Source organism: Maniola jurtina, chromosome 12 (genome assembly GCF_905333055.1).
Source record: "Maniola jurtina chromosome 12, ilManJurt1.1, whole genome shotgun sequence".
Taxonomy (NCBI): domain Eukaryota; kingdom Metazoa; phylum Arthropoda; class Insecta; order Lepidoptera; family Nymphalidae; genus Maniola; species Maniola jurtina.
In genome coordinates this window covers 9,861,658-9,971,756 of record NC_060040.1, presented here as the reverse complement: position 1 = coordinate 9,971,756, position 110,099 = coordinate 9,861,658, and the positions used below count along the sequence as shown (strand labels likewise).

Below are 110,099 nucleotides of genomic sequence, written 5' to 3'. Positions count from 1 at the left end.
GACAGATAGCTCTACGATATGGACGTATACTTACACTTATTATTTGAACACTTTCGATACAGTAGCTACAACAAAATTATATCATAGCCTCTGAGCTATGGAATATGCCACCGCGTTGGTTAAAACGGAATGTCCGTACATTTCTCACCCTTACCCGCCACGGGGGCGCGTACGCATTGCCCCGGATTGTGTAAAGTACGAAATAATTTCACGCATCACGTGTCCCCCGGATAATGACCCGGGAGCGAGGCCCGGACAAAACAAACACGCTCCTAATAAGAGGAATGAGGACGAAGAAATGGCCGGGGAAAAGAAAACGAAATTGTTTAAAAGTTAATACTTGGTAAGAAGGGTTTTCTATGACGTACCTACCTCCCTAATTGAAAATAATCCTTTTGGGATTACTATAGCCAGAAATACCTATCATATACGCATTTTATACCTATATTTTTTTGTTCATTGGTGACTTCGTATAGGTATAAGTAACAGATACCTACCTGCTTATGCATTAATTTAAGCATTATTTCTAAAGTTAGAAAGTTGTGTAATCAACGCGAACGAAGTCACGAACATACATAAAATTCATAAAATGATATACTGACTGAGAACATTAGTAAGTAACTTGAAGGTTTGCTGATTTTGCTGTTCTCTGACTAGAGAACAGCAAAATCAGCAGTAGAATAACTGCAGATTCTCATTACCTGAGTAGGCATAGGTAGGTACGTACCTATCAGAAATTTCACCGGATCGAAGCTGAGGAGGATCAGCTAGGTGACAAAATAAATAAGCTAAGTAAATATTAGTAACCAAACATAGATTTAACAAGCAAAATAAGCGAAATAAGATAGATTTCATATAAAATTATATAAGTATTCGAGCGACGGATTTGGTTTATTTGATACCCTCAGTAAGGCTTGTCTCATCGTATTTACGAGTAATAAATTAAATTTGCAGCGTGTTGAAGTGAAAGAATGAACCTGAAGGGAGATGCTTATAAGCATCTACCTTGCAGAAACATTTTATACTTACCTATAAGTAAGGGCATCTCTTTTTGCTTAAGTATAAGACGACTACTTACCTCTGTTATTTACCTACTTAACTTTCATTTGGTCATTAGTAAACGTGTGGTCTTGAAATCCTCTCAATGTACAAAAAAGGGTTCTGACTACAACGCTAAATGCTGTGGCCAATAATAAAAGGTATTTAAAATAGCTAAACAAAAAGTGTAACAACATGTAGCGATTTATCATCAGAAAATTTGTAGGTTGACCTATAATTTCATATAGACTACCTATGGGAAGACTAGAAGAAAGTCATGCTATGCAAGCATAAGTGGCACTTACTAAGTAATGGCAATTAAATGATACCGTACCTACTCTTAGAAGTTCTATAAGTAGATATTGATGGATTGACGAAGTCTATAAAAACATGGAAGCAATGCGACCAATCGGTTGATACCTAGTTACGTATTGTGAAGTGGACATAGACCTGAGTGGTCGATTTTATCCTGTCATAACCTCAATTTTTGGGTCACTTAGCCAGCCAATTACCAACCGCACTTAAGTAGAAATAAGAGGAAAAATCTTTAAACTGCAAAGACTCAGTCCCAAAGTTTAAGGTTCAGTTAACACATGAAGGGGAAATAAATGTAATAGGTAGGTATTAACGCGTGAGTAAAAGAATTTCAAAGGAGTAGCGTCGCCTGTCGCGGGTCGTTACAGGTACAGGGATATTAATGGTTTTACGCAAATTTTCCCGCTTTGTGTGTTTAAAAAGAGATTTAAGAAAAGCTATTTATTTTTATCTGATTTCGATTCTATATCCGTTTTTCGTGTTTAGTACCTATCTATCTACTGAGCAAAGAAAAATAACTACCCTATTATGATAAGTGTTTTACAAAAAGTAGGGAAATTATAAGTGCCTATCTAGAAATTAGAAACAAAACTCTACTTAGGTACACAATGAAAGTCAAGGATGATAGCTTGTTTAAAACAAAGAAATCCACTAGATTTAAATGAAAATAAAAATACTTACCTAAGTACCTACTTTAACGTAGATAAACATAATATATTTAAGTCTACTATTTACCTACCTAGAACTGCATAAATAAAAAGTAATAAGGTATTATAAGGGAATTGAAAGTAAGGAATATCTTCTTACTTACGGATTAAGTAGGTAAGTAGGACCTACATGGGAGATACAAAAAAAAAACTCTACGCAAAAAAGACAAGGGTAACAGCTAGGTTAAAGAAGTTGCAATTGCAATATATTGCAATGCAATTAGGTACAATATATTTAGGCTACCAGTTTAATACAATTTAAACCGGCACAAAACAACAATGGCACCACAAAAGAGTTACATACGTCGCAACAATAACCCTAAACATCTTTATTTCACCGTCCATTGATCGTCAATGAAAACACAAAGCGTCCAAATTGAATTTATTGCTTGTCAAATTCTCACTTGTTACATTGTAGTGGTGGCCATTGCTGGTAATTGCTTCAACACATGTCGTGAAGGGGTTGAGAAGGAATATGCGATTCGAAAATTATACAGTCTATTGTGGATCATTCGATTCGTATTAACGAGCAATTTTTACTACCTTTTTTAAAAAAATTAGGATACTTGAACACCAAATAAAGATTCGTGTTTAAAAGTTCAAAAAAAATATTCCAAAAGATGAAGAAATCAAAATTTCTTCTTCTAAATATTGTATTTTACCACAGAAATCTTAATAAGAAGGCACTTCCTAATTCTGTGTATTTTAACCTTTTGACAATTAATTTCAGAAATACATATACGTACTTAGTAGGAAGGTAAGATTCTTTAGGATTCTAAATAGATTGAATTTTCAGCCACTAGGTTAGGCGACATCAAACGAGTTGCAGATGACTCCTGGATTGAGGCAAACGCGGCGGCGCAAGAGCGTGAAAAGTCCATACAAGAGACCTGTGTAGGTAAGTACCTACCTACTTATATCGAACTTTTTTTTTTACAAAAAATATTAGTCATTTTAATCATGATTAACATTCCCCTTTTCCCTCCAACTAAGCGTTAAGCTTGTGCTAGGAGTGGGTACGACAATAATGCAACGAGTGGGGTTTGAACTGCCGACCTTTCGGATTTCAGTCCGCTCCTATAACCGTTGAGCTATTGAGGCTTTGGATGTTTATCGGTTGATAATGTTGATGATTGTCTTTTTGTCTTTTTGTTTTGTATAATCTTATAGTAAAACAAGAGTGAATAGGCACCTTCTAGGTAAACGCGTCCCATCTTAGACCACATCATCACTTCCCATCAGGTGTGATTGTGGTCAAGCGCTTACCTATAGGGAATAAAAAATAATAATAAATATAGTGGCAGGTGTGCCTATTCATTAGGAACGAGCGATTTAAATAAGTAGGTATAGTTAAGTAGGTAGGTAAGTAGGTACATAGGCAGGTAAGTAGATATATTTTTATAAAAGCTTTTTCTACGGACAATATCTGAAATGATAAAACAAATGCGATTTTCTTGTCGGAACTACGAAACTATTGTTCGGGGGGTATAAAAGCACCGCATCGTTTACTTTAAAGTTGGTTGGAAGTTGGGTTAAAAGTGCTAAGCCGTGTCGGGACCGAGTATTCCCTGGGACTTATCCATCAATATCTTTGCATACTTAGGTACTTACACCACGCACACCTATAGTTTTATAGCTTATTCACAGCAGTAGATCTATCTACCTACTAGATGATACCCGCGACTTCGTCCGCGTGGATTTAGGTTTTTTGAAATCCCGTGGGAACTCTTTGATTTTCCGGGATAAAAAGTAGCCTTTGTGCTAATCCTGGATATTATCTATCTCCATTCCAAATTTCAGCAAAATCCGTCCAGTAGTTTTTGCGTGAAGGAGTAACAAACATACACACACACACACACACACACACACACACACACACACACACACACACACACACACACACACACACACACACACACACACACACACACACACACACACACACACACACACACACACACACACACACACACACATACAAACTTTCACCTTTATAATATTAGTGTGAAGTGTGATAGTTTCACTTACCTATTAGATTTATTTGACGGCCTCCCTGGCGCAGTGATTTATAAGTGCGAAGGTCCCAGATTCGGTTCACGGCAGGAGTTTGGAATTTTTTAATTTCTCTGGTCTGGTCTGAAGGAAGGCTTCGGCCGTGGCTAGTTACCATCCTGCCAGCAAAGCGATTTAGATTTCCGGTACGATGCCGTGTAGAAACCAAAGGAGTAGGTACCTACTTACTTATGGGTTTAATTAAAAACTGCCATACCCCTTCCAGATCCATCCATCCGCATCCATCTTAGACTCATCACTTACCTATACTTACCACCAAGTGAGATTGCAGTCAAGGGCTAACTTGTCTCTGAATAAAAAAAAATATGTTTAAATAATTAGGAATTTATGCTTATGATAAACATCGATTATGATAATGAATCCTAGCGATTTCAATGTAAGTAGATTGAAGTAGATAAATTAAGAGGAACTGGCTGATGCCTGCGACTTCGTTCGCTTGGATTTAGTTTATTGAAAATCCCGTAGGAACTCTTTGATTTTCTGTGATAAAAAGTAGCCTATGTCACTATCCCAGTCTTTTTAACTGGGAAAGATACAAAAATTACGTCGATCCGTTGCCCCGTTGCGACGAGTTGGGGAGGTTGAAGCTTATTGGTTTGAATAAATTAACAAAAAACACACCTTCGAATTAAAAATATATCTAGGCACCTACTTAGGTAAGTAAGTAATTTTTGTTTTTCCTTAACTAAAAAATAAGTAAATCTTTGAATATCATATCTACCAGGCCTTTATAAACATAAGTACAAAAAATCCGTTGCCTCATTGCGACGCGATTGAAGGACAAACCAATAAACAAACAAAGAAACACACTTTTGAATTTTTAAAATATAGGTAAGTAGGTACTTAGCTTAGTAATTTTTAGTGTTTCTTTGTAATAAAAAAATCCTATTAAAAAAAATATTATGTTAAAAAAACTTTGAATGTGCTGTAATATTATCTAACTACATAAACTACGCTTCATTTTCCATAGGTACCTACTTATTACAAAAAACACGCAATGAACACACGAACCCGCTTGGTCCTCGTTTGATTGCTAACTGTAACAACTTTCCTATCCAATTTCGTATTCAATCAGCGTCAAAATCCTGTGGGGAGGTTTTATTAACAAACGAACGGTCTACATAAAGCGGCAATTACGTCACCTACAAACGACATTCAAAATTACCTATTGCCAACATTTTTTCCATCCAACTCCCTGTAGGCACAGAAAACTGGGTGGGTGTGGTCGACTTTGAACAAACACTCCCATTGGCTGGATGGGCTACGCCCACTGTTGTAACAAAAAGGAATATTTCAGTGAAGCCAGCTATAGTCCCTGAACGCAGCGCGCGGGTGAGCCTTGAGAATTTCTCTCTCCCTTTCTTAAGGCATTTGTTTGTATTTCAGGACGGTGCGCACGAAATACGGGTTCGAGTCGAAATCCCGGGAGAGTAAACAGCGCCATCTATTCGTTGGTTACCGAACTACGTCGTCAAGGAGTCTGAAAGATGACGTTGGTGGTCCTGCTGAAAAAAGCTTTGAAACAACTTTCAGGACAAAAATTTTTACGTCTAGTACCTCTTGCGTCTCGGCGTCTCAGCGTCGAAGGTCGTGTTAACTAGTACGTACGATTAAACTAGTGCTTAAGCAATTATTGAGGGAGACCCATACTCATGGAATTTTTTTCAAACAAAAGTTTACGGGGATTATTAATTGTTTATTTGTATTTAAGAAAATAATAATGTTTCATTGCTGTGATATTATATTCTCATTCATTCTTACTTATCTACTAGTTATACCTATCACAAATTCAATCTACTTAATCCTGAACGTATTGGAAAATATTCTTAAGTTAGTACCTAGTGCACCTACACACCAATCTACTATCGGGAACAGTAAAGTGGGTATAAGTACTAAAGCCTCTACCTCTAAGGAACTTTCAAGCTTCCAAACAATACCTAAATAGGATATTTTAGAGACAAAGCTAAAAAATCCATGAGTGCTGTAGCATGTACCTAAGTCAATAAAACAGAACCGGGAAACGAAGACCAACTATTTGAATATGCATAGACGTTAATAAAACCGGATTCAAATTTGCAAGCGTTGGAAAATTTCTAAACCGACGCCTCACTGGAATGGCAACTAGGAGAAGTTTGTTTCAAAAATCAAGCGGTACTAAAGCGGTGTTACTGAAAAATTTCACATTCTACCTGTCCGAATTTTAAGTAAAACAGACACTCGTATGGTGAAACTTTTTGTTGCTAATTTTGAGTAGGATTTTGTGATGTTCTATGAATAGGGGTTTCAAGCATGTTTTATGGATTTATATTTAATATGGACTCTAGATAAAATTGTATTTTGTTTATTTGAATTTTTATACTAGCTATTTTGAATGCATAGACCTTTAATACTTTTGTATCCTTAGCTGTTGTCCACTAGTGCATATACTTACCTAACGGCAATTAGGTACCTTGCAAAAAAACTGCCAATATAACTAAGTACCTATAGGTATCTAGGTTAGTATTTACCAACCTATGATAATAATTAGACTTCATAGGAAGTTTCGTGATTTGTTTTAAATCCCCACTGAAAAGCTGTTTACATCATCTGATTTGAATACCCTCTGAAAACTTGATCGGCTAATCATAAGATCAGCGTAAGTGAGAAATATTTTCAATAATGTCTTCACAAATTCATTTCCAGTGAGGTTTGCCTACCAGAAACTTTCAACTGAATCCCTGATACATTGAGTTCGAGACAATAAGAGTAGCAGAGCTTTGTATTAGAATAAAGCTCTTTTTGCTGTCTATTGTTTCAGTTAAGAGCTTAGTTCTAATATCTTACCTACATTATTAACTCAATAAAATTAGTTTCGTTACATTAGGTACTATAAGAGTAGCTTCCATAACTAAAGATATTAGATATAACAGACAGAATAAAATCTGTTATCTATACAGGGTCCGTGGGCCAGGTCGATAAATAATTACAACCACAAAAGAAGGAATTGTACTTTGATAATAATAAAATTTATAATCACAAGGTTCGTGTCGAGTTTACTTGAATAAGGAGCGGGGGCAGAACCATAGCCAAACAGAGCCATGTTACAAACAATAATACACAAAAGAGTTCCATTATTGTTACATTATTTATTTTAACAAAATCAGATCCAATGCCAATTTACTGAATAGCATATAATACGATTGGTAAACTCTTCCAGCATCGTCATCACTGTCACTTTGTTTTGTCTCTTTCTATTGTAATATCTATTTCCTGATTTTTATGTTTGAAGTAATGCACTAGACTTCTAATTTTGTTTGACATTAATTTAATTTAATTTATTTTGTTATCTTAAATATTTGCACACTAATAATTTAGTAGAAAGTTAAGGCCTCTAATCATAAATTTCCATCTTATTGTACCAATTTTCTGGCAAATAAATTATCTTATCTTAACTTATCTTATCGTCAACCGATAGTCCACAGCTGGACATAGGCCTCTTGTAGCGACTACCACATGCTGCGATCTTACAGCAGTGCCTGAATCAGCGACTCTATGCGACTCGTTTGATGTCTTGCCCATCCTAGAGTGTGGTCCGCTAACACAGCGCCTTTTAGTGCGAGGTTGCCATTCTAGCACCTTGGGGTTGGGACCCCAACGTCTAGGTATTAGCTCTTTGAACTATGCGCCCCTCATATTGCTATTTGTGCACTGGTCAGCTTTTTATTTGCGGGGTTTGCTGCTCTAGTATCTAATATGACAACTCTCCGCTCTATAGAAATACAATCGTCAAATAGGTACCTTGTTAGGTTATACGGTGGATAGGATTGTTAGCGGTTTTCGCGCGTCCCTTATCAAGATCACATCGAGTTTTATGGGTCTAATCGCGCCCACAAATAGCTCCCACGTGGCTCATTTCCTATCCTGACCGATTATGGGATTCCGGCTAATTAGCTATTACCGATACGGCGTTAGGTACTTGACTACCACGGTTATAAAAGCAGTATACTTATTAACTTCCTAGTACCTACTTGTTGCAGAGGGGAAGTATAAGAGGAGTCAGTGTTAAGGTCATAAAAATCTGATAGATTTTTAATAGAGAAATATTGCTTGAAAGAAACTTAAGAAAAAAAAAAAAGTATTAAAGAAACGTATCATCATTTGAACAGGTACTAACCAATCAAAGTCAATGAAATTTTGTAGACACACTCTAAAATCTATTATCTATGTTTGTGGGGTACAAAATGTGTCTATAAAATTTTATTGACTGGTTGTATTGATATTCAAATAAGAATAAAACTTCGATTGTATGGATTGCGCTTGGATGAAACTTCGTTAAGCTTGTCTAACTGCCAGGTAAGATTATTTAGTCGTGGATCCCGTGGACCATGATGTATTTTGATTTACGGTGAATAATTTTTGTGAAGTTTTCAGACTTTCAGTATGTGCGTTTATATTGTCACCACTCTATACAACCTTATTTCTCCAACAATATCTTGAGCTGCATTAATTTTATATCAGTCCATGTTACATTTAAGTAGGTATATCAAAAGATAAACCCTAAGAACACCGCTAAAGCTCCCTATAAAATTGGTAAGCTACTTACAAAAGATCGATTTCGAGCGGCGATATTTTAAAGACGACTTTTAGAATAAGAGACCAACGGGAATTCTCTTATAGAATGATTAGGTACATCGAATATAAAATACCTACAACTGAGGGTGGTGAGATGTATTTACGACATTGTGTGTAAAAATAGTTTGTGCAATGTGTTGGTCTAGGAACAATGACCCAAGACAGTAACTGGATGGGTGGGCAAGTAATTTAATTAAATAATACTATATTATTTAAATTTAAAAAAAAAATTATCCCTTACATATACTTATACCTACCTATAATAATAAAATCGATAGCCTAAAAGTCGAGTTGTAAGTGGAACATAGATATAAAAGACTATATTTGGATATCTGTGAAGTGGAAGGATTTGAAAGCCCACGTACCTACCTACCTAATTATATTACCATCCCAAGAAACCTCCACCACTACCATGCAGATTCCCAACCGAGATTTCCCTGGAGCAATGGAAACAGACACAGTTTTATCAGTGGGAGGTCCTGGGTTCGATTCCTGACGAGATAGAATTTGTAGTTTTTAAGTGATGACCTCTGGTCTGGTCTGCCGGAAGATTTCGGCCTTGGTGGCTAGTTATCTTACCTTACATATTATTAGTAATAACATTCGCTTCAATATGTATTTTTTGTAGTCAAAAAATAATAAACTATGCGCAATAATGACAGTGGACTCTATGATTATAATTTGTATTGTCGAAGATTAAGTAGAATGACAGTCTTCTTTATTTAGATTATACCTACTTATTTTAGTTTTATACCTATGAATTTTAATTTTCAAAATAATTAACGTCCGTCGTTAACTGAACGAAAGAGTAGGAAAATGACAAATTAACTGACTGACATATCAGCTCCAACCACCATGCCTAGAATATTGAAATATTGCCTGCACTTTGTAATATTATAATCGTAGCTTAGAGCCTTGCAAAAAAAAAGGATTTTCAGAAATTCGACCTAGCGAAGTCGGCATAAACACTTAACTACGAATTTTATTGCTTAAACTAACTAACTAGGTACCTATGAAGTACATCATCGTCATCACAATCAACCCATCACCGGTTCACTACAGAGCACGGGTCCCATCTCAGATTGAGAAGGGGTTTGTCCAAGTGCGGATTGGCAGACTTTACACACCTTTGAGAACATTATGGAGAACTTTCAGGCATGCAGGATTTCTCACGATGTTTTCGTTCACCGTTCAGCAAGTGAAACACGCACAATATAACTCCGAAAAGGAAGAGGAGCGTACCCAGGATCGAACCCCCGACCCCCGATTAGGAGGCGGACGTCCTTACCACTAGACATAAAGTAAGTTCTTCAAAATATAAGCTATGAAAAATAATATTACCTATTTTAACCGTAGTGTGTTCATCCGTGTCGTATGGGCACGCCTAACTAAGTGCTACAATTAAGCTACGTCCCGCTCCGACAGAGTTCAACAGTTTTTCCTCGTAATTCTATTACATTATTAACTTACACCGTGTTAAGAAAGTAAGGCTGCTCGAACTTGTATTATCGATAGAAATTAATTTCTAGAAAGAAATTTTACTTCAGACAGATCTTGTCGCTGAAAGTTTCAAGACCCGCTTATCGGTAAAAAGTAATTTCGTAAAAAATTGTACTATGATATTTTTTATTTTACTGAATTTCTTATCTATTTTTCGATAATTTTGCGACCCATTAGGTAATATTGTAAGGATTATACAGCTCGTAAATATAGTAGTATATAAAGAATAAATCACTACTCCTTTATTACTCGCGTGTACGTAGGTACATTTTCTTTCCTCTTTGCAAGGCAATAATTATCGATAAATATGCTTATCGATAAAAAAAATTAAGTATCGATGTTCTACTATGCCAGCTCTCAATTAGGTAGGTAGATTCGTTTAGCGCACTGTAAACTTTTAATACTTCAAACTGGTCTCTCTTTCAATTTTGGAAAATCTCTTGTCGACAAATAACCATCGATAATAATTTGTGTATCGCACAGCTCTATCTTTTATTAAATTTTGCAGTAGATATATTAAAAGATAAGTAAATAATTATAATATTGATAACTGTTTATCGATATGTACTTATGACACCACTCTAGGTCGGGTTTGCGGCGTCGTCGTTACTTCTCCAAAACTAGCGCGCTATAGTCTTTTAATACTTCGAACTGGTATTTCATTCGATTTTTCAAAAGCTCTTGTCGATAAATAACTATCGATATTTTGTGTATCGTACAGCTCTAAGTCAGGTTTGCGGCGGCGTCGGTTCTGCGAAGATCGCGCTGAAAACTTTTAATACTTTAACTCCACTTTCACTCAATTTCGCTTAACGCTCGTTGACATGGCTCGACGCGATATAGCTTTATAACTGTTTTACAACTTCTACTTTACGCTTTTCAGTTTTCGCACGGAAGTTTTAGCTATCGATTGTATTATTAGACCTTCTGTTAGGTAAAAAAAATAGGCAAGCACTTAGGATTTTTTATTTATCAAGAGGAAAAATTCGTGTACCAAAAAACATTTTTTACTGCGTATAATTCTCTAGTATAAATTACAAAGACAACAAAGTAACAATAATTAGGTTCTTTACTTTTTAACAAAACTTTCCAAGATCAACATAAAATATATGTACCTACTCATAATCTCTCATAGATAATTATTTTATAGACAGTACCTTGGATAGTACTATCTTCCATCAAGTAGGATCGCAACCAAGTCTTACTGTAGATAAAACGATATTAAATTGATATATTTTTTAGTTTGAACTAGGTTTGAACATTAAAAATGCCTGTGATACCTATGTTATGAGCCGAGAGTACGGTTTGAATGCAACATATTTTAATAACATTGATTCGAACTAAGAACGCTAGAAAAAATAAAACAAAACGTAAAACGCGTAAGAAAGTCCTTCAAAGGGTGGCGGGCGGTAAAGGGGGTTGTCTACAATAGGTGTACAGATAACTTTCCTTCCATAGTAGAGTCAATACCGACCCTTGGGAGTTTTACCCTCGAGGCTCCGTCGCTTGGGAAAACTAGACCCTACAATATAGAAAAGGACAAACCTATATGTCACAGCGGAGTGTAAACGGTGCATACGTGTACTTATGTGTTAATAATATATAAAGAAAAATGCCGCGGACGTGTGCGGAGTGATATGTTGGGACTGTTAGTGTGAGGGGGATAGATGACATCAATTTGTTGTGTCGTGATGGGGTTTTATTTTGTTTGCGCGTTTACATTTTTTTCGGGTGATCTGTGTGTATTTTTTTAGTTTGGTCGATGGATTTTTAGGAGGAATTTATTATCGTTGCATTTACCTACTAAGCGCTACACTACAGGTATACACTGACCAATATCAACTTTACATACAACTTTGATATAACTTTTTGAAATATTTTTATATCCTGACTGAGATAGAGCGTGCATACATATCTTCAAAGTGTACCTACTCTCTTCTCTTTGGCTTCTAAGTACTTGTCATTGTGCCTACTGGTACGCCAAGGTTAAATATACATGGATGCATAGTTAACTTAGTTAATGGTAGCTATAAAAATTAGATACCTAAGTACCTACCCACCTATATCAAATAACTAATCTTAAGGTACTTAAGCTTAATTTACTCAAACTAAAGTTACCAAACTTTCATTGTTTAAAACGCACATGCTCCCAAAAGTTGTGTGAGGAAGAAATAGTTGCGTGCATCGTGATCGAACCCCCAACCTCTTGAATAGGAGGCCTAGGCTACCAAACTTTACTAAACTTTAATTCCAATCGGTAACCCGATCCGCCCAAGCCTAATACGATAAGGGCAGATGCACACCGGACGCTAATTTGGTAATGCGCCCGGGCGCGTGACAGAGACACGCGACTTCGGCTTGTGCGATTTGTTCACTTAACTTGCTCAGTATGGAGGGACAAATAGCTTGTAGATAAATAAAAACGACAATCTCATTAACTTCGGGTCATAGAGTAAATAAATATTGTAATAACTACTTAGTTCATTGCTTTCCAAAACATAATAATATGAAGCAAAATTATGATTTGGAAAAATCGGACAAGTGCGAGCCCTACTCGCTAAGCAATTTTTACTTAATAAGAAAAATTTTTTTTGCCTTATTTGCTTCATGAATAATTAATAAGTTAGATAATATAATGATGCAATATATTAGTTCGTAGTTATAACGGTGAAGTAAAACATCGTGAGGAAACCTTAATGTCTGAAAGTGCTCCATAAGTTCTCAAAAGTGTGCGAAGTCTACAAATCCGCATTTGTCCAGCGTGGTAGACTATGGCCAAAATCCTTGTCACTCGGAGAGGAGACCCTTGCTCTGTAGTGAGCCGGCGATGGGTTGATCATGAGTGACAACATACAATAACAAAAGTCAAGATTAAGTTTTGTTAACAAGTTATCAACGGAGAATTAAAATGAAATACGATACAATATCTAACCTAATTCTAATTTCTGACAAGGAAGGCTCGTCGGAGGAGTGACATCCGAACGCCGCGCCGCCGCACGCGCAGGTCACGTGCGTCGCACGCGGCGACAAACGAGCGCGACTAAACTTTCATTTGGATTATTGTGACGTAATCGAGTTACAACAAATTGCAAGCTGTCTCACAGAAAGGGCAATTTTGGTAAGAGCATTTAGTTTGGATCATGTTTCTTTGACTCGAAAATTAAACACGATTAGGTAGGTACTTACCTAAGTAAGTACCTACTATACTTACTTACTATACTTAGATAGATTAGTAGATAGTATATTTTTGTTTTATTAATTTTGTTCCTACTATAACGGTAATAAAACTGCCCTACTCTTTCCTGGTTAGCCCACTTCCATCTTAGACTGCATTATCACATAGGTACCACCAGATGAGATTGCAGTCAAAGACTAACTTGGACCTTTTAAATTTTTAAAAACATATTAGAGGCTATCTCTTGGTTTATGTGATTTAATTATCTTTTATTCAAAGATATCTAGAAGAACACTTATTATTTTTAATCGGCTTGAAACTCAATTCTACTCGTAACATAAATTAGGTACCTACGGAGTTTTTTATATATTTGCTTAATTTTTTGCTTTTGCTGCTTTTTCTTGCTAGGTACTTTTAGTAAAATACGAAGTAAGGACTACGAGTATATAGTATGTAGGTGGTCTTTTTTTTTTTTAAATGACCATTAGGACTAAATGCCTACTTTGAATAGTGCGCAGCCAAAATTATGATAATTAATTTATGTTTACAAAGACTGCTCCAACGAGACACTCAATTTTATGTTAATTCACTAGTGAGTAATACAATCCCCATTCTTTTCTGACACAATTAGGACCGGCGATAAACCCATGCATTATCTAGTCATGGGTAACAATGAAAAATATTACCCCTCTAGCACCAAAATATAATATTACAAGTGGGGTTGGAAACGGTAGCATGTGCGAAATCACAATGGTTTAAAAACTATTTAAGTTGATGTTTTTGTTCGAGTTACGATTATGATAGATGGGTTACAAACTTTGTCCTAGTATGAAACCACCCTTTGGATTTCTCTATAACAGACTAGTGATGAACCTAATCAGCTTTAAATTCATAAATTTTATCTTTTCATCAGATTAAAAGTAGAGATAAAATCGTTATGATCGCTAAAATATTAGTCGATATTACTAGAGTAGGTCAAACTTAGATCTAATAGGTCACGCAAAGTGCTCTAGTTATTATGTTGATCGTTCACTACTATAAGACACAAGACATATTTTTCAAAATTGATAATGCGAAGGACGTAAACAAAGCCATACGTGTTGAAACTTGAAAGCAAGGGGGCTTACGTCATTTGCATTTTTAATAATGAAAAATGTATTGCTTGCATTATAACTTTTAATCACCAACAACAATATCACTTTCAGTATTTTGTATCGCACGTAAAACTATACAAACTCACGTCACATGTCTATATGCTAGGTGGGTACTCGTGTATATTATTTCCTAAGAAAGAACAGTAGACAAGCATACACCTCGGGCACAAAATTATCGCAAGAAAAATCTTTCTTTGAGGCGCTTGAAAGCATATCGCTTGGTTCTACGAACACACTTTTCATATCTAAGTGCGAATAGGTACAGGTTCCTAGGTATAACTTAAATAAAACTGCTTTATACTGTTTAGGTAAGATTTTAATATCGTGTTTTGTGATATTTTGTTTCTTAAATGATTACAATGTACAGGTCTTAATCTGATATACAATTGTTTTAAATAATACGAGCTACTTATTTCCATATTTAAAGAGGCAATCCTCAGAATACGGTTTCGGTGTGATTCTCAAGGAAAACGTTCGAGATTGTTTTTTTCGTATACATTTCGTTCGTGTCTAAAAGATTTTCTCTTTTTCCGATTTGTTGAAATAGAATTTATTACAGTCATACTTAGTCAAATAAAAGGATATGTATTGTTTCAAGATATGATTGCTATTCGAGTTTTTTTTAATATACATTCGTTGTGATTTATACAAATAATTAATTTTACGAAGTTAAATATCTATCGTGTCAAATCGAATGACCGAAAAATTTACAAATCGATTATATTTTTACATTCATTACTTACAATAAATATATCACAGATTGTACAAAAAACGAAACAGACACACACACGAATTGGAATAACATTTTTACAAAAACCGTTAGCCCTGAGCATTTAAGAGATTTGGGCGTTTATAAAATCTAGAATGACTATTTGAATCTAGCAACCGACCTATGAAATGTGCGAGTTAATTAAGTAAATATTAATCCTATTATTTACAAGGTTATATTACAATAATAATAATTATATATTACATTTTTTTTAATATGCAAACGCCGCCACCATCACCTGAATTAGGTAGGTATAATATTTTGAAATATTAACAGAATAATTATTATAAAACCTAAATAAATTATTTGGTATATTGTAATAATAAATCTACTTAACTCGATTATCGTAAATGCGGTAACGAACATTAAAAAAATAAAACATTCAAAATACCTCGAAGCAACATATCTACTCCGAAAAAAAAACAAAATGTAGATGATTTTGAAAAAAAAAAGGTAACAAATTCTTGACAGACGGTAATTTTGGTTACTTGGAAGCAAGAGGTGCTGTTTGAGCGTATTGCTGCGCGCTGCAGGTTGGCAGGGAGAAGGGATTCACGCTGAAGGGCGACGATACCAGACCTCCCATTCCTGTTGACAATGAAATCCTGAGTTAGTACACTCAAAACTAGATAAAAGAAGTTCAAAAACACAAAATTGACCCACTTAAAAAATTTAATGTAGGTAATGTAGGTCATGGTACATGTGTTATCAATCAACAAAGTATTTAAAAAATAAGCCCTCTAAAGTAGATTGACTTTCTTATTTTAAATCTTTCCTTGTGGTCAGTATGAAAATCATAAGATTAGAAATATCAACCAAAACAATAATAATTAGCATTGTTTTTTTAAAATCAACGAGTGTAAAATATGCATATTATAAGTATAATAAAAATGTAGGGATGTTAGCAATACCTACATGCAACATACAACAAAAAAATAAATAAAAAAGAAGCTACTAACACTGAACGGCGAGATGTTGCCAATTTTGATGTTGTTGGAAATTACGCGGCGGGCTCTGTCTGACAACGGCAAACGCGCTTCTGGTCTTGGCCTCTTTACTGAGCCCTTTCATATCGTTGCATTTTATATGAGTGTTTGCTGGACACTCGCTTTTCGCGTCCCCATTTCTTTCACTGTAATGCTCGCTATCTTTTGCGTTATACAAGTTATACTGGTGATGGTCAGACGATAAATGTCCATTCATGTTGGCCGGGTGGTACGGTCCTAGAGACACTGGACGGGTAAAGAAAACAAGAGTTAACACAAAGCGACACATATACATGGCGTGCGGAAGCGCTGGAAATGTGAAATAAAACTTAATTATGTCCACGAAGATATAAAGCAGCAAGGCTGTGATAAAATAAAGCGATGTAGTTTTTAAAATTAACGAACAAATGCTTTGATGACGTATGTTTATTAGAATTCGTATGATCACCTATTACAAAAATTTACGTTGTCTTGGAAACTTGAAAAATTTTATCTCTAAATATTTTACCTTTGAAAATAATGATACACGTCAAAAAAAATCTAAATGAATAAGATATTAAAACTTATAAATACAGAGTACAGTACAAAAAGTTACGTCGTTATTACTTACGACAGAATTATTGCTATAATAAATTGGCAATGCTCTTTTGGAGGTAGCTTCATTCCACGTGGGTACAGTTATCAACTCAAGGACGAGCCAATGCGGAGATGTAGATTTGTTACATTATTTACTTAAAAAGTAGATGCTGTGACGAGATACTGCATCCACTTATGGCTAGCAGGAGAAGAGACGTGAAATGTGGGAAACAGAGTAGTTGATATTACTTACGAGAGAAGAAGTGTTGAAAAGCGAACTAGGCGGAGCAGAGTAGTGTTGTGGCGTGTAGGCGGAACTGCATCCAACTAGGAGGGAACAAAAAACAGACCTAGAGAAATTTGAAAAATGGTGCTGTGATTGCTGATACTTACGAGAGTAATGTTGGCGGAGCAGAGAAGTGTTGATAATTTTTATGAATGACAAATGAATGAATGGATGAACTTACGAGAAGTATTGAAGAGCAAAGTAGCAGGAGCACAGTACTGTTGCGACGGGTAAGCAGAACTGCATCCAACTAAGGGGAGTTGAAGAACAGACCTAGAGAGTGTGCGATTTGATATTACTCACGAGAAGAAGTATTGGAGTGCGAAGTAGATGGAGCAGGGTAGGTACTATTGTAACGGGTAGGCCGACTGTATCCAACTAAGGGTACTCGAAGAACAAACCTGGAGAAAGAGTGTGGCTATTGTAGTTGATGTTACTTACAAGTAGTTTAAAGAATGAATTTGCCGGATCAGGTTGTGCTGTGACGAGATGATCTAACCTTATCCAACTAAGAAGAGAAGAAACGTAGGAAATAGAGTAGTAGTAGATGTTACTCACGAAAAGAAGTATTGAAGAGCGAAGTAGGCGGAGCAGAGTAGGTACTATTGTGACGGGTAAGCAGACTGCATCCAACTAAGAGTACTCGAAGAACAGACCTAGAGAAAGAGTATGGGAAATAAATCAGTTGTTGATGTTACTTACGAGAAGTTTTGAAGAATGAATTAGCTGGATCAGGTTTTCTGTGACGACATGATCTAACCTCACCCAACTAAGCAGGAGAAGAGATGTTGGAAATAGAGGAGAAGTACATGTTACTTACGAGAAGAAGTGTTGAAGAGTGAAGTAGGTGGAGCGGGGTAGTGCTGCGGTGGGTAGGCAGCAGGCGCGTGCGGTGTGGATGCAGCGGAGCAGTAGCGCGGCGATACCGAGCCACCACTACGCGCGTACTCCTCTAAAAGAAAAAGCCTGGGTCAACACGAAAGTACGGTTAGGGCCATGTTGATGAAATAATTTTTACAGAGGTGAAATTAGGAATTCTAAAGCTTCTAATAAAATCAGGTTATCAAATGGATTAAAACTTAAATCAATAAATTAAACCTAGGACCCTATCAATATTTTGTAGAAGCAACAGATGTTTTGAGTCATCTCAATGTTATAAGAAAAAATTGATACTTAAACGTAAAAAAAAAACATAACAATTCAGTAAAATACATCTAGATCTTCTACTGAGAGTTAGTAATCTTGAATGATCCTAAATTCCTAACCCCTAGAATTATTGATATCACAATCAATTCTTAGCTCTTTCGTGGAAAGAAGACCATGAAACATTAGTTTTTAGGGCAGATGAAAAATAGCTGATCTACCGAATAGACAAATTATGTCTAATGGTGAAGTTTATTTATAAAAGAAAGTATCACAAACGCTTAGTTTATTAGGTAATTGATTACAAAACCCACCTTCGGCCCACTGCGAAGCGGCAGTGTCCTGCACACTGACAGCCAGCTGCCCTGTGTAGGAGTTGAAAGGCATGCTGGCTGGAGGAGATCGTGGTGCGCCCAAGCCCAGCTGATTGTTTCTGGGCATCGAATACAGTGCTTCTGCTAAGTCTGCTGCTCGCTTGAGAATGATTTCCTAAACAAGAAAAGAAATTTTAGAGGCTATAAAACTACCTTAGGTGCCATCTTCACGGGCGAGCAAATCACAACGAGTCCAACCTACTATCATCGGCGATAGTATCGCCCAGTGAAGATTGAGTTGGTTGTATCGAATTTGTTGGCACGGTGAGATTATCACCGCGATTCTCTCGTCTGTGCAGATGGCGCCTTAAAGCAATTAGCTTAGCTTTAAAGCAATTTTAGATTACTCAAGAGAGCCTCATGACTAGTAAAGTGTTCTTGTACTTTATTTGTTACGCAACAATGAATATCTACAAATGTTATTGTCAAAAATTACAAGTGATTCTATTGCAACATTAAAGAAATTCAATAAAATAATATTGTTACTTAAGTAGGTATATTGTCGAAAAGATACTAAATATAAAAATCAAAATCACATTCAGACTAAAAAGGCAATTTAACATCCAGAAAATACAACAAAAGTAAATCTTAGAGATGGAAACTCTAATTCTGAATTATGTACTTATTGTCTTTTATTTTGCGCGGTGATATGAATATGAGTAAAATTAAGTGGTTTTCGCTGTAAGAACTGAAAGAAGTACTCGTATGATTTCAATGCCTTAATACAAACCTTTGGTAGTTTTTCAGGGTCGCCCGGATGCCTGGGTATGAGTTTCTGGAGCCTCTGGAAGCCGTAATCTATCGTAGGCTCGTTCAGAGCTGCTATGCGAAACAAGAAAAACAAAATCAATCATTAGCTGCCCCACTAACGAATGAAAGCCTAATTGATGGATCGCTATCGAAAGAAATTGCGTACCATGTATTACTTTTTGGCCTGTTTTGGGTTCGCCGTGTGTTTGTTTTGTTAATACATTTTATTCGCTATGATGCCGATTTTCATCAACCGATCTGGTAAAATATTATGAGATCCAATGGTTTTATATTCAAACCCCAACCATTTGCACTATTTTGTACCTTCTCCTAGCACAAGCTTATTTGGAGGGAAAAGGGAAATAAATTAATTATTTTCTCATTTTGTCCATATTATGATCAAATGCAGAAACATCACCACACTTAGGTTTCTCTAGGTTGTGTGATCAGTTCTAGAAGTGCCCAGAGTAGTTTGTCAGTCAAAGAGACGAATTTTGACCAAAAACTCTCTACAAACATCGAAGATTTGACCTTTGATTAACTAACTTACTAATTTCCTAACCTGAATGTGCGGGTGTGAACAGCTGAGAAATTGTTCGATCACTAAGTAATTCCTCAAATATTATGCAATATATTTCGGTATCTGTCTGAAACCTTTACACGGCCCATCCGCTTAACCGAATTTGATGAAAGGTAAGAATAGAGATACTTTTTACCCGACTACGGCAAAGCCGAAAGGAAGGGTTATGATTTTAGCAGTCTATGTATGTATGTATGTATGTATGTATGTATGTATGTATGTAATATGTATGTATGTTTGTATCCAGATTCTGTGTGTTCCACCGTAGCGCCTAAACTACTGGGTCGATTTTGATAAATGAGGTTTCAATCGATTCGTTGTAAAGGCCCGGGTGACATAGGCTATATTTTATACGAAAAAAATTGGCCAGACGGATGTTACATCAAAAAAAGTGAGGGTCTTAAAAAATTTTTATCTTAGGGATAATCAAAGAATTACTAGTTTTTAAACCCCGTCAGATTTTTGAAACTGAAATCCATGCAGATGAAGTCGCGGGTATCAACTAGTAAGAAGTAAATTTTACAAAGAATTAAGTTTTACGCAGTGCCGGTAAAACCAACTGTGGTTTTTGGTGGTGCTGAATGTAACTTAAATGCCCTGTACATACTATAAGTTTAATAAATATAAATAAATAAGTACCTATTTACACACGAAAAAAATCCTAATTTGTAAAGCTGTTTAAAAAAAAATAATGTACTCACAAACATAAACAAATCTCCCGGGTGCGCCTTTGCAGAACTGTTTGCTCTTGTAGGAAAGCGTGACCTCCACCACGCCGGGTATGTGCCTTGGAGGCGTTTGCACTCTGATTGCGTGCGATGTTATTAGCTGTTGATGATTCCTCACATTAACACTTCATTTCAGATGTATTAACTTAAAATATACGAGGAGTTGGCGAACAAAATAGTTTAACTGCACGAATAAAATTGTACAAGAGGAGAAAAAACTGAATGAAAGCTGTAATAATACCGTTTTCATCTAAATCACGAATTTGTACTCAATTTCATCACAGTTTTAGTTAATTTTCCTTGGAAATAAATTCAAGTTTTTCTCTAGTGAACGGAATCATGAACTTTGGATTCAATTTCAGTACAGTTTTAGGCCGTTTTGCTTGGAAATGAGTTCAGATTCGTATTCAGTTTAGCAAAAGTGTCTGGATTATCAGAAAAAAGTATATTGATCAGAAGAGTTTTGTTTGCTAGCTCTTCATATTATGTAAGTATATACATATATTACTCTTCCTTGCTGACCTTCTCTTTCTTTTTTTCAGATTTAGTTATGCAGAGTATATTCACGATTTTTTCTATTATTATTTATTTTTAGTCGAAATAACTATCCTTTTACCTTTTTATTTTTCTTCATCACTAATGCAAGCAGTTTTAATCTATGGCCACACGAAATCACATTATATCAATGGGGAAACTCTCTGTAATGCTTTTATCTGATTTGATTTAAAGATTCGGTCTAAAAAGCTCACCTCGCTCCATACCAACATAGTTCCGAATACGACTTGGAGTCCATCGAAAAAGTTGTCCCCCACTATTATTACAGTGGAACCCCCTGACGTCCAGCCTTCGCTCGGAGATATTGCTTTGATGCATGGCGTTGCCACGGGCAACGGTGGGTAAAGCCCCGCTGTTGACGAAACATACCGTTTTAACCTCAAATACATGGAAATAAGGTCTAATTTTAACTGTCGTGATCCGACAGAAATTATTATCGCATCGCAATAAGTTCAAACTGAAAAGTTCCAAATCATACAAACACCATAAAAGTTGTAAAAGTTCTCATAAAGTCGTGAGTCCTAACACCAAAAATAAAAACCAAATGTAAACAATTTAAAAAGTTGAATAAATGCCAAACTACTGAAACTCACGCCGTCCCACTTGGGCATTTATCTTAAGACTTCGTGAAAAAGGACAATCGCTGTTATGGTGCGGAAACAACGAAGCAATTGGTTTTGATAATTGAAAATGAATTTTAATGTGTTGTGCTAAGGTTTCAGATACATTAAAGTTTGATGGTTGTTAAGACATTATTAAGTTGTTAATAGAGGTTGTAAGGGGGACACGCGCCGGAAGACAGAGGGGGCTCAAATCTTACGAACAAAACGACCCTGTAATAAAGACGAGAAGAGAAAGTGAATTTAAGGGGACGAAAGAAGATTACCGGAGCTACCTACTTTTTTAATTTAAGTAATAAAAATATTCGTTCCCTCTTGCAGTGAATAGTAATTAATATTTTATGTACTGTGTAGGTATCTACTTTGATTTTCATGTCGTTCTTTATGTATTGAAGGGGAGTGGATACCGCAGATTAAAGGTAAATTGTTCTAAAGTAGGTATACTTATACACTTCTACTTTTTAACTGCCATAAAAAATCTGTTTGATCAGAATTCAAAACTTAATACATAACTTAATACGTATAAGCAGGTTAGAAAATTTAAACCGAGTGTTATAAAATATCCGTAAAAAGCAATAAAAAGTCACAATTTTGGTAAAGTACATATTTTGTGACACACGGCATTTACATGACGTTTCGTTATTAGTAGCGTAAGTATAGTGTGGTCACACATTTATAAGATTCTTCAATAAAAGTAAAAAATATTTGCCTGCGCATATAAAATAATAAACTTTTCCTTTATTCGCCCTATTTACCCTTAATTATTTTATGATACTTAATTAAAAATTAGTGTTGGCTATATAAAGGAATATTTATAATTTTCAAATATTTTTTTACCTTGTATTAAAATTTGCAGCAGCTCATAACACTATTACATTTTTCCGTTGACTTATACGCGTAGTTTTTATAAGCATAAGTCCCCCTAAATTGCCTCTCTTCATGCCAACTACCCCCTTTCACCCCCTCAAGTTCCTTGCGAAATGTCTGCCGTGATTCCTTGCATACAAACGACAGCCTCAATTCTTGTATTATGACTTTGCACATTTGTCTTTAACGATAGAAACTTTAGAGCTGTGAAAATTGACCTTGATATTACAATTTGTAGCAAAGTTATGAATGCCTTTCTTACGATATTTTTTTAAAGTCTTGTAATGTGTTATACTTACGTAATACACATTACACGACTTATAAATTATAATAAACGAGGTTTCATTATTAATTTTGGGAATTTAAAATTTTTAAAGGTGCCATTGTTTTCATACCATATACTTATCTACTTAATTTAGATATGAGTTTTGTAATTTAGACATGAGATTATCCGAAACGATAGTAATGTGTTGATATGATATGCATGAAATCAAAGAAGAAACAAAGTATGTAACATTCTTAAATGTTTGGCGCAGTCAGTAGGATGGATAGTGCGGTATGAAGAATAAAGTTTATTCCAATCACGTTGTAATAATCTAATATATTTTAAGAAATAAAACTGTTATATAATAAAAATGTCAATAAAATAAAAATCTTAAAATAGAACCCATTAAATAAAAGTAATAAAATAAAGAAAAAAAAAAACAAAACGTACAATTATTAGGGTCAGGCGCGGCGTCAGTACCTTCAGACGGATCGAGTCGCTTAGCTCTTCGTCCGTGCTTGCTGTTGTTGTGGACGAACATGTTGTCTGATATGGCCAGCAGTGGACCGTCCACCATCACTTGTGTTGATATCACCACCTGCAGAAATGCACACGGTTAGTACACTGTTCACACTTAAAACATCGTAACAGAGTAAAGGAACAGCATAACGGATTTTCGTGATTTTTTGCGTAGATTTTATAAAACACTGGGAGTGACATAGGCTATTCTGTATCCCAGAAAATCAACACCGGCATTTGTAAAAACCTAAATCCACGCGGGCAAATCCGCAAGCACCAGCCAGTTTTTTGGTTAATAATAACGTTGCTAATGAACTTAAATACAGATTACAAAATGATTGAATATAGAAACAGGCGAAAGGCAAACGTAAATAACGGAATGCCAAAAAATCGATCGAGAAATACATGACAAAAAATATCTAGCGGACGACATCACGATCCATAACATGGAAAGCCCGAGTCCTATAATATAACACAATGATATTTTCGTAGCGAAATAAACGTAAGTAGGTAGGAACATTAACTATTTTTACCCCCGAAGTTCAAGATCATCAAAGGGAGCCACCAAAATAGATCTTCGATTCTGCAATGAAACATTACACGTACACAAACTCACATTCCTGTGCACACACAAACAGGAGCATACATGAAAAATCACACACACGGCATTACAGTTTACACATACATAGAAAAATGTGGATGGTTTTACACAGGCTCACATGTGAAGAATCGAAAGGGAGAGTCCCCAGGGAGGAGGGGCTAACGTCTCGAAATGGACGATACGATAGGTATGCAAGGAAGTGCATGGTCCATCGTCCATGCGACATAGTGCGGGTGGTCCTTGATTTCACAATATTAATTTACTTATAATAATTATTTTAATGACCTTCCTTTGATTTTATTTTTATAAAGGTCCATGATGAAGGGGAAATAGAAATGCTGTTAAAACATTTTACCTATATTTGTTCTATTCATTATTCCGCGTTTTCAGAAACCTAAAACCACGCGTCTCGTCATGATTTCCTGGGACAAAAAATAGAAAATGGCACTCTTCAGGCTTTAAATTATACCCATGCAAAAAATCACGTCAATCCGTTGCTATGTTTTTGAGTTTTTTTTTTTTTTTTTTTTTTTGTTTTTTTTTATGTCTGTGGATTCATTGCCTGAATTGAACGTTTTATTACTATTATTTGAATAAGCATCCATATCGTAACCTAAACCAAATTTCACTTGTGTATATTGTATGCATTTTATGTTAAATCTATAAAATAGGGCTCAATAAATAATCGGACAAAAGACATCGTCTCAAAAATAAGTGACCTCTTTACAAACAATAAAACACATAACAGGTATAACTTTAAAGACTACCATTTCCCCCAAGAACGTATTAATGCATAACGGTATATTACACCCATATATTCTTACCCTTGAAACATTGGGGAAAGACCGCTGAATTATTCAGTGACACACAGAAAGACAAATATAGACACGGCACACACGCTCAGTAATCGCTTATGCATATTGAAATGAGCACTATGTGTAACTAACATTAGTTCTAAATTTGCTTAAAGTTAGAGGACACGTAAGACAAATATGTCGAAGCCAAGTGAGGAAGTAAATTTGTACTCGTAAGTAGACTGTGAATGCACCTTTATGGCTGCCTCAGGGTTGACACAATTTACTTATGTATTCTAATAATAATAAGTAAACCGGTTTCACTCACTCAGTCAAACTGCTTGCACTGAAAAAAGTTTTAAAGTAAGTAGGAAAGAAACTTTTAGAGAGTAAAAGAAATCCTTTCTGAACGTTCTGAGCAATTTTATTAAATTAAGTACTTGTCATAAACATTGATTAATTTAAACTTCAACTTAACTACAAAAAATTGACTAATAAGCTCCTAACATTGGTATGCAGTATGCATTAAAATGAATGGGAAAGAAGTTATCGTTAAAAAACTGTTTTTGGGCGCCATTTTTCCAAGATGGCTGCGCGAGCGGCAAAGGTACCAGGTGGCAAAATAAAAATTCGGAAAGAGCACATCGAAATCTATAAAACCACCAATTTGCATAACTTTCTGAAAACTTTCCAGATAAGCCCCTTTTTGACGACCAAATTACTGGGCTAAATACAATACTACAATAATAACTGAAGTAGTGTGTAAATTACTATAAACTACTTCCGCAGCTGTATAGAAAAAAATCAAAAACAAAAAGATGTAAAGAAAGTAAATAGATAAATTCGCGTAAATAAATTTAATTTCATCCCTCCCCAAATTGGAGGTGCTTCAAATATTCAGGAGCCGTGAACGCAACCCTTTCTTCGGCTGAGGGCGATACGAATGCTAGACGAATGGTACAAGTTAAACAACTAACGCGGGAAGAGATTTAGTTTTTTCGAATTATAAAATATATGAAGCAAAGCTTAAACGATTAAGTTGAGAGGGGAAATATGATAAGAGGAGAATATAAACATGATATTGAGGGATTAAAAAATTAAACTTTTTTAAAAATGTGTTCCTTTTACTTGAATTGAGATGCCCCCTGAATAGAAATTATATATCAATAATTAACACCCCTATATATTTTTTTAAGTATTCTATAACCGTTTAGTGCGCAAATATTAACTTCTAAGAAGACAAGAAAGGGTTTTTTTTAAGTATGCGAGCTTTGATCACCGTTAAATAACACCAAAGCATGCCAAAGCAACCAATAACCATGCAGCCTAAGATTTTGATTGAAACAAAAAGGTTTTTTATTCAAATAAACTTTTAAAATATTGGAATAGATTGAACTGATTGAAGATTAACTTTAAAATGTAAAAAATACTAGTACTTGTAAAATATAAATTAAAATAAAAAAATAAAATTCTTAGGTACGAGTTATAAATTATTATTCTATATTTGCATAAATAGGACTTTCATTGGTTTACATAAGTAAAACGACGCTAAAATTAACGATGGAACAAAGTCAAACTTTGCTTCATAAAATAATATCCCAGAATCTTTTCCTTTGAACCACAATCAGCAACACAAGCAGGTCCAATGTCGAGTTCGCCGGTAATTTTTCTCACAAGTACCTATCGTAGTAAACAGCCTGCCACTGACTTGTAGACAGCAACAATAACAACGTAACACCCTTTATTAGCAAAGCATTCTTACTTAAAACATAAAACCAATACATCACACTATCACACTAATAATGTTATAAAGGAGAAAGTTTGTGTGTGTGTGTATGTTTGTTACTCCTTCACGCAAAAACTACTGGACGGATTGGGCTGAAATTTAGAATGGAGATAGATTATACCCTGGATTAGCACATAGGCTACTTTTTATCCCGGAAAATCAAAGAGTTCCCACGGGAATTTTAAAAAACCTACATCCACGCGAACGAAGTCGCGGGTATCAGCTAGTAATAATATAAAACTAGATAATTGTCTTGTCCACGTGGATATAGGTTTTTGAAAATCCGGCGGAAACTCTTTGCGAGTATATTATATTATATGTAAGTATAACTAACTACATAATACGTTTGTGGTGTTCTTTCATAATATAGTACATACTATAGAAACTTACTTGAAACCTTCTCATGTCTCTTGGGTTGCCGGCGTTCTTCAAACAGTTTTGGTTGCATTTCAGAAAGAACTTCAGAAAAAACCTGAAACAAAAAACAGATTAAATACATATTTAATAATAATAATATTATATATTTATTAATAAGCCAGACAGAAAATAGGATTTCCAAAATAGCTCATTGATAAGTATTTACATTACAAATGTTTTTACGGTTTTGTACCCGAAGGTTGCAAGGTTGAAGGTTGGTCGCTGTTTGTTCGTCTGTCTATCCGTCCGTCTATCTGTCAGTGGGCTTTATCTCATAAACCGTAAGAGGTTAAGAGTTGAAATTTTTACAGAATGTCTATTTCTATTGCCGCTATAGCAACAAAATATAAAACCATGCAAATAAAAAAAAAACATGGTACTATGGTACCTACTACCTATATCTTGTAAGGTATGGAATCCTTCGTGTGCGAGTCTGACTCGCAATTGAACGTTTTTTTTGTAATCATACTTTTCTAGTAAATACCTAGTAAGTTGTTATTATTCAACACATTTTGAAACAAAAAAAAAACAAAATTAGTATAAGATAAAGTCGTTACACTTTCAACTCCAAAATAAAACCAACTGTTTCCACTTGAGTGGAAACCGTAAACTCCCCATTATAGTATTAATTTGTTTCTCCTGTTCACAAATTTGTATCTTCCGCTCTTTCTCGTTTTTGTGTAACTGCAATTAAGTGCTCGAGTGAGAGTTTTTGACGACCTCCCTGGCGCATTGGGAGGACCCGGGTTTGATTTCCGGCAGGGGCAATTTTGGGAATTAATAATTTCAAAACGTCTATTGGGAGGCTTCTGTCGTGGCTAGTGACCATCCTACCGGCAAAGCCATGCCTTCAAGTGATGTGTCTAAGCGTCCTGGTACGTTGCTACGTAGAAACAGAGGGTATGGGTAATTTTAACACGTTTAATAAAACTGCCATATTTCTCCCAAGTTAGCCCGCTTCCATCTTAGACTGTATCATCACTTACCACTGGGTGAGATCGGAGTCAAGAGCTAACTTGTAATGGAATAAAAAAAGAGTGCCAAGCTCACAACTTTTTGTCTCTATTTAACACGAAAAAAATTACGAAGCTTTTACGGCTAAAAGCCTGGACTAAATCAAACAATTTTCAATGAAAGTCTATAGGCCCAACTATCGCCATATCGGATTACATACAATAGCCGGTCTTTACAATTTTACGGTGAGATCCGGTTAAAGGAAAACAGGCTTTAGGTCCTCGTGTTAAGGTTCTCGTAGGACGTGGTGGTATGTTAGGTAGTGCGTAACGTAGAATGCGATCGGGCGGGCGATCACGATGAATGCTTTAGCAGAAATATTTTACATAGCCTACGGCACCAGGATTGCCGCCATGCCGAATATTGCTGTGCCAACAGATGGAAATATATTGAGAGCTGCTACTACTCGCGTACGCACTTTACAAAATATACAACTCTAAAATTTCAGTAGGGAAATGAATGAGCTAGTCATAATATTATGTAGGACTTGTAACAAGAGACATACTGTATTAACCTAGAGATAAAAATATACACATATATTCTGTTTAGATCCCTTTACCACATCATACGAGTAAAATCTGTACTTAGTTGTATTCTGAGAATAGTGTTCGCTGTGTTTCATTCTTTGATTTGTAAATGTTTGCCTTAGGCTTGATTTTGGATACCCCCACTTTTTTGGATGTAACATTTTTAAAATGTAGCTTATGTCACCCGGACTGTAATAACGAATCGATTGACACCTCATTCATTAAAATCGGCTCGGTAGTTTAGGCGCTACGGTTAACAGGGCTCTCTCCGTCACTCGTTTCCACTCGTTTCATACAATCGTAGTTCCAATTTCATTTGAATATTAAGCAACCAAAGTCCATGAAATTTTGCAGACATATTCTAGAAACTAATATCTGTGTCTGTGGTGTTTTAGATTTTTCTAAAAATATCTAGTTTTAAAATTACAGGGGCTCAAAGATTTGTATGAAAATTTTAAGACCGCGTAACTTTGAAACCGAATATTTTAACAGAAATCTAGAAAACCAGAGACATAGATATTAGTTTCTAGAATGTGTCTGCAAAATTTCATGGACTTTGGTTGCTTAATATTCAAATGAAATTGGAACTACGATTGTATGAAACGAGTGACGGAGAGAGCCCTCTTAAGCATACAAACTTACATACATGCATACATACATACATAGACTGCTAAAATCATAACCCTTCCTTTTGGCTTTGCCGTAGTCGGGTAAAAGTGACGTAGAGAGGGTGTAAAAACAACTCTATATCCACTTACTGAGGGTAGATACGAAAGTGCCGCGAACGTATTTGTGGAGCCCGCGGCGTCGCGCATCTGTCCGCATTATTTATGTTAAACACCTTATGTCACAATATTGCGAGTTAGTTTACGCGTTACGCTTTACGTCAAACGAAGCCGACTGAGGTATGAATGGAGATTTTATTTCGGGAGCGAGGAGTGACGACTAATGAGTGTACTTTTTTGAGCTGTTAATTTGAAACTGAAACATCTCAAGACCTAATACCGGCTGCCCATGGTCCGTGATATTGCGTACGAACGCGGACCAGCCTGCATCGACGCGCACTATGTGATGAGTATCGCTCGTGGTCGCACAGACACGTCATCGTCGTCCGAGCCTTGTGTGCGGTGGTCATCGGCCGTGCGCGATGATACGCAGAATCACGCACCGTGGGAAGCCAGTATAATAATATCTATCACTTATTGCTAATCTTAGAAATGAAAATTCGATGTTTTAACGTAGTAGGTACCTCTTTTATACCCGATATCGGCTGTCTTTTTAGAGAACCATAACCCAAGCACTCAGTGCCAATAATAATATTATATTCAAGTTTTGTCGCATCCCACTGCATGCCGCCTTACGTTGTGTTTCAGGTTGGCTTCATTTTTTAAGGCAAAGTTTATTCTCTTTCTCGCACTCTATATATTTTTCAATGATTATTATAGCTATGTAAGTCACACATAGTACCACTTGTGTGCAATAATAGACTGGCATTTCTAATCCTTTGTAAGGTCTATAGATACTTCTAGACATATCGACTGTTGACAAAATGGAGATAACCCAAGTTAAACTTGCCATCAATATCTTTTAGAAGGGTCAACTGATCTGCGGTGGCCGGTACATATACGAATCACTTTGTCGGTAAACCCTAAACCACTGAAATAATGGCCCAAGTGTTAAGGTATCTATCTATACCTAATGTAATGTATCCCATTTTTTCCTCCGACATAGTGATCTGAGACTGTTCTTGATCGGTATCTAGGTAAGTAGGTAATAACTATAGTAAGGATATTTTTAAAAATTGATTTGGATTGTTAAAATAATATAAAATTATTAATTTATCTGATGAAGGTAGTTTAACAAAATCGATATTTGGCTAATTCGATGTCATATGGTCCTGTAAGGTTATTTTTAAAAAGTTGATTTGAGTTGTCAAAAATAATATAAAATTATTAATTTAGCTGATGAAGGTAGTTTGGTAAAATCGATATTTGGCTCATTCGATGTCATACAATCTGTTACTAGGAGGCCAACAAGATTGAACTTGCATAAATACGGGTGTTTTGAAGGTTTTAGTTTAGTCTCCTTCCGAGATTCGGAGCGATATCGCATATTTTCGGTATTTGGGTTGTGAACTGGATAATTAGATGTTGTGATAGCAATCACGCTCTAATTAAATTATTTATTTTGGCATTAGTTTGTTTAGATTAAAACTCTCGGATAACCTTGCACATTAAACTTGTGTTTTTTTGTGTTGGTTTTGGAGAGGACATTCCAATAATTCGATAAAAATATTTAAATAATACCTTCTTTTCTGAGTGACGCCAATAATTCAGAAGCGGGACGTGTCTCACGCTGTCTTAATTTCGCTTTGGTATCTTTTTGTAAACAACCCACATTTGATTAAAATTTTTATTGAGTTTGATTTGGTGATTAAAATTTTTAGTTTTTTTTTAATAATTTAGTCTTTTGTGAAGTGGAAAGTAATTTGCAATAAGTGGTTCAGATTTTGTATACATCGAATGAGAAGTTAGTCGTTTGGATTTATTGTTGACTTGATATTAAAACTGAGAGTTCGGCAGTTCAGGGGTAGGTTTTAATGATTTGACGGAGGGCAGGATAGCCCATGATTTGGATTTGACTTAGGGCAAGGAAGCCCGCGACTGACATGACAAGATTATTTAGAAACACGAGGGCGTGTTAAATTCAGGACGGCCGAACTGTAAGGTTATTTTTAAAAAGTTGATTTGAGTTGTCAAAAATAATATAAAATTATTAATTTAGCTGATGAAGGTAGTTTGGTAAAATCGATATTTGGCTCATTCGATGTCATACAATCTGTTACTAGGAGGCCAACAAGATTGAACTTGCATAAATACGGGTGTTTTGAAGGTTTTAGTTTAGTCTCCTTCCGAGATTCGGAGCGATATCGCATATTTTCGGTATTTGGGTTGTGAACTGGATAATTAGATGTTGTGATAGCAATCACGCTCTAATTAAATTATTTATTTTGGCATTAGTTTGTTTAGATTAAAACTCTCGGATAACCTTGCACATTAAACTTGTGTTTTTTTGTGTTGGTTTTGGAGAGGACATTCCAATAATTCGATAAAAATATTTAAATAATACCTTCTTTTCTGAGTGACGCCAATAGTCCGTTGCTAGGAGGCCAACAAGAGTGAACTTGGAAAAATACCGGTGTTTTGGAGGTTTTTAACCGACTTCCAAAAAAGGAGGAGGTTCTCAATTCGTCGGGATCTTTTTTTTTTATTTTTTTATTTTTTATGTATGTTCCCCGATTACTCAAAGACCCCTGGACCGATTTGGAATTTTTTTTTTTTTGTTTGAAAGGGTATACTGTGCAGGTGGTCCCATATAAATTTGGTGAAGATCTGAAGAATATCTTCGGAGATGGAGAACAGAACTCCTCAATGGATAGGAGCAAATTGCTCGCGATCAGTGTAATAGCTTAGTAAACAGTAGGGTTTTAACTGGGCACAGCATATTATAGTACAGTAGGGCCACTAAAAATTGTGAAATAAAAAATTTTCAAAAGAAAAATAAAACCGACTTCAAAAACGACAAACACTAAAAAGTAAAAAATAACTTTTGTTTAGCTACACGTGTAATGCACCTAAGTATGAAGTCGGGCGAGCTTCACTCTTGGATTTCTAATTTTGTTTTAATATGCTTGCTCGACTTCATACCTAGGTGCATTACACGTGTAGCTAAACAAAAGTTATTTTTTACTTTTTAGTGTTTGTCGTTTTTGAAGTCGGTTTTATTTTTCTTTTGAAAATTTTTTATTTGTTAACTCTCCCACTGAGATTGGGAAAGATTATTATTGCATATTTTCGGTGTTTAGATCGAAAAATTAGATGTTGTGACCTGTGTGTGGAATCAGGATCTAATTAAATTAAATAGTTTATTTTGCTATTATTTTCATTTGTATTCAAACTCTCGGATGACATAGGCGTTGAACCTATGTTTTTCGCGTAGGTTTCGGGATGAAAATATTTAAATAATAATTAGCTGCTTTTCTGAGTGACGCTTATAATATTGATAGGTTAGGGTAAGTACCTACTGAAATCTAACTAGGTTTTACTAAACGGAAGTCCGTAGGTAGTTTGAAATAAAGTAAGCAGTAACTTTATTAACAGCACCTAATTCAGCAGTGTACAGCGTGTAGTCGTAAATAACGCTAGCCCGTATAAATTAGCGCCTGTCGAGCCTTCTCGTGCGCGAACACCGTGTGTCTTGGATAGCAGTGTAGGTGGACTTTAGTAGAGAGGAAACCTATAGGTTTATATATATGATTAGTCCAATATTCCAGTCTGATCGTAAAGCTTAGGAAAGTCTTTTATAGTTTTATTGAAGAAATGTAATGAAATAACATTTATAATTCATGTAGGTAGAGCAACCTGTGCAATGCCTGTGCCACTTATGCCACATGTATGTGCCACGGGCTTGGAAAATAGATTCTACCTGAGAAGAGCCCGCAAGAAACTCGGTCGTAACTCTTTTCAAAAAGCAAAATTTTACAATTTTAGGTAGTAGGTCTGTACTATTATACCTATTATATTCTGTGATACTAGCTATCACAATCAACATCAACCTCAACCGATAGACGTCCACGGCTAGACATATAGGTAGGTCTCTTATAGGGGCTTCGACATAAGTAGGTACCCACTCGTTTGACATCGAAAGGCGTCTGCCAGGGCTGAGCTTTCAGGTAAGGTTGCTATGTAGCTATTAGCTATAGGTATAGCTACTAGCTATACAATACACGTAATAGGGTTACTTTTTCAAAATTATATAAAAATTGTTCTAAACGTAGTTCACAAGAAACCCGACTGCGACAAAATCAAACCATTCCCAATAAAGGGCACCCCGCGCCTACATAGAAAATATTTACCCATCGCATCACGAACAGAAAGGTAACTGTATTTTTCGTCGTAAAAACTACCCCGGGTTTTCATCCCTTCGATACCTACTCGTATATTATATAGCCCTATCCGTTAAAGCTTATCTCAAGACATCATACAGAATGCCGTAAGTGGAGTATTTCAGATGCTGAATGATTATGCGTTAGAATAATTTTGATAAACTGCAATCTATTTTTTATTCCCGGAGACCAAAATGACAACTTGAAATGTCAAACTTAAAAATAATGATACCAGCTTAGCAAAAATAATGTTGTCCTCATGGTTCCGTTTTTTTTTGGTGGTGGTAGATGCTTTTAACGATTCAAAAGTACTTGTAAAAGTCTAATTGAATAAAAATATTTAGAATTTGAATTTGAATTTAAATTTTGTTAGATACAACCTGTTTTGTGTGCCTTTTCAATAAAATGAAATTCAAGTCATGAACTCCCTTGTTATCCTTAAGTTGTTTTAAAACCCATAGTCCTAAAGTCAGCAAAGTCGTTTATATTGAACCAGATTAAGAAAATTTTGCTTGGCATAGACTAAACACTTAAAGTAGGTACTTACCGACAATAGGCAGCTCTACCTACTTATGTGTAGTATCGATACATTGTTGCAATAAAGTTAGTTCATTATTTTGTATAAAGCGCTTTTTATAGTTTTATTCCTCGCATATTCCACTATACGGTGGAAAAAATCTACTACGGCATTAAGTCGCGGTGAGGAGGCGGGGGTAAGTCGAAACACTTGACTGCCACCCGCCCCACACTCCTCTCTATACATATACTATGTTTATTTGCATGGATGTTCCTTTCAAATAGTTTAAAAATAAAACTTTCCTTTGTAACATAATATTCAGTGATCCTACTTTTTGTTTTGAACTCAAGTTTTGTAAAAACTTTACTACAGATACTTTTGAGATTTTTTGAGGACAGTAAGTACCTACCTAGGTATCTACCAGATACGCTAAAGTCAACGCTCAATATAAGTTCATTATTAAAACATTTTTCAGATAAGTAAGTATACCTAACTATTAGTCGAAAAATGAAGACCTTAAAGCTAAGTACCTAAGTAACTAGTGTAGGTAAGTACTTAATGGCCTCCCTATAGGTTAGTTATTGATGAGATATTTAGGTGGATCTTTTTATACCTACGTAGGCAGGATTTACCTACTTATATTTAATATTAATTTTAGATTCATCCATCGGCAATGACTAAGACTGGCAGTTTTTATAAGGTTCGGTTCCTATCCGGTTCCCATTGCCTTTTATTTGTACTAAAATAACGAATTATTTTTGTCATTACAAAAGTTATGTCAGTTACAGTGGTAGTTAATATTATAATGTTTTGGTATCTGTAGTAGTGCGTAGACATGCTACTGGACAAGCCATTGAAATCTACTGGTGTTCTGGTGTTCTCGTTACCGAATTCAGGAGGATTTGTGGCAGGGACATTTTTATATGATGACAAGCTGATGGTAAGCGGCGATGCAGGTATTCCTAATTTAAAAGGAGTGATAAAGATGTATCAAAATGGAATAGTAATAGAAAACATTCAAAAGCTAAACCGCATTCGGCAATCGAACGTTCGCGAAGAACGCGCACTGACAACAAGCGGTCTCTTATAACTTTTCCCTTTTAACCTTTCGCCTCCCTCGGGCTCCCTCGGGAGGCGGTCCCCTGGGCCGGTTGTACTCCCCACGCCCCTCACCACTCAATGCCGACACGCCATGCGGACGGCAAAGATTAACTATCCGAAAGATTGTCCTGAATTGGGTACAACGATCTACTTGCTCGAATACCTGGTCAATCTAAGGTCAAATAAAAAATACAAGGTATGTTTAAGTTCTTAAGAAGATTTTTAGGTGTTAATCTACTCTAGAAACTTAGTTTAACTAACTCTTTCTAAAGGTATGCTTACACGGCCAATTGAAATTCCGCAATGCCAGGCAATTTTAGTGAATTATGATGCCACGATCACACGAAGCAATTTATTGCAATACCCAGCAATATCTGAAAATTTCAGCAATTTTATGCGAAATGATTGCTCCAGATTGCTCCACCTATTGCTCCAGATTGATCCATACGTGTTGCGGAGCGACAATTGCTTAAAAATTGCCCATGTACAAATACCATTAAGCTTTTATAAAATAACGCGTTAAAATTTTCACATAACAATTTTAGAAGCTCTCTGCACTTTCTCCGCGTATAATCTTTGATGTCGTGCGACGGGCTTACAACGGGCCCAGTTTTCGACATTGTTTTTCCGCTTGCGCCTACAGCGAGCGTTTATATTTCAGTGCGTACAGAATTCAAAGGGTAACTGCTTTCCGTCTCCCACGTAAAGATACACATAGGTAGGTTACCTACTAGGTAAAAATTCCGATTTCTCAACTACGATTTTATTAAATTTAATTACCTACTAGACATTTACGAGTAGGTCCTACTCTTGAGGCTACCTATATATTTTTCCAAATAGCAAGATTACCTATAGGTAGTAGGTACCTACTTGCCTAATTTTGCAAAACCATTGAGAAAATATCGCTCTAAAATGTTACATGTATGTATGTAAAATGTATGTTTAAAAGGTTCCTGAACCTTCTCCGTTCATAATCTTTGATGTCGTGCGACGGGCTCGCAACGGGCCCAGTTTTCGACTTTGTTTTTCCGCGTGCTCCTATAGCGAGCGTTAATATTTCAGTGCGTACAGAATTCAAGGGTTAACTGTTCCCTCCCTGACGTAAATAGACACAAATACATCGATTACCTACTAGACATTCCGCTTTTCTGAACTACGAATTTATTCAAACTTTAGATGAAATAGAAAACTTTAGATAGGTAGGTACCCACTTACTAGCTTTTTATACTTATTATAAGTATGTGTAAAGTTCCTTTCATCGTCGTGTTAGGTAGATTTTATTAGAATTGAAGAGATGACCATTGAAATACATTTAGGTACATGAGAGGAGACGAATTATCCAACGAGCATGATAACCGCGACGTAACCACGGCAAGTCTTTCTAGACGCCTAACGGCTGAAAATAATATCTGAATCTGTTTCTTTCGTCATCGAAATTCATCAAATATTAAACGGTCTTTTTTGACAAATAACAACGTTGTTAGTAATGAGGTAGGTAAGTAATTTATCAACAGATTTACCTATTGGTATTAATTTTGGCAATAAGAAGCAAAAGTGACTTAGACGGGATCTCTTTACTTGTAAGGCCTGTTAAACTATTGATAAAAGAAGATTTGGTCATATTATGATAGTAGATAGACCACGTAGCGCGTAGCTAGGTAGGTAGGTACCTACTTACCTAAAATAAATCCATCTAAATAAAGTACGTTACATACACGATGTACACTTATAAAAATCGAATAGTTTTTCCAATGCGACGAGTCTGAAACTCTGTAGGATATCGGGAGACGCAGCGTCCCGTTACCATAGCAACGCGAGAAACCTCGCCTTTCATAGCCCTCCGCAGTATATAAACGAAATAAGTACTTTATGATAAAGTCTACGATACATTTTGTGCCTAATCATTTGGATGAAAAACAAAACCACATAGGTAGGTACCTACTAGGTAACCACATAGATTAGCCTACCCAAGGCTATTAACCTACACAAGGTTGTATAGATAGGTACTATGTAAGCGGTATAATGAGAGATTTAAACCTACCCATAAAACCATTGAGCTATTTAAAGGCTTCAACACTAATAAAGGTCCTGTTTGCTACTAACTGCAATAAAAAATCTGTCAGATTTATTAACCTATCATTATTATACTAGGTATGGTAGGGATTAAAATAATAACCATATCGTCAATGTCAGGTTATTTGCACCTAATAAGTATCTACAGTGGACTAGGTCAAAGAAGTACAGTCGGATCGAAAATAGTTCTGATAAATTTTCAATTGACAATAGGTACAGACGTCATCCAATCGCTCGTGGCTTGTAAGCTTCCAGCGGAGTTTCCGTGGAAATACCTAACGTTACACCCTCTGACGTTTTCCGTCGATATCCTGGCTTTTTTGTCCTTTTTTCAAGACAAAAGTAATATATTGTGGATGTTCGTTAAATGAAACTTCACATTCCAATTTTTTTGAGTTATCGGTGTCTATACATTTGTCTTTTCTTTTTTATATTCTCTTAAACGAAATCCGCTTTAACTTAATTTTTTATAGATAACTTTTTTAAGTTATTGAAATTAGTAGCTTACAAAGAAAAATCGTTTTCTATGAATAGGTATGTCAAAATTAGTACGACAATGAAAAAAGCAAAAATGAATGAAATAAGTAGGTACAGCACGCAACTAAGTTTCTTCGGAATGACCCGTTCCGTTGGTTTTAATGAATTTCAATGCGTCTTTGGCCATTATTCAAACATTTCACAAAGAAAGTTAATTGTGTTTTAACTTAACATCAAAACATAGAATACATATATCCGACCATAGGAAAGGCATTTTGAACAGAAGAAGATTGCATTTGACGATTCAAAAGCAGCTAAGTAGGTACCTACCTGTAAAAGTTTACTTAACCTACCTATTTGAATAAAAATATTTCTATTCTATTCCATTCAGTTCGTGCAGGCCGGTTTGTATTAATGAACGTTGATTTTCATATGAAAAATGAAAAGTATGAAGGATTCCTTACGATAACTTCCTTGTCAACATACTTTGCTTAGATGTCGAAACCAATAACAAAGTCAGTTACAAAAACACCACAATAAACTCTCTACATGTTTGGCGGAAACTAAAGCACTTAGCGCTTGCCTAGACTAAAACGCCGCATTCTGCCCGACCTCTTTCCAGCACAATCAACATACAAAGACAAGGGGCAACATTACGCGTCACTTCATTGTGGGCACCACTCTAATTGTAACTACACTCTGGGGCGCCATCAGGCGCTCAGCGCTCCCGATAGTAGGCGTGGGTAACTAATCTTCGACCCCTACGTACTAATACACCGCCAAATCCAACCAAACAAATTTAAACTCTACCCGAAACTAATAAGGTTAGCTTTAACTCGGCAATGTTAATCGTATTTGCAAACGTAGCGAGGGCTAACGCACACTATCAACTCATTAAATTGCATCGCCTTTTTAATGAGTCTGAAAGTGAACAAAGGATATCGGGAACGATTACATTAAGTACGTACTTGTAGCGGTGAGATAGTTTGTTTCCTCGGAAATGTTTAGATAAGCAAATTAAAGTATTAATAAAGTTCATTTTCAACCTGAAATCGTCTCGGTTATTTTACTTACCCTGCTACAGTAACTTTATAAGCATTCTGGTTCAACATCATTTTAATTTTATTTTTGTTTTCTTTTCTTCAAGTGGGTTATATCTTTAACATGCATCGCATGTGCAAAATAGAGGTCTATAGAAAAGCCCAAACCTTAGAAATAAGTAAGTAACTAAGTACCCTTATTCGTATTTTTTTTTTGTTGTAAGTACTGAACTTCTAAAATAGGAATAATTTTTATAGCCAAATTAACCTAACTTATCTACCACCGATACAGAATGGCCTTTCTAATTTATTGACATTGTGTGGGCAAAAAAGATAGGTAAATGATTAAGTTTATCGAGAGCTTTTGCTGTTAAAAAATCTTATAAATCCACCCTCTAAGTAGGTAGTAGGAATAAAAATCAATAATAATGAACACCGTAAAACCACTGAATTTATAAATCCAACCGAAATCTACTACCACCTCCGTCCTCCATCCATACCAGGTTACTTAAAGCATTAAACTCTTCCGTGCCATCCATAACTACTGAACTAAAACCACTTTTAAATATACGAGAGTACTTCCCATTTTATGTAAAGCACACAGAATTTACCTACGTTGCACGCCAAGCCCTCATATTTACCGAGTGAATATGCTATAAAGTGATATCACGTGATCGGTACCCGGGTAATAGTTATAAATTACCCGGGTAGTTTATAAAAGCCGGTTAACCCGAGGTAAGCGGACAAGGCGGGTAATTTATTATTGGGAAATTCGGACGCATTTTCATATATGCCCTATTGATCATATTATCACAATGGGATACAAAAGGGATTGTTGTAATCATATTCGGTGCCAAAATTATTTATTGGTCACGTATCTTACTATTTTTAACCCCCGACCAAAAAAAGAGGGGTGTTATAAGTTTGACGTGTGTAGGTATCTGTCTGTGGCATTGTAGCTCCTAAACGATTTTAATTTAGTTTTTTTTTTGTTAAAAAGGTGGCTTGGTCGAGAGTGTTCTTAGCTTCCAAGAAAATCGGTTCAGCCGTTTGAAAGTTATCAGCTCTTTTCTAGTTACTGTAACATTCACTTGGCGGGCTGGTGTTATAATTTTTTAATTTACACTTGTATTCTACAAGTTCAAAAGTTCATCAAAGAAAACATTGCTTCTATTATAGGTAACTATTTCTGAATTTTACCTTATTATTTGCTAAGCTTTAGCTTATCTTTAAAGCCTTTTCCTGCTTGGCCTGGATTAATTTTAATTTTGTGCTTTTTGTTGTATTTTTATAACGTAATTTTACTCTTACCTTATAAGTTAACGTAATGATAAAATTAAATAACCGCAGTAGGTAACTGTTGAACACGAGTGTACAGATTTTATATTCGGGCGCCTCGTCGGCTCTTTATCATAAGAAAACTTTTAAGGTAAACATATTTAGGTTTTCCTGTCTAGTTTCCTGAGCTGTGGTTCTAGTCCTACCTAATGTACGGTTGGCCTCAGAATTCGAGTAGCAATTCCGCGAAACACGCCACACACACCTAACCTGACGCATGTGCATAGCCGTGCCACGTGAATATGATCACGTGAAAAAATCACGTCGATCCGTTGCGACATGATTAAAGGACAAACAAACACATTTTTGCATTTATAATATGGGTAGTGATTGTAGTCGGGATCGAATCTATATGACTAGTGCAGGTCATATCAATTCGATGACTGAGATCTCTACACCGGCTGAGAAATCAGCAGATAATCCTCAAACGTTGAACCGATTTTCATCAAACATAGCTAAGAATTATCTCGATTAAGGAGGCAAATAATCCAGCGCTACGATGAAACAAACAGACACATAAACACACAAATACACATGTTTTATAACATCTCACTGTTTGCTTCGGGGGTTAAAAAGAAAGGTAGAACCGAAAAACCAAAACATAAACGTTATATCGACGATCCTACAAAACTGCTCTATCAAAATATAACGACCGCGATAAAACGATGGAAAGAAAGCAAATACCATCGAATTTCTAAAGATCTTACAATATCCCCGGTCCCTTTCCCACTTACGTGTGATGTCTAATTCTTACTTGTTCTGGCCGAAGTTTTCCGTTTTATGGGCTAGTCGATAATATTTTGGTACGGTGAGATATGTGCTAAATATTTTACGATGACCAGTTTCCCAAATAGTTACCTGTGACTGTGAGCATAGAATTCTTTTGAAGCTCTAACTTTTTGGCTTTGCAAACCTGCGTTCTCGAAAAGTTCGTAATACCAAATGACGAGTGGTCGGTCTTTGTCTGGCATTGGGCTCAACAAAATAATAATTATGGTACTTGGTACTTATTAGGGGAACTGAGATAAGAAGAGAAGAAGGGATACTAAAAAAACTGCAGTCAGTGCAGACTGCCGAACGAAGTGAAAAATTAAACTTAAAATTAATTGTAGTAAGTTAATACTTATCAAAACATAATCTGTATATTAAAATCATGAACATTAGTTAACAGTAGTTTAGTTTTTACATCTACCAACCCTCCGAGAACTATTAACATTAGCATAACGGTAACGCTACGATGACGATTACCCATCCCAAAATCGCCCAACGCGCCTTTAGAAGATTTTACTTCAATAAGGTCACAAAATATTTTACTCTACGTATTTTATTATAGTGTAACGTTTTACGCGTATTTAATTAATACTGCATTTACTTAATTAGTGTATTTTTATCATGTTTGCCTAACAAAGTGTCTTGATGTAATGTCATTAATCTTAGGAGGTTGGCAGCACAGCAAACGACCTCCCGTTAAAGCGCTCCATAGCCTGTGTCCCGTAATATGCCTGTATAGCCGGAAAAACGTCAACCGAATACCGCAGACACGTCAAGCGAAACAAAACCTTGACACGATTGATTTAAGATACATTAATGGTTGCACTGGCGTTGATTTGAGTTAGGGTTACCAACGAAACTGGCTATAGAAGAAGAATGTACTTTAATTAAAATCGGGAAACAGGTACAACTAACGACTAATGGAACCAAAATTTTGTAAAAGGCAAAGAGAAACGGTGGATCGGAAAAGAAGAACAACAAGAATATTAGGAAACACACATAATGAGTTGTTTTAATAAAGTCATGTTATAAATCAATTGTTAGCGGCCAATTGAAACTTAAAAGCAACGTGAAATAACTACCAATGGTAATTCAAAATCATATTACAAGGCTACTTTTAATAGTTAGCTAAGTAATTTGGCACACATTATTGAAGTAAATTAGTGTAATAGTTACAAAGAAGTTATTGGCATACATTACATTTTCCTGTAAAAAAAACTTATCGGTGGCATCCCTACAGTCAACAAATAGATAATAAGAAATCCCAGTGTAGAAAAAGGCAAATTCGTAAGACGTATTTTTTTGCCAGGAAGAGTGTCGGTAGCATTGTTAAATATATCGTCCAATCAGTACTGGGGAAGAAATTAGCGTTGGAAAGCGAATGGCACAGTGTCCCGGTCTACCCTTTTATGTGAGATGTAAAAAAAAGATCTTATTTGAATTTGGAAGACAAATTAAAAAGAAAATGAATTCTGCACTAATTTAACGGAGGGACTTTCTAGACGATTTTCGGGGATCAGTCGGATGGCTTAATTAATGCATTAAAGTTGAAATTCGGTTTTCCACGTCTGTGAAATTGAGTCTTCATTCTAATAAAGACGAGTCTACGGTTGCTACGGCATACGTTTCTCTATAATTATAATTATATACCTTCCTCTTGAGATTAAGATACAACAAAATATGATTTACTTCACAGTTTAGTGGTAGTCTGTTTTTATTCTTGCCTACCTATCAAATTGTATATTACTAGATTTTTCCCGCAAGTTCGTCCGCCTACCTACATAGAGTACCTACATAGAGACAGACAGACAGACAAACAGACAACAAAATGATCCTATAAGGGTTCCGTTTCTCCGTTTGAGGTACGGAACCCTAAAAACGGATCAAGTGCCTGTCACAACACGGTATTATTTCTCAACAATAGTTTTTTCCAAAAAAACTGCCTAACCAACTCATAATGATAATATCACTCATTTTTTTTGCGAGCCTCCTGAATAGATGGCTGTCTTAACAACCACTACGCTATCACCACGCATACGGTTGGTTTCAGAATTCGAGTAGCAATTCCGCGAAACTATTGCATCAATAACCTGTCGCACTTATGACTTTTTCTATAAACACGCCACACACACGCATGTGCATAACCGTGCCACGCGAATATGATCATTAAGGTGCTAAACGACTTACGGCCTTTGACTGTACAATATATAAAAAAAAACCTAAATACATTTTATATGTGAGTAAAATGTAATCCCTGATTATCTCCACCTCACGTCCTCGTCGGAAAGGTTCGGATTGGCTCTTTAACGAATCCTATCAGATGTAATGAAGCCTAATTCTTTCATTAGCTCCCCGTGACAATGGGAAAAATTGCCAAACGAAAACGAATGTCTATTACTTTGTTCTGAAGACGTATGGCACAAGGGATGTTTTTTTATCTCAGCCTTTAACTAGCGTCAGCTTTTTGATTCACAAATACGGAAAAGGTTATATTAGAACTTGAAGAAGTAAGTGGTTTCTATATTTTATAGTGTTCTGTATTTAATATGAAGTGAAAAGTGGATAATAATCACGACTAACACTCCACTTTACGCGATTTTATTCGTGAAAATTTGAGGTGGACGTTTTTCATAAAAAAATCTTTTTAGAAAACTAACGCGAGGTGATGATGGTCATTTAGGCCAGACCTTCGACAATTCAATCCCACGAGGGCTTTTACACGACCAACAATGAGTATCGAAAGTACAGTGAGATTAGCTACATCTGATCCCGTTGCTCCTTACCGAATGCATTTCATCCCATTTATCAAAACATAAATCGAAATCCGATCTGACAAGGCGTTAATGGGAGCCCAATGCAATTGAAGCGACCCCAGCCGCGTATAACCGAATTTCTTTTTTGTATCAACGGGACTTGTTACAATGCACTTTCTCGTTTTCAATTTGATTTCACATACACAACGCTATAAAAGGAGGACCAGAGTAACCGACATAGTTCAGCGGGTTGCAAAGCTGAAGTGGCAATGGACAGGGCACATAGTTTGAAAAACCGATAGACATTTTCCCAAGGTACTTACTAGGTATCTCGACTTCCAATTGGCACCGGAAAGCGCAGCGTTGAAAGACCCGCCACTAGGTGGACAGACGACATCAAACGAGTTGCAGACCTTTGTATTCAGAAGGCGCAAAACCGTGGCGTATGGATGTCCCTATAAGAGACCTCATGTATGTCCAGCAGTGGACGTCAATCGTTTAACGATGTCAAGTTCTCAGCTTAGCCAATCGAGCAAAACAAAAGCAGAATAATACAAGTGTAAATTAAAAATTTGTAACACCCCCGACAAGTGAAGTTACAGTAACTAGAAAAGACCGAAAAGACCTGATAACTTTCAAACGGCTGAACCGATTTTCTTGGACTATTCCGCGCCTACGATCCAAAGTATCAGAGTTTTCCAAAACATCATTTTCAAATAAATAATTATGTATCAAGGCAACGTCCATCTTGACAGCTTGAGATTTGTCAATTGACATAATTATTATGAACCTAACGGTTATGTAAACCTTCTTTTCTACAAGAAAACTAGAAAAGAGCTGATAACTCTTAAACGGCTGCACCAATTTTTTTGGATTGTAGCTAAGAACACTCTCGATCAAGCCACCTTTCAAACAAAAAAAACTAAATTAAAATCGGTTCATTAGTTTAGGCGCTACGATGCCACAGACAGATACACAGATACACAGATACACAGATACACAGATACACACGTCAAACTTATAACACCCCTCTTTTTGGGTCGGGGGTTAAAAATTGAACGACAGTAACATTTTAGTCCTTTGGCAAGACAACCAGATCATATTAGGACTTTAAAAAAACCGACTAAGTGCAAGTCGGACTCGCACACCGAGGATTCCGTATCTTAGAAATTAGATCACACCATATTTGACACATTGGGTAGGTACTCCTTAAAAAGAAGAGACTTTCTTCTGAATTACGTATAAAGTGGACTATTACTGCATCTCACCCCGACGCGAGCGATATAAAGCGAAAATTGGATTTACAGTGACAATCGAAGGAGCTGCCATCAAAGGCGAGCGATATGTTTGCCCAAATACACCCGGATACTGTCCCTATTCTTGTGCACGATTTGCAAACGGGCAGGGCATTTTCAACTTTACTATCGGAAAGAATTTCTCCCAAAGTCACTTTTTTGACTGTAGAAAAGTCTTTTTACTTTTGCCAGAGTGAACTAGAGTGAGGGAACCCTCGGTTTGATCCTGAATCGAAGAAATTTCACATACTTATTAGTTAGGCTATTATAGATGACGTGAAATCAAAGAAAATTAGTCTCAAAAGGAGGAACGCCAGCCAGTTTTATTTTGACACCGGCCAGTGACGTCGAAGCCTCAACATATTCAAAACACAACATTTAAAATCATTTATTCAAAATAGGTAAGTACTTACCTATTATTGTACACCTTTTGATGGTCAGAATTGTTAGATTTGTAAGATGATAATAATTATTACTATTTAATTACGTAAACTTAAAACTAAAGCTACGAGGTTTCGAAATACGCCCAGGAATATTACGAGTATGTAATTGTTCTCTTAACTGTCGTGAACGTGCGTGAACTGTGCTTTTGTTTGAAACTGTTACATTAAAACTAATTCATTACTGTACAAATCATGCCCGCTAAATGCTGTCACCTAGTTTGAAAATATCAAAACTAGGTAAAACGTAGAGACACACTCAAGCATGTAAACAAATACAGTTATGAGAGGTTCAGGCAATCCAGACTCCCCATATTGTTGTTCAGTCGCCGTCAAAGAGCAAAGGAAGGAGGCTCCTTAATAATTAATACACGCTAAACGCTGACGTCTTGCTCGTGCCTCAAAGGAGAACTAACAGCTCTTATGTGCACCTAAGTGCTACTTACACTGGCTATACAGTATGCACGTCATATTGGAATTGATTTTGCTTGATTTGTAACTTGCATTTTGCTAGCAACAATGGACTAGCCCGTCTAGACTTTAAATGAATGCAAGAACTCATTAAAAGTAACTAATAAGTATTATTCGTCCGCGTGGATTTAGTTTTTTTTCAAATCCCGTGGGAACTCTTTGATTTTCCGGGATAAAAAGCTGCCTATGTCAATTTCCGTGGTGCAAGCTACCTCTGTACCAAACTTCATAAAAACCGGTTGAACGGATGGGCCTTTAAGAATCCCGTGGGAACTCTTGATTTTCCGGGATAAAAAGTAGCCTATGTCCTTCCCCGGAATGTAAGGTAACTCTATACCAAATTTCATAAAAATGGTTAAACTGTTAGACATACTTTCGCATTTTATTACTAACTTTTATAGAAATAACTTGGCCAAAATTCTTAGCCTAACGATTCAGGCTTTGGGTCATTTTCTTCGTTTTAACCGAACTGAATTCTATCACTGGACACTTTTCCTTAATTTTACTAGTTTCTTCTTTACATACCACTTTCTTTTTTACTTTCCTTCATTCTTCCTAGTCGTAAACCTTACTTTACTTATTAAATTCATGTAATATCTCAAATCTTATAATCATAATAGGTATAATATACGAGTATTATTTAAATTCTTGTAATATTATCACAAAACATCATTTCCAGAGATTAAAAAACAATAAATCAAAACAATCATTTACTTAATGGATATTAAAACAGTGATATTTATATCTGGAGCCGGCAATTACGATGTGAAATTGAAGAGTCATTAATCAAATAAAAAGTCAAATTACAGTCAAATCTGATAACTAATTGAATACGGCACTCGTTTTAATTGAACTTGAGTGTCTCTTTTAGGGTTCTTCACAAAAACAAAAATATGCACGAAAGTGTAGGTAAGAGATGGTAGAGAAACAATATTTTTTTACTTATCACTTGGGCTGCATTAAATGAGCTGACAAGCAGACTGGTATACTACACAGAGATGGCATAAAATTTTGTAAACTAGTCGATACTTCATTAGTGCTGCAGGTAAGTAGGTAGATATGGGCGGTTTTAATAGGAATAAGAATAGAAGAATCGAACCCGGGACCTCCCATTGCTAAGACTAAAGTCTTACCACTGTACCAGGGAGGTCGTATAGTAAATAATAGCTTCAAAAGCGTACAATTTACTGGCCATTTGACCCCACCTCACGCGATGCCTTCATAAAAGCAACAATTAAGCGCAGTTTGTTTTACCAAGTAGGTTACCTACTAGAAAAGGTGTGTTCATCTTGTATGACACTGATATCAAACTGAAGTCTTCACTACTTGTTCTCATTTTAAATTCCAGGCGATGACTTTCACAGCTGTTAACCTTCGATAAACACTTTTTGAAAGATTCGCCTAATCTGATGCAGTGACTTCCTCGTCGTGGATAAGAATTTCGCGGGAGCTCTTTGATTTTCTGGGATTAAACTATCATATCTCCACCTCTACGCAAGCTGCCTCCAAAGTTGTATGTATGAAGCATTTCGTCAAGATCAACGCCCAGCCTAAAACCTTGGACCTAGAAAGCTGAAATTTTGCTCAGAGGTTTTTCTTATAATGTAGGCAAGGAATAAGGCACGATTTTTACATAAGAAGAGTGGAGAGATGTGTTCAGTCAACTTGGGTGGATTGTTTGAAATTCCCATGGTACAGGGAATAAAGAGGATTTATATTTCGCTTTTTATGATTAAAGCGAGAACTAACCGAAGAAAGCCAGTGTAGGTAAAAAATACTTAATAAAAAATTGACAGTCAGCCAACAAAAATATAATGGTAATCTATGAAATAATAATGTTTTTGTTTCTTAATTTTCAAATTAAGTTTAGTATCAAAAATTTAAATTACATATTTTGTAAATTAAGGACATTTGTTCAGTTCTTACATCTTTCGGCACTCTAAGCACCATCAACATTAGTATGTCGGTGACGCAACCTTGAAGTTTTGACCCATTCCAAAATCGCCCAACGTCCCTAAAGAAGTTTTCACTTAAAAAATACTTAATAAAAATACCGTTTATTAATTACACAGAATATTATAAAAGCCCGCAAATATGGCAGTTGAATTTCCCCGCGAATGGCAGCAAAGAGAGCGAACGATAAAACCTCGCCACTAATTAAATGGGCCCGAGACTTCTTAATAGATTTGTCGCTAATTTGGAGTAATAATAAAATTGGAATTAAATTAAAAACCATTCTTAAGTCGAGAGGCTCTATTTTTTAATAAAGAAAAAGTTGGTGAATTTCGAAATTAAAACTTCTGACTTTTGGCTAGGTCATTTCACTTTCTACTTTGTGATAAAATGTTTATAAAATGAAACACATTAACAGAATTTATATGGTAAAATACCTAATAGGCTTGAAATTTAATTTTGATGTCCATAAATATTAACTGACTTCAGTATCGGAATAAAAGATCATCATCTGCTTGATACTCTTTAAGCAGTTCAAGCAGATCCATTCACAAGAGCCATGGAGAGTCAGCGCGGCTGTTGTGGGGATTCAAAGCGTCACGCTGTGTAACTGAGGAGGCGACGCTGACACTATAGACGCCACAACTGTGATGCTTGTCTCGAAAGTCCACTAAGGATACAGATATTAGATCCGAGCGAAACTATGGTGGATCAGTTAGTAAAATACGGAATCTATAAGGAATTTTAACTGAAATAAATAACCAAATGTACGTAAATAAAAAATAATTTGTACTAAGTATTTCAAACAGTTCTGATTAGTTGCGATTCATCATTACTATTCCAGACGATTTATTAAGCGGTTGAATCGTTCTAACCGTATTTGCATAAGGTACTCGAACAACAAGATAGTGAAAGAAGATCTGTTTATTTTTTACTACAGGGAAACTGTTTTCAACTGTTTTGCAGGAAAGTAATAACTTAATTGAATAGGTACGCCACTTCAGAACTAAAGGTTAAAATATTTTTACAGTGATAACTAAACCTTAATTTTATATCTTTTGCCTTGGCTCCCAAGGTTCTAGAGTGGCGAACTAACACCGGGAAGCGCAGCTTTTTCAGAGTCCTCACTAGGTACGTCAGTAACCTTCTCGCGTCTTAATACCAACTGTAGGTAGGTATTATATAAGTGTAATCGTCATAGGATGAATGGTATTATAGCCATATGTCAAACCTACTCTAATATTGTTGTTTTGTATTTTTAACCCCCGACCCAAAAATAAATGTGTTATAAGTTTGACGTGTATATCTGTGCATCGTAGCACCTAAACAAATTTTTTGTTTGAAAGGTGGCTTGATCGAGAGTGTTCTTAGCTATAATCCAAGAAAATCGGTTCAGCCGTTTGAAAATTATCAGCTCTTTTCTAGTTATTGTAACCTTCACTTGTCGGGGGGTTATAAACTTTTAATTTACACTTGTTCATTCACTATATTAAAAATGGTTTTTAGGATTTTATAGATAAAACCTCATGTAATTATTCCATAATATATTATCTAAATATAAGCAGTGCAACTATTAATTACAATGAAAAAATAAATCAGATCTTTAAAATGTGGGTAGGTACAAAGATTAGCAGCAAGGCCAGTAGGATGAGGCTAGTTGCAATTCATCATTATTATTCCACACGATTTATCAAGCGGTTGGCTCGCCCCGTCTCTCTAACGGTCTAACGAGATGGTGAATTTTCACCGAATAATTTCCGAACCGACGAATCACGTATTGGAATCCGAAATGAGCTCGAAATTGAGATAGAAGACTTGTACATGGTTAAGGATAAAAGTGGATTTAAGAATCGAGTGGGTTATAAAGTTTGAACAGTTTTATTAAGTGAAGTGCATAAGTGTAAAATATAAGCAAATACGAGAAGAGCATTAACAAATCGAGGAAATGGATTAAATTTTAGTAGCACATAATATTGTGAACTACATTCTAGCGTAAAGACGTAAAGTTTATATTTAAAGATTTTCTTTCATACAATAATAAATAGAAAAGTCCTGAATGAAAGTTTTGACTAACTCAATGTTCAGCCTTGAAAGTCCTCCTCCTCCTCCGTTGGACGACACCAAGATATCTTTGGACCGAGTAGGACCACATTTGCATAGAGGTTCCCTTTATAATGTAGTGCATTTTTGAAAATTCACACGGAAGCAAAACCGCGGGCTGACGCTAGTTTTTAGGCTTTCGTACCCGAAGGGTGCCAACGGATTCTATTACTAAGCGTCCGTCTGTCCGTCTGTCAGTAGAGAGTTGAAATATGAGAGCTTATAATAAAGATTTCAAAATGACCGCCAGTATAAGTATAAGTTGTATTTCTTGCACGATTTTTTGGAACTCTTTGTTTGCGAGTCTGACTCGCACTTGACGGATTTTTCAATAAAGTCGCTGTTAGATTTTAAAGAAAATACGTAGGTAATATTTTTAAGGGAATGCGAAAAAGAAAAGTTATATTTATAACATATCTAAAAAGTTAAGTCTACTGAGGAGAAAAATTACCAATAAATTAACATGGCATTTCGCAGTTATTTCAGCGAACGCGAAGGGTCGATACGATTACCGGGGCTTATTACTTCGACTCTATCATATTTCAATTTACGATCGTCACCCGGAGTTATCGTGCAGAAAAATCAGAGGGTACTTTGAGTATGCTGATATAAATCAGAAATGAGACGTCTCATTAGTGTACATTGCCTGATTTATTTGCTTGGATAACTGAAATCTACGCAAATGTATCTAACTACCTTTTCCTTTTTTTTATAATACCTCACCATACTAATATCTATAAATACGAAAGTGTATTGGTCCATCTGCTTTTCACGGTACATCATTTGACCAAGTTTGTGCAGAGATAGCTTGCATCCCAGGAACGGATTTAGGCTCCCCTTTGCCACGAAAAATCAACGAGTTCCCCCTGGGATTTTAAAAAACCTAAATCCAGATGATAAATGGGGTGGGCATCATCAAGGCATCTTGGAGATGGGTATAGGCTGTTATTAATCCCGGAAAATGAAATGGTTCCCGTGAGATTTAAAAAACCGAATTTCATATGGACAAAATCATGGGCTTCAGCTAGATTTAAATAAAATAAACTTTTCACGCTATTAAAGTTGAATGCAGTTTAAAATGTACCTATAGCTACGCAAAATGGGAAGTGTCGATTAATATACAATTTATTTGATTCAGATTACTAAAATAATATAATGGTCTGTTAAGTACAGAGAAAATTCTAAAGAGAAAATGTAGATGGCATATAATTTCATAAAATTCAAAACTTAGTCGCTAACATTACGTAGAAATTTTAAAGAGAACTGAGGCGTTAGATAAAGTCCACGTTAAGAAAATGCTTGGTCGGAGGGAATAAGAAAGCGGTCCTAGTTGTTAAGTCTTGTACAGTTTCTACCGCTATCTTTTGGATAAGCAGCCTAATCACCAGTCGTCGTGTCTGTATCGGGCCGTAGCGAAGCGCGGCCCTCCCTAGGGTGCACTTTTGGGACCAGTTTTCTTTTTGGTTTACATTACGCTGAAAGTGTGTCGATTTTTTTTTGCTGTGCGTCACTTTGAATGCTGATTTACCCTAATGTTTTGAATAAAATAACAAACTTTTTCGCGGATTTCTACATCGCGATCATAAATGAATAATTTTTATCAGTTAGTAATTAGAATCAGCTTTACGTTTTAAAATGTAAATAATATTCATATAAATATCTACACTTAAATTTATAATCAACTAACGCTTTAAAATATTTATTCCCACCAATTCTCACTTACAAAGTGAGTGCAAAACCTATTAATAAAGACTTATGAAGTTATCGAAACTTTAGGAGCGGAACGGCGAACTTGTTCAGGTCGCGCACCAGCGAACTTTTGTTTGCAAACTATTTGTAATATAAATTTACTGTTCATGTTAACAACTTTACTATGTAACTTGCAGTTGGTATGTTTTCACACTGAATAACAAAATAAATCCTTTTTTGGAGATACAATATTATTAGATTCCTACAACCTACAAGTACCTAGTTGAGCCAAAATTTTGAGTTCATAAATGATTATAGGTACCTAATATTTCGCGATTCCGCCAACGGACGCACAGAAGAAGGCTTTAGTTTCACTCTTTTCCGTTAGATAACAAAGACTGGAATTTTAACTTTATTTATTACTAGATGTTTCTTGCGACATATTCCCTATAGATTTATGTTTTTTAAAAATCCCGTGGAAACTCTTTGATTTCCCGGGATAAAAGTAGCCTGTATCACATTCCAGGTCTTTAACTATATTCAAGCAAAGAATTTATCGTCGATCCGTTGCTCCATTGGAGTGTGATTGAAGGACTAACAAGCACACTTTCGCATTTATAATATTAGTAGGTAGTGTTTATGCATCCTTATATTTCTCATCACTGGTTGAATCATTTTAAAAACTTAAAAAAGGCAACTAAAACTTCCTCAGACAAGCGATTCATAAACAAAGTAGGTATCAAACCCTAATAGAGAAATCAGCCGCTCAGAAACAAATTTATTTGGCGAAAAGAAAAGAGAGGCGCACGGCGAGGCGGCGTATCTAATGAGATAATATAATAGCCGTGATTCGCTCCCACCACTGTTCACAGGACCGAAAATTACCGGAAAACTGCAAGCGGGGAAACCGAGGTTTTAGAACGTTACATTTCCCTAATGTAAAATTAGAATTTTCGCTGCCAAATAGATTTTTCATTGTGGTCTCTTTAAAGACATTAAAATTTTAAACTGAGATAAGAAATTTCTGCAAAACATTAGAGAACTAGTGAGAGTCTGTCTGTAACGTAGTCATACTTTAGTTATCCTTAGTGGTGAAACTTCGGAGAAATCTGTAAGCGACGTGATTTCCCGGCGATTTAGATGTTTTAGAGTTAGGTTTTTACTCGTATCATGATTTCATTGTCAGTTTGCGGTAACAAAGTAGTATGGGCCTCGTGTAGCGCGTCTCTTACGCATTTCAGCAAGAAGCTAAGTACTTGTTTACCTTTTAAGTGAACTAAGGAAAACTAAAGTAGGTTTAGGTACAAAGTCTAAAATAACAAAAGTTGAAAGTCCGACGATGATTGCTTATAAGTTTTCATTTATTATATAAATTGTACGTAGGTAGAGATCCCTACTAGTTGTTTATGGCTATTTTATGATATAAGTATATTTCTTCAGTTTCACAATTTTACTTTGCAATAAAACATTGCTCATGATATCAAATAGCTTGTTGGTAATTTACATCAATTATTACATTATTACGCTTACAACAATAAGTTTTAAATATAGGCACAACCTGTCAAATAGTAGCATTTCAAACTATTGGATAGTTAATGATGTCAATATAATATTCTTTCCCAGTAACAAGCATGAGAGGGTCACATCGAATTGGGAATCGATTTTGTCGCATCCGAAATAGGGTGTAAAGATCCCATTGTAATATAGATGTTGGCCATATGTCGACTAAGCCAACACTTTACCCTCGTTCCTTTCGGATAGGTATATGCAGCTTCGCTTCTTTTTGATATTTCAATAATTTTAGAATCTATAAGCTTTAAGATTACATATATTAGAACTGTATCATCAGTAGTTTAATCTAGTCTTAGATGATTCAAGCAGTTTTCAAATTCCCTGGAAGTTAATAATTTACCATAGAATACCAATTACAGTTAATAGTTACCATAGAAAACAATTGAAGTTACCTTACAACTGCATACCTACTTAAATTAAACAAACATTATTTAGTCAAAACCTACAACCAATTCAACGATAAAAGTATTATACTTTGAATCAGCTTCATAGAACATAGTTTAAAGGCTATAATCAAATGCTTAAATTCAGTAACCTTTACGAATCAAGTAGCTACATAATATTCTGTATGAACCACTTCATAATAGTTTATATTTTATATATTAAGCTGGTAGTAATAGATAATCAAAAGTCAAAACGCTTGACTGCTCTCCATAATATTTTCAGAGGAGTGTTAAGTCTGCCAATTTGCACTTGGTCAGCGTGGTAGACTATGACCAAACCCTTCTCATTCTGAGAGGAGACCCGTACTCAGTAGTGAGCTGGTGATAGGTTGATGATGGTGATGAATAGATAGTAATAATAGGTAGGAAATACTTAGCATGATTGATATCTAAGTATTTCATTATTTTTATCGATAAGTTCGAAATGTATGGGCATGTAATCAATTAATCTGCCCCTTTTACAATAACCAAACAGCTTTTTAAACGTACTGTTTTAATCCGTTAATAGCTATTCCAGTCACAATATGTTTCTATTGCTACCAGCCCCCCTCGGTCAACTATCGTTTTAAATTCAAGCACGACAAAACATCTTAATCATTACGCTTCATAAAATCCTTAAGTGATTGCGTAGAAGGGACAGATCGCGTGGGTTGGAATTGATTTCGAAAGTCCATCGTCTAAACTACCTACCTGCACCCTATCGATACTGTACTGATTGTACCCCTACACATTGGTTCAATTTTAAGGGACACCTAAAGGAAATAAAAGATTTCTTTAGAATCGTGACTTTCATCTTGTCACTTCGTAATGTTATTTATTTTCATGTCACAGTTGCTGTGTTCTGAATCGTAAGTAGATGCGAGTATGTTGATAACTTCCACACTATGTTTCTATACAAAATGATTGAATCACACTGATCCACTTGGTAAAAATCATTTTGATGTCAAAGTTTTTGTTGGATGGAAAAAAATCTGATGAACATGTCCATTCCTATTTGATAAATAAGTAGGTAAGTACAGCGTCCGTAAATATACCTAGCACTGCATCCATAGAATATTTGGTACAGAGATAACTTGCATCCTGGAATAGGGATATGGGATATGGATTTTAAAGCACTGTTTCATAAAATTAGAGTTCAAACGGGATTTAAAAAAACTGAAACTTGCGGAGACAAAGTCGCTGGTATCGTATAGTTAGTTTACAATAAAGTTGTATTACCACTACCACAGATTCTAGATCTCACGTTGCTGCCGTTGGCATATCACGAAATGAGGAATGAAGCAAACGCGGTTTTCAATAGTGTTTTTGTTTAAAGCGGAAAATCCGCTCAGAAAAAATTTCCATAGCTGAATAACAGCATCGCATAAGTTAATAGTAGAGCCGGGCGCGGGCAGGCGGGATGGCGGCCAGAGATAATGAAATTGTGTACAGGAGCGCAACGAGCCGCGATCGTGTCTCGGGCAAAAATCCACTTAACAAATTGCTGCTGATTCGAAGGGTTCAGGATTGTTGCCTGCTTTTACCGTTACGTCAGTTATTCGCCCGGTTATCGATACTCAAATCCTCTTTCGGTTACGTTTCTACGTTGTACCTTTCGACGTCAAATACCGTTTAGGAATGGCTTATCGGATTCCAGTCTATTTAGTTTAACTTTTGAGTCTTAAAGGATGTGTCCACTGGCAATAAACTCTTTACAGAAGTCAACTCTGTCAAGTCATTTGCACTGTGTAAACACTTGCAGCTAGTCAATTCATCAAAGATTATCATCATCATCGTCAACCGACAGACGTACATCTCTTAGCAGCTGCTTCGAAAGGTTCAGGATTGTTGCCTGCTTTTACCGTTACGTCAGTTATTCGCCCGGTTACCGATACTGAAACCCTCTTTCGGTAACATATCCACGTTGTGCCTTTCAACGTCAAATACCGTTAAATGGCTTATCGGACTTTTTAGACTTAAGCGAAGTGTCCACTGGCATGAAACTTACAGAAATCAACTCTGGCAAGCCCCTTTCACTATGCTTATTAAAAATTGGAGATAGTCTAGTTGTCTAGAACAATAGATTCTACCTAAGAAAAAAAAAAATTGGTTAAGAATACAATTGATATATCTTCTATACTAATCTATATCTATACTAATAAATAAAATTGGAGTGTCTGTCTGTAATTTCGAAATAACTACCTCATATTAAGCTCATATGGTTATTTGAACGATACCAACACTGAATCACACGTTTTTAAAATTTTTGTCTGTCTGTCTGTCTGTCTGTCTGTCTGTCTGTCTGTTTGAAAAGGCTAATCTTGGGAACGGCTGAACCGATTTTGACGGGATTTTCACAGACAAGTAGAGAATTGACCAGGGAGTAACATAGGCTACTTTTTTAACCGACTTTCAAAAAGGGAGTTGTGTTTTTCAACCTATGTACACCGAAATCTCCGAGATTTCTGAACCGATTTGCGTCATTTCTTTTTTAATCGATAGAGGAACTTTGCGACATTGTTCCATAAAAAATTTGGAGTCCAACTCCTCAATCCTGATGCTGCAGGGGATCTGACCAATCCACGCGGGTGAAGCTGCGGGCATCAGCTAGTTATAAATATATGTTGAATACATAAAGGCAATCGTTTTTCTGCGATCGAGATTAAAGAAAAGACGACAAAAGTACAGAAAGCTTAATTGTGAAAACCCATCCAGCTATGAAATAAATAAAAAGTTAAACTTTAAATCAACAGAGACATGTCCATTCCCCAAATAAACCATTATGACGCACGTAAAATAATTAAACCATCAACAAAGGCTATCATTTCGGGCACTAGTCACTACAAAAAGGCGGGTACACACGAGCTCAAAAGCGGTGTAATGAATTCGGTGGCAGCGTTTTGCACGCAATTGCACAATTTCAATTATCGCATTAGTTCGCGAGTGTACGTCGCATGGGCGAGGCGAGGCGGGTGCCTGATGGATTAATGTTCCGCGACTTACACCGATCATGTCATATACTTACCTAACAATTTCAGGGCCGTAAAGCTCGTTTATAAAGTGAAAATTTACTCGACAAGGTTAGTGCATTAAAATCCAAATTAATAGACACTCGATATACCAGCTAATACAACATGGTCCACGAGACATAGCCATCATGACTTGAATGCAATCCCAAAAATTGTATAACAATTTTTGGGACTTTTAAGAAAACGCAGGCTGTTAAATTATCTCAACAGCAACATTTTAACTCAATTTTACGTAGGACCTTGTCAACCCCTATTTGAAACGCAATAAATATAAAAAAAGAAATGTCTACAAGCAATAAAACTTGCAGAAGTCAGCTCTAGTAAATCATCTGCACACTAATCGCAGTATGTCAATTTCTGCAAGTTTGTATTGACTTGCTGCGTTTAAGCACCGTTCAAATAACTTGCCAGAGTTAACTTCTTCAGATTGAATTCTAGTAGACACTTTGCTTATTATAGAATTATATTATATTTATTTTTCATGTACCAAAATTGTAGTTACAAAGTTATGATAAATTAATTATCTACCTATTCAATGCAAATAGTGTTAATAAACCAAATTTTACTGAAAAATTTCAAGCATTTGTGTCGACTTACATAGCCATGCTCGCGTTATTTCTAACGAAAATTTTCAATCGATTCACGAATAAAAAATAATAAGCTATTAATATTCATAAAGCAATCCAATGTAGAGTTTGTCAGCCCACCTAATTATGAATAACTCACACGGCGAAGTTTAATTTGGACACATCAAACGATATATCGCAAGTATATTCGTGGTTGCAAATTTTCCGGATCAACTTCATACACGGTCGAAAAGCAAAGGAAAGTTTGCGCACAAAGGCCGTCATTGAATTTTTTTTATTTCCAAAAGTACAAAAAATTTGAATCGAACGAATTACTAAACCAACCAACGGAATTGGTAGGGTTTTCAACGGGCTTCGTGTTTGGAAAATAGATACGTTTTTGTAGCTCACCCCTTTTTTGGTTTTTGATATCCTTTTTCTCTCGTTTTTTTTTTCACTATAAAAGTCGATCTAAGGCACCTGTTTAGTTACATATGTAGAATATTAACCATAACTAGCAAATAAAATTGAAACTTAAATTTAAAATAAAAAATTGGCAGTGGGAACTTACTATAAATTTTTTTTTATCGCTGATCCGATCTCGACGAAATTATGTATGGAAGTAACTTGCAATTTGCAACTTTTATGCAATTTAAAATTTTGGAGGTAAACTCCATTTTTGGTGAAATTAAAAATATTTTGAAAATAAGCTGTATTTTTTTTAATTCCACGGCAAAACAGAATACCTAAGACAAAAATTCTATGCGGGTGAAGTAGCGAGCATACATATTTTATACACACATATACCTACATTTTATATTATTCTTTTTACATTAGATATAGGCTGTACAAAAAACCCCAACCCTAAATCTCAAATATCTAGCGATGTTCGATAGAGAAGACGACTACATATTGAATTGGATTCCCGAAAAAGGACGCCAAATAAAAGCATTCTTCACTATCTATCACTCTTAGATAGTGCTCAGCAACAACCTCTGCTCACCTTTTTGAAATATCGATGTCTATGTGTTATTAGCATTCTGTTTTCTAACTAATGTATGATACTTAGGTTGAAATCTATAGAGTGCACTTAGACTTTGCATAAACTTAAGTTTCAGTTAAAACGAGACAGATTCATGCCAGGGATATAACGCTGTCTCGTTTTAACAGTGTCTTACGTCTGACCAAAGTCAAAGTGCGCTCTATAGATCTCAGCCTTATTTTAAGTAGCTAACATGACAAACAAAACTGTGCAACTCTTTGAGATTACAGGGGCGAGACTGTGCTAGTAACACCAATTGACCATATATATTATGCTACGCCAGAATACTCGCAAAACTTGTATATAATATGATAAAATATGGATGGGATGGCCAAATACACAGATTAACGTTAACTATATTAATCGATATGCCCAGCACTAGTTGGCATATTATGAAATGCCAACGTTTCCTGATACCTACTTAGGCAATTTTATTCGGGGTAAGAGCACTACGGCATCTATCTACATTCTACATGAACAAGAAACACACCATTTTATTTTATTTTATTTTATTACATTTATCTAAGTATTATTTTATTTTATTTTATCTAGTTTATAATACGCACTACGCACTCAACTATAATTTTATAATGGCACAACCCTAAATCTCACATATCAAGGGATGTTCGGGAGACGCCTATCTCAATTGAATTTCCGAAAAAAGGACGCGATATAAAAGCATATCTGTGCCCCTCACCTTTGGATAGAACTCGGTCTATTGAAATTTCTATATTTTTGTGGGCCTGATTAGCTTCTATCGAGCCTATGAATGCCACAGCGTGAGACGTAAGCAATACCATCTATGGCCAATCAGTTATTGTGGGTTCCATTTTTGGGGGAAACAAAGGTATTGTTCAATTTTGCTGTGGTTCTAGGATTGAATCCTGGAGCTCATTCAATATTTTGATTAATAAAGCAATTTTTAGGGTTCCGTACCTCAAAAGGCAAAAGAAACCCTTTAAATAGGATCACTTCGTTGTCTGTCTGTCTATCAGTCGTGTCTCTCAAGACCTGTCAAGGGAATCAAAACCTATAGGGTACTTCCCGTTGGCCTACAATCATAAAAGGCAGCAATATCTTTAAGAAGGGGAAAATCCGAAAACTATGATTTCGTGGTTACTTACATCACAAAAAAAAAAATTAAAAAGTGTTATTTGCTGTACGATGGTACGGAACCCGACTTGACTGGTTTTTTTCTATATTCATTTATTTAACAAATTTTCATATAATAATATTACTGTCCACTACGTCTCAGTCTATAAAAACAGAGTTAAGATTTGAGTGGATAAGCTAAATAAGATTTATTTCTTAGAAAATATGTCCTAAATGATAAAACTTACCGATCTATAATTACAGGATCTGAAGGTGTTTCATTTCTGTTGCCACAACTCTTCTTATCACAGCATCGACTGCAAAAAAACATTAACATTGATTATTATTAAAATACTTAGTGATAATGTTTAATCATGATCATGATGAACCATGGCCAGCCCACTACTGAGCACGGGTGACCTCTCAGAATGAGAAGGGTTTAGGCCATTGTCTGCCACGCTGGCCCAGTGCGGATTGGCAGACTCTACACACCTTTGAGAACATTATGGACAACTCAGGCATTCAGGTTTCTTCACGATATTTTCCTTCACCGTATCTCTAAAAAATTAGAGGCGCGTTGCCCGGGATCGAACCCTGGACCTCCCGGTTGTTCATTTTAATATGCACTAATAATGTGTAATTAGAATGTATGCAACAAAATCAAAACAGGAAGCCAAAACATCTCCTGTAAAGAGAACGATATTCGTTCCTCGCGCCCTATCCTGGCTCCTTGACGCAAAGGGCAAAGACATTGAAAGGACAGACTCCCTCGAGACTCCTCCCCTGAAGACGTGCGAACGGGACGCACATATCGCACCAAATGAGAGGACGACATTGCGTCTAAGGTAGAATAAAATTTTAATTGCTCACACAGACACAGTCCGTTGTCAAAATAACTCACACACGCGTGTAGTGGCGAGACGCGTTACAGTTACGAGCGGAAAAACCACCCCAAACAAATGGTTAAATTAATAAGGACGTTCACTTGTTGTCGTTTGCGAGTGCGACGGTTGTTCTTAGAGTTTCGTAATTATGGCGCCTGAATTGGAGTCTGAAATATTGTGCCGCAAATGAAGCGCTTTGTTAACGGGACTGTACCGTGTGACATTAGGAGCAACTCCATGTTTGACATCGTTGTAGAGATTGGCTGCAAATTGCGCTATCACCTTATTATTGTTGAATAGAAATTATCTTAGGAGTTGGATTAGAGTTTCAGTTGAAAATCATAGCTGTGGAATCTTATGATTCCACATGTACTTAATGTTCCATCTTATGATGATGTACTTAACTTACTACCATACAACATAGTTTATAAGTCTATACGTCGTACTAGATTAAAATATAAAAAAATTGGTGTAATATTCACGCGTGGTTAAAGTAAACGAGTAAAACTAAACGTGCAAAGGATTCCATTTTTGACAATGAATCAGTCAAAAGTTTCTATCATAACGTCATATTATTAAGTACCTAGGTACCTACTTCCGTTCCGTCTGAATTTTTTTTGAATTATGTAACTACTTTCAATTTTCAAGTCGTGCCTAAAGAAGTTTTACTCCTAAAATCAATATGCTGAGTACAATAATACATATCCTGATAATACATATCCTGATAATATTTCTTATAATATGTTGAGTTTTTTTGGGTTTGATTTTTTTTTTCAAATAGATTCGTGGAAGCGCCACGGTGAGCTGTGAGATATTTTGTAAACAACGTTAAACTTTAAGAAGCACTTACATTACTTTTCTTTATTACAATAAAAATATCATTTATATTTTAAATGGACTCAAATTCTATTTTAAAAAGCTTAAGTATCTTACCTGCACATAACTTCGTGCGTTAGCAGAACTCTGCACATTTCTGGGTTCTTGTCTTGTCCTTCATAGACGATAGGCTGAAACAAAAAAAGTAAATTCGTATTTTTGATTTCTTTTAACGAATATCATGTTACTTTATTTATTGAATTGAGAGATAATGTAATTAGTTTTTACATACAAATAAAAATGTCAAAATAGGCGGAATTTGAACCAATTTCACTTTTTAATGCTCCCATTGAAAACCAGCGCTGCAGCTTCCTGCAGCATGATGCTGAGTGGGAGACTTATACATTATTTGGTCACACGTGACACTTTATTTACTATATATTTACTTATAAGTATATTGTTAATTTATATATTATTATGTAGATTAATTCACTTTGTTTTAAGGTTTATTGTAGTGTTCATTGTAGTATTTAACAGTGATCAAATAAAAAACATTTTCTTTCTTCTTGTTTCTTTCTTTCAATCTCTAAGAATTCGAATTAATTTTTGTTTAAAAAATAAAATTAAAAAATATACATTTATATAAATTTATTATGCAATTCGTTCAGTATTGCTAATTTCACTATAATGAAAACAAAAAATATAAAATGAAATTCTAACATTTTAATCTTTATCACGCGGCATATTAAATTAATTAAAAATCCGCGTGTAGATAAGATAACTTTTTCGTCTTCATCAAGTTATTGCTTTTTGCTAATTTATGCACCCTTTAGTACATAATCGCGCTCTTCATCTACGCCAAAACGCATTTGCATAGTTCCAAATTAAGCTTTTAGCGGGCTCTATTTTTAACTATCTCTAAGCACGCAACTGTAACCTCTTAACTAGATTTTGAAAACTTATGACTGGCGGGCGTGTGTAGAGGCCTTAACAAGTTACAGACAACAAAATTGCATTAATCTGCACAAATATAGATATACCTATTACAAAGTTAAACAGTTCATATTAAATGGCAGTTTTACCTCAACGCCGATAAAATATATTCACTCACCTCATAGGTGAGGTGAAAGCTACAGTACCTAACTCACAGCGGCGTGCAGGTCATAGAAGCATAAAAGCGCTGCTTACCCTGATTCAAATAGTTCAATGCTCATCTTTCATCATGACCTCCAGTAAAGAAGACACTACCTTGCTTATGCCTACCCTGGCTATAAACGTTGTGCACGCCACTGCTAACTCAGGAATGAAAACTTATTTGCTATGCGGTAGGTTTGCTGGGCTATAAAATGTATGGGTATGTATGGATATAAAAATATGATGGAACTCCTCCTGATGATAGTGTAGATTCCAATGAAAGTACCTACGAGGATTAGTGCAAGTCCTGAGGGCGACCAGTAATTAGATATTAATAGATAAACGAAACGGACACGTGTAGCGAGCATTAGGTTATTGTGGGGGAGAAACTTTCAAACTCGGAGGGTAAAAATTGTTTTGAGGCTCTTGTACTGCGAGAAAATTAATTTATTAGATAGAGTTAAGGTCAAAGTGCCAAATTTATAATTTTTATTATAGTGTTCTTACCGACACGTAAATTGTTGGATAAACCAACAAACCAGCAAATAACTACATTTTCACATTTATAGCTGATGCCCACAACTTTGTTCGAGTGGATTTAGGTTTCATTAATCCTGTAAGAACACTTTGATTTTTCATTATGAAAGTAGCCTAAATGACTCTCCAGGTCCACCAAATCGATCAAAAAAATCGCTTACTGCGCTGGTACCCTTATTTTTTGTGAGCATATTTTTCCAAACCCCTAATAACTAAAATTAGCTTCCACAATCCCCCAAAATCCTAAAGATAGATTTTTCGTCCCTTACAAAATATCTAATTGAATATGAAATAGTAGGGTATTATCATCTTTTGTGCAAAGGATTTAGGATCGGCGTGTGTGTAAGGGTGTTCTGTTATACGTAATCAAGGGTTATAGAAAAGTATTTAAGGACAGGCTAAATAGCTTAGGGTTGAGCCTGGCTTTACGAAGAATGGCATCAGGTGTGAAGCTGATGAAGAATAAAATTAAGTATAAGTAATATAAATGATAGGTTTGTATTCGATTTGAATGGTATAATAAAGGTCATCCATTGCAAGCAGAAAATCAAGAAAAACTGTACCTACCTAATAAGTATACCTAAGTGTAAAAGATAAAATTAGCTGACTAACCTACCTACAGCTTAAGCCATTGGATCTACAACATAGGAACTGTCTATAACTAGACTAGACTGCCACTTGAGAAAAGATTTTGGAAAATTCCAACGATAAAATTTTGCGCCCATTATAATATTCAATATATTCATTATCAACAACAGAAATTGAAAAAAACTAATCTAAAAATTGCGGGAAATAGGTACTTACTCGTACTTGATTATTGTCAGTAAAACTGCGATCCTTATATTTAATTAGTCCTAAAATTAAAATTTAATGAACAAACTAACAAACTAAAATGAAGAAATAATCTCTTATCAGTAAAATCCGTAAATTCGTAAAAACACTAAACTATTCAAAGAAAATCCAAGAAAACTAAAGGCACTACGTACCTACCTACGTAAATAGTAGCTAAGTACCTACATAATATTAAACGCCGCAAACGGTTGAGTCAGGGGATTTGTAACAAAAACATAGTTCTCTAGAAAGCAGAACCTAGGCTAGATAAATCCCAGATGGCACAGTGATCTTGTGAGCTGGCCAATATTTTTCAACACTGTAGCATTCCCTCAGGAGTCACTGCGAGCGTCAGCGTCGCATGGGATTCAATCTCAGGGGAATTTGGGGAGGTTTAAAAAAAAGTGGACGGTAGTGGTTGCTACCATTACCTTAATACCTTTGGGGTTTTGACCCTACGTTAGGTCAAAAGCCTTTATTTTTCTACTTTAACTTGCAAAACTACAGTTTGATAGGTATACCTAAGTATGTAAGTGAAATTACCGCTTGATGTTTTAAAAGTTCATGTAGTTTTTTCAGCTTTTGTAATAACATAATACCTATTATGTTTTTCTACTCGACATTTGGTCTTTTAACCAACTTTTTAATTTGGTGCGTTTTTCAAAAAACTTGTCACAAGGTACCTATGTATCTCATGAACCGTAATAGGTAGAGAGTTGAAATTTTCTGAGAATATGTATTTCTATTACCGCTATAACAACAAATAATAAAATTTTCAAAATGGTTGACAAGAAAATTAAAAAAAAACTCAAAAGTGTTATTTATTTCTTGTACAATGGTATGGAACTCTTCGTGTGGGAGTCCAATGCCATCTTTTCATCTTAAAAGAGACGTGGTAGTAAATATGTATAAATTTGTGAAACTTATACCAATATTTTTTATACAAAACGATTCGTAAAACAATAAAAGTTTCTCGGAAAATGAAAGAAAATCAAGACGTAATACGCAAGAAACGTTGGCGCGTGATTTACGTGAACGACAAGGAATAATACACAAGGAATTTGTATTGTTTGTAATTTACAAGAATACTGAACTGACTCAAACCTGTGGTGATACCCATGCATTGTTCGGTGACATATTAATATCCTGATAATATGAAATGTATGTACAAATATCTGAAAATCTATGATAGCCAAATTCATATTAAATCATTAAATTATTTATTTATCTACATTTTTCGTTACTACTTATCTCCTTACACAACTTACATTTTTGTAGCTGAAGAACTTTTTGTGAGGTTATTTTCGTATTTTACATAAGACACAGACACAGACTTTGCTTATTTAAAACCATACTCATAAGATGAACCATACTCTCTGGATGTATGCCGGATGCCAACCGGCACCAACAGAATTTTGGGCATTACGAGAAGCATTTGACTATTATTTTGTGAACTGTTGTGAGTTTCAGCCAGTGTTGAAACCAAGCAGTAGACGTTCACATAAATGAATTTACTGTTATTTAAAGGGATGAATAGCTCGCGTTACTTGAATTACATTTTCTTTAAAAATGCCAATTTAAAACATTACAATAACTTGCAACTTTAAAGTTGGCAGTCTATCAAATGAACTTTGTTCAACGCTTATTTCCCGGAAAACAATAGAGTTGTAAGGAATAAAAATAAGGCGGAGGACATAAAGGAGGGAAGAAGTGCAGTGATTTATGCGTTCGCGACAATGCGGGCGCCGCTCGACTTGTGCAGATATTTTTATTATTGTAGTTGCACTTGATATATGGAGCGAAACATTTTATTTGCATGCTAAATAATAAAAAATATTGTTTTATGAGGACGTTTCGCACTAAAGAACATCGTCTACGTGTTCTAATTTTTTCTAACCTTATTCGAAAAATGAATTAGAATACCATGAGGCCCTGACTTATGCCAGTTGGAATTGGAAGATTCCAATTCAAAAATTAGTTTTAAACAAACATTCCAAATATTGACTACTTTATGTAGGTATCTACTGAAGCTCTGTTTCGATCTTAAAGCAATATAAAACGTTAATTTTATTATTGTGGTTGTGATTGCTCCGATTTCCTACCAAAATTGATAATAAGTATATATTAGAAATAATCTAACTTGTTATTGCATCCAAAATGGCTTCCGAAAGTCATTTTCCCAACAAAAAGAACCAAATAAATATGTTGTTTGAACGTTGTTAAGTAAACACAATCATTTGGTCACGTGCGCGTGCACGCTTCGATATTCAAACAGGGTCGGTTTCTATGGGATTTCTATGGGATTTGCCAGAATCTCATTTTGGGTAGCATGAACCAGTATCTTAAGACTATAGTCAAACAGAGGGTAGCTAGATTGATATTTTAGATATTGATATGATAGTTATTTACTGTGCGAACACAAATAATCCGCTCTTTGTAATACAGTATCGTAACATCTAGTATTTTAAGTAACTACTAATGAGTTGCTACATATTTAATCGGCCATGTCTTTTTCTTCTAATAACATCTATCCCCACAATTATTAATGTCAAAAATGCGAAATTTTATTGTTGGTGGTTTGTTTTCCAATCACAATGCAACGGATCAACGTGATTTTTGTATATATAAGCTATAGGTCACTTTTTATCTCGAGAAAACAATTTTTTCTTCCAGATCCTAAATCTACATGAACCAAGTCCTGATAATAGAGCTCTTAAGAAAGGATTTGAAGAATTTGCAACGGGATTTTAAAAATCTAAAAAAAACCTGAGGACGAAGTCATGGGGAAAAGCTAAAATTTTTCTAAAAGAGTAATCAGTGATGGTACTGATTACAATTTCTAGTAAAGTTCAGAACATTAAAAAAAAAACTTTAGTTTTGAAAAAGGAGACATTCAAAACTATTCAATAATACCTACTGAGTCCCAATAATTATAGGTAGAGTTATATTTTAACTGATTAAGTATACCTAGCTCAAAAAATAATTGCTTCATGCATATCAAATCCGGACCATTATCTAGACAGTAAACTTATCTATTGTATATCTAAGCCACGACAAATAACTATACATGATAAGCGTAATGAAATATCAAGGCAGGCTAATTTTTTCGGTGCTCTTGCGTGCCGGCCGCATACGGCATTAGCTGATTGCCGTGTGCCCTCAGCCTAACGATTTAATACAATTAAATGAACCGCAACTATCTAGTCGCCATCTTTGGCATTAGTGAACGACTGTTTCGCGTGCTGTCTTTAATTATTGTAATTATATTATTAATATGATTGGCACTGATGATGTAAGATTACTTAAAACTTTAATTACTTCTGCAAACTCTGGCAAATCAGTAAATCACATAAGCACACATTGTAACTTTTGCAAAAAAGAATTATTAAAAATAATATCTGCTGACACCCCCGACCCACAGAATAGGCTGTCATCTTAACTAATAACTCAAAATTTAAAAACCCCCGACACAAAAACCTCTATAAGAAAACTAGAAAAGAGCGATAACTGTCAAACGGCTGAACCGATTTTCTTCGATTATAGCTAAGAACACTCTCGATTAAGCCACCTTTCAAACAAACAAAAAACTAAATTAAAATCGGTTCATTCGTTTAAGAGCTACGATGCCACAGACAGATACACACGTCAAACTTATAACACCCCTCTTCTTGGGTCGGGAGTTAAAAATGACTACTCACTAATCTAGATTATCACCGCTCAAAAATAAATAGCATGAAAACAAAATACGCAACCGTATATAACGATCCATTGCACTAAAAATGTAGGTACACATTCACACACACAATTCCTTTCTTAGTTAACGTTCGGCCTAAGTTAATTATGTTCAAGGCATAAATCTTTCGTAATTGGCCTCCTGTTACACAACACTAAGAGCCCGGGACGTGTTGAAATTATATATGTGCTACACTGAAGTTTCATGATGGCTTTACGGTAAAATTGTTATTTATGTAATAAACGCGTACGTGATAATTGTGTGCGCCCGCCTTTGTAACAGTAGCTTTGTGTATCAATTTCGTTCCTTGATTTTACGAGGATGTGGAGTTTCCAGCTAAATGTATTTTGTTTATGATTGTACAGTTATTCTTATATACTGTATATTATTATACATATATATACAGTCATGCTAAGATTAGTTTAGATCCTATTTTTGTTACTTCTCTAAATATTATTCTATAAATACTCATATGAATCTTATTAAAGTTTTGCAGTGTGACATAGGCAACTTGTATTCCGGAAAATTAAAGAGTTCCCATGGAATTTTTGAAAATCTAAATCTACGCAGATGTAGGTACGATGTTTTTCCTTGCAGTTGTCGATATTAGTATGGATATGGATAGTATGGATATGGATGGTATGGATATGGATAGTATGGATATGGATAGTATGGATATATGGATAGTATGGATATGGATAGTGTGGATATGGATAGCACGGATATTAGGGTTAATGTGCGGAAGTAGCACGGATAGTACCTACTTAGATATGGATGGAAGTATGGATCCAGCTCCTAAGAGCCACGGTTTTGCGTTGTATCAGCTACCGAACCACATAGAATACTAATACCAGCCGGGTTAATATCATATTTCACAAATCTGATTTCACACTACAACCCTTCTAATTCCTGTCAATCATTCTAAAGTTTCCCTGCCTGTACGTACCTACCTACTTTCATCCTAAGCTTTCATACAATTGTTAATTTGACACTGAAGACTGGTGAAAATTAATTCCACATCTCAGTTTTTAACGAATACATGAACTACGAATATATCTTATTTACTTGGAGAACTTTATAACACACGAACATAATATATGTATAATGTATATACAGAAAACATTAGAAGAAACTATACTAGAATATGAATAATAATACTTACCATATTTTTAGATTAAACGTATGGACTCATAAAGTGTGTTATTACAACTTATATAATAATAAATTAAAATGTTGTACATTCTGTTGCTTGTTTAATTATAGTATGTAAACTAATATAAATATAACATTCAAGAATAGTGTGTGCTCGTGAACGAAAATAATAACGCTGAAGCCTTAACTGACACGAACATTTTCTCTTTGCATAATATATGAACGTTTTCTTAACGGAATGCAGGAATATTTTCCAGCACTACGAGTACAAGGTATCCAGTGAGTATAATAGGACTTAAATCAAAATAGCAAGAAGATTTTAATAATATTAGCCTAATTTTAAAACTGGTAAATTCCTTATAAACTTAGATAAAGTATGCCCACCGTTCTAAAAGAGATAGGTACGTATAGTCAACTCGCAGAAAATATGTCGCTTTGTCTTTATTTTTAACCCCCGACCCAAAAAGAGGGGTGTTATAAGTTTGACGTGTGTATCTGTGTATCTGTCTGTGGCTTCGTAGCTCCTACACTAATGAACCGATTTTAATTTAGTTTTTTTTGTTTGAAAGGTGGCTTGATCGAAAGTGTTCTTAGCTATAATCCAAGATAATCGGTTCAGCCGTTTGAAAGTTATCAGCTCTTTTCTAGTTACTGTAACCTTCACTTGTCGGGGGTGTTATAATTTTTTAATTTACACTTGTGTTAACAGCAGAATCAAGAAAAAAAAAGTACGTACGGATCGGAATAAAATTTGCCATGCAGATAGTTAGTATGACGTAGACATCCGCTAAGAAAGGATTTTTGAAAATTCGACTCCTAAGGAGCTATAAAAATTTCGAGCCCCTTTTGTTCGGTGTAGTCCATGCGGAAAAGGTCGCGGGCATAATAATGTAGCTAGTGTGTAATATGTACCTATCACAGAATATCATTCTTCATCATCATCATCATCATCAACGTCATCATCATCAACCCATCGCCATCGCACTACTGAGCACGAGTCTCCTCTCAGAATGACAAGGGTTTGGCTATAGGTACTTAGTCGTCCACCAAGCCACCAAGTGTGAATTGGCAGACATGATAGGAGAATGTCATTAATGTATGAGAATATATTTTTTCTTTCGACCAGTAAAATTTTAAATTACTGACAATAAAATAATACGGATACAAGTCGTTGACCAGAGGCGGGGCTGGGCGTGTGGATTAGGGTCTAATCGGGCGCCGGCGATGACAATCTGCCACGTGGCGGCCACGTGGGTGCCACGTGCTGTCAGATTGAGGTTACCTCCACTAGCAATCTGTGTGAATACGTCCTTAGTTGGTGTAATGGGCTCATCTGTTGCGTGAATTGGTTTAGATGTTTTAGGACTTTGTGATTGCCAAGCGCTCATTGCTTTGTTGTATTTTAAATATTTTCTTTTGCATTATGTGGGAGGCAAGTGTAAAGAATACCGAATCTCCTCGGTAAGGCACTATGAGTGGATGTTACTTGCACGAAAATGTTCTTGTGGGATCTACCGATAAGTAATTGAAGAAAGTTTTGACCCTGTTAGTATGATTCATTGTTCCACACCTGTGCTTTAGAGTGCAAATACTGCAGACCAATTACTTAATAGCAGAATGATTGGTATAGTTGTCCGAGTGATTGGTAAGAATAGTTAAAAATATCCACTTACTTGTTTGGTGACTGAGTCGATTAGTCGGACGAATATGTCTTGCTCCTGTCGGAGGCCTGAAACAAAAGCAATACTTTAATTTTATATCAAACCCTTAGCAGGGACCTTAATTGCAGCCCCGCGTAATGCTGGAGCGAAACAAATCCATGCTTTTTTATAATTTAAGTACATGATCTTCGATTGCACTTAGGTATAATATGCTTTTTTTAAGAGCATGAGTATTTTAACAAGGTTTTTAAACTTGCGTAAAGGCAAGTCCTGAATTGACTGTTATTTCCTTACTTTCCTGAGGTAGGATACATATTTTGTAAGTACTCGTACCATAAGCTTGGAAATTGTCACGCTTAACCTATACTCAAATTAATATGGAAAGTATGACACACAGCGGTATGATTACCACACCCCCTTAAATTACCCAGTTTAAGGAAAATTTAAAAGCAACCCAATTAAATTAATTTCGCAGGTAGGTAATTAAATCCCTGCCGGTGCCTAAGAATCGTAAGATGTAGATCGAGAGACATATTAAAAGATAAATTTTGGGTTTAGATGTAGGTACAATATTAATTTTTCAATTGGTCTTTCGAGACTATATGCGTGTTACAAAATGTACCTTATGGAACAGAACATACTTGAATTTTAACTTAATTAATTGGTACATTATTATAGGCTTTCAAATTAGATACCTAACAAGTAAAAACCAAGTTTAAAATTATACTAAAATTCTACTAAGTATCTACTTTTTTCAAAATTGCTTCACCTATCTACCAGCATGCTGATGCGCTAACTCAGTGTTCAACGATAAAAGATATCGTTTGGCATTGGTAGGATCTACATTTCTACTTCACTGAGTGATAGTAAAATGATTTTTCGTAAAAAACCTTTCATGGATTAAAAATAAATGTCAAAATATGAGCCCGATGGTTGCCATATCATCGGTGAATAGTGAGTTAACTAACATATCGCCCTGCAGCAACTATTCCATTAGGGCCATTTGCACATTAGGTGGTTAAAGTAAGGTTTTGGGGCACCAAAACGGAACTACCTTTACATAAGTGACACAGTTGATGATTCGCTAACTTTGGTTTTCACCAGAACCTTGGAGGCAAGAATGCTGACTTGTACAAAGTCAAAGTAGAAGTGAAAGTTATTTATTCAAAATAAGTACCTATAGTCCATACAAAATAAGAACCCACTCGCCATTTTGAACTCTAATATAAGTATGTCAACTTTACTGTTACGTCAAAAATACGGTTCACCTTTAAAATAAGGAATAGGTAACATCTTACTTTTGACATGGCAGTAAAGCCACATAAAGTTAAAATTGCAAGTGAGATCTCATTTTGTATGCATTGTAAACTCTTTGATTATCGATTATTGAATTTGCAAGAGAATTGATGTAAATGGTGATAATGATTTTTATTTGTTGAACTTAAAACTAAAGGTACCAGGGTGCAATCCACTATGCTTGGTTACTAACCCACCTGATGTGTAACTGGCCCTTAGATCATGTCTAAGAGCTTGAGACAATCGTCATTCATAGTCTAAGAGCCTGTCTATTCGGTGCCAATTTTCCATTATCTCTGTAACGGCCAAGATGGCAAATATTTACAATGCGTCGGTCGTATGCATTGTCTCCGTATTGAATACAAAATTTGTATTTGGTAGATAGATATATGAACCTTGCGTTAAAGGCAACAAGGTTAAAATTCGATTGTATACCTATAATTTAGTAAATTTCTAATTTAAAATACCGTTGCTTTGGTCTTAGTTTTATAATACATTATCATGAATTGCATTCCTCAACATAAATTGATAAAATATAGTAAATGTTAAAAGACCTATAGGTACCTACTTACATATAAAAAGACGTCTTGTTCTAACTTTTAACCGACTGACTGACTGATTGATCTACAGTCTAAACAGCCAAGTCCTAGGAACTAAAATTTGATCCACTCCTTCGCCTCGAAATTTGTCACTCAAGTGCAGCCAGAGTAACATAACCTACCTATCTAAGTTATTGAAAAAATTTTTTTTTAATGTTATTAGGTAATGATACTAGCATAATACTAGGGTATATTTTATACAGCGTGTAATTAGAATAATTTATGCTATTATTATAATATCTAAACATAATCCAATACCAATGACAGTTTGTCTTATACCTAGGTACTTGTAGTTTTAGTGATTTAGTATTTTTCAAACCCGCTATGTATAGCGTGCAAAATTTGAGGTCAATGCCCAGTCTATTTCGTGGCATTGACCTCTCTACGCAACGTTCGTTGACTACTAGCGTCAGTCAGATGTTTTGTTGGCAATACATTGCGAACTTTTAAAAATACGAGTTTTCTTTGTGGTAGGTATCGGTAATGTAATGTCTTCGTGTTTGCTAGCATTCTAATCACACCGTTTATAAAACTCCCACCAAATAAAACCAAGACCCGTAAATAAAATCAAAATCGCATTTTTTATTACACTTATTAGTTACTACCTACATATATTTAATTCCGATAACTTGCCTCAAAAGTGCACATCCTCAGCTCTTATTATTTTTGACAATGAGGTCTAAAGTTAGTACAATCAACAATGGAAAGCTTACCTACTTATCAAGTCCATTGCTCTCAAGACAGTATGACAATGCTGTCAGCTAATGTTTGTTCTACCCTGAACAATATCGACCCATTGCATCCTAAATGGAAACGCTACAACGTAGTTTGATTGTCCTTAATCCGTTTAGTTCCGTATGCTTTGTCTTGCATTTATACAAATAAATAAAGTTGAAGTTTGTCATTTTGAAATTGCTGCATTTCAGTACCTTTGTTTCATTTATTTATTCCAAAGGTGCCTATAATAAAACTCCAGATAGGCAAAGTTCATTCATTTGAATGGAACATTTCAAAAATCACATAATTGAAAAAGAATTTTTCAAGAATGAATAAAAACTTGCCATTCACCAATAAACAAAGAAAGAACTTATAGGCCGAATATAGATAGAGATTTCATTTTTGTAGATACTTATGCTATTATTAGAGAGTCACTAACAGACTAAATAACACGTTAAAAATTTATAGGATTTAAACCTTAGATTTAGTACACGCATCATTCCAATAATAATTATTATTAGTAATAGTTACAGTACTTATTTCGTGCTTATTAGTTATGACTGAGAAATATATTTTTTTTAAGTCATAGTAATTATTGAACTAAAATAATTCATAAGTATAGAACATGATTTATTTTACCTAATCAACATTTTTATTACTGCACTTTCTGAGATGATAGTTATTCAACCTCAAGCGTCGTTTCAAGTTTTTAATGTTGTTGTTTTGGTTAACGTTATTTTTAATTGTAGCTGTTTTGTTAACGTTTTTTTTTTCATCAGTATCTTAAACTGCCAAAACTATTTGTAATATGAAAAAGAAAATTGTGGTCTCTTTTATTCGTATTAATTTTGAGCAAGGAATAATTAGGTAGGTACTTACCATTAGCATAAAGGAGCTGTAGCCTGTACTGAATACCGTTGTTTGTTTTTTGACCCTCAGCTTCCTAAAACAATTGAAATGGGAGCAATGTTAGTGGAAAATTAAAAAAAAAAAATAAGGTTCTTTACAATCTACGTTTAACAGATAATATCCAACTCAGGTCTTTTATAGTGCCACGCTCCGTCCAAAAACGCGTCGGCTTTAAATAATTAAGTAGCAAACAAGACGTGTGAACGCGTCGCGCTCAGTAACCTACAAACTGCTGCACTACACGTTTTCATATTTCATAAGTTTTCCTTTTCGACTTTGCTTAGTTTTTGAAAAGCCTAAAAATATCGCACGATGTCGGAAGTAATGTTAAATTATAAAATACCAGATGAAGCCCGCGAGTCGCGAGTTCGTCTGCGTATAAGTTTCAGTTTTTTGAAAATTCCATGAATGGGAATTTTTTGATTTTCCGGGGTAAACACGTTTAGGTACCTCTATACAAAATATATGATTTCCGCCCTTTCTTCGGTATGGATTTAGATTTATTAAATTCCATGAGAACTGAGAACTTTTTGATTTTCCTCAACCTTAAAAAAGTTGTCTAAGTACGTGGATAAGTATGTCCTTTCCCGGCATGCAAGTTGTCTCGCTACCAAATTTCGTCAAAATTAGTTAAGCAGATGGGCTGTGAAAAACTACAGATATACTTTCGCATTTATAATATTAGTACTTATGGATTTTCAAAGTTATTTCCCACGGGATCTTTTAAAACTTATAGGTATATTCACGTGGACGAAGTCGCGACCGTTATCAAGTACTTAATAGGTAAATAATACGAAAACTAAACACGAAAAACGTTTGCGCATGTGAGACAGACCGACAGACAAAACAACATTAATTTGAACACGCCACCAACGCAGCTGAATTATGTAAATGGGCACTGCACAGTGTCCGTGCGATCCTGATTGATGGCTCGGTGATTCTGATGCTTATCACGAAGGACTCCACGATAAACGCATCATTAAAAACTCCAGTCAAAGAGATGTTCTATCAGAATAATGCCGTGTCAATTTCTATAAGCATAATCCTGTGACAAAATATAATGCCGTGTATAGCCTCGATAGCTCAACGGTTGAGGAGCGGACCGAATTCCAAAAGGTCGGCGGTCCAAACCCCTCCCGTTGCACTATTGTCGTGCCCACTCCTAGCACAAGCTTTACGCTTAATTGGAGGAGAAAGGGGAGTGTTAGTCATGATAAGCATGGCTAATATTCTTTAAAAAAACGGTATAGAAAGGACTGATTTTTTTTGTTTGTTAATATGTATATTTTTCAAAAGAACGTACATACCAATCATCTGATTAACCAGATTAGGAATATTATGGTAAACTGGTTTAGTGTCATTTACTGAGATTACAAAAGTACTGAATTCATTCAAGGGATAGCCAACAAAATGAAGACTCGATAAGTAACCGTCTGAGATTCGCTGCATGAAACGCATAGTTCCGGTTTCTGCCTTGCATCGGTTTGCTACAATTTAATATCATGCCTACAAAATATACCGACTTAATATTGGAAAGCAAAACTCTGGATCTTGGCATTGGCGGTGGGGTAAGGGCCACAGGGCAAGAGCTGAAAGCTTTTACCTACTAGATAGATGGAGAAAATATCTCATTTCTGATGTTCCTCGTATATCTCACTCTAAACCCGCGTATCTACAGAAAAACATGAATAAAGGCTTACCTGGTCCTTTTCAATGAAGCCAATGAAAGCTGTGCGTTCGATCTCGACCGGCTGTCCCGCTCGGTCGTACAACGCGACCACAAAATGAAAGAAGTTGCTCTTGCGCAGGTTGCTTGGCGGCTGCTTTTCGAAGTGGGCGCGTCCTACGCCCACTGTGCTGTAATTAAAACAATTTCTATGAGCAATACTATCTATAAATTTATAGGTAGTTGATGGTGAATATAGGAAGTAGAGGTAGATTCAACTCGAAATAATTTAATTAGTTTTTTCTGAATGACTTGTGGCTAGATAACCATTTTGTGAACCCCTGCTCTACAGGTTTTGGTTATTAAAAGTTTGTAGATGCGAATGACCTAAAAACCTAATGACCGAATCGGTAGGTACTAAATGTTTAACATACCTAGTTACCTACTTACTCTTTATAAGCGTACCTATCTAGTAGTTAAGATAATTTTCAAAATTGAACCCAACCAATGTAAAATGTTCATATCCTTAGGTACCTACCTACCTACTGAAAATAGAACTGAATAATGAATAGGTAGGTACCTGCGAAAAATCGTATGTCTATGGTACCTATCAATCAATCTCTATCATGCTCTTCTTTTTTTTCATAAAGTTAAAACGAAATATTTTTCAGAGTTCTATAAATCAATAAGTAGCCTGGATCTGTTGCTATAGCGTTTTCAATCGAACGATAAGAGATATAGGTGCCCATCCACATACCTTCCTACATATTATAACATCGAAGTGCCGGCCATAAATCTAAAATTCCACCCGAGTTGTCCTTATTTGTCCCTCTATTTGTCAATACACGCAGACATGCTCCCAGAATTATTAACTTTTCGGTCGCTTAAGGACGTCTTTGCAAAATGAATAGGTATCAAAATTGCACTACTACATAAGTACACTGCCCACACGCACACAGCTGCGTCAAAATGAGTGAATCGACTTGATTTTGATACTTTGATATTTTTATTTTATTTTATATTTGGTCATCTATTTTTTTTTTAACAGTTTTTTTTTAAATATGTATCTTGACAATAATACAGTAAGTAGAACAGTGCCTACAGACTAAGGGTCTGATGATGAAATATTTCACCATGACTTCTTGGCAATGAACAACATTTCCATGCTTATGAAATTATGAGCTCCTACTATGACTAAAATAATCTGAGAAGGATAGCATTACATTACCTCCCGACTTGATGAAATTGCATACTTTGGAACCTACTACTGGAACTCAGAGACGAATAGAGCTAGGTGTTTCGAGTTTGGGCTCATTTTCTTAGTCATGATGAGATCTTACCTCCGGATTTGTGGAGTGACCTGATGGTATACCTCGGAAGTCACTATTGGAACTCGGAGACGAATAGAGCTAGATGTTTCGAGTTTGGGCTCATTTTCTTAGTCATGATGAGATCTTACCTCCGGATTTGTGGAGTGACCTGATGGTATACCTCGGAAGTCGCTATTGGAACTCGGAGACGAATAGAGCTAGGTGTTTCGAGTTTGGGCTCATTTTCTTAGACATGATGAGATCTTACCTCCGGATTTGTGGAGTGACCTGATGGTATACCTCGGAAGTCACTATTGGAACTCGGAGACGAATAGAGCTAGGTGTTTCGAGTTTGGGCTCATTTTCTTAGTCATGATGAGATCTTACCTCCGGATTTGTGGAGTGACCTGATGGTATACCTCGGAAGTCACTATTGGAACTCGGAGACGAATAGAGCTAGGTGTTTCGAGTTTGGGCTCATTTTCTTAGTCATGATGAGATCTTACCTCCGGATTTGTGGAGTGACCTGATGGTATACCTCGAAAGTCACTATTGGAACTCGGAGACGAATAGAGCTAGGTGTTTCGAGTTTGGGCTCATTTTCTTAGTCATGATGAGATCTTACCTCCGGATTTGTGGAGTGACCTGATGGTATACCTCGGAAGTCACTATTGGAACTCGGAGACGAATAGAGCTAGGTGTTTCGAGTTTGGGCTCATTTTCTTAGTCATGATGAGATCTTACCTCCGGATTTGTGGAGTGACCTGATGGTATACTTTGGAAGTCACTATTGGAACTCGGAGACGAATAGAGCTAGGTGTTTCAAGTTTGGACTCATTTTCTTAGTCATGATGAGATCTTACCTCCGGATTTGTGGAGTGACCTGATGGTATCCTCGGAAGTCACTATTGGAACTCGGAGACGAATAGAGCTAGGTGTTTCGAGTTTGGGCTCATTTTCTTAGTCATGAAGAGATCTTACCTCCGGATTTGTGGAGTGACCTGATGGTACACCTCGGAAGTCACTATTGGAACTCGGAGACGAATAGAGCTAGGTGTTTCGAGTTTGGGCTCATTTTCTTAGTCATGATGAGATCTTACCTCCGGATTTGTGGAGTGACCTGATGGTATACCTCGGAAGTCACTATTGGAACTCGGAGACGAATAGAGCTAGGTGTTTCGAGTTTGGGCTCATTTTCTTAGTCATGATGAGATCTTACCTCCGGATTTGTGGAGTGACCTGATGGTATACCTCGAAAGTCACTATTGGAACTCGGAGACGAATAGAGCTAGGTGTTTCGAGTTTGGGCTCATTTTATTAGTCATGATGAGATCTTACCTCCGGATTTGTGGAGTGACCTGATGGTATACCTCGGAAGTCACTATTGGAACTCGGAGACGAATAGAGCTAGGTGTTTCGAGTTTGGGCTCATTTTCTTAGTCATGATGAGATCTTACCTCCGGATTTGTGGAGTGACCTGATGGTATACTTTGGAAGTCACTATTGGAACTCGAAGACGAATAGAGCTAGGTGTTTCGAGTTTGGACTCATTTTCTTGGTCATGATGAGATCTTACCTCCGGATTTGTGGAGTGACCTGATGGTATACCTCGAAAGTCACTATTGGAACTCGGAGACGAATAGAGCTAGGTGTTTCGAGTTTGGGCTCATTTTCTTAGTCATGAAGAGATCTTACCTCCGGATTTGTGGAGTGACCTGATGGTATACCTCGGAAGTCACTATTGGAACTCGGAGACGAATAGAGCTAGGTGTTTCGAGTTTGGGCTCATTTTCTTAGTCATGATGAGATCTTACCTCCGGATTTGTGGAGTGACCTGATGGTATACCTCGGAAGTCACTATTGGAACTCGGAGACGAATAGAGCTAGGTGTTTCGAGTTTGGGCTCATTTTCTTAGTCATGATGAGATCTTACCTCCGGATTTGTGGAGTGACCTGATGGTATACCTCGAAAGTCACTATTGGAACTCGGAGACGAATAGAGCTAGGTGTTTCGAGTTTGGGCTCGTTTTGTTAGTTATGACGAGATTATACCTTGAAACTTGTTGGAGTGCTCTGAAGGTATACTTCAAAAGCCACTATTAGACTTTCGAGTCGAGTAGAGTTAGATGTTATGAGTTTGAGCTCGTTTTGTAAGTTCCAATAGTGACTTCCGAGGTAAACCATCAGGTCACTCCACAAATCCGGAGGTAAGATCTCATCATGACTAAGAAAATGAGCCCGAACTCGAAACAGCTAGCTTTATTCGTCTCCGAGTTCCAATAGTGACATCCGAGGTATACCATCAGGTCACTTCACGAATCCGGAAGTAACATCTCATCATGACTAAGAAAATGAGCCCAAACTCGAAACACCTAGCTCTATTCGTCTCCGAGTTCCAATAGTGACTTCCGAGGTGTACCATCAGGTCACTCCACAAATCCGGAGGTAAGATCTCATCATGACTAAGAAAATGAGCCCAAACTCGAAACACCTAGCTCTATTCGTCTCCGAGTTCCAATAGTGACTTCCGAGGTATACCATCAGGTCACTCCACAAATCCGGAGGTAAGATCTCATCATGACTAAGAAATTGAGCCCAAACTCGAAACACCTAGCTCTATTCGTCTCCGAGTTCCAATAGTGGCTTCCGAGGTACACCATCAGGTCACTCCACAAATCCGGAGGTAAGATCTCATCATGACTAAGAAAATGAGCTCAAACTCGAAAAACCTAGCTCTATTCGTCTCCGAGTTCCAATAGTGACATCCGAGGTATACCATCAGGTCACTTCACGAATCCGGAAGTAACATCTCATCATGACTAAGAAAATGAGCCCAAACTCGAAACACCTAGCTCTATTCGTCTCCGAGTTCCAATAGTGACTTCCGAGGTGTACCATCAGGTCACTCCACAAATCCGGAGGTAAGATCTCATCATGACTAAGAAAATGAGCCCAAACTCGAAACACCTAGCTCTATTCGTCTCCGAGTTCCAATAGTGGCTTCCGAGGTATACTATCAGGTCACTCCACAAATCCGGAGGTAAGATCTCTTCATGACTAAGAAAATGAGCCCAAACTCGAAACACCTAGCTCTATTCGTCTCCGAGTTCCAATAGTGACTTCCGATGATACCATCAGGTCACTCCACAAATCCGGAGGTAAGATCTCATCATGACTAAGAAAATGAGTCCAAACTCGAAACACCTAGCTCTATTCGTCTTCGAGTTCCAATAGTGACTTCCAAAGTATACCATCAGGTCACTCCACAAATCCGGAGGTAAGATCTCATCATGACTAAGAAAATGAGCCCAAACTCGAAACACCTAGCTCTATTCGTCTCCGAGTTCCAATAGTGACTTCCGAGGTATACCATCAGGTCACTCCACAAATCCGGAGGTAAGATCTCATCATGACTAAGAAATTGAGCCCAAACTCGAAACACCTAGCTCTATTCGTCTCCGAGTTCCAATAGTGGCTTCCGAGGTACACCATCAGGTCACTCCACAAATCCGGAGGTAAGATCTCATCATGACTAAGAAAATGAGCTCAAACTCGAAAAACCTAGCTCTATTCGTCTCCGAGTTCCAATAGTGGCTTCCGAGGTATACTATCAGGTCACTCCACAAATCCGGAGGTAAGATCTCATCATGACTAAGAAAATGAGCCCAAACTCGAAACATCTAGCTCTATTCGTCTCCGAGTTCCAATAGTGACTTCCGAGGTATACCATCAGGTCACTCCACAAATCCGGAGGTAAGATCTCATCATGACTAAGAAAATGAGCCCAAACTCGAGACACCTAGCTCTATTCGTCTCCGAGTTCCAATAGTGACTTCCGAGGTATACCATCAGGTCACTCCACAAATCCGGAGGTAAGATCTCATCATGACTAAGAAAATGAGCCCAAACTCGAAACATCTAGCTCTATTCGTCTCCGAGTTCCAATAGTGACTTCCGAGGTATACCATCAGGTCACTCCACAAATCCGGAGGTAAGATCTCATCATTACTAAGAAAATGAGCCCAAACTCGAAACTACTAGCTCTATTCGTCTCCGAGTTCCAATAGTGACTTCCGAGGTATACCATCAGGTCACTCCACAAATCCGGAGGTAAGATCTCATCATGACTAAGAAAATGAGCCCAAACTCGAAACACCTAGCTCTATTCGTCTCCGAGTTCCAATAGTGACTTCCGAGGTATACCATCAGGTCACTCCACAAATCCGGAGGTAAGATCTCATCATTACTAAGAAAATGAGCCCAAACTCGAAACACCTAGCTCTATTCGTCTCCGAGTTCCAATAGTGACTTCCGAGGTATACCATCAGGTCACTCCACAAATCCGGAGGTAAGATCTCATCATGACTAAGAAAATGAGCCCAAACTCGAAACACCTAGCTCTATTCGTCTCCGAGTTCCAATAGTGACTTCCGAGGTATACCATCAGGTCACTCCACAAATCCGGAGGTAAGATCTCATCATTACTAAGAAAATGAGCCCAAACTCGAAACACCTAGCTCTATTCGTCTCCGAGTTCCAATAGTGACTTCCGAGGTATACCATCAGGTCACTCCACAAATCCGGAGGTAAGATCTCATCATGACTAAGAAAATGAGCCCAAACTCGAAACACCTAGCTCTATTCGTCTCCGAGTTCCAATAGTGACTTCCGAGGTATACCATCAGGTCACTCCACAAATCCGGAGGTAAGATCTCATCATGTCTAAGAAAATGAGCCCAAACTCGAAACACCTAGCTCTATTCGTCTCCGAGTTCCAATAGCGACTTCCGAGGTATACCATCAGGTCACTCCACAAATCCGGAGGTAAGATCTCATCATGACTAAGAAAATGAGCCCAAACTCGAAACATCTAGCTCTATTCGTCTCCGAGTTCCAATAGTGACTTCCGAGGTATACCATCAGGTCACTCCACAAATCCGGAGGTAAGATCTCATTATTACTAAGAAAATGAGCCCAAACTCGAAACACCTAGCTCTATTCGTCTCCGAGTTCCAATAGTGACTTCCGAGGTATACCATCAGGTCACTCCACAAATCCGGAGGTAAGATCTCATCATGACTAAGAAAATGAGCCCAAACTCGAAACACCTAGCTCTATTCGTCTCCGAGTTCCAATAGTGACTTCCGAGGTATACCATCAGGTCACTCCACAAATCCGGAGGTAAGATCTCATCATTACTAAGAAAATGAGCCCAAACTCGAAACACCTAGCTCTATTCGTCTCCGAGTTCCAATAGTGACTTCCGAGGTATACCATCAGGTCACTCCACAAATCCGGAGGTAAGATCTCATCATTACTAAGAAAATGAGCCCAAACTCGAAACACCTAGCTCTATTCGTCTCCGAGTTCCAATAGTGACTTCCGAGGTATACCATCAGGTCACTCCACAAATCCGGAGGTAAGATCTCATCGTTACTAAGAAAATGAGCCCAAACTCGAAACACCTAGCTCTATTCGTCTCCGAGTTCCAATAGTGACTTCCGAGGTATACCATCAGGTCACTCCACAAATCCGGAGGTAAGATCTCATCATTACTAAGAAAATGAGCCCAAACTCGAAACACCTAGCTCTATTCGTCTCCGAGTTCCAATAGTGACTTCCGAGGTATACCATCAGGTCACTCCACAAATCCGGAGGTAAGATCTCATCATGACTAAGAAAATGAGCCCAAACTCGAAACACCTAGCTCTATTCGTCTCCGAGTTCCAATAGTGACTTTCGAGGTATACCATCAGGTCACTCCACAAATCCGGAGGTAAGATCTCATCATGACTAAGAAAATGAGCCCAAACTCGAAACACCTAGCTCTATTCGTCTCCGAGTTCCAATAGTGACTTCCGAGGTATACCATCAGGTCACTCCACAAATCCGGAGGTAAGATCTCATCATGACTAAGAAAATGAGCCCAAACTCGAAACACCTAGCTCGATTCGTCTCCGAGTTCCAATAGTGACTTTCGAGGTATACCATCAGGTCACTCCACAAATCCGGAGGTAAGATCTCGTCATGACTAAGAAAATGAGCCCAAACTCGAAACACCTAGCTCGATTCGTCTCCGAGTTCCAATAGTGACTTTCGAGGTATACCATCAGGTCACTCCACAAATCCGGAGGTAAGATCTCGTCATGACTAAGAAAACGAGCCCAAACTGGACACATCTAGTTCTTCTAGTCTTCAAGTTCCTGTCGCAGCCTTCGAAGTTCACTATCAGATCACTATCATGCTCAAGAAAAAATCCAGCTAACGATAAAATGTGATAATAGGTACATAATATTATCATTATTATCTTACCTTGCCAAAATATCAGCACAATCACGGAATAAGTACCTATAAATATCAGTTAGGGTTTTGTCGAACTATTTTGTGTTCGTACAGCGATCTTTTCCACATCAAAAAATTATAGCAACCGACGCAGAGACCACCCACGAAGGCGGCTAGCCGCTGACTGATATAATTTTGAAATCATACCATTGCCTGCCCAATATCAAAATAACCCTTAGTGCACTGTATTAAGGTTTGCGGTTGAAGCAAAATACGTGAAAAATTTATACACGATGTTTTTATTTATTTTTATAATACTATTAATATAATAATCTCACATTTTGAGGCACACATTATGTGCTAACGGAAAATATTTATTAGAAGAATAAAATCCGTACGTAAACTGAGAAAAATGTACCTAAACTTGACCCTAAATCGTTAATTCTGCGTGGAAGAGGTGAAGGAAAATCGTTCTTATAGTATCAAAATTAATGATTTTATCAAAAAATTACTCGATCTCTGGAGATAAAGGACCAATCTATTTTTAGCAATCTGTAGTTCCAATTTACTTAGTATATTTTAGCCACAAAGCGTACCGAAAATCTATACAAGTGTGCAAATACGTCCTTAACAAAAGAGTTTGGAAGAAAAACAATACAGCAGATTATAATCCTTTCAAAGTTGATTTATTGCTTTGCACCGTTATGTGGAACAGTGATTTGCAGATTCTATTGAACTCTTCTCTGGACACGTAGTTTCGACAACAATAAAAAATCATTGCTTTAAAATTAGGGATCTGTAGAATCATGCTTTCAACTCCAAGTGCGACCAATTTACGACAAAAATTTTGCTTAAGACAATTTATTAATCGACTTAGCTAATTAATTTATTTGCAATAAAAAATTCAAGTACCTACTTAAGTAATAAAAATTAGTAAACAAATATTTTTATACGAGCAGTTATAAGTACCTACCTAATTACCCTGTAACACAAAATCCTTTTCAGCTATCACTATAATTATGTGCCTAGGTATTATTATATCGACCAGCTGCTGAGCCCATAGACAATTATTTTTGTAGAGAGGCAACGACTACCTACTATAATAGACGTAACGAGTCGTTGTGTTATGATGCATACCTACTCGTAGGTGTCGTTTTACCCAAAAGGTGCGTAATGCATCGCGCCTGTGTCCACCATGTAGTCTATGGCGCTATACGCGCAAGCATGTCACAGACACAAGCATATTATGAACTAGCTGTGCCCGCGACTTCGTTCGCGTGGAATAGTGACTGAATCCTTATGGCAGCGGCGCGGCTCTCAGCGCGCTTTATATAGACACGGACGCTCAGGCGCGAGGCGTGTAGTACCTACGCCGTGATTCTTTAAATTGACATAACTTTTTTATTTATGAACCGATTGACATGAAATAAACACTAAATGTTAAATGAAGCTTACTAAAATATATTAGTGAAAACCGTATCTAAATCGAATAAGCCGTTTCTGATATTAGCGTGCACAAACACACAGACAAACAGACAAAAAAAAATTAATTACAATTTCGGGTTCGGCATCGATATAATAACAATCCCTGCTACTTTTTTTTTTATATATTTCCATTGTACAGACACCACTTTTCTACAATTTTATTATATGTATAGATTTGTTTTCACGTTTTGAAACCCTAATGTCTTTACTTTCTCTATATCTCTATCCCTTTTATATACCTTTGTAGAGATTAGAGAAGTAGAATAGAATAGAAACAAGTATTAATCACTGGTGCATAATGCCATTCTTACCGAAAAGAACCCAGTAAGAAACTCAGCGGTTGCTCTCTTAACTACATACATAGCTAGGTACATACTTCGGTTTTTTTATGTGTTTAAAAAATAACGCTTAAAATCTTTCTTTCAGTGCCAGTTCAGTCTACAAGTATTACATTACAATATGGCATGGTATTGGAGATATTTTCTGCGATAACGCAATAAATCTTTAGCCCGAGCTAAACTACCGACGACGCAAAGTGACGACAAACAAATAGTGCCACACACTTCGATATCGACACGTGTTTGCTATCTTTAAAGTTTCTACAGATACTAAGAGAGCAATGGCTTTTTTGGCGGCCACGGCCTACCTTCAGAATTTTAAAATTTCAAGGACCCCTGTTAAACCTGTTTCATGAAAAATTAAAGCGTGAATTTCAAAAATCATTATCATGTAAGTTTCCGCTATTTACTATAACTAGCATAGGTATACAAAGAAAAAATCATAATCGATTAAGTAAGTACGTGGTCGGAAGCAAGGCAGGCCAGGGTTTACTGAGTTGCTACGGACCCTAAGTACCTACACAGGTTATGGACCTCTAAGGGGTCCATGGACCCCACTACTGCTTCAAGAGTTCCGCTTAATCCCCATGGATTTGGGTTTTTAAACATCCCGTGGGAATTCCTTGGTTTTCTGCGATAAAGTGTAGTCCACGATGCAAACTGTCTCTGAACCACGTAGATGATATCCGCAATTTCGTGCATATGGATTAAGATTTTTTTAAATCCCATAGAAACCCTTTAATTTTCCGACATCAAAAGATCAAAAACCACATTAATATACTTCTTATATGTGCATTATGTATAAAAGTTTTGCTAAGTATAATATAAAGGGACGGAAGGTTTTTTTTTTATATAGGCAGGTATTTAATTCACTACCTAATATACTCGTAGCTAGGTCCCAGTTAGCCTATCGACAATTAATAACACTACGCAGCACTACAGGCGCATTACCAAGCACCGTATTACGCTATGGTCGCCCATTCATCTCCCCGCTGCAGAATTTGCGTAAACAAATTGGTTTCGCGATTGCCATTTTATACTCGCGCGTCGCTCCATTGTTTTATTTATCGCTACTGTTTCGGCAGCGCTCCCGCGATTAGGTTGTAGCGCTTTTTTCGCTTACAGATCACTGTAGATTTGTCAATCTTTGAAACGATTTTGTTTTTGCGTTGTTAAATCTATGTTCGGGCCGCGTAAAATCGCATTGAAAAGTTAGTAACTTTTAAAATAGCAGACATTTTTATCGAATTCGTACAACCGATGCAAGCACCCACTGTGTGATGTGTCTCATGCAGGCTTTGTAGAGCACTAATGCTGAACGCACATTACAACCGCACCCAACCGCACCCACGAATTTCTATACTGTATAGGTACCTACCTAGGTACCAACTGAAAATTTTTGCATACGATCTTGCTTCTACTGTCAGAGATCAGCTTAGTATACAATGATAATAATAATGTCCATAACATGATACCTCTACCTACTAAGTACAATATAAAATAATAATATTCAATAGTTTTCAATTTTTTATTAAATTGTAAAAAAAAAACATATAAATAATACTTTTTCTTAAAAACCCCCTTCTCTTTTTTAAAGTCGAGTAAAAAACCAATAAAACTGAAATGATGATTCATTAATAAAACGAAAATTATGAAGCTCTCTTGTAAATTGTAATTATTATACGAACAACGCAATCTATGAAGGAATGAACTGGTAATGACTACCGAGTGGTAATGATTTAGCATCGGCTTAACAAATGAGCACGTCATCGCCCTCGGCTGGCCACCCGTCAACATTTGTCAAATCCGCTCCTGATGACTTTGGTCAATTAACTTGATTATTTTACGTAGGCTCATCGTTTAACTTGGTATTATCTTTTAGCAAGTCGTAGATTAGATATAAGTATTTCAATACAATATTTTTACAATTTTTTTTTATGATTCGTTAAGAGGATTCATTCTCTCTGAGCCATTTTTGAGCGATTTTGACCCCTTACATTTTGTTAATCCCTGCATTTCCTTAAATTAAAATATCTAGGTATTCTCAATCTTAGATAGTGTAAGTGCAAGTAGATATAAAATAAAACTGTGCTTTCAAATTAAAATAAGTACCTATCCACTAGTGTTTATTCAGTAAACTGTTTGCTCATATCGGCCAAATAAAATAAATATGCTGTGAAGGAGCGTTAAGTAAAACATGACAGATGTTTGAAGACCCTTCGCAAACAATGCGCGCTAATTCGAGCACCAATACAACATAATATTATACGGAACCAAATGCCGATTGTTACACAACGAAATTATCAAACTGGATAATGCTGATTGCACATTACAGGCGTTTCGCACGAGTCGCCCGCACCTCTAGAGCCATTCAGTCATCGCAATACCTAGAGACCTATTACTGAAAAGTGAAAATACCTAAATTAAACTATATCATTTAACTTTTTATAAATTTATAATAATGCTAATATTTTTATAAAATTCTTCCAAAATTCCCTGCCTATTATAAAATATATTTATAGTGGTGGAAAATGTTTAAGAGGGGTCTCTCCGTCACTCGCTCCATATAAACGTAGTTCCAATTTCATTTGAATACTAAGCAACCAAAGTCCATGAAATTTTGCAAAAATATTCTAGAAACTAATAAAGTGGCCTGTGGCTTCCCAGATTTCTGTTAAAATATTCGGTTTCAAAGTTACGCGGTCTTAAAAATTCACATACAAATCTTTGAGCCCCTGTAATTTTAAAACTACATATTTTTAGAAAAACCTAAAACACCACAGGCACAGATATTAGTTTCTAGAATATGTCTGCAAAATTTCATGGACTTTGGTTGCTTAATATTCAAATGAAATTTGGAACTACGATTGTATGGAGTAAGTGGCGGAGAGAGCCCTGTTAAGTAACTTAATTCGCCCAGAAGCTTTTAATACCAAAAATATTTAAATAGCATACCTGCCCAAAGCTTCCAATAAACAGAATTCCGCATCACGGCGACCGCGTTATCTGGTTAACCGTTAACGCTACTATTTTGGTATCACTCGTTATAATGATATATCGCTATTGAAATTTTAATTTATAGACCGTTCATTATCTACAGTCGCATGCGAAACTGTAAAACGCCCCGCGCAATGATTTATCACGCCCTTTGCGTTTATGAACACACTTGCTACGCGTTTCATTATTATCGCCCGTGCGAAATTCGCTCGCCCCTGATTGGACCCCATATGCGATAATAACGTTATTGTGTATTGGCAGGTTGCTATTTTATGAAGTACTACTATAGTTTCAAAGGAATCTTATTATGTACTAGATAAAGCCCGCGACTTTGTCCGCGTGAATTCAGCGTTTTTAAAATCCCGTGGGAATTCTTTGATTTTCCGTGATTAAAAGTAGCCTATATTATATCTTTTCCCAGGATGCGAGCTAACGCTGTACCTTTCATTCAATAATATCGATTAAACTGATGTGCCGTGAAACGCTAGCAGACAGACAGACAGACAGACACACTTCCGCATTTATAATATTATTAGTATGGAAGTATGGATTATTGTAGATAAGTATACAAAATTACTGAAAATTTTATATTGAAAGGAAATGGTAACGTTGTAGCTAAGTAAACTACTTACTGACTGTAGATTGTTTGTTGTTTTTCACAAACCCATCATACCTAAGTAATAATTGTCCATAGTAATTAGATGTAAAATAAATAACTTTAAATGTGTTACCTATTGATGATTAGGTATTCATTTTTACAGACTTTTTCCTTACCTAGATTTATAAACAAGTCTATTCAAATAATTAATTAGTACCTATTTAACTTCTTAAATTATTATAAAGAGACAAAGTATAGTCTTTTGGTACAATATTCTCATTTCTAAACAAATATCTACCACTTTTAAACTTTTTGTTGTACCTACCAATATTTAAAAATCCGTAGGTATTCAGCATTGCCCATACAAAGTTTTATCAATAAATTCTCTCTTGACAATATTTTTGTACCTAATAAACTTGAAACTTAAAATGTTTATTTAAATGCAATAAATACCTATTCGCTACATCCTAAGTCCCCTTCGAAATGCACTCAATAATAATCCTCTCAGTTATTTAACACTGAACATTTGTGCCTGTTTGTGGACTTTAACACAATTTGCCTCAAACGTGTTTAGCGCGATGCTCTTTTCGCTGCTAACAGGCTTACCGAAACCGTAAATAAGGGATTAGGATCGCACACTGTTTTCATATGATTTCAACAATAAAGAGAGATGGAATGGAGACTGTTATTATTAGCTTAGTACTAGCTGATGTCCGCGACTTTACTGAACTATTTGATTTTATAGGATAAATAAGTACTTAGTTTATGAAAAAACCCGTAAAATTTCCTTTTTGAATTTAACTTTTTTAAATATTAAAACCTATTCTATCTAGCTAAGTTTAGAAGATAGCGAGTTTCATAAAAAATGCCGGAATTTTAGCCCGGTTAGGTTTTCTCGTTGCTTATCATGAGAATTTCCCAGAGATTTTTCCAGCCCCGACGTAAGTACTTCTCTGATTTTATTTTCTGTTAGATACATAAAAAACTAGGATCCAAACCCGTATCTACTTAGTCACTTTCGTAACTGGCAGTAGGCGAACCGTGGTCTACTGGGTCACCTGATGTTAAGAGTGTACCACCCCGCCCATGAACATTTGCAGCACCAAAGGTACCGCCGATGCGTTGCCGGCCTTTCAGGAATTTGTAGGTCCGGTCCTTGAATATCCCCATTTTGTAATCTAGTGGGAACACCTTAGTCTTAGACTCTAGTGGAAGTTGATTCTAGTTTGCATGTGCATGGAAAAAAGAATCTGGCACAACGGATGGTCGATGTGCACCAGGCACCCAGGTGGTGAGGGTAAAATTGCTTGCGGTGGCGTGCGGTGCGTTTGTAGAAAAAGGATTGTGGAACTTACTTGGTATTGTCAACTAAGGAGGTCGGAGTCATCCATGCTCGTGTTAGCGGTTCTTCTTTCAAGGATGTGACGGGACCTCTTGGCTGTGCGTGTACTCCTGCCGCTTCTTGATGGTGCAAGCCGAACATCAGACCCCCTAAAGAGAAATTTGAATTTAATTTTGTCAGACGGAGCTCTACATTATAAAAACTAAGTATCAATTATAAAAACAACAACTTCAGTTTATTATAGGTAGGAAAACATTAATACTTGAACGTAAAGTTTAATAACGATTGCAAAGTAAGTATTTATATTTAAGACCACTTGTCATCGACAATAAAATTAAAATATTCGAATTTTTCAAATGAAAACAAAAATGTTTACTCTAAAATAAAATTTTACACCTGAGCAATAAGTAAGTCTAGGAGTAGGTACCTAATTTGAAATAAGCGTAATATTGGATCTCATTTCTCATTTGAATCACTTAAGTATTCTAATTCTTGACCATTGTATTTCCATGACCAACTTATTAATTTTTATTTTAATAACAGAACACGACCATTTTATAAAATTATTGTATTTATCATCAAAAAACAAACTTCATGTCTTTGTGTCAAAGCTGAACTTAGCTGATTGATTTCATCATTGTCAAGCTTCAAGACTATAAATACAAGTATTTTGATTGTTACAGCTTCCAGCGGCAAATAATATGCTGTTAGGTAGGTACATTTATAATAGTCTATTAAACATTTCATTTTAATCTAATAAAAGGTAGGTAATGTCTGAATGACATTTCTCTTAAAAATTTTGGTGAACGCGGAATGGGAGCTTTCAAAGCTCTCGATATTGCTTCAATTCAAAATGCCTCTATCTAAGTAGGTATGTACATTGAATTATTATTTTCTTACTACATTTCTCAAAGTCTATGAAGTGCCTGGGCCTGAACAGAATAATCTATTTGATGTAAAAACCTACTTTACATTATAATGTTAGGTACTTATAATAAATACCTAGTCTGATTTTCCAAATTTTTATATCAGGAAAATTAAAAATGAAAATAAACAGGATGTTTTTCTAGAAGTGATTTAACCTAAGTACCTATTAGGGAGAGAGAGCAATGACATTACACCATAGACTAACTAACTAAGTGCATGCCTATATAACATTCACATTAAATGTTATTTAAAATTTTTGTTCGGTGATAACTGATAAGACAAGACAGAAAATAAAACGTAAGAGAAAAGAAGAGAGAGCTCTAGATACAAAATTGTAATTCTTTTTTAAATGATACATTATTTAAGACAGAAGAAGAATTTCGTTTGAGCAACCATTTGAAAGAAAATTAAAACCGCATTCAAGGGTTTAAAAATATTGCATATGGGCACAGGTCATTCAGGTCAGGTCGCACTCTTTCTCAAAGAAATCGTACTTAAGTGAGTTGAGGTAATCGATAGAGTAGGTAATAAAATACCTACTCTATCGTTATTGGACGTTTTTTAACAACTGTTCTGATCATAGTTTCTTTCATTTGACCTTTCGAAAACCTATAAACATAAATTTTGCGATGGCTGAGTTTGTTTCCGTTTTGTTTTCGAATTTAAAACATTTTTTTCTGTAAGTAGAACAAAAATTAGAGCCCGCGCTTCTTTTTGGAATTGAATTTTATCTTACTGTCAAATTGTAAGATAACTACTTAGGTATTTGAATTGGACAGCAAGAGCAAGACAGTAAGATTTGAATTATCTAAAACACTAACGATTTTTAAAAATTACGAGTTCGTTTCCTGTCCTATATGAGATTTCAAAGAAAATCTTTGAATGCAGTTTTTATTTTCGTTAAAATTTAACAAGATGGTTTCTCAAACAAAATTTCTCTACCCCTAAGTTTTAATTTTCAACTCAATGCCCGCACTCAAAAAAAGCATCCTGTGTATTAGCGCAGATAGTGGACTGACAAATAAAAGTTTATACTTAAGTAAATACCTAAGTAAACCTTTTTAGAGTTGGTAAAAAGATAAAATAATTCAAAGCTCTTAATTTTAATAATGACAAAAAGTTTTAAATTAGGAGGAAATTTTAAATTCTCGCACTCCCAGACACTTTAGAACCTGAAAATATTCCCTTTTTCCTATCGCTGCTGCTGAAGTGAATTTCAGGGACCGAAATTATTTTTACTTATACGGAGCAGTGCACAAATTTTTCTTTTAATTTTTAAAGACTTGTGACAAGTGTTATTTTTCAAGATAACGGTAGGTAGGTATGGACGAGAAAAGGACGGAAAAATCTTAGCTCAATCCGGGAAAATATCGTAATTTGACACCTCCAAAGATAAATTCCGGCAGATTTTTGCACAACTAACCTTAACTTGAAAAGTTAGTCTCAGAGGTCTGGTAGCAAGCTATGTCCACATACCTGACGACCTCGGCGCTCCAGACGGGTACAGCTTGCGTCCCCATCCCACCGGGTCGAGCTCGAGCGGCGGCCACGGCGAGCCCGTGTACCCGCCCGCCGCCGCGTTCAGCTCGTCCGACCGAATCGCGACTCACGTCGGACGCCCGAGAGCGCCCGAGCGCGCACGGACACCCGCGGAAAATCACGAACGTTTCAATCTTATTCCAATTCTAAATTCGATTTGTTAACTTCATATTCCCGCACTATTTTGTTGTCTAACTGCAGAAATTAGTTTTAGATTTTAGTGTTAGAATATTTGAATATAAACCGAGCGAAAAATAACGACAGTATTTTTTCGAGAATCTTCTAGTAAATTCGATTTGCCATAGTCCCGCACTAAACGATAGTTCAAAGAGTTCTAAATTGTTGTCCGATGCATATTATTAAAAGAAAGATAACGAAACTCAACATAAACACAAAAAAAAAAGAATTTAGTAAATAAAAATTTAGGAAGAATAAGAACAGCACTGAATTGTTTTTACAAAAATTTGTAGGTACACCTAAAGGGTGTTCCGAAAAAAAATTGTAATATAATCTATATCAGATTATAGAAGTTGAATAGATATACGAGTTTTGTAGTGGAAACGAATTTGTGTAAGTATCCGATAGGCGGCTCTGTTTTATCGTACTGGGATAGAGTCCCGGTAGTGCGGGCGATCCCGCTGTGGATTTGCGGAGCACTAACAAGCGTCGCGGGAGCGCGCCGCCGAGTGCTCGCGCCGCGGCGCCCCCGTCCGTCCCCGCGGACTGTGGGAGGCGCCCTGGGGACACGCCCTCGCCTCACGAGCGGGACGACGCGACTGACGCAGATGGCGCCACTAACACACATCCCTTAACGATTTTCCAAGTTCAAAAAAAAATTAAATTCCATCACCGTTCGATTTATAAATGCCCATTATAATTATTTAAACACAAAAGTAAGGTATACACGCGAGCGTAGAGAATTGGAATGTATGATAATGAAGGGTCGCCCGCAGTTTCCCGTAGAGACCGCTAAACGACCCGCGCGAGTGAAGGACGGCGGGAGATGAGACGCACAGCATCTCTCTGGACCAGGCCCTGCCTTGGGACGGCCCACGGCGCATGGATTACTTATTAAACCAAGTTAGATTGACGATGATGAAATTTCAGTGGGAATTGACTTTAACTACTTGCGAGATGAGGTTTTGTCGCCACATTAATTATTACGTATAGATGTGAACTTTGTCTGCGGGTTATGGAACTAACTATGCGGATTAATAACTTCACATTTCAGGCATGTACCTACCTACCTTTTGACTAGGTGCTTAGGTACCCCTAGAGTAGATAAGTATAGGACTATACATTGACTATTTATGGGAAAAACTGGCCAAGTGCGAGTCAGACTCGCGCACTCGGATATTTTTTCAACATTTTGCACGATAAATCAAAAACTATTAGGTATACCTACATAAAAATAAATAAAAATCTGTTTTAGAATGTACAGGTAAAGCCCTTTCATATGATGCCCCACTTGGTATACCTAGTTATCTTACTTTGAAAATTAAAACACATTTTAATTTTTTTTTAATGATGTAACCACAAATTCGAGGTTTTCAGATTTATTCCTGTACTTATGCTGTAAGACCTAATAAAGTAGGTTCTTTGTAACCTGGTTCTGCTACACCCTATATTTTGATAGGTAGGTATGGTAGGTAAAATCGTATTGTGAATAATACAGTTTACATATTACATACAAATTAAATTTGTGATTGCAATGAAATAAAAAATCAAGATAAGTAGGTACTTACTAGGTAATAATAAGTACCTAGGTATAAGGTGAGAAGTGTTAAGTAGGTAGGTAGGTAGGTGCTAAGTCGGTAAGTCCTTATCTAAGTATATAAGTACCTACTTAGATTGTTATATTTGGTAGGTACCTACGTAGGAAACTACATACCTAGATAGGTCGGTAAGTAGTTGCTTTGGTTCGCTGTTTAGTACCTAGGTACTTACCTATACATAGGTACTTACCTACCTAATTAATTAGCTACGAGTTACCTAGACGGAAGCAACTCATTTTTCAGTAGGTAGGTAAATAGGTGGAAAATACACGTCATAAGCCAATTTTTAACAAATTCTACGTTTTACCTAATTCAGAGCTTTGCCCCAGATTCATCGCGATTCGGCTCAACTGTACATACCTACTTAGGTAGGTATAGGTAGTTATAGCTAATGGGCGCTGAGCATTACAGAGGGTCAGCAAGTATTCAGTAGAGACCGTTCATAGAGTTATCAACAGACCAATTTGAACAACAACGATATTTAGTTACTTACGTAAGTAAGTAAATATTAGATATCTATCTTCACAACTTACAGTAAGTACTCAGGTATGTCCATACATACCTACCTACTAAGTAGTATTTCATCAAATACATTTCCAGTTATGATATTAAAACCGGCCAAGTGCGAGTCAGACTCGTGCACTGAGGGTTTCAGTCGTATTTTTTCGACATTTTGCACTATTTAATCAAAAACTAAGTATATTATGAATAAAAATAAATGAAAATCTATTTTTGAATTTACAGGTAAGTACCTACTTCTCTTTCATAATAAATGATGCCCCACATAGTAGGTAAGTCTAAGTACCTATATACCTACTTAGTTATCTAACTTAAAAATTATTGAAAACACTACCTACCTATCTAATTATTAATTTTCATTAACACATTTTTTTGTTGTGATGTAACCTCAAATTCACGGTTTTCGTATTTTTCTATTTACTTTGCTATTAAACCTACATAAGTACCTGCCAAATTTCATGATTCTAGGTCAACGGTAAGTACTTAAATACTGATAAGTACCCTATTAGTTTCTTGGCAGACACGATAGTCGAACAGACGGGCAGACAGACAGACAAACGAAGTGATCCTATTAGGGTTCCTTTTTCCTTTTGAGGTACCTACGGAACTTTAAAAATAACAAAATTTTTATTTTACCCAGGTTAACTATGGCTACGGGCTACGGCCTATACCTACCTACAACACATTCTACCGCGTAGCGTAGCGTAGGTGGCCTCTAGCACTGTAGCTGTGAAGAATAAGATTTATTTGTACTGAAAACAAAACTAGTCCTGTAGTTTTGTTTTTAGTACAAATAAATCTATTTTTTTTTATTATACTTAGTTAGGTATGTAGGTACTTGTACATCATAAATAGAGCATAGTACCTACGTATATAATAATAATACTTATAAATACCTAGGTACTTACTTACTAGAGAACGTGTTTCGAAAATTAAACTGGAATGAACAAGGAATAAAAATAAATGGAAAATAGGTAAGTAATTAGGTTAGGTACCTATCTAGGTTCAGATGTCCATGTCATGTTACCGAATAATTTGTACCTACCTATCTGAATAAATAAAGATTGGAACGGTTGAGGCTTGGAGGTCAAACTCAGATCTCTTGGTTCACCACTCCAACCCAAGACCGACGTTATTTCAACTAGGTAAGTCAAATCATTGATACTTCCACCTATTATCACCATCATCATCAACCGATACACGTCCACTGCTCGATATAAAATAAGTGTAAATTAAAAATTTATAACACCCCCGACAAGTGAAGGTTACAGTAACTAGAAAAGAGCTGATAACATTCAAACGGCTGAACCGATTCTCTTGGATTATAGATAAGAACACTCTCGATCAAGCCACCTTTCAAACAAAAAAAACTAAATTAAAATCGGTTCATTAGTTTAGGCGCTACGGTGCCACAGACAGATACACAGACACACAGATACACACGTCAAACTTATAACACCCCTTTTTTTTTGGGTCGGGGGTTAATAAATCTCTTGTAGATATCTATAAGTAGGTAGGACCTACTTCCACCCGCCACGGTCTTACGTCACCACCATCCATCGGCTCCCTGCGCTGCGACTCGTTTGATGTCCTCTGTCCAAGTGTCCACCTAGTAACTAGTTGGGGGTCTTCCAATGCTGCACTTTTCGATGTGAGATCCCCATTTCAGCACCTTCGTCCTCAACTAGTCAGGTATACGTCTATCGGTTTTTGACGTGACAACGTCTTATAATTCGATAGAGCCGGCTGCACGCACGAAAAAACATGATGCGGCGTTACCTCGCTCTGAGGCGTTCCATGTAAGGCTTGAAGTGCAAGTGAGAGCGCGAAACGAGCGACAAAGAAGCACAATCGGCCTTTGTTGTCACGTTCAACTATCGTCAGTAAACCGACTTTTTAAACTGAGTATGTGCCCTGCCCATTGCCACTTCAGCTCTACCCTCTGAGCTAAGTAAGTAAGTATACTTATTGGTTACTCTGTCCTCATTTTTGATTTGATCACCTATCGTAGAGCATAGCTTTCTCAATCACCTGCTGGTGTGGCTCTGAGCTTTTTTATTAGGCCCATATACATAGCCACTATGTGCCTCATAAAACACAAAAATAAAAAATAAAAATCCTACCTACAGGTAGAAACAAAAGCGACCTTTAGGTATACATTTTAAAAGTTTCCACCATCCCATTCAGCGTCCCTAACAAATGGCTAATACAGGTTTCAACAAGTAGAGGCCTCTACGGAGAGTGCCCTGGGAGGTCTCAGAGGGACCGCCTACGCCCCGCCCACCGCGCGGCACGCCCACCTCAGTGCCTAGAGACTCGAGTTTGAAATATTGTTTGCAAGTATGATCGATAATAACTTCATCCTAGTACCAGAAGTACCTATGTCTGGAAAATCTAAGACGGTTTATTTCTACGAAATACATAGAAGCAAAATTATTCTACTCTAAGTAGGTACCTACATATTTAGGTTAGGTCCATCTGGTAGGTATGGTACTGTATACTTGCAAAGTTAAAATCAATAAGTAATCATAATAACGAATAAGTACTTACCTAAGTATCATTATAAAAGTAAAAACTAAAATTGCCCCAACCAAAAATCGAACCATACCTACTAGGTATAAAAGTAATCATACGGTGTTTTTATTTACGGCTTTCTAATCCAACTACATAAATCCCAAAAGACAATAATCTAGTTAGGTATTGCGATCACAATAGTAACCTGATTGTGATGCCTGCACCTAGTCCCATTGTTCTACTTAAGGCCTTCAGGAAATAGAATCTGTATGCAAATTGTGTTACGCGTTAGAAATTGATCGCCTGCGATGTTTCCAATGCCCTCGTTCGTAACAAACTGTAAAAATTAGAATCGGTTTTCTATTCTTATTCTTCCTGGTCTATGCCATACTGCTACAGAACTAACTTTATTGTGAAAATCTGTAGGATCATTACTTTCTGAAAGTAATAATCCTACAGATTTTCACAAATGTTAAAAATACTTAAATATAAAAATTATAAAACAAAAATATCATCCAAATCACTGTAACGAGGCAGGGTGCAGAAATTATATTTCTTTAATTTTTATTGCGAGATAGGCTTCCGCTTAGCGGATAGGTACCTAAGTAGGTACTTAATCATGCTTAAGAACAACGACAATCATGCTTAAAAAGCAATAAGTACCTACCTATCTACCTACCTAATAATGAGGACTAGATTGGAGCGCGCTTGTTTACAAAAGGCCTACCTATTCCTTAGCCTTGAATATATTTAGGTTAGGTAGTAGGTACTAAGGTATATCTACGTACTACGTAGCAGAAAACGCGGATGCCAGGAGGGCATTCCACACCTTGTGCTCTAGCGGTTCGTATCAAAATTTTGAGCAAAAACGTTTCGTAAGTAAGAAGTACCTATCGTTTCGATGTCGACATCATAAAGGTACCAATGTAATTTCACGGGTTCTCGCTGTTCTGTGGTAGAACGGTGAAGGAGAATAAGTTCCTTAAATCGTTAAGTTCCTGAGCTCCAAAGTAACCGATAAAACACCTAAGTAAGTACCTATTTACTTACTTATAGGCAGGCACTGCGTCGATGCTATAAGCTAAGCAATTTCGTCTGTGAAGTGAATCTCCAACAAATAAGTCATCGGGCGCGACTATCTATTGAGTCTAATGCTAAGAAATGGTGCTTGGCAGAGTTATCCCAAAGGTGGCAGCAGTACTCCATGCCAGACAGAAACTGAGCCTGATAAAGAGCTAGGCGTCGTTTTAAAATACTTAGTAGAGTTCGATCAAATTCATTTAATATTAAATACAGCAGGGTCAAAGCTACAAAAAATACATTTCTAGCGAAATCATAGATGACCAGACGGGCCAGCCCATATTAAACTAACAGACATTACATTTTAAACACGGGTCACGAAACCTTCCGGGCGCGAGGAACTCACTAAAAATTTACAAGCAACGAAATGTTTATTGGCACTCGAGTATCCTCTTCATTTTAATTCGAAACCTTAAGTCAGCTTTAAATTACGCTTTTTGCCGTCCTTATAACACCCTCGGCGGCTGTCCGGGATCAGGGCTACCAGTACTTTTTCTAGTGCGAAGGAACGTAGTACCTTTAGAAGCCCCCGGGGGGTACTTTTAGACCCTTAACGTTTACGACTACCCGATTGCTTTTCTATGAAGGGCCTGAAAACGGGACGACAAAAACAGACAGATGGGCACGGAAGGAATTGATCGGTTTGCGTGTAGAGAGTGCGAATTTTGATGTCTTTTGGCCACTTCATTGGTCATTTTTTACTGGTTATTAGGTGACGATGTTTCCGATTTGTGAAGTGTTTTGAGCAAAAAATGTGAAGAACGTAAACACTAGCAGCTGCATAGTTGTTTGGAACACGATGTTCCACTTAGCTTCCTCCTTAGTTTCAAAATTTATGGTGATAATTAAAATTTATTTCTCATATTATCTTATGAGATTTAGGCAATTCTTACTCTTATCTAATTTTTCCCACACGATTTCGTAGAATATATGCATAGGCGTAAATAACATACTTACAGTGAGACACGCTGGCTTTCCGGTCGTAGTTAGTACTACGGATCAATACAAATGCAGAAATCATATACTTACATACCTATTTAAACTGGTTAGGAAGATTGGTACTGCAGCTCAGAAGTCATAATTTTTCAAATGAAACGTCCATGCCTCGCATGCCTCGCTAAGATCGTAATAGATTCTACAAAAGTCCCACGCTGAGTGAATAAATCTTGAACAAATACGGCAAACATTTTGACACAAAGCCGCAACCGACACCATAAATACATCTTCAGCAGGCCTTTGGCGAGGCACACCGCAAATAAAACATTCGCATAAATGAATGAGCGGCTGTCATTCAAAAACTACTGTTTCTTGAAAGGATAATGATTGCGGGCTTTGACACTGTTATGGGAATTATGGGAATTTACAACGGTAAGAATGTGAAAGGAATAATGACTTTGGGTTTTGCGATGTTTTGCATTTCATTTGAAATAAGTAAAAAGTAAGAAATATTAGGTATATTCTTGTGAAGCCGTGATAGCCTAGTGGTTAGGACGTTCACCTCTTATTCGGTAGGTCGGGCGTTCAATTCCGGGCACGCACTTCTAACTTTTCGGAGTTACAAGTATGTGTTTGTAAGTATGTGTTTGTAAAGATCCCATAGAGATACCGTGACAATAGCTTAGGTATAGTTTTCCACAAGTAGTCGAGTCCCAATACTTAACGCCGAAGATCCCTCAAACCTTCAGCTTTTAAAAACATCTGTTCATTTTCAATAAATAATAGTAGTGACCGGTAATATTTCAAACAAAATCCCAAGTAAAGTATGTTCATTAAACTCAGTTGCACTAACTTATTATTAATCTAATACCAAAATAAATACTGCTCAAAGAAAAATACGACCACGCTCAAAAATAACCTGATATCCGAAAAGAAAACAAAAGCGAGACTTTCCATTTTTCGCAAAGAAGCGGTAACGTCAAGTGAGCAATTTGCATTATTTTAATGGCGTTATATTTTCCAGGAATCCCGCCACACGTTCCGCGTAATTCTGGCGGTGGCTGTGTGATAAACTGGAGGCAGATCGTCATAATGCGTTTAGCTCTTGCCGTTTTGATGATGGGCAAAGAATAAATTGTAGAAAGAAGGTTTTCGTAATTCGACGATAAGTTAGCCGAGCCAAGTGACGAAATATGGCCTCATGTGTGGCAGTTGGTAAATACCTACCCCTATTTTCTATCTCTATCAGGACGCTAAAGCTTCATTTATGCCAGAGCAACACAGTGCGACATTGCAGCATGCCACAGGACCGCAAGTAAATTAGCATAGCAGTTGTAGCATAAGTTCTTTTATTATAGGTATACACGTATTTACTCTATTTTCTACGTGGCATTATACCGGGACGCTGAAGCTTTATTTATGCCAGAGCAACAGAGCGCGACATTGCAGCATGCCAAAGGGCCGCATGTAATTTAGCAGTTGTAGCATAAGAAGAAGGATTATTCTGGCGGCGGTGGCTGTGTGATAAAATGTGCATTTTCAATGTGCGATTTAACTTTGATTTAGAATCTTAAATTAAGCAATATTCTTAGTTAATTATTTTATACAAAAAATATTATTTGTTTCATTTAGGTAGAAACTTATTTAAGGGCCGCTTCTGTAGCCAAAATTACTCTCTGCCCTGATATAACTGGAAGCATTATATTACTTATTCAATATTTTCAAATTGGGCGCGCACCGATGTAATGGAAACGGAAAAAATCCCGAAAAAACGCTGAAACCCCTGCAAATGGATTTGCAAGCTTATTATTTATTTACCTCAGAAACTGAATGAGGCTTGACTTTTTTCTTTAATTTCAACCACTCTAATTTGTTATGACGTTGATATTTTAACTTGAAAATGGATTTAGGTATAGCGTTTCCTATTTTAACTGACTCAAAAAGGAGAAAGCTCGCAATTTTATGTGCGGTATTTCGGAAATAACGGGTTACTTCAAGTTTAAGAAATAATGGAGAAATTAATTCAGCCTAGTTATAATAATATCTATTACCTATTATAAACTACCGAATTCCCGGCGTGTCCTACTACGCTTAAAAAAATTCCTAATGCCTTTTTTATCAATAGCTTAATAGTACGTAGGTTTACATAAAAGTCATTGTTTTTTATTGATCTAAATAATTCATCATCGTATTTCCTTTCTAATGAAATCGTTTTGGGGCGCATCGATTAGATGGTCTCAAAGATAATTGACATAGGTAAATTTTTTTTGTATTTTAAGTATATTTTTTTTAGATTTATAACATGGGTAGTGATGATTGTCGTTAAGCGTAAGGCTATCATAATAAAAAAAAATGTCTCGCTCAATCACCATCTTTTGTTTACATATTGCCATACACTTGTTCATCAAAACAACAATAGACATAATTTAGAGTTATATAAAAATCGCGCCAATATTTCATTTTTGGGCCCCCTAAAACGGCGAAACAACAAACCTTGGGCGACAAGTGGCTCCAAAATCGCCATATGACTACGGTGTCACTGCGACCATTTATCATGCGAGATGTGACAACTGAATTTATTCATATAAAAAACAAACAAAAGTGCCCCACTGCCCATGGATAACAATTTTACTCTTCTCTTAACATTTGATGTACAGAGTAGTTATATTCAGAGAGTAAAAATAAATACCTATCTAACATTGCACTTATTGATCTAATAATATGTCATTTACGAGTAGGTATGAGGAAAATATTTGACGTCTAATATTCGACATTTATGAACTTGTTTTATTTTATTCAGTTACAAGTTAGCCCAGCCAGCCAGTTTGACTGCAATCTCACCTGGTGGTAAGTGATGATGCAGTCTAAGATGGAAGTGGGCTGGAAGGTATGGCAGTTTTTATTAAAGCTATACCCAACCCTTTGGTTTCTACACGGCATCATACCGGAACGCTAATACCTCATCATACGAATCGCTTGACGGAACGGCTTTGCCGGTAGGGTGGTAACTAGCCACCACCGAAAACTGCAACCAGACCAGACCAGTGACTTAGAAATTATAAAATTGCAAACCTTGCCGGGAATCGAACCCGGGCCCTCCCACTAGTAAGACCCCAGCGCTTATCACTGCACTACGGAGGTCGTCAAAATATTCTTAGATCTACTTGACAATTGCAGAACATCTCTGTTCGTACCTACTCTATTCAAAAACTTGTTCAAAATCTGAGGGGCGCTGGGTGCAGTAGGTGCGTAGGGGCGATACAATGGAAAGATAGCAATTTGATATTCAGGCCACATTTTTAATAAGCACCAGTGCCCGGTAATGGGTGAGTGGCCCACTCTTTACAGCTTTTTGTTGGGCCATTAACGAGTGACGTTGGATTTTTTCTTCTGTCGATGTCGGGGGAAATTTCTTATTGATTGTAAGGTAAAAAAAATTTAGAAAAATATTTAGTTACTAAGCTGATGCCCGCAGCTTCACCTGAGTGGATTTAGGATTTAAAAATCCCGTGGGAACTTTTGAATTTCCAGGGCAAAAGTAGCATGTCCGTAATAACCCGTCCCCGGGATGCAAGGTATCCCAAATTTCGTAAAACATTTAAACAGATGATGCTTTAAAATCCCGTGGGATCATCAGGATCACAATTATTATAGAGTGAAAAACACAAAAACTCTCTTTTGCGTCTGCAATAAGTTTATCTACTTATTGTATAGGAAACATTTGCATTACTTGTACCCGCACTAAAAGCGAGAGTATAATAGATGATATTACAGTCAACCATCAACGTCAAAAAACACAAAAAGCCACTAGAGTACGCGAACAGATGCGCCACAATACTTCGTTAGCACAACGAGCGCCTTTCAATTTGAGAGCGCATAATGTGCAGAAAACATTAGGTTATGCGAAGCGGGTAAAGCAAAATCAAATTTTTGTTACCATTTTTCAAGCATTGTGATAAAATAAATATGTGACTTTATTTCAATCATTAAAGGTTGCCCTAAGAAATGTCTATCAGCTAAATATTTAACAAGTGTAAATTAAAAATTTATAGCACCCCCGACAAGTGAAGGTTACAGTAACTAGAAAAGAGCTGATAACTTTCAAACGGCTGAACCGATTTTCTTTGATTACAGCTAAGAACACTCTCGATCAAGCCACCTATCAAACAAAAAAAACTAAATTAAAATCGATTCATTAGTTTAGGAGCTACGATACCACAGACAGATACACAGATACACACGTCAAACTTATAACAGCCCTCTTTTTGGGTCGGGGGTTAAAAAGGTGACCAATTTGACTGATCTATTCAAATTCAAATTCAAATTCAAATTCAAATTCAAAATGTTTTTATTCAATTAGACTTTTACAAGTTCTTTCGAATCGTCAAAAGCATCTACCACTGGTTCGGAATGCCTTTCCTACCGAGAAGAACCAGCAAGAAACTCGGCGGTTGCTCTTTTCAAAGATTTGATATACAATATTATGCCATGTATAAAAGCAATTGAAGTCCTGCGCATTGCTGGAGCGAATCGAAGTTCAAATCCACGCTTTTTTATCATTTACATAATCTTCGATAATTCTATCTATCAGACACCGTTTTTTTTTTTTTTTTTTAATTAATACAATTTTATTTGAATAATTACATAATGCAGCTTAAACTATGCTATTTGTTACATAGATGGGGGTGGGGGAGGCACTGGCAATGTAACTATTACAGGTAAATTATAATTAGGTACCTAGGTAAAGTACGCGACAGGTTGTGTTGGCAATTGGGGTATGAGGCGGGATGACGCCCCGCACGTCACCCGCGCTATTCCGCACCGGATTAACGCAGGGTCTGTGCGGGTGTGCGGGGCGTCCTTACCCCTATTGCCATCTCGACCTGTCGCATAATCAACTACGATTAGGTACCTATTATAGGTACATCTCCAATCCAAGTGAGAAGCAAACAAGCAAACTAAGACAATACAACTTAGCTGAACTTAACCAGCTTAGCAGAGTAACTTGTAGCACTTAATTAGTATTTCGGTCTATCTTGTTGAACTTGCTAGACCTAATTAGTACTTAGTAGATGCTCTACTATTACCTACTTACTACTTACTAAACTGTACCTAGGTACCGGCTTTATCGACCCGAGTTGCAATACTAAGATACATCCATACTAAATACTTATTATATCGTGTTTTTTTGGAATCTTTGTGGAATTGTGTTTGTCCGTCTGCTAGCTTTTTACGCGCCATCCGTTAACCCGATTTTAACAAAATTTGGTACAGAGATACCTTGCATTCCAGGGACAATTATGCTTACTATCGCGGAAAATCAAAGAGTTTCCATGAGATTCTAAAAAAACTTAAATCCACGTGGATGATATCGAAAAAATCTGTGCCATATTTCATGCAAATCGGCTAAACGGATAGATAAAGACAGATAGACACACTTTAGCATTTAGATACGGATAAGTACGAGAAGGTACCTACCTACCTATTCTTTCTTACTCGTTTGCAACCATCACATTTAAGTAATAGCAGGAGTTCTCTTGGGATAATAATGCGGTGGTATCCCAAATCCTTCCGCATAAACTCACTGAGAGGACGAGATTTTGTTTCTTATGTTTGACCGTTATTATCAGATGTTAGTGGTAATAACCGGGACCGACGGCTTAATTATGCTCTCCGAGGCCCGGAGAGATCGGAAAAGTCAAAGGCACTCCAGGGGCGGTCACCCATCCAGTTACGGAGTTGGGTTAACGTTGCTTAACATCGCAATCGATTGATATGCATAAGTAGTCACAATAATTAGGCCACACGTTTCTCCTAAGGATTAGTATGGATGTGGGGTAAATAACAATAACCGTCCAAGTGCTAGTCAGACTCGCGCACCGAGGATTACGTATTTGGGTATTTTTTTCGAACGAACAGACGAACAGACAGACAGACAGACAACAAAGTGATACTATAAGGGTTCCGTTTTTCCTTTTGAGGTACGGAACCCTAATAATATAGTTAAGATGATTGTTTCTTGATAAGTAGGTATAGGTACCTATCTTAGTAAGTAGATTTGGCTCGGTGTAGGTACAGGTAGTTGGAAATGCGTGGCTTAATATCCGGGCAGCAGCTTGAGGTCGCGCTAATTAAATACGAATCTCAAGACAATACCCGAGATTTTGGTGGCGCGCGGTCACACTAGGCGGAAAAATTATATTATAGTTTCACTTTGAAAACTAGTAGTAAGTAGGTACGTAGGTTTTTCGCATCGGGAAGCGCAGCGTTGGAAAATCCCCCCGCTACTAGACAGAGTACGACATCAAGTATGTCGCAGGGAGCCGCTGGATTCAGGCGCCGCAAGATCGTGGTGTGTGGAAATCCCTACACGAAACCTATGTCCAGCAGTGGGCGTCTATCTGTTGATAATGATGACACATATTTTGTTTTTTATTCTAAGCTAAAGGCATTTAACTTGACTAGCCGACTTTTTCTAACAGTGGTATGTTATTGTTGTGCTATACCTACCGTAAGAAGCAGGTATTTTACTCTATCTAAATCATTGTGTAAAGCCATATCGCTGCCATAATAATAGGTAAGTATATATAAATGTTACTACTTACTAAAAATCTATGTAGGCGATACTTAGAGAAAAGTTTAGGTAAGTGAATCTCTACCACTAAACCTACGTACTATATTTTCATATTTATTTATTTTTATTTTTCATGTACCACAATATTGTAGTTACAAAGTAATAATAAATCAAGAAACCATTGGAAATGTTGATCTCTAATAGTTGGTTCACACAGGGTGCGTAAGCGATGCGTAAGCGTAGACGTAGCGCGTACCATTGCGTTGTAATGTCGACACCTCCCACGTAAGTTGTTGTAAGCCACAAAATTGCCATTTTGCGTTTTTTACATAACAATGTCTATTTTTATCTATTTTATATGTTCAATTAAAAAAAAACCTAAAAATGTTGTTTTTTAAAGTACTTATGAGGCGTATAATGTTGTATTTTTCAAACGAGGACGACGTAAAATATCATATCGACCTTTACAACGTTTTATGTGGGGTGAAGTCGCACGTTTGCGCCTCGTATGTAACAGATACAACAGATCACGCCGGACTTCAAATGAAATGTTTGTAACTCAAGACACTGATATGTCACGGTTGTGTTTGCATTTTTTTATTTCATTATCGTATTTTAGTAATTTAATAGTGATGCCGAGCTAAACTATTGTATAGATTACATACAACAATTTACGTCGTTGAGGACACCCAAAAACAGTATTGTATGATGACATACAACCGTTTACGTTGCAGAATTATAATAAATTTTGTGTTAAGTGATACATACAACATTTTACTTCGGCATTTATTTCTCAAAATTTTGTTGTATGATTACATGCTATATTTTACGTTGCTATGACATTGTTTTTTTTCTTACATACGACATTGTATACAATAAAACTATGTTAAAATTTAGTTTGATGGCGACGTAAACCTATAATAGTCAATGAAATAACTAATCGGCTCATCATACCACTAGGTTACCATATAATTAACAAAAAAATCACTACTACAATATATTATTTCAGAGCCTACCTTTCCAATAAATAGGTTGGTAGAACCTGCCAGGTGGTGGAGTCCAATTTCTTTACGGCCTATCGTCCAAAAATAACAAATATTTTTTATGACTTTAAAGCTCATGGCCAGAAAAAGGCCAGAAATGATACTGTAGTCTTCAGCAGATGCACTTACCTACTGGCAGATCTCTATTGTACAAACACGTGACTTATGGATCTTTAATTTCGTTTTAAAGATACCATAGAGCGGAACAGGATCTCAAAAGTATTCACAAAAGATCTGTCTACTAAACAGGGCCTGCTGATACGACAAAAAACTGACAACACCTCATTTCAGCTAAACTTGAGCTCTTGAAATAAGTGGAGAAGTTCTATGGACAGTTATACACCACAATACAAAGACTTGTTGAAGATTTGGCTAAAGATACCAGAGCTAAATTGACGGGACACTATACCCAAGATATCCCAGATGCCAGTTTATACGAGATAAGTATGGCTCTCAAACAACTCAAGGATAAAAATTCGCTAGGTTATATCAGAATCACAGTAGAATTCCTGAAAGCGGGTGGAAAACCAGTACTTAAGGTCTTTCAGCGATTTTCCAATCGCCATGACGGGATTTTCAATCCCGTCATGGCGATAATGCCGTAATAAATAATAAGTAATGGTTTATTTGTTGCAATGTGGGCACAAAAGGTTAGTGAATCTTATATTCAAAATAATCTAGTTCATTGCATAACGAAATTACAAAGTTACAAACATTACTCAAGAAGAGTCATAGACTCATCTCGCTGCTAAGTCATGTCTTAAGCTGTTGTTATCGTAAGTCATTATGAATCGTCACAATAATAAGTTCGATGACTTTCAGCATCCCTAACAAGCTTGATTCTGAAAAAGCTTAAGCACTATAGGTCACATTCATAAGCTGCGACATGTTATGCATAATATAACTGAAGGCTATTATAATAATCTGCCTCTTTGCTAAGCGTTTGTAAACTATGAGAAATTTTTTGATTTGGTGGAAACTGGGGCTGTATTAAGGTCGCTATTGAGATGCTGAAACAACTGCCTGTTCATACAAATGCTGAAATAGAATCCTGTACGAAAACACCATGTCAGTCGACATATGGGACCAGACTAGGCCAGTCCAATTGCAGTGACAGAGTGCACATTGAGACGTAATTCTCTGAAACTCTTTACCGCTGCTTTGGAAGACGTCCTTATCTTTAAGCTTGGATTGGAATGAACTTGACATTAACATCAAAAGAAATTCACCTTCGATTTGTCGATGACATAGTCACTATCGCAGAAACTCTGGAAACCTTATTAGGTTTCCCAGAGTTTCTACATTTACAGCTCAATGACCTTTGCAAAGTTTCACAACAGATGGGCCTGAAAATGAACATGAGTAAGACGAAAATTATGTCTAATTCTTATGTCTCGGCCCAGCCAGTAATCGTTGAGGGCTCTGCACTCAAAATTATAGAAAAGTGTGTAAGCCTGGAACAGGTACCTGGACCAGGTAGGTAAGTGCAATTCCAAGAAACATGTCAGCCAACGAATCCAACTCGGCGGCAGCGTACGGAAACTAAATTAGTCTTCGAACAGTGCGTGTTACCAGTGATGACATATTATGGATCCGAGATAGTATGGTCACATATTATAATGGAATTCATAAGAAAGTTCAGAGTAAGTAAGCGGGCAATTAGAGAGCTATATTTGAAGTTTCTCTACGTGATCGAATCTGGAATGTGGATATCGGTAGGAAAATCAGAGTAACCGGCATAAATGGGTTGCGAAGCTGAAGTGTAAATGGCCGGGGCACATAATTCGAAGGACCCATAGATGTTGAGTTCCCAAGGTGCTGGAGTCTCGCACTGTAAGGCGCAGCGTTGACAGACTCTCACTAGGTGCACAGACGACATCAAACGAGTCACAAGGAGCCACTGGATTCAGGTAGTGCAAGACCGTGGCATATAGAAGTCCCTACAAGAGACCTATGTCCAGTAGTGGACATCCATTGGTTGGAAATGATGAATCGGAGTACACATACGACTTTTTTTTTAATTTTAAACGACGTACACTGTTGTATTTAACACATACGATGACACTCAACCCGTTTTTTCCAGCGTAATTTGTTGTAAGTATCTTATACAACATTTTACAAAGATGAAACACGCCGTAAAATGTTGTATGAACAAAATCTCAGAAATGTGAAGTATTTCTATAAATTATCTTTCAGAATATGTGAAAGTACTGTAAACTATAACTAAATACCGAATTTCACAAAAATATATTGAAAACTGGAGCTTTAATTTAAATTTATATCTTTAAAACGCTCTACTGAAAAGTTGTAGTTTTGGGGATACAACAACTTACGTGGGAGGTGTCGATGTATGGAACTGTATGAAACATGGCCCACCGCTTGCGTAAAGCGTGGACGTACGCGTAACCCGGTGTGTTAGTTTGCGCGCGTCACTACGCACGTGTCACGTGTACGTTGGTGTGAATCGGCCTTTAACAGAGATTTTTTTCGGCTTCCCATTCAAGATTGTGAGAGTAAAGCGCATTAATCATACATTTGTTCCTAGCCTAAAGCAGCCTGCCTATATTACCGCCTAGTGTGTACCTACCCATCCATCGCACTCTAAACTAGAGGAAGTTATAATTTATGAAGCGAGTTCCGGCCCCCGCCTCGGCTTCCGTCAGAGCTCAGTACAGACTACACACCTGATGTTTAATGCAAGCCGTCTGAAATCACCTCCAACTAAGATATAGTTAAGTAAGGAAATTAGTTAGACGTTTACTTAAGACTACCTACCTACTTCTACCTAACTTAACCTTTCGTTTAGGCCCTTCACTACCTTTGTTTTCTAGGATTAAAAGTAGTTAAGTATATATTGTTCCTATTAATTTAAATAACTACTTAGTAAGATGATACCCCGCTGCTTCATCCACGTGGATTTAAGTTTTTGAAAATCCCGTGGCAACTTTTTGATTACCCGGGATAAAAAGTAGCCTGTGACTGGTAGTCATTTCGAAGAGATGTTTTTCGGATATGTTTCGCCTCACGAGCAATCGGCACAATACTTTCAGCTGGCAGACTGCCGGATACGCTGATACAAGGAACCGCCCTTAGCAGAATTTGGTCTGTCAATCGCATAGGCAACCCAACTCACTCCCCTTCCACTTGCCACACTAAATTCTTTTTTGATAATTGACCTAGTCTAAGAATAAAGTTTCAGCTTACTTCCTCCAATTCGTTCAATGGAGATAATTTAACATTTTATTCATCAACGCCATCTAGCAAAATAGTGTGGTACTAATTCGCAAGAGAACAACACCATCTGTGATGAGTAAGCTGTATTTCTAGAAGAAGAAAGGCTCAGCTAAGTGCGAACAGAACGAACCTGTTTGAAGAGCTACATTCATTTTAGTTCACCAAGTGTTTAACAGATGGCGTCTCTAATTTTACAGATTATTGTAAAATTAAATAAAAATATTATCTGTCTATATTAATTTAATGCAAAATAAA

The 110,099-nt window shown here is 36.5% G+C and overlaps 1 protein-coding gene across 7 annotated transcripts; it reads right to left on the bottom strand.

Moving 5' to 3' along the window:
• Positions 1–15,738: 15,738 nt before the first annotated feature.
• Positions 15,739–92,812, bottom strand: LOC123870147 (transcription factor collier). Of its 7 annotated transcripts, none has more exons than XM_045913322.1 (16): positions 92,107–92,812; positions 89,717–89,852; positions 75,386–75,542; positions 73,656–73,719; positions 70,177–70,232; positions 61,234–61,307; positions 59,665–59,733; positions 27,163–27,244; positions 23,523–23,670; positions 21,515–21,672; positions 20,739–20,865; positions 19,438–19,529; positions 18,648–18,822; positions 18,011–18,142; positions 16,302–16,574; positions 15,792–15,930 (listed from the first exon to the last, which is right to left on the bottom strand). In XM_045913322.1, coding segments are annotated over exons 2-16 (1,737 nt in total). In that variant the 5' UTR covers positions 89,845–89,852; positions 92,107–92,812; the 3' UTR covers positions 15,792–15,928. The 7 variants fall into 7 exon arrangements, with proteins under 7 accessions (XP_045769283.1, XP_045769284.1, XP_045769278.1 ...); XM_045913323.1 differs by having other exon boundaries at positions 19,438–19,526; XM_045913324.1 differs by having other exon boundaries at positions 23,553–23,670.
• Positions 92,813–110,099: the final 17,287 nt, after the last annotated feature.

Bases quoted from the DNA above. Each gene is read 5' to 3' on its own strand.
- LOC123870147 (XM_045913322.1), bottom strand. From the start codon at position 89,844: ATGTTCGGCTTGCACCATCAAGAAGCGGCAGGAGTACACGCACAGCCA. The intron at 75,543-89,716 runs GTAAGTTCCACA...TTTTAATTACAG, and splicing joins TCCTTAGTTGACAATACCAA to CACAGTGGGCGTAGGACGCG. The intron at 27,245-59,664 runs GTAAGTTTTATC...TTTTTGTTTCAG, and splicing joins GATCCTGTAATTATAGATCG to GTTTTTTCTGAAGTTCTTTC.